Genomic DNA, 144179 nt, shown 5'->3' with positions numbered 1-144179 from the left:
CCTTGGTCCTATTGTCTCTCTAGCTATTTTGTTTCCTTTAATATACTTAAAGAATCCCTTTGGATTCACCTTAATCCTCTCGGCCAAAGCTACCTCATGCTCTCTTTCTGCCCTCCTAATTTCCTTCTTGAGTATACTCCAGTATCCCCTGTACACCTCCAGGGAATCCCTTGATTCCCGCTGTGCCTTCTTTTTCCTGGCCAAAACCTCAATGTGTTTTGTCATCCAGGGTTCCCCACTCCTGCCAGCCTTGCCCTTCACCCTAACAGGAACATATAGATCCTGAACTCCAGCTATTTCACTTTTAAAGGCCCCTCACTTGCCGAAGGTCCCTTTTCCCCCAAACAAATTGCTCCAATTTGGAACTTGCAGCTGTGGACCAATTTTGCCCCTTTCCATAACTATTTTAAAATTAATAGAACTATGGCCACTGGTCCCAAAGTGGTCCCCCACTGTCACTTCAGTTACTTGCCCTGCCCTATTTCCTGAGAGTAGATTAAGTTTTGCCCTTTCCTGAGTAGGACCCTCCACATACTGCCCGAGGGAACTTTCCTGAACACACTTAACAAATCCGATCCCATCTAAGTCTTTAACACTATGTTACGAAAATTAAAATCCCCTGCTATGACAACTCTATTACTCCTGCAAGTCTCCCCAATCTCCCTGCATATTTGTTCTTCTAATTCCTGTTGACTATTTGGGGGCCTATGGTACAACCTCAATAAGGTCACCATCCCTTTGTATTTGTTAGTTCCATCTACAAAGCCTCGCTGGATGATTCCTCGGTTATTTCATCGCTGACTACTGCCATGATGCTCCCCTTCAACAAAAATGCAACTCCCCCACCTCTCTTTCCTCCACCTCTGTCCTGCCTAAAGCACCTGTACCTTGGAACATTAAGCTGCCAGTCCTGTCCCTCTCTTAGCCATGTTTCAGTTATGGCTATAAATCCCAGTCCCACATACCTATCCATGCCTTGAGTTCATCAGTCTTACCTGCCAGCCCTCTTGTGTTGAAATAGATGCAATTTAATCCAACAGGTTTTCCCCGCTCCCTGCCATGCTCCTGTCTATCATGTCTATTCAGCTTGCTGTTGCTGAGTCATGCATCTCCTTTCAGCCCCTCATTTTGCTTCCCTGCTGCTGAGGATTCCAACCCCCTGCCAATCTAGTTTAAATGTGGAGATGCCGGCGTTGGACTGGGGTAAACACAGTAGGAAGTTTAACAACACCAGGTTAAAGTCCAACAGGTTTATTTGGTAGCAAAAGCCACACAAGCTTTCGGAGCTGCAAGCCCCTTCTTCAGGTGAGGAAGGGGCTTGCAGCTCCGAAAGCTTGTGTGGCTTTTGCTACCAAATAAACCTGTTGGACTTTAACCTGGTGTTGTTAAACTTCTTACTGAATCTAGTTTAAGCCCTCCCTTGTAGCACTAGCAAATCTGCCCCCCAGGATATTGGTCCCCCTCCAGTTCAGATGCAACCCGTCCCTCTTAAACAGTTCACCTCTGCCCCAGAAAAGATCTCAATGATCTAAGAATCTGAATCCCTGCCCCCCATACCAATTCTTTAGCCATTCATTTATCTGCCATATTCTCCAGTTCTTACCCTCATTAGCACATGGCACTGAAAGTAATTCAGAGGTTACCAACTTTGAGGTCCTGCTTCTTAACTTTATTCCTAGCTCTCTATAATCATTCCTCAAGACCTCATCTCTATTTCTTTTACATCATTTGGGCCAATATGCACAATAACTTCTGGCTGCTCACCATCCGCCTTGAGAATGTCTGAGCAGCTCCAAGATATGCTTGACCTTGGCACTTGGGAGGCAACACACCATCCTGAATTCCCATTTGTGGCCACAGAATCTCCTGTCTGTCCCCCTAACTATCGAGTCTCCTATCATTACTGTTCTGTTTACCTTTACCCTTTCCTGCTGTGCCTCAGAGCCAGTCATATTGCCACAGATCTGGCTACTGATGCTTTCACCTGAAAGGTCATCCCACCAACAGTATCCAAAAAGGTACACTTGTTTACAAGAGGAAAGGCCGCAGGGGACTCCTACACCTTCTGCCTACTCCCTTTGCCTTTCCTGGTGGTAACCCAGCTACTCACTGCCTGCACTCTCTGCCTGCACCTCACTAAAACTCTTATCTATAAAGTGCTCAGCATCCCGGATGATCCTGAGTGCATCCAGCTCCAGCTCTCTACCTTGGTCTCCTAGCTGGGTGCACTTCCCACAGGTGTGGTCATCAGGGACAACAGAATTCTCTCTGAGCCTCCCACATCCTGCAGGAGTATATCACTGCCCTCATTGCCATCCCAATGTTCTGTGACTAATTACCCTTGGAGAATCAGCATTGAGCCTCCAATCTCACATTATTACAGTCACTCTGCTTTCTGTATGCAGATGTAATGAAAGAAAGACAGCACATTCTCATGATGTCACAACTCACTTTTTAGCTAATTTAGTATTTTAGAGTTGAAGTCACTGGTATAATATAGGCAATATTATCAAATGGCAGATCAAATAAAGCAGGCTCGAGGGGCCAAATTGCTTACTCCTGCTCTTAATATGTATGTTTATATATTTGTATGACAGTCTGTATGGATAAGATGAACTGGGCTAGATGGCCTTTGTCACCTTGTGAACAGAGGGTGGAATCATGGCTGGAGTTCTGTTTATTTTGTTACGAATTGGAGTTTACTGTGAGTAGACTTTGAGGGGTGAAATTGTTCATAATGAATCAATCACGTACTTTCCACTGCACATGATTCTCAAGAGTCTTTTTCATCGACTTCAGTCTTGTCCTTTTGTCTACTTACCTATTATCCCACTCTATTTTGGTGCTTTTGAGTTTTTTGAGGTATTGAAATAGCATAATAAAGTTGTGTTGCATAGCAGATATTGAATATATATTGTTATGATGAAGCAGCAATCACCAGAGTCTTCAGACTTGATGAGGAAAACACAGATACAATTGTGAACCATCTGTCTTTGTCCTTCTGCCTCTTAAAAGTATCATCCACATGGAGACACTTGAGGGCTACAACACTTCTCACAGACACTTCAGTGAAGACCGATATTATTTAAACATTCTGAGCAGAATTTTCCCATCCCACCTGCCACGGGAATCGTAGCGGGTGGGGGCGAACCATACAAAGGTCCATTGACACCAGGCGGGAATTTCCAGCCTTGGGAAGAGTATGGCCGGAAAATCTCACTGTCTATTTTGTTGCTCAGGCATCATTTGATTTTTTCTGTCCTGTAAAATAGAATCCAATTATAGCCCCTGTATGAAATAATTTTATTGCACAATATCATGAACCTAGACAATGTAAGTCTTCTACTTCTTCTATAAAATGGAAAAGATTTTGTGCAGTTTATCTGGGTTTCAAGTATTGTATCTTTCCCCAGAATATGAATTTACAGTCACTATGTCCATATGGTGCAATGTGCAGAACATATTAATAAGGACTGAGACAATCACCAAATTCAATGTTATCATCTACACAGTGTTATAACTAACTAATGGGATATTTTTCTGTCAAATAAATAATTTTGCATAATGCTGTTAAAGTACAATTTGTACTTGCTGGTTTGTTTAATGGCCAAATTAGATCTCTATAGGGTGCACACAATTTAACATTGCATTACATTGTTGCTGCTCTTAATAATAATGACCCATGCTGTATATATATATCAGATGACATTTGTAACCAAATGTCAACACTGGGCACTAACATTTTTTAAGCACCTTTCTGTGATTTTCTTTGGTGAATTTATTCATGAATCTTGAAAGGGGAACAAATATCAGGCATAATTGAGGAAGAGGGTTAGTGGGGTGGAAATAAGGGGCCTGGAAAAAGGAGAACCATCACTGTAACTTCATTGCAGTGTTATTGTAAGCCTACTTGTAACACTAATAAATAAATTTTAACTCATGATTTCTCTCTCTGGCCCTGGTTCTAAAAGAGTATAATAACTCCAGTTGATTGTAAAGGAAGTGCTTTATAGCACAAATAAAAAAAATAAAAGCCAGAAGCCTGTGGTGAGCACAACAGATCCCAACCGGGACAATGGATTAATGGACCCTCTCAGGGGTCTGCTTTACACAGGGCTCAGTATACGAGCTCCACCTGGTTAATTAATTATCTAACCCCAGGAAGCTCATGTTCCATGAGTCCTTCAGGGAGGTTAATCAGTAATTCCCCATGCAATGGTGTGGAGTTGCTGGCGTTGGACTGGGGTAGGCACAGTAAGTAGTCTCACAACACCAGGTTAAAGTCCAACAGGTTTATTTGGTAGCACGAGCTTTCGGAGCACTGCTCCTTCATCAGGTGAGTGCAGGAGTGTTGCACTCACCTGATGAAGGAGCAGCGCTCTGAAAGCTTGTGCTACCAAGTAAACCTGTTGGACTTTAGCCTGGTGTTGTGAGATTAGTTACTGTGCCTCCCCCATGTAAGTTATGGGGGTTATCATACACTGGTTATGATTGTTCAAGCTCACTAGATTCTATTATAATTCCAACAGATTTGACATCAGCAAATTAGTAATATTGGGACTATTTAAGAAATAGGAGGGAGAGCAAACAGGGAACTAGAGGCCAGTTAGCCTGACATCAGTTGTTGGGAAGATAATCAAATCCATTATTAAGGGAGTTTACCATTGCAATTAGCATATCATAGTATGATTGACAGAGTCAACATGGTTTTATGAAAGGAAAATTGAGTTTCACAAATGTCCCAAGGTATTTAAGGATGTAACAAAGATGGAGCAGGTAGATGGAGTATAGTTGGATTTCCAAAGGAGTTCAATAAGGTGCCATACAGATGATTCGTATGCATGATTAACAGCTCATAGAGATGGAGCTAATATATTGGCATGGATAGAGGATTGCTAAATGGACAGAAGTGAAGATTAGGGACAAACGGAACATTTTAATTTGCAGGGTGTGACTAATTGAATGCCACTATGATTAATGAGGCCTCAGCTATTTATAGTCTATACTCATAACATAGATGAAGGGACCAAGTGTAAGGTACCTAGGTTTGCTGACAACACAAAGGTAGGTGGGAATATAAGATATAAGGAGGACACAAAGGGCCCTATTATACCATTTTGATTCTAAGTGCTGGGCAGACTTGAAACTGTGACTGTTTCAGATCTGACTTTTAGACCCATTCTGAGGCACCCTCATACACACTCTGCCTGCAAAAATATCAGTGATTCGGCCTGTGGGCGGGGTTTAACCCACCTGAAACCCTGCAGCTCTGATCGGCACCTCCAACTGCGTATGCGCAGAAATTAAATGATAGAATGCTGCTACCCTGTCACATCCCTCCCGGGCTGGATAATGCCTCTCCCTGGCCCCCACAGATATTGCCTCACCTCCCCAACATTATTGACCCCCTTATCCCCCCCACAACCCCACCACCCAGACCGATCGTGGGCCCCTCCCCCTTCCCCCCCCACCGATCTCTGGCAGAGTGGCAGCAGAACCATAGAACCATAGAAAATTACAGCTCAGAAACAGGCCTTTTGGCCCTTCTTGTCTGTGCCGAACCATTTTATGCCTAGTCCCACTGACCTGCACTTGGACCATATCCCTCCACACCCCTCTCATCCATGAACCCGTCCAAGTTTTTCTTAAATGTTAAAAGTGACCCCGCATTTACCACTTTATCCGGCAGCTCATTCCACACTCCCACCACTCTCTGCGTGAAGAAGCCCCCCCTAATATTCCCTTTAAACTTTTCTCCTTTCACCCTTAACCCATGCCCTCTGTTTTTTTTCTCCCCTAGCCTCAGCGGAAAAAGCCTGCTTGCATTCACTCTATCTATACCCATCAAAATCTTATTAATGAGACCCCCCTTCCCTCCCACTGATCTCAGGCAGAGTGGCAGAGGACCCTCCCCACTGATCTCAGACAGAGTGGCAGCGGACCGCCCCTTCCCCCCCCACTGATCACAGGCAGAGTGGTAGTGGACCCCCCTTCCCCTCCACTGATCACAGGCAGAGTGACAGCGGACCTACCTTCCCCCCTCCCACCGATCTCAAGCAGAGAGCCTTCGGACACACCTTCCCATCCCCCCTTCCAACTGATCTCAAGCAGAGAGCCGTCGGATGCTCAGCACTTACTTCCTCACTAACCCTCACTGATGGAGCACCCGAATCGGACTTATATGGAGCCTGTCTGTTTTGCGTCAATTCCAAATGGATGAACGCGGTGGTAAAGGGGGAAGTGCTGGTAAAGTTGGAAATGCAGCCCACTAAGTCAAATTAAATACATGCAAATGCATTTAAATGGCTGTCGTGACCGTTTCAGGTGCAGTCCCGATCGCGGCCATTTTCGGGCCTTGGTAAAGGCAGAACCGGCGCGGAGGCGGGCACAGATCGCGCTACTTGCTTAATGCCCGACCTTACCAAGCTTTCGTGCCCAAAAACAGGCACCAACGTGATGGTAAAATCGGGCCCAAAGTGACTGCAAAAGAGATATATAGACAGGTTAAATGAATGGGCAAAAAGGTGGCACATAGAATCATAGAATCATAGAAACCCTACAGTACAGAAAGAGGCCATTCGGCCCATCGAGTCTGCACTGACCACAATCCCACCCAGGCCCTACCCCCATATCCCTACAGATTTAGCCACTAATCCCGCTAACCTACGCATCTCAGGACACTAAGGGCAATTTTTAGCATGGCCAATCAACCTAACCCGCACATCTTTGGACTGTGGGAGGAAACCGGAGCACCCGGAGGAAACCCACATGAAGTATAATTTAGGAAGTGCAAGACCATTCATTTTGGTGGTAACCATTGAAAAGCAGAATTTTTTTTACAAGGATTGGAACTTTTAAATGTTGATTTTCAGGGAGAGTTGGATGTATTGGTCGACCACTTAGGAGTGAGATGAAATTAGTTCTTTATTTAGAGCATTTGAATCTTTTGACTATTCTACCCCAGGAGGATGAGTAAATTCAAGGCTGAAATTTATAGATTTTTGGTCTTTTGGTAATCAAAGGATATAGGGAGCTTCAGAGAAAGTGGCGTTGAAGCAGAAGATAAACCATCATCATATTGAATGGTGAAACAGGCAAGAGGGGCCACATGCTCCACTCCTGCTCCTATTCCCTATATTTATAGATTCTCAAATATGCAAGGCAGAAGGCCATTCAATCTATCATTTTTTGGTAGAGCTATATAAATGTTGACACTACCCAATGCTTTCCCTATAGCCCTGCAATTCTTTTCTTTCAAGGGTGGCATGGTGGCACAGTGGTTAGCACTGCTGCATCACAGTGCCAGGATTTAGTGATTTGCATTTAGTGATACACCACAGCAACTCATCAAGCCTTCTTTGCAGCACCTTCCAAACCCGTGACCTCTACCTTCTAGAATGACAAGGGCAGCAAATCAGCATCAAACCACCAGCACAATTCCAGCTCTCCAATTACTCTGAGCAGAACACCACTGTTCATGGGCATTACTTTGCCCCAACTGAGAGCTTCACTGAGCTATCATTGCCCGTAGGCCTCTCTGAAGCCCAATCTCAGTATCACGCAACTATGGCTCATAGCCTTTCTCTGAGGCCCCAGCTCCTTAGAGCTAACCACTGAACTTCAGCTATATCCTACTGGCCATTTTCTTCTATATCTGCTCCTGAATAACTGTTTTCTAACTGCTATTCACTGATCCACGAACTGATTTGTCTGACTTATTAAAATATCCCAACTGTCCCTAGGCAGGATTGAATATAACAACCGTTGGAACATTCTGTGCCTTGAATGTTACGATTTTCAGTTAAACAGCTCTCCACAGATGATAACATTCAAGAACATGGAGACAAAGAAAACAAAACAAATCATAACAGATAGAACATTGGTTAGCTAACAGGAAGCAGACAGTAGGGATAAATGGATCATTTTTGGGTTGGCAAACTGTTTCTAGTGGAGTGCCACAGGCTTTAGTGCTGATTCCTCAATTATTTCTTCTTTTCGTCTTTGACAGTCCCTCAGGGTCAAGGATGACTTGCTTCCACTCCGGGGAGGTGAATTCTGAGGTGACTGAATTGTCTAATCCTAGAGCCACAAACTCTGCCACTGGTTTGGCAGGTGATGTTTGATTGAGGTGGGAGGGTCAAAACGCTCTGGATTCTGAGCTCTCTTTCCAGTTTATGCTTGGCTCCCGCATGCACTGACACTCGAGGTGATTGATGCCTCCGCAGATGCTTCTCCTATTTGGGCGTTCTAAGGCAAGCAATTCCCACATATCAGTCAGGAATGTTTCATTTAGTTAGGGAGGTTTTCAGAGTGTCCTTGTAACGTTTCCTCTGCCCTCCTAATGATCACTTGACATTGCGGAGCTCGAAGCAGAGCACTTGTTTCGGGAGTCTTGTGTCGGGTATACAGACAATGTGGTCCCACACATCGCAGCTGTTTGGGCGTGACCAGTGCCTCGATACTGCGGGTATCAGCCTGGGAAAGGACGCTCACATTGGTATGCCTATACTGCCAATGGAGTTGCAGGATTTTGCACAGGCAATGTTGGTAATATCTCTCCAGGGATTTGAGGGGTCTGCTGTACCTTGTCCATGTATCTGACGCATACAGGAGAGCAGGAGCCACAGCTGCTCTGAGGACCATGAGCTTGGTGCTGGATTTGAGGCCTCGGGCTTTGAACACTCTGTTCCTCGGGTGTCCAAAGACTGCACTGGCATATTGGAGTCGATGCTGGATTTCATCGTCAATGTCTGCTCCTAAGTGCCACAGGCTTCAGTGCTGGTTCCTCAACTACTTACAATCTAAATCAATGACTTGCATGAAAGGTCTGAATACATGATAGCTAAATATGATGATGACACAAAGATAGCTAGGAAACTAAGTTGTCAAGAGGACATAAAGCGGGCGATCTTACGATAAGAATTCTAAGTCCAGGGCAAGCGTGGAAATGTGAGAGTTTCATAGAACATAGAACAGTACAGCACAGAACAGGCCCTTCGGCCCACGATGTTGTGCCGAGCTTTATCTGAAACCAAGATCAAGCTATCCCACTCCCTATCATCCTGGTGTGCTCCATGTGCCTATCCAATAACCGCTTAAATGTTCCTAAAGTGTCTGACTCCACTATCACTGCAGGCAGTCCATTCCACACCCCAACCACTCTCTGCGTAAAGAACCTACCTCTGATATCCTTCCTATATCTCCCACCACGAACCCAATAGTTATGCCCCCTTGTAATAGCTCCATCCACCCGAGGAAATAGTCTTTGAACGTTCACTCTATCTATCCCCTTCATTATTTTATAAACCTCTATTAAGTCTCCCCTCAGCCTCCTCCGTTCCAGAGAGAACAGCCCTAGCTCCCTCAACTTTTCCTCATAAGACCTACCCTCCAAACCAGGCAGCATCCTGGTAAATCTCCTCTGCACTCTTTCCAGCGCTTCCACATCCTTCTTATAGTGAGGTGACCAGAACTGCACACAATATTCCAAATGTGGTCTCACCAAGGTCCTGTACAGTTGCAGCATAACCCCACGGCTCTTAAACTCCAACCCCCTGTTAATAAAAGCTAACACACTATAGGCCTTCTTCACAGCTCTATCCACTTGAGTGGCAACCTTTAGAGATCTGTGGATACGGACCCCAAGATCTCTCTGTTCCTCCACAGTCTTCAGAACCCTACCTTTGACCCTGTAATCCACATTTAAATTAGTCCTACCAAAATGAATCACCTCACATTTATCAGGGTTAAACTCCATTTGCCATTTTTCAGCCCAGCTTTGCATCCTATCTATGTCTCTTTGCAGCCTACAACAGCCCTCCACCTCATCCACGACTCCACCAATCTTGGTGTCATCAGCAAATTTACTGATCCACCCTTCAGCCCCCTCCTCTAAGTCATTAATAAAAATCACAAAGAGCAGAGGACCAAGCACTGATCCCTGTGGCACTCCGCTAGCAACCTGCCTCCAATCCGAAAATTTTCCATCCACCACCACCCTCTGTCTTCGATCAGACAGCTAGTAACCTATCCAATCGGCCAACTTTCCCTCTATCCCACACCTCCTCACTTTCATCATAAGCCGACCATGGGGGACCTTATCAAACGCCTTACTAAAATCCATGTATATGACATCAACTGCCCTACCTTCATCAACACACTTAGTTACCTCCTCAAAAAATTCTATCAAATTTGTGAGGCACGGCTTGCCCTTCACGAATCCGTGCTGACTATCCCGGATTAATCCGCATCTTTCTAAATGGTCGTAAATCCCATCCCTAAGGACCTTTTCCATCAATTTACCAACCACCGAAGTAAGACTAACCGGCCTATAATTACCAGGGTCATTTCTATTCCCTTTCTTAAACAGAGGAACAACATTCGCCATTCTCCATTCCTCTGGCACTATCCCCGTGGACAGTGAGGACCCAAAGATCAAAGCCAAAGGCTCTGCAATCTCATCCCTTGCCTGCCAAAGGCAGGTAGCACAGTTGGGCGGCACGGTAGCACAGTGGTTAGCACTGCTGCTTCACAGCTCCAGGGACCTGGGTTCGATTCCCGGCTTGGGTCACTGTCTGTGTGGAGTTTGCACATTCTCCTCGTGTCTGCGTGGGTTTCCTCCGGGTGTTCCGGTTTCCTCCCACAGTCCAAAGATGTGCGGGTTAGGTTGATTGGCCAAGTTAAAATTGCCCCTTAGTGTCCTGGGATGCATAGATTAGAAGGATTAGTGGGTAAAATATGTAGGGATATGGGGGTAGAGCCTGGGTGGGATTGTGGTCGGTGCAGACTCGATGGGCCGAATGGCCTCTTTCTGTACTGTAGGGTTTCTATGATGATTTCTATGAAAGAATCCTAGGATATATTTCATCAGGCCCAGGGGACTTATCGACCTTCAGTTTATTCAAAACTGCCAGGACATCCTCCCTCCGAACATCTATTTCCTCCAGCCTATTAGCCTGTAACACCTTCTCTTCCTCAAAAACATGGCCCCTCTCCTTGGTGAACACTGAAGAAAAGTATTCATTCATCACCTCGCCTATCTCTACTGACTCCGTACACAAGTTCCCACTACTGTCTTTGACCGGCCCTAACCTCACCCTGGTCATTCTTTTATTCCTCACATAAGAGTAAAAGGCCTTGGGGTTTTCCTTGATCCGACCCGCCAAGGACTTCTCATGTCCCCTCCTAGCTCTCCTAAGCCCCCTTTTCAGCTCGTTCCTTGTTAACTTGTAACCCTCAATGGAGCCATCTGAACCTTGTTTCCTCATCCCTACATAAGCTTCCCTCTTCCTTTTCACAAGACATTCCACCTCTTTCGTGAACCATGGTTCCCTCACTCGGCCATTTCCTCCCTGCCTGACAGGGACATACTTATCAAGGACACCCAATATTTGTTCCTTGAAAAAGTTCCACTTTTCATTAGTTCCTTTCCCTGACAGTTTCTGTTCCCAACTTATGCCCCCTAATTCTTGCCTAATCGCATCATAATTACCTCTCCCCCAATTGTAAACCTTGCCCTGCCGTACGGCCCTATCCCTCTCCATTGCAATCACAAAAGGTCACTATCTCCAAAGTCCTCTCCCACAACCAAATCTAACACTTGGCCCGGTTCATTTCCCAGTACCAAATCCAATGTGGCCTCACCTCTTGTCGGCCTATCCACATATTGTGTCAGGAAACCCTCCTGCACACACTGCACAAAAACTGCCCCATCCGAACTATTTGACCTACAAAGGATCCAATCAATATTTGGAAAGTTAAAGTCCCCCATGACAACTACCCTGTGACCCTCACACCTATCCATAATCTGCTTAGCAATTTCTTCCTCCACATCTCTATTACTATTTGGGGGCCTATAGTAAACTCCTAACAACGTGACCGCTCCTTTCCTATTTCTAACCTCAGCCCATATTACCTCAGTGTGCAGATCCCCTCGAAGTGCCTTTCTGCAGCCGTTAAACTATCCTTGATTAACAATGCTACTCCTCCACCTCTTTTACCAGCTTCCCTACACTTACTGAAACATCTATACCCCGGAACGTCCAACAACCATTCCTGTCCTTGTTCTACCCACGTCTCCGTAATGGCCACAACATCGTAGTCCCAAGTACCAATCCACGCCCCAAGTTCATCTACCTTGTTCCGGATGCTCCTTGCATTGAAGTAGACACACTTCAACACACCTTCCTGTCTACCGATACCCACCTTTGACCCTGATACCTTCCCCAATACCTCACCACCCTCACTGACCTCTGGACTACAACTCCTTTTCCCACTCCCCTGACAGATTAGTTTCTGATCCATTTTGGAGGCAACTTCAAATCTGCTATTTTATCCACTTAGACAAAAAAAACCCTCAAAAACAGTTTCTCGCCTGTAGGGAGAGTGGACGGGGCTTAAATCCCCTGAACGCCGGTTGAGAGCAGCAGAAGGTGTAATTGCGCATGTGCAGATTTCCAGCAGTAGATGCCTGTCATTCAGCTTCTGCTGCTCTCAACCTGCCTCAACGTAGCATCCCTCCCACCTATTGTGGTGGCCTATGGCCTATCGCAACCCCCCACCTGTCTGGAAAAATCTACCCCCATACCAATATCCCATCCTGCTCAGACCAATCCCCCACCCTCCCCCCCAATTGCCGATTTGACACCCTGCTGATTGCCAACCCAAATCCACCCCCCCGATTGCTGGCCCCAAACATCACCCTCCGTCCCCCCACTAATCTCTAATGCAGAGTGGCAATGCGTCCCCCCCACCATCAATCCATAATACAGAGTGGCAGTGGGTCCCCCCACCACCAACTGGCCCCATCCCCCAGGTGGCCCTGGTGGGCAGTGCCACGCTGCCCAGTGAGCATTGCCAGGGTGTCAGACTGGCAGTGCCAGGTTGACACTGCCCAAGGTGTACCCCCCTTGTCCACGACCTCCCTGGGAGGCCTCAATGGCCTCTGGTTTTACTAGCAAGGCTATCATGACTGGTCCCCGTTGCTGGGGACCAGCTGCGATTCTCGCCGGAGAGAACCTCTCCCAACGAGGCCACAGAGGCAAATGAGCTTGGACGAAAACATTTTGGATGAAGCTGATGAAATGTTGAGCAGAGGATTCAAAGGCCAAATCTACGAAATATTCCAGAAACTCAACACTTCTATTCAGGTGGTTCTGTTATCCGCCACCATGCCTTCTGAGGTGCTGGAAGTGGCAAAGAGGTTCATGCGTGACCCAATTTGTATTCTGGTAAAGAAAGAAGACTTGACACTAGAGGGAATCAGACAGTTCTACTTTAATGTGGAGCGAGAGGAGTGGAAGCTGGACACCCTATGTGATCTGTATGAGACTGTCACCATCACTCAGGTTGTTGTATTCATCAACACGGAGGAAGGTGGATTGGCTGACAGAGAAAATGCTTGCGAGAGATTTCACAGTCTCTGCTCTGCATGGTGACATGGAGCAGAAGGAGCAGGATCTCATTATGAGAGAGTTCCGATCTGGGTCCTGCTGTGTTCTCATTCCTACTAACTTGTTGGCTCATGGAACCGATGTTCAGCAGGTGTACCTGGTTATCAACTATGATCTGCCTTCCAATCGGGAGAACTATAATCACAGAATTGGCCATGGAGGCCGCTTTGAACGCAAGGGTGTCGCCATTAACCTAATCACTGAAGAGGACAGACGGACACTGCGTGGCATTGAATTGTTCTACAACACTATTGTAGATGAAGTGCCAGTGAATGTGGCCAATTTGATATGATTTGAGCTGCTAAACATATTTAAATTGAATCAAATAAATTATTCAGCATCATGCCGGAAATGGGCACGAAGCTGACCTCGCCAGATATCCGGTGCTGGTAAGATCGCGAGAGGTGAGAAATCAGGTGCAAACCTAATTTCTTAGGTCTCGCGTGATCTTACCAGCTCAGCTCACCGATCAGCCGGAGAGTCTACATAGGGATTTAGATAGGTTAAGTGAGTGGGTAAAAATTTGGCAGATAGAGAATAAAGTGGGAAAATGTGAAGTTATCCACCTTGGCAAGGGGTAAGAACATTAAATGGAGAGAGACTGCAGAACTCTGGGTACAGAGGGATCTGAGTGTCCTGCCACATGAATTGAATCACAAAATGTTCCTATGCAGATTCAGCAAGTGATATTAGGAATACAGATGGAATGTTGATATTTATTGCAAGGGAAATCGAGTTTAAACATCGGGAAGTGTTACTAAAGCTATACAGGGCCTTATTTTATTATTCATTCATGGGACATGTGTTGCTGGCTGGCCAGCGTTTATTGCCCATCCCTAGTTTCCATTGAACTGAATGGCTTGCTAGGCCATTCCAGAAAGCAGTTGAGAGTCAACCACATTGCTGTGGAATCACAAGTAGGCCAGACTAGAAGGATGGCAGATTTCCTTCCTTAAAGGTCATTCGTGAACTAGATGGGTTTTTCCGACAATCGCCGATGATTACATTGTCATCATGGATGCTGAGAGGATGTTTCCCCTTTTTTGAGAGTCCAGACTAGGCAACATTAGGCTTTTTAAAATTATTCATTTGTGGGACATGGGCATCGCTGACTGGCCAGCATTTATTGCCCATCCCTATTTGCCCTTGGAGGGCAATTGGAAGTCAGCCACATTGCTGTGGCTCTGGGCCAGACCAGGTAAGGACAGCAGATTTCCTTCCCTAAAGGACATTAGTGAACTAGATGGTTTTTTCCAATAATCGACAATTACATGGTCGTCAGTCGATTCTTAATTCCAGATTTTTTTTATTGAATTCAAATTCCATCATCTGCTGTGGTGGGATTCAAACCCAGGTCCCCAGCTGAGTTTCTGGATTAACAGTCTAGCAATAATACCATTAGGCCATTGCATCCCCCAGGCTGAGAATACAATGGAGGCTGCCTCAGTCAATATTTTCAAGGTAAATTTTTGATCAACAAGGGAATCAAGGCTTAGGAAGGCAGACAGGGAAGTGAAGTTGAGGCCGTAATCAAATCAACCAGGACGATGTCAAATGGCAGAGCAGGCTCAAGGGGCTGAATAGCCTACTGCTGCTCCTAATTCTTTGGTCTGTAATATCATGGCCTGGTGTATAACTCACTCTACCAGAACCATCAAGTTAGGGGATCAACTTTGGTTCAGTGTGGAGTGTTGGAGAGCATGCCAACAGCGGCAGCAACAGAAGGCCTACCTAGGAATTTGGTTTCAACCTGGTTAAGCTATAATACAGGACTATATGTATGTCACACAGCAGAAGCAGTAAGAAGTTTAACAACACCAGGTTAAAGTCCAACAGGTTTATTTGGTTACAAAAGCCACACAAGCTTTCGGAGTTCCAAGCCCCTTCTTCAGGTGAGTGGGAATTCTGTTCACAAACAGGGCATATAAAGACACAGATTCAATTTACATGAATAATAGTTGGAATGCGAATACTTACAGCTAATCAAGTCTTAAAGATGCAAACAACGTGAGTGGAGAGAGCATCAAGACAGGCTAAAAAGATGTGTATTGTCTCCAGACAGAACAGCCAGTGAAACTCTGCAGGTCCAGGCAGGCTGTGGGGATTACAAATAGTGTGACATGAACCCAATATCCCGGTTGAGGCCGTCCTCATGTGTGCGGAACTTGGCTATCAGTTTCTGCTCAGCGACTCTGCGCCGTCGTGTGTCGTGAAGGCCGCCTTGGAGAACGCTTACCCGAATATCAGAGGCCGAATGCCCGTGACCGCTGAAGTGCTCCCCAACAGGAAAAGAACAGTCTTGCCTGGTGATTGTCGAGCGGTGTTCATTCATCCATTGTCGCAGCGTCTGCATGGTTTCCCCAATGTGCCATGCCTTGGGACATCCTTTCCTGCAGCGTATCAGGTAGACAACGTTGGCCGAGTTGCAAGAGTATGTACCGTGTACCTGGTGGATGGTGTTCTCACGTGAGATGATGGCATCTGTGTCGATGATCCGGCACGTCGTGCAGAGGTTGCTGTGGCAGGGTTGTGTGGTGTCGTGGTCACTGTTCTCCTGAAGGCTGGATAGTTTGCTGCGGACAATGGTCTGTTTGAGGTTGTGCGGTTGTTTGAAGGCAAGAAGTGGGGGTGTGGGGATGGCCTTGGTGAGATGTTCGTCTTCATCAATAACATGTTGAAGACTCCGGAGGAGATGCCGTAGCTTCTCCGCTCCGGTGAAGTACTGGACGACGAAGGGTACTCTGTCCACCGTGTCCCGTGTTTGTCTTCTGAGGAGGTTGGTGCGGTTTTTCGCTGTGGCGTGTCGGAACTGTTGATCGATGAGTCGAGCGCTATATCCTGTTCTTATGAGAGCATCTTTCAGCGTCTGGAGGTGTCTGTTGTGATCCTCCTCATCCGAGCAGATCCTGTGTATACGGAGAGCTTGTCCGTCGGGGATGGCTTCTTTAACGTGTTTAGGGTGGAAGCTGGAGAAGTGGAGCATCGTGAGGTTATCCGTGGGCTTGTGATACAGTGAGGTGCTGAGGTGGCCATCCTTAATGGCGTGTGTCCAAGAATGCAACCGATTCCGGAGAGTAGTCCATGGTGAGCATATCGACACAGCAGAAGCAGCATGCTATAAACAGAATCAATCAATCCCACAACCAATGGATCATATCCACACTTTGCAGTTATATCACATTCAGGTATGAATGGTATGGATAATTAAACAACTCACTGGAGGAGGAGTGGCTCCTAAAACGTTCCTATCCTCCATGATGGCAATGCCTAGAATGTCAATGCAAAAGATAAGGCTGAAGCATTTACAAGCATCTTCAGCCAAAGTGCCAAGTGAATAATCCATCTTGGCCTCCTCCTGAGTTCCCCAGCAATACAGATTCCAGTTTTTAGTCAATTCAATTCACTTCACATGATTTTAAGAAATGGCTGAAGACACTGGTAGAACAAAAGACCTTACAATATCCCAACTGTGGTATTGAAAACTTGTGTTCTGGACCAAGCAATGCCCTTAGTCAAGTTATTCTAGTACAGCTATAATGCTAGCATCTACCTAACAAAAATGGAAAATTGTCCAGGTATGTTCCATTAACAAAAAGCAAGATAAATCCAATCTGGCCAATTATCATTAGTACACACTCAATTATCAGCAAAGTGATGGAAAGTATCGTCAACGGCTATCAAGTGGCATGTTTCAGTAACAATCTACTCACTGTTGCTCAGTTTGAATTCCACTAGGGCCACCAGTTTTAGAGTTCCTTACAGCCTACGTTAAACAAAAGAGTTGAATCCAGAAGTGAGATGAGAGTGACTGCCCAACACATTAAGGTAGCAATTGACCAAATTATCAAGGAGCCCTGGCAAAACTAAAATTGGTGGGAATCAGGAGGAAACTCTTCACTGAACCACACCTGGAACAAAGGAAAGTGGTCGTCTGCAGAACATCGCTGCAGGAGTTCTTCAGGGTAGTGATCTAGGCTCAATCATCTTCAGTTGCTTCATCAATGACCATCAGAATCCTCCAGCAACATCCTAGAGGTTATCATTGATCATAAGCTTAACTGGAGCAGCAATTTAAATTCTGATGTTACAAGAGCAGGCCAGAGGCTGAGAATTCTTCCAAGAGTAACTCATCTCTTGACTCTCCAAAGCCTGCCCACCATCTACAAGGCACATATCAAAAGTGTACTGGAATTTTCTCTGCTTCCCTGAATGAGTGCAGCTCCAACAACACTCAAGAAAGTTAACACCATACAAGACAAAACGTGCCCCTTGATCGATATCCTATCCACCACATTCACCATCTTCACCACAGTTGCAGCAGTGTATACTATCGACAAGATACATTGCAGCAGCTCGCCAAGGCTTTGTTCACAACACTTTCCAAACCCGAAACCTCTATCACCTAGTAGAATAAAGCAGAAAAGCATGGGAACAGCACCACCTGCAAGTTTCATTCCAAGTCAAACATAGTCATGACATGGAAATACATCACTGTTCCTTCACTGTCACTGAGTGAAACACCTGGAACTCCCTCCATAACAGCACTGTGGGCTAACTACAGCACATGGACTGCAGCAGTTCAAGAGGCAGATCACTCACCACCAGCTGCTCAAGGACAAATAGGGATGGACATGTCTCGCCAGCAATGCTCACATCCCATGAACAAATAAAAAAATGCCATAAAGGTTTCAGAAGCTGATGAGGTGAGGCAAAGGCAAGGCTGATTGTTGTTACGAAGGTGAAAATTGGCAGTTTTAGAGTGCTAATATGTCATCAAATTCATCTTGGGGTCAAATATGATATTAAGATTGGTCTGGATCTTCCAAGGAATGGCAATCATCGCAATATAGAACCCCCCATTCCACTGCTTCATATATATTTTAAACTTTCAAGAATAAAAAATACCAATATAGACTCCCACAAAACGTCTTTATCCAATGAAACATTCAATCATACACAGTACAATGAACTATTAATTCTTGTGCATTCCCTTAGTTCCTTTCTGTGAGTACACCAGCTCATCTTAATGCTCCTATGCAGTGCTACGCCTGTGGCAGCAGAAAGGCTGATGCTAGGCTATTTATTTTCACAGGGTCAGACTACAGATGGTCATTGCAAGAAGCCATCAAGCATTTCTGGGCCTGGAAAACTCAGTTACAAATAGCCATGACATGAAAGACAACAGTCTGGATTGACTGTGAGCAATACTGTCGGAATGTTGCCTCCTCCTCCTCCTCTTCCAGACTCACCCTCAGATGGCAGGACATAATGGCTGCACTCTCAGAATGGCCAGGTTGTGAAGGACACAGCATACCATCACAAGCTGGCTTTTATGGCAAACAACCCCCAAACAGTCTAGGCAACTGAATCATTGTTTTGGAAGGCTGATTGCCTGCTCCACAATGTTACGAGTGGCTCTTTGAGTTTTATTAAACATCTATTCTGTTCACATGGCAAGGTGGTGGAAGGCCATGTGTGAAGAGGATAGCCCCTGTCTCCAAACAGCCAACTTCAGGGTCTTCTCAGAGGTGGGGGGATTGTGTGTAGGATTGACTATTCAGATTGAAGACATTGTGGCTGCTGCAGAATGGCAGACTTTCACTGGAAGGAACTTCTTGATGTGGTGGTGTAGGGGTTTTTTCAGAGGCCACGTATTGAGCTTAACTTTAGCTAATACAAAGACATGCGGCAACAGTATCCTGGTGAAAGATGTTCTTTATTGACCGACATACATTGGGAGAGAAAGGGTTGGGCAGACCAAACACTTTTCTGAAGTTACATCACAGTGCCAATACAATTATACATCTTCCAAAAGACATTTTACCTACCCCCTAGCTCATCCCAGTCAGAAATGAACCAATCATCATTAGTACAGGTCAATCATTATTAGTAAATGTCATATGCCTTGACCAATTACAGATATTCTCTGCCAGCATGGGAACAATAAATTCTAGTGGTTTCTGCCTGACTTTCCCATGGCCACCTGTTCTGAACTCTTATCTGTTTTAATACTCTGCTTATTCATTGAGCTGTCTGGAATCACTAGCTTGTCCTTGCTCAATGAATGTCTTTTTCACTGAGCTGTCTGGTACCCATGCTGATAAGAGCTATCTTTCTACGGGTGTAGTATTATAAGTGATGTGGTTCACTTTACTGGCCTATTTCTCATGATGTCTTAGAACCCTGTGCCATTAGCCAAGATGTATACCTGTTCAATAATGCACTTTCAAAAATGCATGTTTAAATTCTCTAACTGTGGTTATATGTGTTTCTATGCAGACAGTACCTCTGTAAAATATATACAAGGCAATCTGTGATTCTTATCCTAAGCTAATCCACTCTGTGGGCGGTACGGTGGCACAGTGGTTAGCACTGCTGCCTCACAGCACCAGAGACCCAGGTTCGATTTCCAGTATGGAGTTTGTGTGGAGTTTGCACGTTCTCCCTGTGTCTGTATGGGTTTCCTCCGGGTGCTCCGGTTTCCTCCCACAGTCTGAAAGATGTACTGGTTCGGTGCATTGATCCAAACAGGCACCGGAGTGTGGCAACTAGGGGAATTTCACAGTAACTTCATTGCAGTGTTAATATAAGCCTTACTTGGTGACTAATAAACATTTTTTTCTGTTCTAATAGTCTTCATTAGTGTTTTAAATCCCAGAATATTTTGAAGTTCTCAAACATGTAGCAAATAGCTGTACATTTATGGGGTGGCAGGGTCACATGCTTGCAGTTGATAGCACTCTGCACCAGCAAGAATCCCATTATCTTGGTGAAGCTACATGCTCTTTCATCCTGCTCCAGCCTCCTAAGGAAAAAGATGAAGTCCTGTAACCTTGCATGTCAGGTCCCCTTCACAACCCAGATGCTGCAATGAACTCCATATTGTGAGATGTTCACAATGCCCCCTCCTGATACGTTGAAGGTTCTAGAGGGGTAAAATGTGAGGGTAACAGTGACCTTCATATCCACTGTCTACAGCCTAACATTAGGTCCCAGATTGGAAAATCTGATCCTCCTCAGATATTGTTCCTGCCTCATATGAATGTAGGAATATTGTTCCCAAAAGACTGGTGGATGACATAGAATCCCTACAGTGCAGAAGCCATTCGACCCATCAGATCCGCACCGACTCTCTGTAGAGCATTCCACCCAGGCCATATCCCTGTAACCCCATTACTCCACTAATCCCTCTAACATACACATCTTAGGACACTAAGGAGCAATTTAGCCTGGCCAATTCACCTAACCTGCACATCTTTGGACTGTAGGAGGAAACCAGAGAGGAAACCCACGCAGACATGGGGAGAGTGGGTCTTCAATGGAAAGCATTTCTTTCTGGCACCTCCTTTCAGAACTTCCTCACTTTGTTGCCTCCATCCCATCTCCTGGTCATGTTGCCGACTATGAGGTACTGCAACAACTTCCACCATTCTTGAATGCAGTACTCGTCTCTCCTCCCAAACTAATTACCAGCTGCCACAAAACACTTCAGTCTGTTTCCACCCACTCTGTCTGAACACATGTAAGTGAAAACACCTCACTTGCAACTTTGAGTTTGCCTTTAAAAAATGTTAGTTCAAGGCCCACCTTGCTTCTCATGCATTTGTTTTTTATTGAATAATTATTGAATATGTAGATAGGACCTATATGGTTCAAACTTGAAACTGCACACTCCATCAGCTGGTTAGGCTTTGTAATGTCTGGATAGAGGCCTTTCATGGTGTTCCAGGGTAGATGGATGCCTTTAATTATTCTGCATTAATGTCAGTGAGCCATGCAGGAAATGGCCAGGAGCACAATCCACTTGCTAAGCTGTGCAAGATGCTCTGCCAATCAATTCTGCAAACCAAAAAATAGTTTATTAAGATAAAATACACAAATAAACAGCATGCAATAATCACTATGAATACAATGAATGTCCCTATGCTCCTTCACGATGGAAACTCAAAGATGGAAATCACTAAATTTGGGCATTAGGGGACAAATTTTCTCGTTCTGCCTGCTACGGGAATAGTAGCAGGTGAGGGGTGGACCGTGGAAAGGTCCTTTACCTTGAGCGGGATTTTCCAATTTCGGGGTGAGTGCACCCAGAAAATCCCACCTTACATTCGTTCTCTAGCTATTATTTCATAATGTTAGCATCACTGATTGCTCCTGAGAAGGTGGCAATAAGTGGCCTCTTGAACCACCGTAGTCCATCTGGTATACAGTTCTATTGCAAAGGCACAATTTTGACCCAGCAACAATGAAGGAATGGCAATTTGGTTCCAGGGCAGGATGGTGATGGATGGAGGGGAGCTTGCAGGTGGTGGTGTTCCCATGCGCTGCTGCCCCTGTCGTTCTAGAAGGTAGAGGTCACGGGTTTGGAAGGTGCTGCTGAAGAAGGCTTGATGAGTTACTGTGATGTATCCTTTATCCATTACACACTGCTGCCACTGTACATCAAAGGTAGAGAGAGTGGTGATTGGGATGTCAAACAAACCACTTTGTCCTGAATGGTGTCAATCTTAACTGTTGCAGTCACACTCATCAAGGTGAAGGGTATGTCTTCATATTCCTGACTCATGCTTTGTACATAAAAGGCAAAGTTGCCATGGTTCCAGGTGACCTAGGCCGCTCTCCTCTTGGAGGGAGAGAGCTGACTGGTGGTGATTTTACCCTGACGAGCACAACAGCTCAGGCGAGGAGCAAGGTTGAAAAGGCCTTGATGAATAACCTCAGCCAGTACAGGAACTGAACCGATGCTGTTGACACGATCCATATCATGAACCAGCCATCCAGCCAACTGAGCTAAATTGACCCCAACATAGTATACAGTCCAGGGATGAGTTATCCACCATAGAATTTCTAGCCTTGACCTGCTCTTGTCAACACAGTATTAATAAGCTCATCATGCTGAGGGTCAATATATTAATGTGGATAGAGGACTGGTTAACTAACACAAAACAGATAGTCTGGAAAAATGCCACAAGGCGAGAATCTCATTTAATGTACTTTAAATATATTTGAATGTTATTAACCGAGCTCCAACCTCCCCTGTATTTTCAAACCTCGCCAATGTGATGTCACGTTGGCACTGTTTCCAGCAGGTTCACCCAGATGTGAACTTGCTGTGGGAATCCCCCGGGGCGTAAAGGTAAGTATAGCCTCCGGGAGAAAGGGACATGGCCAGGCAGTGCCCTGGCACTGCCCCTTGGCATAAATTGGCATTGCCAGCCTGACACTGTGTCAACCTGTACCGGGGTAGTGCCAGGGGTAGACCCTAGTGGGAGCCGCAGGGAGGGCATATGTATGGAATGGGAATGAGAGTGGAGGATGCCAGCGACAACTGTTAATAAGGGGTGAGAGAGAGAGCAGGTGATGGCTGTTTATAATCCTAATAAAATAGTTTTTGGCGTAATTTGTTCACATTTTATTTTCCACTGATTTTGGAGAAGTCAAGAATTAATTAGATAACTCACACTGTTTCCCATGTAAAAAGGTTCATTGTTCACTCTGGCACATTTTGTCCTAGATAATGTGTGCATAAGGTTACACTTCAATTCAGACATCCACTTCAATGCATCTGGAAATGGACTTTGCATGAGGCTTGTGTAGAAATTATCAGAAGAAAATTGAATTATAACAAACTATTGTGTAGAATCACAAAAAAGCCATGACGTTTATGTGGCAGAGAGGCAGAAAATGCAGGAAATACTCAGCAGGTCTGGCAGCATCTATGAAGAGAGAAACCGTGTTAATGGCTGGAATTTTACGTACCCTCCCCACCTAGGAGGGAGCTGGCAGGTGAGGAGGCAGTGTAAAATCAGATGGCATTGTAGAGGAATGCCATGTCTGTCGTCTACCTGCCTCTGTTAAATTTTACCAGCAATAGTACTTCTTTGAATGCAGAATTTCTTGGTATTCTTTCACCAAAACTTTTAACAAAATCAAAACTTCTCACTTTAAAAAAAGCCTCATACAGCTATCCAAGTGTAAAAACAGGCCTGAGACTAAAATTACAAATATTTCAAGGGTCTAGCCTTGTCAAGAATATAACAGTCTAATTGTTTTCTCCTGCATTGAAAAGGCAGGTTTACATCTGGGTTCAATATTATCTGAGGAATAAACAATATTTCCTGCATATCTGTCTGTTATAATTTCAGCATCTATCATTAAAGCAAACAACTTCCTAACTCCCAATCTTGTTCCATGACAAAGTCCTTCTTTAGGATTCAAATTTCGTAGCATTAATATAACTGTTCCTTCCATTAATCTAAATTTGTGTGGTTGCATGCCAGTTGAAGTTAAACTGTATAGAACCTCTGGAAGTATAGACTGTTTTCATCTTCTTCTTGTACAGAATCAACACTAATGTATTCTTTTAATTCATCTGCCAGATTTTCATTCAAATCCCATGAACCTTCATTCTTAGCACAAAGAATAACTTTTGAATAATAGAAGAGTTTTACAGCATAGAAAGAGGTCTTTCGGCCCACTGAGGTTGTGCCAGACATCAAGCACCTATCTATTCTGATCCCATTTTCCAGCACTTGGTCTGTAACCTTGTATGCTATGGCATTTCAAGTACTCATCTAAATGCTTCTTAAATGTTGTGAGAGTTCCCGTTCCAACTACCCTCTCAGCCAGTGAGTTCCAGATTCCCACCATGTTCCAGATGAAAATATTTTCCTCAAATCCCCTCGATTCTCCTACCCATTACCTTAAATCCTTGCCCAATTTTAACAAATTAAGTGTTCCCACCATTTTGCTACACTTAACCAATTATATCATCTAACCCTTTCTGCTATCCCCATCTCATGCTATCCAGTCTTTCCCATGCTATCCTTATTTTCACATCCTCATTCCATTCCTTTCATTCCTCCATGCCATTCCCATCCCTCCATTAATCCTATTCCAGCCCTCACAGAAACAATCTCTCCAGCCAAGATAACTTTTGATGTTGTGTTCTCCTTACCTTCTGCTGTTTTTGTTCTGCACCAAACCGGCCCCTCCCAACTGTGCTATCGTACCACAAACTATTGGCAGCCACATGTTTGACATGTGCTCAACATCAGATGCCTCATACGCCCCACGTGTGCAGGAGGCGCTGCCCACCAAATAAACCTTTCAACAGACATTAACCTTAAACTGACCAATCAAAATAATCCAGATAGACAAAACCTGAATATTATTATAGATTTATGCTCCTAATCCTGTCCACTAGTTCATAGAATCATAGAAACCCTACAGTGCAGAAAGAGGCCATTTGGCCCATAGAGTCTGCACCGACCACAATCCCACCCAGGCCCTACCCCCATATCCCACCCGTTAATCCCTCTAACCTATGCATCTCAGGACTCTAAGGGGCAATTTTTAACATGGCCAATCAACTTAACCTGCACATCTTTGGACTGTGGGAGGAAACCGGAGCACCCGGAGGAAACCCACGCAGACATGAGGAGAAAGTGCAAACTCCACACAGACAGTGACCCAAGTTGGGAATCGAACCCAAGTCCCTGGAGCTGTGAAGCAGCAGTGCTAACCACTGTGCTACCGTGCTGCCCAGTTGTGTAAGTTTAGTGACTCAAGAACAGCTTCTTCCCTGCTGCTATCAGACTTTTGAATCAAATCAAATAAATCAAATCAAATCAGCTCCACAGAAGTAGGACAGTCACAGAAATTAATTGATATAATTTTAGATAGTTAAATTTTATATTTAACGCACATTAACGTTGATAAAATTCAGTTCATTTTTGATTTATCTTAACATGGCTGATCTTCAGATGACACAAAACATGGGAGCGTTGTGAACCATGAGAATGGTGATGAACCTAAAGGCAGGTTGGTTGAATGAGGAATATGTAGCAGATAGATTTAATGCAGAGAAATGGAAAGTAATTATTTTTGATAGGAAGGATGAGGAGAGACAAGATGAAACAAAGGGTACAATTCTAAACTGGGTGCAGTAGCAGAGGAGCCTGGGGTATATTTGCACACATCACTGAAGGTGGCAGGGCAGGTTGAGAGAATGATAAATAAAGCATTCAACATCCTGGCCTTTATGGAGAAAGCAGTAAATAAAGCTGCTTTATTGGGCTTTATAAATATGGGCACAGAATAGAAAAGCAAGCAAGTTCTGATAAACCTGTATAAAACCCTGGTTCAGCCTCAACTGGAGTATTGTGTCAAATTCTGAGGATCACACTTCAAGAAGGGTGTGAGGCATGAGAAGGGATGCAGAAAGATTCTTGCAATTAGTTCCAGAATGAGGAAATTCAGCCATGTGGATAGATTGGAGAAGCCAGGGCTGTTCTCCTTGAAGAAGAGAACATTAAGAGGAGAGTTGATAGAGATGTTCAAAATCATGAGGGGTCTGAACAGAGCAGGTAGGGAAAAGCTGCTACCAGAAGGGCTGAGAACCAGAAGGCACTGATTTAAGGTGATTGACAAAAGAAGCAATGGTGACACAGGGAAAAGCTTTTTTTATGCAGCCTGTGGTTCGGATCTTGAATGTTCTGCATTGGAACATGCAATAAGTGATTGGGCTGTGCGGACTGTGGAAACCACTGACAGTTCACACTGGATAAAAGCAAATTACTGGATGCTGGAATCTGAAACCAAAATAGAAAATGCTGGAAAATCTTAGCAGGTCTGGCAGCATCTGTAAGGAGAGAAAAGAGCTGACGTTTCAAGTCCAGATGACCCTTTATCAAAGCTAAAAGGCATAGAAAGTGAGAGATATTATACTGCAAGGTGAGGGAATGAAAGATGAGTCATAGCCACAGAAACCAAGGGAAGCCTTTCAGCAGTCTTTTCCCCTGGTTTCTGTGGCTATGACTCATCTTTCATTCCCTGGACTCGGAACGTCAGCTCTTTTCTTGCCTTACAGATGCTGCCAGATCTGCTGAGATTTTCCAGCATTTTCTCTTTTGGTAACAGTTCACCCTGCCTGGAACTGCGCTGGGAACATGAGAACCTTGCGGGCGTGCCGTTGGCAGACTGGGAGGGACTACGTTGAACGACTGCACAAACTTTGTGGTGAAAGCAGATTCAAACCTTCAAAAGAGAATTGATAATTATCTGAAGCAAAAGAAAATTGCAGGGCAAAGACAGGGGTGAAGGAATGGGCGAGAGCTTCCAGACAGCTGGTATGAATAAGATGAGCAAGTAATGTAAACATGTTCTTCTTCTTTGATGGAGTAATATCCCGGCATAAGCACTTACAAGACCTTAACCTGCCTCTGCTACAATTCACTTCGATCTGTATTGAGACTGCCTTTCCTACACTGAAATGTATGCTACTATTCATTTCCCAAAATACATTAGTCACATGGGCAGGAGTATAAATAAGAATAGTTGGTATAAACCCAGGGTCGTGATGCACCTTCTGCTGCGTGCATTCATTACCCAATAAGTTTAATAACTTTATGGACTCGTTTGACAGAGGGGGTTATGCGGAGGAAGAGGCAAATACACTTTGGAAATTTTTTTATCAAATGGAAATATTTCGAAAGCGCGCACACACGAAGGTTGCCTCAGGTACAAATGGGATTTTGCTTATGAGGTATAATCTTTGATTCGTGATTTGTTACAACTTTACAATCGGGTCCGTGTGGAAGTTGAGTATGTTGAGATGGTGTGGGGACTCAGGGAGGCGACAGCAGCGGGACAGTAGCCACATGCAGCAGCGCCTGGGAGAGGAGAGCAGCTCGCGGCACCTCCAGCGCTCTGAGGAAGAGCCCGCTGCGAGCACGCGCACCAGGTTTGAGGAAGATAAGCGAGCGCGAGAGCGGCGCCGTTCAAAGACTGATGCGAATTGGCTCGACTTTGGCGAGTCGGACTACTTGCTCCACCGGCGAGACAGGGAATATGGGACTCGAGAGTGTAACCGAGCGGGCGGCAGGAAGCGGGTTTCTTTACCAGAGACTTGTTCTCAGACTCCAGAAGTGAGAGGCATGGAAAACGAACCGGACGGTGATGGCACGGGGCTTCACGGCGTAATGGACACTGGGCGCAGGTTGGGGAAGGTGGCTGCCGAACCTGGCAGCGGCACCGGGGCTCTCGCGCAAGGTGACAGCGCAGGCGGCTCGCGCCAGTTCGCTGTGGAGCCCGAGCGCGCGACTGAGCCCCAACGGCCGCCCGTGGAAGCGGAGGGCGCGAGCGGGCAGTCGGCGGGTGGCGCGGCCAGCGGTTGGGCTGTGCGGCGCGTGGAAGGCAGTGACAGTTGGCAGCGCCTGCAACCGCGCTGGGAACAGGAGCACCGTGCGGGCGCGCCGCTGGCAGCCTGGGACTGCGCGGAACCGGTGCGCAAACGCCCGTGTTCCCAACAAGTAAATAAACAAGCGGACATGTCGCTCACGTACAACACGAACCCTCCACATGCCAGCACGGAGCACAGTCCTCCAGTTGTGCAAACCCAAATAGCAACACTATGCGGAGACTCTTTGGATCAACTGAGCATGTCTTTCATTAAAAGTTCAGGTAGTTTAGATGCAGGTAGTCAGGACGAATTACCGAACTGTTCTCAAGGAGTTTCTAATAACAGAGAGGATCAGTGTCCATTAAAATGCGAATCATGGGTGGTATCTGATACCTTGAAAAAACATCTTTGTACCAAAACTACAAGCAGCAAGAGAATGAACCTGTCACGGCTGGTATTAGATCATATAGCACCTTGCATGAATCATTATGGTTTATGTTTTGTGGACAACTTCTTGGGGCACAAAATTGGCGACAAAATTTTGCAAGAAGTTGTAACTCTCTATCATAGTGGCAGTTTTGAGGATGGAACATTGGCGGGGCAGAGTGCCAGTTCAGATAAAGAAGCAAATGCACCTACTGGCACTTCCAATAAAACTATTCGTGGAGACAAAATAATGTGGGTGGAAGGTACTGAGCCTGGCTGTACTGCTATAGGACTTCTTATGCAAAGAATGGATAAACTTATATTGCATGCTGACGGAAAACTTGGTCACTACAGAATCAGTGAAAGACACAAGGTCAGTGACAAAAATTTATGTAACCATTGAATGCGTGGTGAAATTCCAGCATATTCTTTTCCATGTTTCGATGGAATAAAATGATTGTTTTCTATAATCAAAACTTTTATATAACTATTTCTTTACAGTGGAAGTGTATTTTGCCATTTTGGTTGCATCATTAAATTGCTGTACTCTGTCTATTAAACAGACATTTGTCTATTGATTCAAATATAGATATGATTCAGTAATCTATATTAGTTTAATAAATAACATATATTTGTTAAATTAGAATGTTGCATGTTAAGTTAGGAAGTTACCAGGGTTCCGAAGAAGGGTCATATTGGATTCAGAAAGTTAACTGTTTCTCTCTCCGCAGATGCTGCCAGACCTACAGAGTTTTTCCAGACATTGTTTTTGTTTCAGATCCCCAACATCCGCAGTTTTTGCTTTTATATTATGTTGCCAGATATCACTCTGATTTTGCCTCCTAGAACACATGTAATGCTCAATATGAGGTGGTAACTAATTAGAACAGCAGCCACCATTGCTACAAAAGATCTGCAAAGCTTGGTTTACTGGGGGTTTACACACTACACTCTGACCTGCTAGTCAGACAATACAACACAGCTATGAATTAGAACTCTCACAATAACATTGCAAAACTAGAAATTTCAATCCTGCAAAACTATCACATGAATTCCCATTCACAGAAACATTTAATCCAAAAGGGAATAACTGAAGCCATGAAGAGAGTGAAGGGAAGAGATCAGAGAGGACTGGCATAAAATTTGCAAGGATGAAAAGTTCTCGTGTGGACTAAAGGGGATGCGGTGAGAAGTGTCAGAACGAACTGAGAGGAAACGGATAGAAACTGCTAGCTTGACCGGAGGAAAGAATTAGTAGGGGAAGAAGAATGCTGGTGTAAAATGGGTTAAGAGTGAAAACATTGACTGAGAGGAGAGGAGCTTACAACAATAGCTTGCATTTAGCTAGGGCCTTTGGTGTGGTAAAATGTCCCAAGGCATTTCATTGCTTATAAGCAAAATTTAACATTGAGTCACATAAGGAGATATTAGGATGGGTGATCAAACTTTTGGTCAAAGAAATAGGTTTTAAGGAGCATCATAATTAGAGAGAAAGGTAAGAAAGGAGAAGTTAAGGGATGAAATTCTAGAGTTTAGGGCTTTGAACGCAAGCTACCAATGGCAGAGTGAAGGAAATCAAGGCTGCACAAGAGGCCAGATTTGTAGGAATGCATTGTTCTTGGAGGGTTGTAGGGGTGTTGAAGGATATAAATATATGGAAGGGCATGGCCATGAAGAGACTCTGCCGAAGAGAAGAAATATCAATTTAAGGGCCCATAACTTCCTGGCTTCCCAGTGTCGGATTTAGGGACTACCTCTCGGTAGTTCCAGGTAAGGATTTACCCAGCAATTGTCCAGAAGTGCTAACTCCTCCTGGACAATTGTGTTGCACTGGAAACCATCCGACAAAGCAATTTAAATCGCCACTTTTGAATGGTTCTGCCAGACGTTAGTTACTCTGAAAGAGTTAGAAGAAATAAAAGCACTTCTAACTTCAGCATAACTATTTTAAACACCCAGACCGAGCCTTGCACAGGACACAACCCCAAACTCCCGATCCCTCAAGGGATCCTGCACCCCACCATCCTCTAAGTAAGCACCCCACCTCCCATGGTATTCCGCACCCCCATGACCTGACAGAAGTGTTGAATAGACTGTCGGTACTGAAAGTTGACAAGGCACTGGAACCGGATGAAATGCATCCAAGGATATTAAAGGAAGTGAGAATGGAAATTGCAAGGGTGCTGGCCAAAATTTTCCAGTCTTCTCTAGACTTGGTAGGAAGAATATGGAAATAAGAGGTAAAATTCTTAAAGGGGTGCAGGAGCAGAGGGACCTGCATATTCAGGTGGCACAATGGCACAGTGGTTAGCAATGCTGCCCCACAGCGCCAGGGATCTGGGTTCAATTCCGGTCCCAGGTCAATGTCTGTGTGGAGTTTGCACATTCTACCTGTGTGTGTTTCCTCCAGGTGCTCCGGTTCCCTTCCACATGCCAAAGATGTGCAGGTTAGGTTGACTGGCCACGCTAAATTGCCCCTTAGTTTCAGTGGGACTAGTAGGGTAAATTTGATTTGATTTGATTTATTATTGTCACATACAATCATAGATTCATTAAAAACCCCACAGTGCAGAAGGAGGCCATTCAGCCCATCTATTCTGCAGCGACAACATTCCCACCTGGGCCCTATCCCCGTACTCTACATCTTTACCCCTCTAATTTAACCTACGCAAACCAGGACTTAAGAGGCAATTTAGCATGGTCAATGCACCTAACCTACACGTCTTTGGACTATGGGAGGAAACCAGAGCACCCAGAGGAAAACCGCGCAGACACAGGGAGAACGTGCAAACTCCACACAGACAGTGACCCAAGCTGGGAATCAAACCCAGGTTCCTGGAGCTGTGAAGCAGCAGTGCTAACCACTGTGCCACCGTGCCGCCTCTTAGGCTTACATTAACACTTCAATGAAGTTACTGTGAAAATCTCGTAGTCGCCATACTCCAACACCTGTTTGAGTACACTGAGGGAGAATTTAGCATGGGCAGTGCACGTAATTAGCACATCTTTTGGACTGTGGGAGGAAACCAGAGCACCCGGAGAAAACTCACAAAGACACAGGGAGAACGTGCAGACTCCGCACAGACAGTGACCCAAGCCGGGAATGGAACCTGGGTCCCTGGCACTGTGAGGCAGCTGTGCTAACCACTCTACCACCGTTCCAGTTTGTATTGGTATACAGTGAAAAGTAATTGTTTCTTGCGCACTATACAGACAAAGCATATCATTCATAGAGTACATAGGGGAGAAGGATGAGGATCCATAGGAGAGGATGCAGAATATAGTGTTACAGTCATATCTAGGGTGTAGAGAAAGATCAACTTAATATAAGATAGGTCCATTCAAAAGCCTGTGGCAGCAGGGAAGAAGTTGTTTTTGAGTCAGTTGGTACGTGATCTCAGGCTTTTGTATCTTTTTCCCAATGGAAGAAGATGGAAGAGAGTGTGTCGGGATGCGTGGGGTCCTTGATTATGCTGACTGCTTTTCCGAGGCAGCGGGAAGTGTAGACAGAGTTAGTGGATGGGAGGCTCGCTACATTCACAACCCATTGTAGTTTCTTGCAGTCTTGGTTAGAGCAGGAGCCACACCAAGCTGTGATACACCTGGAAAGGGTGCATCTGTAAAAATTGGTGAGAGTCATAGCAGACATGCCGAATTTCTCCTGAGAAAGTAGAGGCATTGGTGGGCTTTCTTAACTATAGCATGGCGTCGAGGGACCAGGACAGGTTGTTGGTAATCCGGACACCTAGAAACGTGAAGCTCTCGATCATTTCCACTTCATCCCTGCTGTAGACAGGGGCATGTTCTCCACTACGCTTCCTGTATCACTGACTATCTCTTTCATTTTACTGACATTGAGGGAGAGATTATTGTCACCGCACCATTTCACCAGATTTTCTATCTCTTTCCTGTACTCCATCTCATCATTATTTGAGATCCAACCCACTGCAGTGGAGCTATCGCAAACTTGAAAATGGAGTTGGAGCGGAATTTGGCCACACAGTCATAAGTATATAAGGGGTATAGCCTTGCAGGTTACCAGTGTTGAGGGTAATCGTGGAGGAGGTGTTGTTGCCTAGCCTTATTGATTGTGATCTGTGGGCTGGGACATCTAGGATCCAGTCGCAGGGGGAAGAGCCGAGCCCGAGGCCACAGAGTTTGGAGATGAGTTTCAAAGGAGTAATGGTGTTGAAGGCTGAGCCATAGTCAATAAGTAGGAGTCTGACACAATTGTCTTTGCTATCCAGGCGTTCCAGGGTTGAGTGTAGGGTCAGGGAGATGGAATCTGCTGTGAATTTGTTGCGGCGATAGACAAACTGTACTGGATCCAGGTAATCTGGGAGGCCGGAGTTGAACTGTACCATGACTAGCCTTTTGAAGCACCTCATAATGATGGATGTCAGAGCCACCGGGCGATAGTCATTAAGGCACACTGCCTGGCTATTCTTTGGTATGGAGATGATAGTCATCAGGGGCGGCATGGTAGCACAGTGGTTAGCACTGCTGCTTCACAGCTCCAGGGACCTGGGTTCAATTCCTGGCTTGGGTCACTGTCTGTGTGGAGTTTGCACATTCTCCTCGTGTCTGCGTGGGTTTCCTCCGGGTGCTCCGGTTTCCTCCCACAGTCCAAAGATGTGCGGGTTAAGTTGATTGGCCATGCTAAAAAATTGCCCCTTAGTTTCCTGAGATGCGTAGGTTCGAAGGATTAGCAGGTAAATGTGTAGGGAAATGGGGGTGGGGCCTGGGTGGGATTGTGGTCGGTGCAGACTCGATGGGCCAGATGGCCTCTTTCTGCAGTGTAGGGTTTCTATGATTCTGTGATCTTCTTGAAGCAGGTAAAGACCTCAGATTGGTATAGGGAGAGGTCAAAGATGTCTGTGAATACCTCCGCCATCTGGTCTGCGCAGGATACGTTGGGTTATGGGGTAGGGCCGGGGTGGGATTGTTGTCATAGAAATCATAGAAACCCTACAGTACAGAAAGAGGCCATTCGGCCCATCGAGTCTGCACCGACCACAATCCCACCCAGGCCCTACCCCCATATCCCTACACATTTACCTGCTAATCCCTCGAACCTACGCATCTCAGGACACTAAGGGGCAAATTTAGCATAGCCAATCGACCTAACCCGCACATCTTTGGACTGTGGGAAGAAACCGGAGCACCCGGAGGAAACCCACGCAGACACGAAAAGAATGTGCAAACTCCACACAGACAGTGACCGAAGCCGGGAATCGAACCCAGGTCCCTGGAGCTGTGCAGCAGCAGTGTCGGTGAAGATTCAATGGGCCGAATGGCCTCCTTCTGCACTGTATGGATTCCAAGATTCTATTCTATGATTCCATATTCAGGTAAGTTTTTAAAGGTATTAAGGTGAGTGAATTAATAAGTGAATGAGTGATTGGGTGGGTTGGAGGGGTAGTTGGGTCAGGTTGGTGGAGTAGTCAGTCAGGTGGGGGATAGTTGGGTTGTGTCTGGAGTAGTCAGGTGGGAAGAACAGTCAAATCAAGTGGGGAGATAGTTGAGTCAGGTCAGGGACTGTAGTTGGATGAAGGGGGGGAGGTGGTCAGTTTTGTTGCTCAGTTCAGTTATGCTGGCTAATCACTTGGGTTAGACCAGGCATTAACCAGTGTAACATTTCCGGGTAAGTATGCACGTCTTGCATATCTCTCCCAAGTTCAGCACCTGTGTGCTCCAGGAGTTTTGTGGGGTCCTGATGCCCATATCCTTATTTATGTATCACGTCTGATGATATGGATACTGGAAGCTTTGGACCATTAAGGATATTATTAAACTAGAAAGAGTGCAAGGATATTATTAAACTAGAAAGAGTGCAGAAAGGATTTACTAGGATGCTACCGGGACTTGATGGATTGAGTTATAAGGAGAGGCTGGATAGACTGGGACTTTTTTCTCTGGAGCGTAGGAGGCTGAGGGGTGATCTTATCGAGGTCTATAAAATAATGAGGGGCATAGATCAGCTAGATAGTCAATATCTTTTCCCAAAGGTAGGGGAGTCCAAAACTAGAGGGCATAGGTTTAAGGTGAGAGGGGAGAGATACAAAAGTGTCCAGAGGGGCAATTCTTTTACACAGAGGGTGGTGAGTGTCTGGAACAAGCTGCCAGAGGTAGTAGTAGAGGCAGGTACAATTTTGAATTTTAAAAAGCATTTAGATAGTTACATGGGTAAGATGGGTGTAGAGGGATATGGGCCAAATGCGGGCAATTGGGATTTGCTTAGGGGTTTTAAAAGAAAGGGCGGCATGGACAAGTTGGGCCGAAGGGCCTGTTTCCATGCTGTAAACTTCTATGACTCTATGTACTTTTTCTATTTAAACCAATGCTTCAGATTGCGGTTAATTATTTGTACCAGAAGTCTAAAATAGTTTGAATGATTCAGGATTACATTTTCCAGGATGAAAAAACGTTAAGCACCAGAAAATTGGACACAAGATTCGAATTTTTGCTTTAAAATAAAAGTTGACCTGCTCAAAGACTACTTTGAGAAAAAGGACAAATGGCTGTTTGTAAAATAATGGGATCTTGCCTGTGGAGAAGGTATATAAATAGGTCAATTGTTCGGGAGTCTTTTCTTTTAGTGTGAACAATTCTATATAATTACATCTTTTAAAAAAAATAAAATAAGCACTCACTTTCACGTGGGTACTATCCCTCATTTAAAGCCTGCATGCATTTTTTGTTAGTGTGGCACTATAATACAGCCACACAAGATTATTATTTTGTAGTGCATTTACATCTCAAGTTTAAGGTCAGTGTTGCTTCCCTAAAATGCCTTTTCAGCATTTTTTATTAATTCACAGGATGTTGGCATCGCTGGCAAAGCAGCATTTATTACTGATTTCTAATTGCTCTTGAGAAGATAGCAATGAGACACATTTTGAACTGCTGCAGTCCATGTGATTAAAGTATTTTCCACTGATGGAACAGCAATATAAGTCAGGATAGTATGTGTCTTGACGGGGAACTTAAAGATTATGGTGTTCTCATGCTATTGTCCCCCTTGGTCATTGGTTTAGGTGTTTTCAAAGAAATCTTCGTGATTTCATAGAATTATAGAATCCCTACCGTGCAGGAGGCCATTCGCCCCATTGAGACTGCACTGAAGACAATCCCACACAGGCCCTATCCCCTTAACCCCATGTTTTTACCCTACTAGTCCCCCTGACAGTTAGGAACAATTTACTATGGCCAATCAACCTATTCTGCACATCTTTGGACTGTGGGAGGAAACCGGAGCACCTGGAGGAAACCCACACAATCACGGGGAGAACATGCAAACTCCACACACAGTCCCCTGAGGATGGAATTGAATCCGGGTCCCTGGCGCTGTGAGGCAGCAGTGCTAACCACTGTGCCACCATGCCACCCTTTCTTCAAGATATGTTGCAGTGCACTGATTGGGCAGGAGGTGGGTAATGTGGGGATGAATGTTTAAGGTGGTGATTGGGGTGTCAGTGAACTACTTTCTCCTTCTTTAAAACCCTCCTTAAAACCAGATAAGTGGCCAAGAATCATAGAATCCCTACAGTGCAGAAGGAGGCCATTCAGCCAATCGAGTCTGCACCGACCACAATCCCACCCAGGCCCTATTCCTGTAACCGCACATATTTATCCTATTAATCCCCTGACACTAGGATCAATTTAGCATGGCCAATCAACCTAACCCGCACATGGACTTTGGGAGGAAACCGGAGCACCTGGAGGAAACCCACGCAGACAGGAGGAGAATTTTTAGTCAGTCTCTCTTTGGCTAGGTATCATTTCTTTTTCTGATTACACTTATGTGGAGTACTTTGGAATGTTTTCTTACATTAAAGGTGTTACATGAATATAATTGCTGCTACCCCTGTACTAGTTTGGTTCCAATATGATGAGAAGACATAAAAAGACTCCAAAGTGAAAGAGAGAGACTTCATTCACCAAATAATTTCACCATGTTTTGTTCTGGAGTCCTCACTCTGGATTCAGGTTGCATTTGCACTGCAGTTGGAGAGTTGACGTGACGCTATAGTTGTAACGTGAATGCACATTTAAGTTTGGTTTAAGTCCACTCATTTAATCAAAACCCCTCGATTCTGAAATACATTTCTTGATTTTAGTACGTAGAAGATATTTGGTGATATCTGCACGTTCCTTCAATTTCTGTCATAGACACAAAAGCAGCGACTTTATTTGAGTTCGTTCGTTTCATGATTCAGCCCTATTAATAATTTTCAAATAAATATCACGTGTAAGGATTTTCCAGCCATAAGACGACAATGAATTGTAACCGTTTTCTTTCCTCTCTTAATATTTCTGCTTACCAGCCCAGATGAAAGGGCTGTGGGCTGACAGGCTGGCACCCTGCAACCTGTCTACATGCTGTGCTGGAATTCCTCAATGGCGGCGGGGCAGCGCCGGCCGGCCCACCCTGTCTTCCTAGCTCCTCCTACTCACACATTCGGCACGTCGCCGGCCTGTTGCTGTGTAATCAGTACATGGTTTAAACTTAACAGCGTTTCTGCTGGAAGGCCAGGTTTAGGTGATATTGGCGTGCAGAGGATTGAGGTCCGAATGTTGCTACGATCTTAAGTTATCTGTGACACAGAAAACATTATTAATTCTCTGAGTCAAAGGCGGAAACAACGATTTTACTCAGTGAGGTGAAGAAATCCTGCAAGCTCATTAGTCAAACGTTTCTAAAAACTTAAAAACAATCCTGGATCCTCTAATAGGATTCGATTTACGTTTTGTTGAGATGATTTCAGATCTCGAGAAACAAGTGAGGGAGTGCATTGTTCCTCGTTTAAATGAACACGGTTTTTATTACATTGACAACTTTTTGGGAAGTGTAGTCGGAGATTGTATTTATGAAGAAGTTCGTAATTTGTATTCTGTCGGAGCGTTACGAGATGGACAGTTGGCTGGTAAGAGAACTGGTTACTCCAAAAGACACCTGCGGGGCGATCAGATCGCTTGGATCAGAGGAGCTGATGACGGATGTTATGCAATAGACTTCCTTCTTTCATTACTAGATAAGCTTATTACTCTTTGTGGAGGCAAACTTGAAAATTACAACATAAAAGACAGATCTCAGGTAAGTTATCTGGTTACGTTTTTCAGATTGACGTAGCAAATTAAATGATGGTATAGGTTCAAATTGGTTTGTTAAATTATGACAAATATTCGAAGTACTTTGAGTACGTTTTGAGAAACTGTCACCAGCTGCAGTGTTTAGTTTATTATCCATAGTTTAAAACTGTTATGTGAAATGCAATACTATAACCGTCCTCTACGTTCGCAGAGTTCTTTATGACCAGATTACTTTTTGTATAAGTAAAAACTGAGGTTTCATAGGCGGGGCGAGAGAGAGAGAGAGAGCAAACAAGGAAATGATCCTTTTGTATTGCATTTATATTGCAACATTGTGTGGTTGGTGCACACGCCTCCAGAAGCACAGGGTCACTCTTTCCAGCTGCAAAAAGTAATGGCCATTACCAAACATTTAATCGCTGTTATATTTAAAAATTGGTGTTTTTTCCGGCTTGTTGGTGTTCAGACAGCAGTGCACGTTCAGACGATTTGACTTCTTATACAATTTCTATGGAGACAAAATGTAATACAAATTGATTCGAAGTGTTAGAAGTCAGAATTTAAGTGAAATGTTAGAAACATTTTCAAAATTGAAAGGAGATGTGAGAAATATTGCTATTGGAGTATATTAAATGGTCTGGAGAAAGTAAACCCAGAAAATCTTTCAAACTAATTTGACAGTTTAAAGGAACAGGATTTCGGACTAGTAAAAGACAAAAGCATAGAATAACAGGTGAAAATCTGTAGCAACAATATTTTGTCATCTATTATTTTTTAATATGTCACAAGGCATTTCACAGGATCATTACAAAACAAAATTCAACACCAAACCACATAAGGAAATATTAGGACAGATGACAAAGAAGATTTGGGTTAAAGGAGGAAATAGAAACAGTAGGGCAGACAGGTTTATGGAGGGAAATTTTCATGTTTGTATGATTCAGCTCCAGACGGTATAAACATGATGTGGCTGGAATCCATTCGGAAGCTGCCTGGAGATAATGGGATGAATTTTGAGGTCCTGCCAGATGGCAGTGGAGGCAGACAGAATGAAAATATCTGCACAGGCTGGCCTGCCAGTTAACTATTGTTATTCCTGCCACTGGTAACTTTGTAAGAAGTCTCACAACACCAGGTTAAAGTCCAACAGGTTTATTTGGTAGCAAATACCATAAGCTTTCGGAGCACTGCTCCTTCGTAAGATGGAGTGGATATCTGTTCTCAAACAGTGCAAACAGACACAGAAATCAAATTACAGAATACTGATTAGAATGCAAATCTCTACAGCCAGCCAGGTCTTAAATGTACAGACAATGTGGGTGGAGGGAGCATTCAACACAGGTTAAAGAGATGTGTATTGTCTCCAGACAGAACAGCTAGTGAAATTCTGCAAGTCCAGGAGGCAAGCTGTGGGGGTTACTGATAATGTGACATAAATCCAACATCCCGGTTTAGGCCGTCCTCATCTGTGCGGAACTTGGCTATCAGTTTCTGCTCAGCGACTCTGCGCTGTCGTGTGTCGTGAAGGCCTTCGACAGCGCAGAGTCGCTGAGCAGAAACTGATAGCCAAGTTCCGCACAGATGAGGACGGCCTAAACCGGGATGTTGGATTTATGTCACATTATCAGTAACCCCCACAGCTTGCCTCCTGGACTTGCAGAATTTCACTAGCTGTTCTGTCTGGAGACAATACACATCTCTTTAACCTGTGTTGAATGCTCCCTCCACCCACATTGTCTGTACATTTAAGACCTGGCTGGCTGTAGAGATTTGCATTCTAATCAGTATTCTGTAATTTGATTTCTGTCTGTTTGCACTGTTTGAGAACAGATATCCACTCCCATCTGACGAAGGAGCTGTGCTCCGAAAGCTTATGGTATTTGCTACCAAATAGACCTGTTGGACTTTAACCTGGTGTTGAGACTTCTTACTGTGCTTACCCCAGTCCAACGCCGGCATCTCCACATCATGACTGGTAACTTTCGCAGGATGGGGAGAGGGCGGCCTCAAGAATCTGCCCAATCTGTTGCTAATTGCACTTCAAGTTGTTAAAGGGCTCATTGTCGACATGATGAGATTTTGGTGGGGCTGTATGCTAGGTCAGACAGATTTGACATATGCACAAAGGAGTCAGTCACCTCTAGAAAATCAGGTGGGTCCATAAAAAGAAGGGACCAGAGGGGATTTGGTCATTGGCACAGTGATGCCATTGGATTTGCTCAGCTTGCATTGAAAGTGCTTGGCAGTGCAGGGAGGATGTTTGTGGGGGGTGGGGGCACCAGTTTCCTGCCTCCAACCCAATTAAGTCCTTGGCTTTCCCTGCTGTCCAATTGAGGCCATTAAGTTGGCAATTAATACCAATGGCATGTGGGTAATTTGCCATGTGGGAACCTTGAGAAGTAAACACTTTGGCCTTGCTTGTGTACTTTTGGGGTTTCCTTGTTCAAAAGCAATGGCTGGTCAAAGGACCTGATATCAGGAAAGTTGGATTAATTGAGACACCTCTTCCTTTGTTGCAGGATTCTCCCCCCTCCCACCCTGTCACCTCCTGCCATCACACACTTGTGCTTGGGTCCATACACAATCCTAGGCTTGGGGTAAGTGTAGTACTGGCAGATGCCACCACCTCTCTGGTGCTGCCATTCAATGAAATGTTGCCAGCCTCTGGGTTGCAGCTCAAGGCAGACAGGACTTCTGCCCCTGGAGTCCTTAATTTCAGAGCCGTCCTGCCTCTGCCCTGCTAAGTACCTCCCCCATTGGAGGTGATGAGGAGCATGTACCAGCTCTCCAGACAAGACCCCTATCATCTCCATTATATACTGCCCTAGGGTACTTAACATGTAGCTAAACTTTATTTTGCATAATTTGCTGAAGCTACTTGGCATACTGCAACACATCCATTTCTTCATGTACCTGTCACGCTCTGCGCCAACTTCTGGCACACTCACAGCACTACCCAAAGTCCTACACTATGGATTATTAGCCCTCCTTGTCCTTCTCAAATTTTCTGCTAAGTTCAATATAATTGACCATTCCATCCTCCTTCTCCAATACCTTTTCTGTATTATTCAGTGTCACAGTATAACCCTTGCATTGTTCAATTTACAATTTTATCTGGATGTAGTCAGCACATGTCCGTAAAAGTATTATTTTCTGCTCAATGTCAGTAAAACGAAGGAGTTAGCATTCGACTTCAGGAAATGTACTGGAGTACATGCCCCTGTCTACATCAATGGTGCTGAAGTGGAGATGATTGAGAGCTTCAAGTTTCTAGGTGTTCAGATCACTAACAATCTGCTCTGGACCTCCCATGTCGGCGCTATAGTTAAGAAAGCTCATCAATGCCTCTACTTTCTCAGAAGGCCAAGGAAATTTGGCATGTCCACTACGACTGTTACCAATTTTTACAGATGTACCATAGAAAGCATCCTATCCGGATGTATCACAGCTTGGTATGGCTCCACCTGTGACCAAGACCACAAGAAACTACAAAGGGTTGTGAACAGAGCCCAGTCCATGACGCAAACCAGCCTCCAATCCATTGACTCTGTCTCCTCTTCCCTCTGCCTCGGGAAAGCAGCCAACATAATCAAGGATCCCATGCACCCCAGATATGCTCCCTTCCACCTGCTTTCGTCAGGGAAAAAGATAAAATCTGAAAACCTGTACCAACAGTTTTTCCCCTGCTGTCATCAGACTTTTGGTCATGTATATTAATCTGATCTTTTTCTTCACCCTACCTGTAACTGTAACACTATATTCTGCACCCTATGTACTTTATGAACGGTATGTTTTGCCTGTATAGCACGCACAAAACAATACTTTTCACTGTATCCCAGTACATGTGACAATAATAAATCAAATCAAAAATCCACCCCAGCCCCTTTCAAAAGACAAAGAAAATTACAGCACAGGAACAGGCCCTTCGGCTCTCCAAGCCTGCACTGACCATAATTAATTCCATCTTTCCTGGAGATGCCTTCAAACATACTGTAGTTGATTGCAGTTTTGACTACTGTAACATTTTGCTTGTTGTTTTCTTGCTCTCCATAAACTGTACCTTGTCCAAAACACTGGCTGGGATTTTCCAGCCCCATCCCATTGTGTGTTTCCAATGGCTTGACTTTGGCCTCTTACAGGATTGTCCAGTCCCACTGAAGTCAGTGGCTATTTGTGTTAATTGCCTACTGCGTCACCAGAGAACTTGCCACAGGGGGGGATGTTGCCTTTGCCAGGACCAGAAGATCCTGCTGGAAAATCCCACCTACTGTTGCTTGTGCCCAATTCCACTCCAAGGCCCATTTATCCATTTCATTGACTTATGCTGGTTTACCATTCCAGATGCATGAATTCTTCCCTGGTCTTGGTCCAACCTATCTTTGAAATCTCTACAATCCCTTGATCCAAATGCTCCATTTCTCTGGCTCAAAACTTGCATTAATTTCCCTTTCCTTCGTCCCACCATTGGTGGCAGACTACCATATACTTGGTTATACTCTTTGGATCTCCTTCCCTGCACCCCCCCCATCACATCTCTTCAAGATCCAAATCTTCCCTCAAGATTGTTGACATCTATTCTAATTTCTTCCTTTCTGGCTTTTATATTTGTTTCATTCTATTAGTTAATCTTTAATGTGACATAAAATTAATTATTTTTTATGTTATGTTAAAGATGCTACATGAATGCAAGTGTTATTGTAAAGATTCTCCTTAACTGTTATACTTTTAGCATAATTTAAATCCCACTGGCTAAGGGCAGGCTTTAGGCAAACCAAATGGAAGTGTGCTGTTTGCACCCAATTTTACACCACCAGCTATTGGCATAACTTCAGGGACATATTTGGAAGAGTCTAGAATACATAATGGTAGTAACAGCAGAACATTGCATGTAAATTAATTCAAAGGAATGGAAACTATTAAAGGGGAGTGTCATTACAATATTTTTAAGAAAAGTGAACACTTTATGCATAATGAATCTGCAGGCAAGCTTTAGAGTAGCCTAATATTCAACCCCTATTTAGTGCCTGCTGAAGTTGAGATGGGATTTTTGAGGGTGCGATAGTCCCCTGTGCTGCTCTGTAATACTTTCCCTACAGATCAGTATTGCAGCTTGCCTCCAAAGAAGTGGTAACTTTCAGTTAGCACACTGGATCTTCCAACCACAAAAACATTAAGAAATGTGAGCAGACATAGGCCTGTAGTCCTTTTAGCCAGATCTTCCATTCAATTAGTTAAAGTTTATTTATTAGTCACAAGTCAGGCTTACATTAACACTGCAATGAAGGTACTGTGAAATTCCCCTAGTCGCTCCGGCGCCTGTTCGAGTCAATGCACCTAACCAGTCTTTCAGGCTGTGGGAAGAAACGGGGTACCCGGAGAAAACCCATGCAGACACAGGGAGAACATGTAAACTCTGCACAGACAGTGCCCCAAGCCGGGAATTGAACCCAGGTCCCTGGCGTTGTGAGGCAGCAGTGCTAACCATTGTGCTGCCATAGGTTTTAGCTAATCTCTGACCTCAATTTCATTTTCCTACATCAGTCCCTTAGTCCAAAAATATCAATCTCAGCCTTGAATGTACACAATGACTTGAGCATTCATTATCCCCTCAAGTAGAGAATTCCAAAAATATTTTTTTTCCTCACCTCGGACCAAAATGGCTGTATTTTATGTTAAGATGATGCCCCTTAGTTCTAGATTGTCCTGTCAGGGGAACCTGCTGCTTAGCTTCTACCCTATAAAGCCCTCTGAGAATCTTATATTTCTAATTCTCAACTCCAGAGATCATGGGGCTGTTCTACTCAATTTCCTTTTAGGACACTACTCTAATCTCATGGATCAATGTATCTGGACCTTTGTTGCACCCCATCCCCCCTGCCGAGACAAATATGGGTTTCCTTGGGTACTGAGATCAAAACCGTATGCACTACTTCACGTGTGGTTCTGCCATAACACAATATAATTGCAATAAGACATCCTTAGTCTTGTATTCCAATCCCCTTGCAAAAAAAACATACCATTTGCTTTCCTAATTATTACTTGCTGTACCTGCATGTATTTAACGTATAAGGCCACCCATATCTTTGTGAAGATATTTAATAGTTTCTCACCATTCAAACATATTCAGTTTTCTTCCAAGTGAATAGCTCCCTATTGTCCCACATTATACCCCAGCTACCCCTTGCCCACTCGCTTAACCTACCTATATTCCTGTGTAAGACAGCTCAACACCCTTTCTAAATGGCAACTAGGGATGGGCAATGAATGCTGGCCTAGCCAGCAATGCTTATATCCCATTTTTAAAAAAAAATTAAAAAGCCATGTCTCCCATGTTTTTCCCATCTTTCATTTAAGCTCCTTCAAAGTCAATCCCAGTTAGAAACATAGAAAAACTACAGCACAAACAGGCCCTTCAGCCCACAAAGTTGTGCCGAACATGTCCCGACCTTAGCAATTAACTAGGCTTATCTATCACCCTCTATCTTACTAAGTTCCATGTACTTATCTAAAAGACCCTATCGAATCCGCCTCCTCCACCGTTGCTGGCAGCCCATTCCATGCACCCACCATCCTCTGATGAAAAACTTACCCCTCTGTACCTACTCCCCAGCACCTTAAAACTGTGTCCTCTTGTGGCAACAGGTGATCAAGAAGGCAAATGGGATGTTGGCCTATATCGCAAGGGGGATAGAATATAAAAGCAGAGATGTCTTGCTGCATCTGTACAGGGCATTGGTGAGGCCGCAGCTGGAATACTGTGTGCAGTATTGGTCCCCTTATTTGCGGAAGGATATGTTGGCCTTGGAGGGAGTGCAGAGAAGGTTCACCAGTTTGATACCAGAGATGAGGGGTGTTGATTATGAGGAGAAACTGAGCAGATTGGGTTTGTATTCGTTGGAATTTAGAAGGCTGAGGGGGGATCTTATAGAGACCTATGAGATAATGAAGGGGCTGGATAGGGTAGAGATGGAGAGATTCTTTCCACTTAGAAAGGGAACTAGAAGGCACAGCCTCAAAATAAAGGGGGGTCAGTTTAGGACAGAGTTGAGGAGGAACTTCTTCTCTCAGAGGGTGGTGAATCTCTGGAATTCTCTGCCCACTGAAGTGGTGGAGGCTACCTCGTTGAATATGTTTAAATCACGGATAGATGGATTCCTGATTGGTAAGGGAATTAGGGGTGATGGGGATCAGGCGGGTATGTGGAACTGACCCACTTCAGATTAGCCATGATCTTATTGAATGGCGGGGCAGGCTCGAGGGGCTAGATGGCCTACTCCTGCTCCTATTTCTTATGTTCAACCATTTCAGCCCTAGGAAAAAGCCTCTGACTGTTAAATGCAACTGCTAAGCCATCGTAAAACGAATAATCTAAATTAGACTGTTAACATACTTTTTAGTACATTGTTCTCATCTGAACACTTGCAGCTGGGTTAAATTTGGATATATGAATAACAGATACATATTTGGAACTGATGACTGCTTATATCAGAAGGCAAATCGCCTTATAGAATGTGTGCAACAAAACACCATTTGTCATTCTCCAAAACTAGCAACCTTTTTTTCAAAAAAAGCACACAACAGTCCTCAAACATCCTGTTCTGAGCTGCAATTTAAATACCCAGTTTAGACATACTCAATTCACAGTAATGCTGCATTATATTTACAAAGATGTTGATGTAGTTCAGCATTTTAGTGGAACTGTAGGGTAGATTCAGTGATCAGGAACTTATGGCATAGTACAGCACTCAGAGGGAGCATTAGCTGAGAACCTGCAGGGCCAAAGTGCCTGATTTTTTGTTTTAAATTAATCAACCTTTAGAAGTTGTTGATCCTTTAAATGCCAGCTTTTTAAAATTTGTAATAGCTTTCTGAAAACTAAATCTAAAACACGTGGTCTTATCATAGTATGTAAACTGTGGTTTAGGAAGGTGAAAAGGCTGATTGCTTTTCCTGATTTCACTGTCCTCGGCTATAAAATTACTGTTAACTAGTCCCAGAATGGGCACTGTTTTATTTACTTGCAGCACTGCGCTATCAAGTTCCGCTTTGACTGAGGTGTTTGCTGGTACAATAACTTACTTCACTGGAGTTTGACTATCAGTATGTCCACGTTCTGCACGTAGCACTGTCGTTAAATCAACAAGATGTTGGCTCAGAGCCAAAACTCACCGGAAACAGCTTTCCTGCTCCCAAACATTTCTGTTTGTGATAATGTTGCAAATTATATGATACAAATTGGATCTACTAATAATTATATTCCAACATTATTTCATAAATGCATGGATTTAATACTTTTACATAACTTCATTCTTCATTTACTAGTTATATTTTTATAGGATTTGAAGACTATTCATAGGCTGAACAGGCTCCCTCCATCTAGTGCTGATTACATCTCATTCTTGAGTTGGTGATGGTCGAGTGGGGTTTGTAGTGGGAAGTTGCTGTGTTTGTTTATAGATTTCACTCTTGATTCATCTAAGTTTGTAAATTACATGATTTGTGAGAGGACATAGTGGTAAATTGGAAGATGAAAAAGCCACATCTGCAATCATAATTTTATTTTTCCTTGTCCTTATCTTGCAAATTTCTTTTCTTTTGTTTTCATGTCCTATTTTAAAGGTATTAACCCTTTTCTGAGATGCAGGTTCATGTATATGCTCCATTACCCCCATCAGTAAGAATTTGCCATATATATTGGCAGGCTATTTAATTATGAAAGCCGAATAATAGATCCCAATTTTATCCTTATACATTATGCATTTTTCATAAATCTCTGATAGCTATCGGATGTGGGATCCTTAGCTGATTGGCCACTCACTAACTCAGAGTGCAGAAGATTTGCCACCACCCTAATTCACAGAATGGCTTCCTTCTCGCTGTAACCATTCGGCCTGTCATGTCTGTCCAGATGCTCTGAAGGATCAGTTCACCTAGTGCCACTCCACACCTCTTCTCCATGTCCCTGCACATTCTTCCCTTTAGATAATAAACTAGTTCTCTCTTGAATGCCTCGATTGAACCTGCCTCCAAGCGCTCTCAGGTAGTGTATTCCAGATTCTAACTACCTGCTGTTTGAAAAGTTTTTTCGCGTATCTCCATTGCTTCTTTTGCCAATAAACTTAAATCAGTGTCTCTTGTTCTCAATCCTTCCACGAATAGGAACAGTTTTCCCCATCTACTCTGTCCAGACACCTCAATTTTGAATACCTCTTTCAAATTTCCTCTCGATGTTCTCTTCTCCAAGGAAAATAGTTTTCAACCTATCCAAATAATTCATCCCCAGAAGCATTCTTGTGAATCTTTTCTGTACTATCTTCAATGTCTTCAGATCCTTCCTAAAGTGTGGTGCCAGACAGGATGCGATACTCCAGTTGAGGTCCAACTAGTGTCCTATACAGGTTTAACATATCTTTTTTTTTGTACTCCATCATCCTTTTAATATAGCCTAGGATGCATTATTAACCATATCTCAATCTGTTCTGCCACTTTCAATGATTCAGGTGAAACTAGAACGAGGGGGCATGGCCTCAAAATAAGGGGGAGCAGATTTCGGACTGAATTGAGGAGGAACTTCTTCACCCAAAAGGGTTGTGAATCTGTGGAATTCCCTGCCTAGTGAAGCAGTTGAGGCTACCTCATTGAATGTTTTTAAGGCAAGGATAGATAAATTTTTTGAACAGTAAAGGAATTGATGGTTATGGTGAGCAGGCAGATAAGTGGAGCTGAGCCCAGGAAAAGATCAGCCATGATCTTATTGAATGGCAGAGCAGGCTCGAGGGGCCAGATAGCCTTCTCCTGCTCCTAGCTCTTATGTCCTTATGATGTACATGTATACCCAGGTTCCCTTACTCCTGCACTCCCTTTAGAATTGTACATTTACTTTATGGCGTCTCTCTACATTCATCCTACCAAAACAAATCCCTTTACCCTTCTCTGCATTAAATTTCATTTGTCTGCCCAATCTGTCATGTCCTGTTTTTAAGTTCTACGCTATCCTTCCAAGCCAGGTGTGTGGAACTGCAGCTCCTGAGGGACCGCGTCACGGAACTGGAGCTGCAGATTGATGACCTTAGTCTAGTCAGGGAGAATGAGAGAATAATTGACATGAGTTATAGGGAACTAGTTACACCGGGGCATCGGGAGGAAGACACGTGGGTCACAGTTTAGGAGGAGTAAAGGTCAGAAGGGTAACGTACCAGAGAGTATGCCAGTGGCTGTCTCTCATAATAGGAAGGGCTCGGCGACAGGTGTGAGAGGGGAGGGGAGTGAGCAATTAGTGGAGGGGTCACCTGTGGTTGTCCCCCTCTAAAACAAGTATATTGTTTTGGATAGTGTGGAGGAGGATGACTCTCCAGGGGTAAGCCACAGTGACCAGGTCACTGGCACAGAGTCAGGCTCTGTGGCCCAGAAAGGAAAGAGAGGGGTTAATAGAGCAATAGTAGTATTAGGTGTACAAGTGTAGAGGCTGGGGACGAGCTTGGGGCTGGGACAAGGCTGGCAAAGAAGAAGAGCACTCTGGGGGAGGATGACCTCACTGGGCCTGGAGGTCTGGAGTGCTTATACTTCAATGCAAGGAGCGTAGCAGGTAAGACAGACGAACGTAGAGCCTTAATGCTCACGAGGAATTTGGATGTGGTTGCGGTGACAGAGACTTGGTTGAAAGAGGGACAGGACTGGCAGCTGAATATTCCGGGGTACAAGTGTTTTAGGCGAGACAGAGGAGGGGCCAAAAGAGGTGGGGGAGTAGTAGTATTAGTTGGAGAGCATATTACAGCGGTGCAGAGGGAGGACAATTTCAGAGAGGTCGTGTAACGAGTCACTCTGGGTGGAGCTTAGAAACAGGAAGGGCGCAGTCACTATGTTGGGGGTATACTACAGGCCCCCCAACAGCCCAAGGGAAGTGGAAGAATGGATATGTCAGGAGATACTGGATAGGTGCAGGAAAAATAGGGTTGTTGTAGTGGGAGACTTCAATTTCCCTGGTATAGACTGGAAATCGCTGAGAGTTGGGACTCTGAATGGGGAGGAATTTGTAAAATGCGTACAGGAGGGTTCTTTGGAACAATATGTAGATAGCCCAACCAGAGAGGGGGCTGTACTGGGGAATGAGCCCGGTCAGGTCTTCAAAGTTTTGGTAGGGGAACATGTGGCAAATAGTGACCACAATTCTGTTAGCTTTAGGATAGTGATGGAAAAGGATGAGTGGTGTCCCAAGGGTAAGGTGTTGGATTGGGGGAAGGCTAACTTTAGTGGGATTAGGCAGAAATTGGCAGCTCTTGATTGGGAGAATCCACATCTGGCATGTGCCTGTAAAAAAGGATAGGAAGGGTAGGATTCGAGAACCGTGGATAACCAGGGAAATTGAGGGACTGGTCAAAAAGAAAAGGTCCAGGCAGCTAAAAACAGAGGGAGCTCTGGAGGAGTACAAAGAAAGTAGGAAAGTACTCAAACGGGGAATTAGAAGAGCAAAAAGGGGTCACGAAATGTCCTTGGCAGACAGGATTAAGGAGAATCCCAAGGCATTTTATTCATCCGTTAGGAACAAAAAGGTTGTCAGGGAAAAAAATCGGACCTCTCAGGGACAAAAGTGGAGAATTATGCTTTAGAGCCCAAAGAAGTAGGGGAGATCCTAAATGAATACTTTGCGTCGGTATTCACAAAGGAGAGGGATGTGTTGACTGGGAGTGTCTCGGAGGGGAGTGTTTAACCGTTGGAGAAAATCTCCATTACAAGGGAGGAAGTGTTAGGTTTGTTAGAGAATATAAAGACTGACAAATCCCCAGGGCCTGATGGAATCTATCCAAGGCTGCTCAGGGAGACGAGAGATGAAATCGCTGGGCCTCTGACGCAAATCTTTGTCTCGTCACTGGACACAGGTGAGGTCCCAGAGGATTGGAGGATGGCTAATGTGGTCCCGTTATTTAAGAAGTGTAAGAACGATAACCCGGGTAATTATAGGCCGGTGAGCTTGACGTCCGTGGTGGGGAAGTTGTTGGAGAAGATTCTTAGAGATAGGCTGTATGCGCATTTAGAAAGGAATAAACTCATTAACGATAGTCAGCATGGTTTTGTGAGAGGGAGGTCATGCCTCACTAACCTGGTGGAGTTTTTTAAAGAAGTGACGAGAATGGTTGATGAGGGAAGGGCCGTAGATGTCGTCTATATGGACTTTAGTAAAGCGTTTGACAAAGTCCCTCATGGTAGGCTGGTGCAAAAAGTTGGATCTCATGGGATAAAGGGGGAGGTGGCTAGATGGGTGGAGAACTGGCTTGGTCACAGAATGTGACGATGCCGGCATTGGACTGGGGTAAACACAGTAGAGATTCGCATTCTAATTCGTATTCTGTAACATGATTTCTGTGTCTGTGCACTGTTTGAGAGCACATTTCCACTCCATCTGACGAAGGAGCAGTGCTCCGAAAGCTTATGGTATTTGCTACCAAATAAACCTGTTGGACTTTAACCTGGTGTTGTGAGACTTCTTACTTCGTCACAGAAGACAGAGGGTGATAGTGGAAGGGTCTTTTTCCGGCTGGAGGCCTGTGACTGGTGGTGTTCCGCAGGGCTCTGTATTGGGACCTCTGCTGTTTGTGATTTATATAAATGGTCTGGAAGAAGGTGTAACTGGGGTGATCAGTAAGTTTGCGGACGACACAAAATTGGCAGGACTTGCAGATAGTGAGGAGCATTGTCAGAGGCTACAGAAGGATATAGATAGGCTGGAAATTTGGGCAAAGAAATGGCAGATGGAGTTCAATCCTGATAAATGCGAAGTGATGCATTTTGGTAGAAATAATGTAGGGAGGAGCTATACGATAAATGGCAGAACCATAAAGGGTGTAGATACGCAGAGGGACATGGGTGTGCAAGTCCACAGATCCTTGAAGGTGACATCACAGGTGGAGAAGGTGGTGAAGAAGGCATATGGCATGCTTGCCTTTTATAGGACGGGGCATAGAGTATAAAAGTTGGGGTCTGATGTTACAGATGTATAGAACGTTGGTTCGGCCGCATTTGGAATACTGCGTCCAGTTCTGGTTGCCACACTACCAGAAGGACGTGGAGGCTTTGGAGAGGGTACAGAGGAGGTTTACCAGGATGTAGCCTGGTTTGGAGGGGCTTAGTTATGAGGAGAGATTGGGTAAACTGGGGTTGTTGTCACTGGAAAGACGGAGGATGAGGGGAGACTTAATAGAGGTGTATAAAATTATGAAAGGCATAGTTAGGGTGAACGGTGGGAAGCTTTTCCCCAGGTCAGTGGTGACGTTCGCGAGGGGTCATAGGTTCAAGGTGAAGGGGGGGAGGTTTAACACAGATATCAGAAGGACATATTTTACACAGGGTGGTGGAGGCCTGGAATGCGCTGCCAGGCAAGGTGGTGGAGGCGGACACACTGGGAACGTTTAAGACTTATCTAGATAGCCACATGAACGGAGTGGGAGTGGAGGGATACAAAAGAATGGTCTAGTTTGGACCAGGGAGCGGCACGGGCTTGGAGGGCCGAAGGGCCTGTTCCTGTGCTGTTTTGTTCTTTGTATCCATCCCAAAGTTTGAAATTGTGTCCTGTGATGGTCTAGTTCCTTAATATATATATCTCCGTAGGAGTAAGGGTCCTAACATCGACCCCTGGGGAACTCGACTATACAAACTTTGCTCCAATGTGAAAATCAGCCAGTGCCCACTACTTTCTGTTTCCTGTCATTGGGCTAATTTCATATCCACTTTGATACTGTCCTTTTTATTCTTTAAGCTCCAACTTTGCTCACAAGTCTGTTCTGCAGTACTTAATCAAATACCTTCTGGAAGACAATGTACACCACATCAGCATTGCCCTCATCAACCCTCTCCTATCACCTCATCAAAAAACTCCAAGTTAGCTAAACAAAGGTTGCCCTTAAAAGTACATGTTGCCTTTCCTTAATTGACCTGCATTTGACCCAGTGACTATCAGTTGTGACTGAAATTGTCATTCTTACAACCTTCCCCACCACTGGGTTAAATTGACTGGGTTGTGATTTTTGAGCTTATCTTGCATGATGTTTGCAGTTCTGCGATCTTCAAGCACCGTCCCTGAACATAGGGAAGATTAGAAAATTATGGCCAGTGCGTCCGCAATTTCCGCACTCACTTCCCCAGTATACTTGGATGCATCTCATCTGGTCCTGGTGTCACCAGCTTTAAACACAGATGGCCTATTGAATAACTCCTACTTATCAAGTTGAGACCAGCTGACTCAGAGCAAGTCTGGAATCTTCCTATTCTTTTATTTTAAAACTTATAGAATTTTGCTTTTTCCATTTTACATCCCTATTCATAACTGAATATGTTCATGTTGATAGTGGGGAGGATAGCTGTAGGCTGGAGGAGGATATCAATGGACTGGCCAGGTGGGCAGAGCAGTGGCAAATGGAACTCAACCTGGAAAAGTGTGAGGCAAAGCACTTGGGCTAACAAAATACACTATGAATGATAGATCCCTGGAAAGTACTGAAGATCAGGGAAACCTTGGCATGCATATCCACGGATCCCTGAAGGCTGCAAGGCAGGTTGAAAAGATAGTTAAGAAGGCAGATGGGATACTAATCTTTATTAACTGAAGTATAGAATACAAGAGCAGTAAGGTCATGCTGGAAATATAGGCCACAACTGGAGTACTGTGAGCAGTTCTGGTTGCCATATTATAGGAAGAATGTGACTACAGTGGTGATTTACCTGGATGCTGCCTGGGCTGGGAGATCTGAGCTGTAAGGGGAGAATGGATAGGCTGGGCTGTTTACTTGGAGTAGCGAAGGTTGAGAGAGGATTTGATGGGTGTATAAGATTATGAAGGGCATAGGTGGATAGGACGGCACCCTTTCCATTAGTGGAGGGGTCAATAACCAGGGGACATAAATTTAAGATGAGAAATCGAAAGCAAAGAAGGGAGTTGAGGAGAAACTTTTCATCCAGAGGTTAGTAGAAGTCTAGAACTCACTGCCTGAAAGTGAGTCAGAAACTCTCATAACATTTTAAAAATATTTAGATTTTCAGTTCGGCTGCCATAACCTCCTGGGTAATGAGCCAAACACTGGAAAATGGGATTAGTGTAGTCAGATCTTTGACTGGTTATGGACTGAATGGCTTTCTTTTATGCTGTAAACATCGATGTATCCATTGATCATCACAAAGAAACTGTGCAAAATCGGTTACACTAGTTATCTGGCAGTCCAGTGAAGAAATAACAAATAGATGTAATGATCTGGATTGAATGTCAGTGAGCATTTAAGTCAGTGCAAAACATAGCAACGTCTGCATAAATAACCATTATGATGAAATCACTTGTGTAACTCAGCATTCCTATGTTGCCTGTTTCCAGATTATTAGTAAATTGAAATTGTTGCAATCAGTTTTTTTTTGTTTTAATAGGTCTTAAACTTACAAGAACAGGAGGCTGTGGTCATTGGGGAAAATAGTTCAAGGGAGTAGTTGGAGGAAATTGGCATATTGATGAGCAAAGGCTGGTAGCAGTCATGTCCAAGCAAACTTTTGGAAGGGGGTTTCAAATAATATGCTCTGGATACCCATGGAGAGATCTTTATCAATATTTTGGGCAGTGCACTTATATGGAATAATCACACACGTGCCATTTACCATGTTGCATTTTGTACTATCTAAGCACACATGTTTTGTGCACTGCTGGATCACATTAAAATTTAATCCCATATTATATATCTAATCAACATAAAATAAATGGTATCAATGATCTGGCAGATTTAATTAGTTTCGATTTATTTATATTGTGCTGCAGGATCAGTCACTTTAAATTAACTTTTAGTTAGCAAATTATGAATCAAGAAATTTTCCCAGTAAAATAATGCACCACTTCAAGCTGCTATCTGAATAGACTTACTGCGCCATGAAATCAACCTGAGACCTCTTGCTTTGGTGTGCTATGAGTAGAGGTGAACTAGCTCCCCTCTCTTAGAACATAGAAAAGCTATAGCACAAACGGGCCCTTCGGCCCACAAGTTGCACCGAACATGTCCCTACCTACTAGGCTTGCCTATAACCCTCTATCTTACTAACTTCCATGAATTTATCCAAAAGTCTCTTAAAAGACCCTATCGAATCCACCTCCACCACCACTACCGGCAGTCGATTCCACGCACCCACTTTTTTCTTAGCTCCCTGAACCTTTTGTAGGCTTTTCTTTTCTTCTTGACTAAATTCGTTACAGCTTTCGTGCACCATGGTTCCTGTGACCTACCATAACTCCGTCTCATTGGAACGTTGCTGTGTAGAGCTCCAGACAAATTTTCCTTGAAAATTTGCCACATTTCTTCTGTACATTTCCCTGCGAAAACCTCCTTCCAATTTATGCCTCTAATTTCCTGCCTAATAATTGCCCTTACTCCAAATAAACACTTTCCTAGCTTGACTGATCCTATCTCTGTCCAATGCTAATGTAAAGGAGATAGAGTTATGATCACTATCCCCAAAATGCTCTCCCACTGAGAGATCTGACACCTGCCCAGGTTCATTCCCTAATACCAAATCAAGTACAGCCTCTCATCTTGTAGGCTTATCCACATACTGTGTCAGGAAGCCCTCCTGAACACACCTAACAAACTCCTCCCCATCTAAACCCCTTACCCTAGGGATATTCCAATCAATATTTGGGAAATTAAAATCTCCCATCACGACCACTCTGTTATTATCACATCGCTCCAGGATCTGCTTCCCAATCTGCTCCTCCACATCCCTGCTACTATTGGGCGGCCTATAGAAAACACCCAGTAAAGTTATTGACCCCTTCCTCTTGCAAACCTCCACCCACAGAGATTCCATAGACAATCCCTCTGTGGCATCCATCTTTTCTACAGGCGTGACACTATCCCTGATCAACAGTGCCACTCCCCCACCTCTTTTACCATCTTCCGTGTCCCTCCTGAAACATCTGAAACCCGGCACTTGAAGTATCCAGTCCTGTCCCTGAGATAACCAAGTCTCTGTAATGGCCACCACATCACACTTCCAAGTAGTGATCCACGCTCTAAGCTCATCCATTTTGTTCACTACACTCCTTGTGTAAAAATACACACATCTCAACTCTTTGGTCTGAGCGCTCCCCTTCTCCGTCACCTGCCTATCCTCCCTCTCACACTGTCTACGAGCCCCTTTTATTTTTAAGCTGACTTCCTCTCTCCCAGTCACCTCATTTTGAGTCCCACCCCCCAACCATTCTAGTTTAAACACTCCCCAGTAGCCTTAGCAAACCTTCCCGCCAGGATATTGGTTCCCCTGGGATTTAAGTGAAACCCGTCCTTTTTCTACAGGTCGCACCTGCCCCCAAAGAGGTACCAATGATCCAGGAACCTGAATCCCTGACCCCTGCTCCAATCCCTCAGCCACGCATTGATCCCCCACCTTATTCCGTTCCTTCCCTCACTGTCCCGTGGCACAAGCAGCAATCCCGAGATTACTACCTTTGCGTTCCTTCTTAACTCCCTACCTAACTTCCTATATTCTCCTTTCATAACCCCTTCCCCTTTCCTGCCTATGTCAGTGGTACCAGTATGCACCACGACCTCTGGCTCCTCTCCCTCCCACTTCAGGATTTCTTGGATATGGTCAGAAACATCTCTGATCCCGGCACCAGGGAGGCAAACCACCATCCGCGTTTCTCGACTTCCTCCACAAAAACGCCTGTCTGACCCCCTCACTGGAGAGTCCCCTATCACCACTGCTTTCCTCCTCCTTTCCTTACCCTTCTGTGCTACAAGGCTGGACTCCGCGCCGGAGGCACGACCACTGCTGCTTCCACCAGGTGGGCTGTCCACCCCAACAGTACTCAAACAAGAGTACTTATTTTTAAGGGGCAATTTGGGTTAACTGATTTCTTGGATGCAGTCAGATGCAGATGTTGTTGTAATTATTACAAAATCTATGGTTTACTGATAGGTTTCTGGTAGAGTTAACATCTCAAACTGGGCCTCACTCTTATTTCAAATAAGAGAGCAGCCTTCAACCTGTTTCCTCTCTCTGTTGAAGACTTTCTTGACACCACTTGTGTCATTTGCAATTTTTCTCTAGTGACAGGCAGCCTTGCCTTTAAATACTTCAGCCATTCTGTATTTTAAGCGGTTTTTGATATCCATTATTTGCATTGTTAGTGTCCTAAAAGTTTTGATGGATGCCTGGGTTATAGGAAATGTCCCTCTCTTCACATTCCCCTGAGGGTTTTTATGTTTGTTTCTGATCTTCGCTTTGGAAAGTGGCCTTGCATTGTTTAGCAGTTTGCTTTGACTTACTTCAAATTGCAAAATTTCCAGTCAGTTGAAAGATCATATTTTTAAAAGTAAAGGGGCATGGCCTTGTGACAGGTGGTAAAATGGATCTCTCTCCAATGGTCTTAGTTTCTTTAAAATTCTAATGTGAGATTTGGAAGGAATTTATTAATATTTTATCTTAAATGTCTTTGTTTTGATTCATGCTTTGGATATTATGAGTAGAGCTATTGTTGATTGCCCTTGTTCCAAATGGGTTGTGTTTCATAACCTGGATGCATGTTAAGGCCCTGGCAATAGTCAAAGTGGGGTCTGTTTAACTCTTAATAATTCTTGTGGATCACCAGGTTCCTGATTTGTACCCTGTGTAAACCATGCCATTAGCTTTCCCCTACCAGCAAAAATGTTTTCAGCTGGAAATGGGACAAGACTTCGGAATCCAAGTGCCACCCATCATTTTTCATGTCCTCGGAGACATCACAACTCTTGTGAAAATCTGACCCTTAAAATCAATTGAAGATACAAGCATATTAAGGAAATTCTGGCACCGTGGGCCCATATTCACACGCTACCACTTCACAGCACAATACGTGGAAGCATGAAACTAGTTTACACATCATAAATTTGCCTACTCCAGTGGAAGTCAATAATAAGTCAATAGAAATTAAATAACGATCGCAGCTAAAAGCTGAACCAGATCAGACCCTAACTGGACTAAAAGTCAAGTATTTTACACAATTCCACTTGATCTCCATTAATCCTTAATTTGGCCTGACTGGATAAGGACATTGGAACCAGTTGGATTTTTGCAACAATTCACCAGTTTTTAAAAAATTTCTAGATTATTCTTTTAAACTGAATACAAAATTATAAGCTGCCATAATGTGATTTGAATTTGCAATCATTGGATTAATAGTCCAGGCCTCTAGATCACCAGCCTATTAACATTGCCACTGCACTCCCATCATACCCATTTGACTTGTAATCAGAATGTAATGTTACCTTGCATAGGTGGTAATATGCATAAGATTAAAATTGCACTGATTTATTTAAAAAACATTTTTTTGCAAACAGTTATAAACATTTTCTGAATAGCGCATTTTTAAAATGGTTCAAACAGTTTTTTGTTTATTAAGATATATTTTAAAATGTTTAAATATATGGATCATATTTATATGGGATGCTAGGCATAGATCAGGTAGCATTGAAACTCTGCATTCTGTGGTATTTGGCAATCTGGTATTGTCAGAACATATTAAACAGGTACTGTTATTCATAGAGAGCTTCTCTTGTGGCCTAGTGGTTTTTGTCTTTTAAATACAGTAGACGTCAGCATATAAGTTGATCTTTGAAGCCCTGAACCCTCCAAAAAGGGGAGTGAAGTATGCACCAAGTAAAAAAAGAAAGTGAACCACCGGCGTGGGTGTTCACCATCTTTGTCATTCATCACATGGTGTCCACTCTATGTTGGCATGTATTAAACTCCCATGTATCTTCATGACATAGCTCATATCACCTGTTTGATCCTTTAGACCCAGTTATAAGGCACCAGTAAGTAAAGTATCCACTGGTTGAGTGAAAAATTGAGGCAGAGTGATATTGTGAGTATAGCATGTCAGTTGGAACCAGGTACCTGAGAAGAAAGCGGCAGGGGCAGGACAATGTGGTAAAGGGCAGAGGACGAGTGAAAAATGAGGTCAAGTTAATCACCCAAGCATGTGTAAAAACATGATTTTTGGGGCCAAAAAAGACACGTGTTATACACCAGATCAATTTGGACACTGCGATCTACGGTATATGTCACTTCAAAGCAAAACCAGTAATCTGTACATTATGATAGTGAATTGGTCCCTGAGCTCTGTTTTGCAAAGTCAAACTGAACTATAAATTATTGGAATGAAATCAATAGTTTTGCAACTGCTGTGGCTTTCACTTCATGACTGTGAGCACGTACTGCACTGTACACTTAAGGCATGAAGTATTTGCAGATCCACGCAGAGCATAACACTGACCTCATTCCAGCTTACTTGCCAACAGAAACTGTTCTTAGTCAATAACAAGATAAAACTTGAACATTTGAGTTATGAGGAAAATACTGTACTGATTCTGTGCAGAATTTTGATTACATGCAGGGTGTGAGATCAATACTTGTAATATTAACTTGAGGCAAGATGTTGTTTGAACCCTATGGTACACTAAGCAGACCATCTTGTAGCACCATTAAATAAATCTGCCATGCAGCAAGGCATTTTTCATGTATCTTCCAAAACCTTGGGTTAAATAAATAAAACTCCCAATTTTGGTAATTATATATTTCTGTAGTTTTCTACTTGCTGTTTTCTGAGATCTAAAAATGTTATAATTTTGAATGTTTATTGTATACGATTTATGCTAAATCCATCTCTGTTGGGGTTTGTATTCTCAGCTGAGATGAGAAGATTAGGGCAAATTAGTGATGGCATTTTCCCTCTTCTTGCCAAGTTATTAAAAGCATTAATAAAACCTAAATTGACTGGATTCAATGTCTGTAACTTAATTTGTTTAGAGATTAAAGCTACACTTTTAATTTATGATTACATTTCCTGATTCTATTCTAACACTGCTCAGTTATAAAGTTTCACTGTCTGAGACACATGACTGATAAAACTGCTTTCTGTTACTGTACTTTAGTAAAAGTAGAAACTTCTCCATCCTTGTGCAGTCCAACTTATTTTCTATCCCGGGCTACACACTGCCAAAAGAGCAGCTGTGTGATTAATTCCAATCCTATGCTTGATACTCGAAGGTGCATTCAAATAGGTTGGGTAGAATGTATAACATGATCTTTCACAAATTGCGCTTATAAACTCTGTTCCACATTCCTAGTAAAAGACACACTTTACCTTTTTATTACATAAAATATGTTAGGACTTATCACTAGAATTCTATATGCCTGCCTCCCACACCAGGACCATGAGAGGCAAGGGCAGCGTAAAATCGAGTGGATTACAGGGGATCTCCCCCCCCCCCCCCCCCCCCCCCACCCCCCCAGCCAAAACACACACCGGGGCAGGTCCGATTGGCCCCAGTTAGCCTCAACCCCATTTTCCTACACTCTGCCTTTCGTGGCTGATCTAGGGACTTTTGCAGTTCCAGCAGCACTTCTCCCTCTAAATGGCTGGCAGTGCCTGGAGACAGGGAAGTGTTGTGTAATTTCAAGAAGCTATTAGATATAGCTCCTGAGGCTAAAGGGATCAAGAGACATGGGGGAAGGTTGGATTGGGATATTGAATTTGATGATCAGCCATGATAATGAATGGCAGATCAGGCTTTAAGGGCCAAATGGCCTATTCATGCTTCTATTTTCTATGTATGTTTTTATATAAGTGGAAGCCATGACTGTAGGCTATTATCTGGCTGCTCAATGTAAAAATGAGTTGTGACTTTCAAAGCTTGAAGCCAGACCTGCCTCTGTCTCGAAAGCCACTGCCTCCACCTAAAATCCCATCCTACATTTCTAATGCTAACTGTATTTGTGTCAGTACATTGCATGTTGATTCCAGATTGTCTTTAAATCATCCTTGCATACATTCAACATGGGGACCTGATTTTCCCCTTCTGTTCTCTGTTTGATCTTAAGGTCAGGGTTTAGATGGGGTTTGCCTAAGAAAGCTGCTTAAAAACAGTCCTGTTTATTAACAAATCTATTTACATCTCAGTAATTCTACACGAGGTTGTCTGCTGTCCACCAGATCTGTTACTTAATCATGTGACATTACATCAGTATCGGGTGGTTCTGATGATAACCCTTTACATCTCTTCTGTCCCCCACAGAAGACTTTATCCCAACTTCACTTCACAGGGGTTTGCCTATGAAGTGCTTCATCAATCTCCCTGATCTGGTCCTAATTTCATTTGAGGTTGAGGATGAACTGCAATTTCTTGTTGTTTGATAGGAGTGTCTTCCACTCGGGTAGTTATAGAGTTTCTATTCGTTTCTGGTTCCTTGTCTCCATCTGGATCTGGATGATAAGTCCAAGGTTCCATTGGTTTCCTTCCCAATGATACCAAGGTGTTTTAATTGCTCCATATATTTCCTTGGTCTGTTTCAATTCTTTACGATCTCTGTTGTGGAGCTCTTTCTTTTACTGGCCTTCTTACTATTGGTCTCATATCTGCACTCTCTTCCTGGGCTATAGCATTTTAAGCTTTGTGCTGTGTATCTGAAGTTATGAGTTTGTGCCTTTGCTGCTCATTATACTTTCTGCTGAGAACCCATTCTGTAGTTTTTTTATTAATTCGTGGGACATGGGCGTTGCTGGCTGGCCAGCATTTATTGCCCATCCCTAGTTAGTTGCCCTTGGAGAGCTGTTGAGAATCAACCACCTTGCTGTGGCTTTGGAGTCACATGTCAGACCACGTAAGGATGGCAGATTTCTTTCCCTAAAGGACATTGGTGAATCAGGTGGGTTTTTTCGACAATGATTACATGGTAATCAGTAGATTCTTAATTCCAGATTTAAAAAAAAAGTGAATTCAAATTCCACCATCTGCCAGGTCCCCAGAACAATAGCTGAGTTTCTGGATTAATAGTCTAATGGTAATACTATTTAATACTAATTGTTCCACCGGAGCAAAGTAAAGAGGGAGCAATTTGTGTCAGTCGTGGCTGAGGGTAAGAATGATTTTTTTTTTTACCTTTTTAGTGAAGTTCTTTACAGGGATGGTGCAGGAGGGAGGGATTCAGATACCTGGGCAATTGAGGCTTATTCTGGGGTAGGTGGGACCTCTACAAATGGGATGGTCTACACGTGAACCAGAGGGGTACCAATATCCTGGGGGGGAAATTTGCTAATGCTCTTCGGGAGGGTTTAAACAAATTCAGCAGGAAAAAACAGGAAACCGGAAGTAGGCTGAGGGGAGGCCTGGGAAGGGTTTTTTTTTTCCCCAATAAATTTGAACGGGGAGGTAACCCGAGACTCTACACGTGTAGAGTCCCCCACCCTCCCCCCTCCTCTAACCTAAAAAAAAAAGACTCGAGTGAGAGCAGGTAAGCTTTTTTTTTCTCTCTCTTTCGTTTCTTAGTAAGGGAAGTAGCAGGGATGTCAGTGCAGGCAGTGCAATGTTCCTCCTGTGGGATGTTTGAGGTGAGGGACACCATTAGTGTCCTGGCTGAGTACACCTGTAGGAAATGCACCCAATTCCAGCTCCTTGAAGACCGTGTTAGGGATCTGGAACTGGATGAACTCAGGATCATTCGGGGGGCAGAGGCAGCTATAGATAGAAGCTACAGGCAGGTAGCTACTCCTAGAAATTATGATACGTGGGTGACGGCTAAAAGGGGTAAGAAGCAGTCAGAGCAGGGATTCCCCTGGATCCCCTGTTCCTCTGTATAACAAGTATTCCATTTTGGATACTGTTGGGGGGGGGGATGACTTAACAGCGGTAAGCCATGGGGTACAAGTCTCTGGCACAGAGTCTGTCCTTGTTGCTCAGAAGGGAAGGGGGGAGAGGAGTAGAGCATTAGTTATTGGGGACTCCATAGTTAGGGGGACAGATAGGAGATTCTGTGGGAGCGAGAGGGACTCGCGGCTGGTGTGTTGCCTCCCAGGTGCCAGAGTCCGTGATGTCTCGGATTGTGTTTTCGGGATCCTTAAGGGGGAGGGGGACCAGCCCCAAGTTGTGGTTCACATAGGCACCCAAGACATAGGTAGGAAAAGTGATGGGGATGGAAGGCAGAAATTCAGGGAGTTAGGGTGGAAGCTTAGGGCTAGAACTAACAGAGTTGTTATCTCTGGTTTGTTATCCGTGCCACGTGATAGTGAGGAGAGGAATAGGGAGAGAGAGCAATTGAACACGTGGCTACAGGGATGGTGCAGGAGGGAGGGATTCAGATTCCTGGACAATTGGGGCTTATTCTGGGGTAGGTGGGACCTCTGCAAATGGGATGGTCTACACGTGAACCAGAGGGGTACCAATATCCTGGGGGGGAAATTTGCTAATGCTCTTCGGGAGGGTTTAAACTAATTCAGCAGGGGGATGGGAACCTGAATTGTAGATCCAGTGTACAGGAGGTTGAGAGTAGTGAGGTCATGGATAAGGTTTCAGCATTGCAGGAGTGTACTGGCAGGCAGGAAGGTGGTTTGAAGTGTGTATACTTCAATGCCAGGAGCATCCAGAATAAGGTGGGTGAACTTGCAGCATAGGTTGGTACCTGGGACTTCGATGTTGTGGCCATCTCGGAGACATGGATAGAGCAGGGTCCGGGGTTTAGATGTTTCAGTAAGAGCAGGGAAGGTGGTGAAAGAGGTGGCGGTGTGGCATTGTTAGTCAAGGACAGTATTACGGTGGCAGAAAGGACGTTTGATGAGGACTCGTCTACTGAGGTAGTATGGGCTGAGGTTAGGAACAAGAAAGGAGAGGTCACCCTGTTGGGAGTTTTCTATCGGCCTCCCAAAAGTTCCAGAGATGTAGAGGAAAGGATTGCAAAGATGATTCTGGATAGGAGCGAAAGTAACAGGGTAGTTGTTATGGGGGACTTTAACTTTGCAAATATTGACTGGAAAAGTTATAGTTCGAGTACTTTAGATGGGTCAGTTTTTGTCCAATGTGTGCAGGAGGATTTCCTGACACAGTATGTAGATAGGCCAACAAGAGGCGAGGCCACATTGGATTTGGTACTGGGTAATGAACCAGACCAGGTGTTAGATTTGGAGGAAGGGGAGCACTTTGGTGATAGTGACCACAATTCGGTTACGTTTACTTTAGGGATGGAAAGGAATAGGTATATACAGAAGGGCAAGAGTTATAGCTGGGGGAAAGGAAATTATGATGTGATTAGGCGAGATTTAGGATGCATAGGTTGGGGAAGGAAACTGCAGGGGATGGGCACAATTGAAATGTGGAGCGTGTTCAAGGAACAGCTACTGGGTGTCTTTGATAAGCATGTACCTGTCAGGCAGGGAGGAAGTGGTCGAGTGAGGGAACCGTGGTTTACTAAGGAAGTTGAATCTCTTGTGAAGAGGAAGAAGGAGACTTATGTAAAGATGAGACGTGAAGGCTCAGTTAGGGCACTTGAGAGTTACAAGTTAGCCAGGAAAGACCCAAAGAGAGAACTAAGAAGAGCCAGGAGGGGACATGAGAAGTCTTTGGCAGGTAGGATCAAGGAAAACCCTAAAGCTTTCTATAGGTATGTCAGGAATAAAAGAATGACGAGGGTAAGATTAGGGCCAGTCAAGGACAGTAGTGGGAAGTTGTGCGTGGAGCCTGAAGAGATAGGAGAGGCGCTAAATGAATATTTTTCGTCAGTATTCAAGCAGGAAAAAAACAATGTTGTCGAGGAGAATACTGAAATACAGGCTATTGGACTAGACGGGATTAAGCTTAATAAGAGGAGGTGTTAGCAATTTTGGAAAGTGTGAAAATAGATAAGTCCCCTGGGCCGGATGGGATTTATCCCAGGATTCTGTGGGAGGCTAGGGAGGATATTGCAGACCCTTTGGCTTTGATCTTTATGTCGTCATTGTCTACAGGAATAGTGCCAGAAGACTGGAGGATAGCAAATGTTGTACCCTTGTTCAAGAAGGGGAGTAGAGACAACCCTGGTAATTATAGACCAGTGAGCCTTACTTCTGTTGTGGCCCAAGTTTTGGAAAGGATTATAAGAGATAGGATTTATAATCACCTAGAAAGGAATAATTTGATTAGGGATAGTCAACACGGTTTTGTGAAGGGTAGGTCGTGCCTCACAAACCTTATTGAGTTCTTTGAGAAGGTGACCAAAGAGGTGGATGAGGGTAAAGCAGTTGATGTGGTGTATATGGATTTCAGTAAAGCGTTTGATAAGGTTCCCCACGGTAAGCTATTGCAGAAGATACGGAGGCATGGGATTGAGGGTGATTTAGCGGTTTGGATCAGGAATTGGCTAGCTGTAAGAAAACAGGGTGGTGGTTGATGGGAAATGTTCATCCTGGAGTTCAGTTACTAGTGGTGTACCACAAGGATCTGTTTTGGGGCCACTGCTGTTTGTCATTTTTATAAATGACCTGGATGAGGGCGTAGAAGGATGGGTTAGTAAATTTGCGGATGACACTAAAGTCAGTGGAGTTGTGGACAGTGCGGAAGGTTGTTGCAGGTTACAGAGGGACATAGATAAGCTGCAGTGCTGGGCTGAGAGGTGGCAAATGGAGTTCAATGTGGAAAAGTGTGAGGTGATTCACTTTTGGAAGGAGTAACAGGATTACAGAGTACTGGGCTAATGGTAAGATGCTTGGTAGTGTGGATGAACAGAGAGATCTCAGTGTCCATGTGCATAGATCCCTGAAAGTTGGCACCCAGGTTGATCGGGTTGTTAAGAAGGCGTACGGAGTGTTAGCTTTTATTGGTAGAGGGATTGAGTTTCGGAGCCATGAGGTCATGTTGCAGCTGTACAAAACTCTGGTGCGACCGCAGTTGGAGTATTGCGAACAGTTCTGGTCGCCGCCTTATAGGAAGGATGTGGAAGCATTGGATAGGGTGCAGAGGAGATTTACTAGGATGTTGCCTGGTATGGTGGGAAGGTCTTATGAGGAAAGGCTGAGGGACTTGAGGTTGTTTTCGTTAGAGAGAAGAAGGTCAAGAGGTGACTTAATAGAGGCATACGAGATGATCAGAGGATTAGATAGGGTGGATAGTGAGAGCCTTTTTCCTCGGATGGTGATAGCTAGCACGAGGGGACATAGCTTTAAATTGAGGGGTGATAGATATAGGACAGATGTCAGAGGTAGGTTCTTCGGCGTGGAATGCCCTGACTGCAGCAGTAGTGGACTCACCAACATTAAGGGCATTTAAATGGTCATTGGATAAACATATGGATGATATTGGAATAGTGTAGGTTAAATGGGCTTTAGATTGGTTTCACTGGTCAGCGCAACATCGAGGGCCGAAGGGCCTGTACTGCGCTGTAATGTTCAGTATTCTAATACCAATCGGCCATCACCGTCCCAATTTTAAGGACTAAGTTAATAGGTTTGTTCTTCATTAATCCTTAATTTTTCAAACTCTCTCCTCTTTCCGCTTCTATTTCCGACTGAGGATATCCAGGTGAATTAGTCACGTGAAACCATATTCCTGCACAAGGTTGTGGAACACTCAGGGCCTGACTTTACCATTTTCATTCTAAGTGCTGAATCTGGGCACAATTCAGATCTGACTTGGAAATCTGCTTTCAGGCGCCCCCACATGCACTTAGCCTGAAAAAAATTGCGAGTCTGAATCGCGCTGTGAGTGGGGCTTATCGCATCCGAAACGATCGGAGCTCTGAACTGTGCAAGCACAGTTAGAAAAAAATTTGAAAAAGTGCACCTGTGTCAGATCGCTCCTGGGCCGCAAAAAGTGGATAAAGTGGCCCGGGAACGAAAAGCGGGAGTGATGATCCCCACAGACATCACTGTCCCCCTTATCCACCCACCTCCACCGCTACTCAGACCGATCACAGCCCCCTTCCCCCCCCCCCACCCCACCTCCACCGATCGCCCGCAGAGTGGCAGCCAACTCCCCACCAGAGATCCATCTGGCCCCCCCCCTCCATCCCCACCAGAGATGCATCTTACTCGCCACCCCCTCCTCCCCCCCCCCCCCCCCCCCACCAGAGAATGATCTGGCCTCATTCCCCCACCAGAGAATTATCTGATCTGGCCTCACTCCCCGCCCCTCACCAGAGAATGATCGGGCCCGCCTTCCGCCCCTTCCCCCCCCCCCCCCCCCCCCGCCAACCAGACAACGATCTGGCCTCCCCCAAGAGGTACATCTGACCCACCTCCTCCCTCCCCCCACCCCCTCACCAGAGAATGATCTGGCCTCACTTTCCCCCCCACTCCCTCACCAGAGAATGATCTGGCCCGCCTCACCCCCCAACCATTGATCTGAGTCAGAGAGCCGTTGGAAGCTCTGAACTCGCCTCTTTAGCAGCTGGAGCGCCCAAAACAGATTTTTATTTAGCATGCCCATTTCGTTGAGATTCCGGATTGGCGAACGCGGTGGTAAAGGGGGAAATGCTGATAAAGTTGGACGGGCAGTTCATTAATTCAATTTAAATGCATTTAAGTCGCTGTTGCGCCCGTTTCGGGCACGAATCGGATCGCAGCCATTCCCAGGCCTCGGTGAAGTGGCCATCTGTGCGGACGCGGGCATAGATCGCATTAATGGCCTCATGCCTGACTTTACCACGTTTTCCCGCCTGAAAACTGGCACGACGCAATGGTAAAATCGGGCCCTAAGGATCATTATCTCATACTACTATGTTCGTGATGCCATGTACCATGAAGATTCTCTTCAGTGATGTAATGACTGCCTCCGCTGTGATGCTCTGCAATCTACTCGCTTCAAACTAACTGGAGTAGTAATCCATGATGGTGATGAAAACTTTGCCTTTTAAACTCAAATAAGTCAATTTCCGGGTACTCCCGTGGCCTCAAAGGAAGGGAGGAGCATGCCAGTGGATCACTCAGCTGTTGGCTATTCATTATGCACACAAGGCAATTCAAGATTAACTCTTCAGTGGAATGACTACCAGGCTGGCTGCTGGGCTCTTATTCAGGATTTCGCTATCCCCAAGTGACTTTGATAGATTTTGTGGAGAATTTTGAATTGAAGTGTTTTAGGAATGACTAGTCAGTAATTTACAAAGTAAGAGTCATAGAATTCCTACAGTGCAGAAGGAGGCCATTAGGTCCGTCAAGTCTGCACCGACTCTGACAAAGCATCCAGGCCCCATTTCCCCCCCCTCCCTCATATTTACTCCACTAATCCACCTACCCTACCCATCTTGGGACTTTACAGGGAAATTTACCATGGCAAATCCACCTAATCTGCATATCTTTGGACTGTGTGAGGAATCCCATGCAGACGCAGAGAGAACATGCAAACTCCATACAGGCAGTCACCCAAGGCCAAAATAGAACCTGGGTGCCTAGTGCTACGAGGCAGCAGTGCTAACCACAAAGAAATTATCAATGATTGTGAGGTGTCTTTTCTGTTGGAAGTGATGACGAAGTACTAGATTGTTAGGAATATAATTTAGTCATCTGTCTGTCCATGCTCTTATTTGGATGCATTCATCATCCTTCTGTTGTACTTGCTTAATCTCTTTCCATGGCTTGTAAACATTTAATTATGAGTGAAATATAAGCTTCCAATTCCTCAATAAATTCAAAGTTTGTCAAGAATTTGCCCACTTGATTGACTTTCCCAAGGAATCTTTGTGTGATGTTTTTAGGGAACTATCATATTTGTTTCCTGTGGGTCGGCAGTAGTTCCCAAAGCTTGCATAACATGGCCTAAGAATTTTATCATAGACTTTGCAAATTCATATTTGCCACTTGATGACAAACCTGCTTCCTGTAGAACTTTGACTGCTCCCACTTGATGGTCATGTATGAGAATGTTGTCCATATGGCATATTATTCCCTCCCATGCGTTCCAGGGTCTGAGACGTTGTTCTTTGGAATATCTCGAGTGCAGAAGCAATTCTGAATGATAATCAGTTAAAACAATGACCAAATGGGATGATAAAAGTAGTTAGCAATCTGGGTTATTTGTCCAGAGGCAACTGGCAAGAGCTGCTATTAGCATCTAATTTTGAAGAAGGTGCTTTTTCTGAATATAGCAAGACTTTCATAATGATGCCAACGTTTGGGTTTTGTGCTCTACTGACTTGTAATTGAATCAAGTCCACACAGATTCTAATTGAACCATTAGGTGTTATACCGTCACCATTCCAGAAACCACTGTCAGTAGAGTTACTGGAGTGATAACCTTGTTGTTACATGTGTTCCACTGGACTTTGTTGAAGGATGGGTGGGGGACCTTCCATACTGTGAAGAGACATATGTGCTTAGCATCCACCCTTAGAATTACATGATATTCGATCTTCAGCTTTCCTAAGCCTGAAAATAGGGATGGAAATTCCTTTGAATACATTGCTGAACTACTTGTCAGCAATTTCATCAATCTCATGAATCAACCTCAACTGCAAGCATGCTTTTCTGACCAATTATGAACTTGGTGATATATATATAATACAGGAGTACTGAAACATCTGCACCAGTATCGAGCTTGAATTCTGTGGGGTGACCATCCACTTCTAATTCAGTGCTGCAGTAATTTTTGTTTCGTTAACTTCTCCTGGGAGAAGCTATTTGTTTTGCCCGTGCCTCTTCCACTTCTTGAATTTCATTAGGCTTTCTCTTTCTTTCTGTGAGCTCCTTGTATTTTAGATTAGCAGACAATTTTAAAATGTCCTAACTTTCCACAGTTGTGGCAGTCTGCTTCCCCCCTCCTTGGCATTTTTCCATTTGTGCAGTTTTCCTGCCACGCTTGAGAGCATATCAAGATGATGTTTGGTGTTCGTTTCACAGGCTTTTGCTTCACTGTGCTTTTTTTTTGTTCAACATATTGAATGGCTTCACTTTTTTCCCAAGGGACATCAGTCTTTTTCCCTTGACCGACAGCCTTGTTTAGTTTCCTAACTCTGTCTGTCATGCTATTTGTACTGCCTTTGAGGGTTAAATCTTTTCTCGTTTGCAAGAGGTTTTCTGCGAAGACAGCCAACTACTGTATAACCGCATATTAATTCTTCTGTCAGGAGTTTGTAGTCTCCATTCTCTACTAGCCAGTACAGGTCGTTTATTAATGATTCCATGCATTCACCCAGTTTTTGTTCCAATAAAATTTTGCTTGTTCAATGACATGTGCATCAAATGTCCGAAGGACTTCATCATATGAACTTGAAGCCTGATTGACTCCCTGCCTTGCTATTATGTCATCCGCAATAGTCCCTACTGAATACAATACTGACCTGATCTTTTGTTTCTTCTTTTGAAAACCTGAAGCTGTTCTATATCTGGAGAATTTCTTCCCATAATTGTCCCAACGTCGAGCCTTTTGTGTGGTTTCAGTACTTTGGTAAAGTTCCGGGTGTGACATGTGGACTCTGCCTTTGTCCTTGAAGTTCTTTTAAATGTTTTGGCTTGTGGATTGTGCTCTGTATGCCCTGCTGTCTGGACTTTTGAACACAGTAAGAAGTTTAACAACACCAGGTTAAAGTCCAACAGGTTTATTTGGTAGCAAAAGCCACACAAGCTTTCGAGGCTCTGAGCCCCTTCTTCAGGTGAGTGGGAATTCTGTTCACAAACAGAACTTATAAGACACAGACTCAATTTACATGAATAATGGTTGGAATGCGAATACTTACAACTAATCCAGTCTTTAAGAAACAAAACAATGGGAGTGGAGAGAGCATCAAGACAGGCTAAAAAGATGTGTATTGTCTCCAGACATTGTCTCCACTCCCATTGTTTTGTTTCTTAAAGACTGGATTAGTTGTAAGTATTCGCATTCCAACCATTATTCATGTAAATTGAGTCTGTGTCTTATAAGTTCTGTTTGTGAACAGAATTCCCACTCACCTGAAGAAGGGGCTCAGAGCCTCGAAAGCTTGTGTGGCTTTTGCTACCAAATAAACCTGTTGGACTTTAACCTGGTGTTGTTAAACTTCTTACTGTGTTTACCCCAGTCCAACGCCGGCATCTCCACATCAGGACTTTTGAAAGCAGGAGGTGCATAGAATGGGAAACCCTGGTTGACAACAGCAGGACCAGAAGCTCCTGCGATAAGAAATTGTCCCTAAAACAGTCTAAACTCCTCTTTCAGGCTACTTTGCCAACCTGATTTGCCCAATCTATAAGTAGGTTCAAATCACCCATGATTATAACAATTACTCCCTCACAAGCCCCATTATTTCTTCCTATATGCTGCACCCGAAGTATGATTAATATCAATGAGTAAAGCGTTAAACATTTGAAACTTTGTCAAAGTCTCTTGTGTCAGTTTCAGGACCATTTCAAAAACTTGCAAATTTCTCCATTGTTCTGCACATTGTGGAAACCTGGAGAGTGGGTATGTAGGTTGCATGGACGGAGCATGCAGGTAATCGGAGGGGATAGGAGGAGAGCAGAGAGGATATGAAAGGCCATGGTGGGGGCGTAAGGATTTTATGAGGCATGGGGAAGTGAGGGGTATAACAATCATATACAGGACTGCTACGAAGTCCCAGGGAACCAAGGCAGGCCTTCTAACCAGTTCGCTTTGCCACCCTAACACCTCCTTTGCTACCTCTGACATGCTTCTGGGGACAGTGTTTCTGAGTGCAGCTTGACCCTGACACCCAGAGCAAAATATTGTGGGAGCTGCATGACTTTCAGAAGTCATGAATGCAACTTGGGAAATGGCCCATTTTGTAGTTCCCAACTGTTAAAGGGAAAATTGGACCCAGAACAGAATTCTTTATCTAAAACTTCTGAGAAGCATTTGCTACCCACCCAAGACTTCAATCGCAAAGCAACCAAGCCTTTTAAATATGAAAAAGTTCTTATTCATGCAATAAAGCAATGTTTTTATATCCATTGAACCAATATTGGTTACCACAATTAGGTATTATCTGCCTGAGCTCTGGGGCCTAAAGCAGATGTTCACTGAGACTCCATTTCTTAGTAATTGGTCCTCTCAAGTCCCTTTTAATCCATTAAGTAATCCTAATTTTCAGTGCACAGAGACAAGTGAAACTCTACATTTCAGTAAACAAACTATTACATTTCAAATTGCCTATTTCCAAAATTGCAAATTTTGGTTTAATATTAGCTTCTAAATAGAATCGCCGAATAAAATCATAGAATAATCAAAATGCCAGTGAAGACTATTCAGCCCATCCTGTCCACTACATTCTTTATTATTATGGATTACTCTAGGCATCTATTTCAGCAAACTGTTCACATGTAGACTACCTGATGGCTACTTTATTGCTTGGCTGTAGAGGAAATAATTGAAAAGCACAATCCATATGTTGGCTGACATTCAGAGGGCCATTTGAAAACTGGTTACTGTGATAATGTGAATGAAAATAACAATGTTGGATAATTGCATTGCATCAGTATTTACAACACAGGAAGTGGATAGTACGCTGGCTGTCCCTTGGAAAGGAATACTCTGTCAGGGGCAGAGTCTCAGCAAATTTAGCACAAGTAAAATAACAGTAGTAAAAAAAATATTAAGAGTGACATCTTGAAGCCCAGATGGTTTCCATCCCAGGATCTTAAAAGAAGGAGGTGGTTACATTCCAGATGCATTGGATTTAATCTTCCATTGTTATCTTGATTTGGGAAACAGTTCAGGTAGATGGAAAATTATGCATGCCATGCCACTGTTGTAAGAAAGGTGATAGCTGAAAACCCAACCAATTATTCAAATTGTATAACAATTATCAGAGCTGCACTTTAACTTAAACAGGATAATTTCTGGCTGGAATAAAGTCTCAGGAATCTGTTTTCTGACTCCAAACTCGCCTCAAATCCATCCATTTCCAGCTTCTACTGAAGCTAGGAGGATGACAAACTTAATCCAGGAAGACAAGTTTCATCTTTAAATAAGACAATGGGGCTGCAAAGCTCATTGTCATTTTGTTTTTAAAATGTAACTCCTGTTGGTCAGGTTTATTGAGTGTCTGGGAAACTGGCAGCTCCCTCAAGATGAGAACTTGGTGAACTCAGGAGGTAAGTGCCTTATTGAGACCAATAACTTTTTTTTAAAGAAGAAATCCAATATCCCAGATATTTACTGTAAGAATGAGACCACAGGATTCCTCGGGTTAAACATTTTTTGCTATATAGGAGTCAAACGATACTATGTTGGATAATCCCCTATAAGAACATAAGAACTAGGAGTAGGCCATTTGGCCCCTCGAGCCAGCTCTGCCATTCAATAAGATCATGGCTGATCTTTTCGTGGACTCGGCTCCACTTCCCATCCACTCCCCATAACGCGTAATTCCTTTACTGTTCAAAAATCTATCTATCTTTGCCTTAAAAACATTCAACAAGGTAGCCTCAACTGCTTCACTGGGCAGGGAATTCCACAGATTCACAACCCTTTGGGTGAAGAAGTTCCTCCTCAACTCGGTCCTAAATCTGCTTCCCCTTATTTTGAGGCTATGTCCCTAATTCTGGTTTTACCTGCCAGTGGAAACAACCTTGGCCTGCTTTAGTGACTGGAAGCCAGTGTCCAGTGGCGTACCATAAGGATCTGTGTTGGGCCCCCTTTTGTTTGTCATTTACATAAATGACATAGATGGCTATGTGAGAGGTAGCATTAGTAAGTTTGTGGATGACAAAGATTGGTTGGGTGGTTAACTGTGAGGCGGAGTGACTTGGGCTACAAGAAGATGTGGACAGAATGAGCAGATAAATGGCAGATGGAATTTAACCCTGAAAAGTGTGAAGTGATACACCTTAGAAGGAGTAATTTGACAACGTATTCAATGAATGGTAGGACACTAGGAAGTTCTGTGGAACAAAGAGACCTTAGCATATTTGTCCATAGATCTCTGAAGGTGGAAAGGCATGTTAGTAGGGTGGTGAAAAAGGCATATGGGACACTTGCCTTTATCAATCGAGGCATAGATTACAAAAACAGGGAAGTCATGTTGCAATTGTATAGAACTTTGGTGAGGCCACAGCTAGAGTACTGTGTACAGTTCTGGTCGCCACATTATAGGAAGGATGTGATTGCACTGGGGTGAAGAGGAGATTCATCAGCATACTGCCTGGGATGGAACATTTTAAGTTATGAAGAGAGATTAGGTAGGTTTGGGTTGTTTTCGTTGGAGCAGAGAAGACTGAGGGGCGACCTGATAGAGGTGTACAAGATTATGAGGGACATGGACAGAGTGGATAAGGAGCAACTGCCCCCCTTAATTGAAGGGTCAGTCACAAGGGGGCATAGGTTCAAGGTGAGGGGCAGGAGGTTTAGGGGGGATGCTAGGAAAAACATTTTTAATCAACGCAAGTTAAACATGAATTAACATGACATAGTTGATTATTAACTATAAATTATACATTAAATGGTAGACGCAACTCGGAACACATCTTACGAATTGGCACTGCAATCCACCCAGCATATGTGCCATCAATCTCAGTCACAAAGTCCTTCAGAACTCTTGTATTCCTGACAGAATTTCAGCTCCTGTTCTTCTAGGATTTAGTATGATCCTCAATCTGTAGAAGCACACCACCAACCCAAGTTTCAGAGGCACGGTCTTTACCAAAACTAGCACATATCTGCAGAACCACCTCAACTCTGCTTAAGACAGTCTGGCTAATGTAGATCCACCAATGCTATGTTCATGTAGCAGAAACAGCTATTTAGTTGCTTGAATAGAGGAGGTTGATCTGGTTAAGAGTTATCCAAACCATGGTTCCAAAATAAATCAACCACATTTTGAGAAAAACTAAGTATGACATCCCAGGAAAGCAGGTAGTTGATTGGTTGGTGAGCATTTTTCTCATTTACCTTTCAAAATTCTGGTCATTTTAGTAATTGTGAGGTTTTATTAGTAGTGAGATTTAGTAGAGTAAGTCGCCCTAGTCCCAGATAGTAGTAAAACTTAATATATTTCCTGATAGATGTTTCCTATTTATTTTAACTTAGTAATTTCAATAGGGATAAGTAGAATATTTTTTTGAAATAAGAATTTAAGCACAGGCAGGCCTAGAGTCATTAATTAAAATGTAGTCAGTAAAATAATTAATTTAAACACTATAAGTCACAGTGCAAGTTGTGTGTGGTGGCCAATAAACGTCGGAGCTCATGGACACCTGTGTTTTTAATTCGCTTGGCCAGCACTTATTGCTCATCCCTAATTGCCCTTGAAAAGGTGGTGGTGAGCTGCCACCTTGAACCACTACAGTCCATATAGTGTAGATAGACCCACGGTGCTGTTAGGGAAGAAGTGCCAAGATTTTGACCCAGCAACAATAAAGGAAGGGGAATGTATTTCCAGGTCAGAATGGTGAGTGGCTCGGAGGGGTCTTTCCATGTGTCTGCTGCGCTTGTCCTCTAGATGACAGCAGTGGTCGGATTTGGAAAGTGCTACAAAGGAGCCATAGTTCCTGCAGTACATCTTGTAGATGGTACACACTCCTGCAATTGTGTGTTGGTGGTACAGAGTGTGAAAGTTTATGGATGGGGTGCTAATCAAATAGACTGCTGTGCAATCCAAGGCACGTCCTAGTGTCTATGACAACTGGATTTCCCCCTACCACTGCAAGTTCCTCTCCAGCCCAGAGCAGATGTCCCAATCCCTGATAGGCAACACAGCCTGCTGGGGTCATGCTATTAGCTGCAAAGTACCATGTAGATACTGATGACATAGGTAGGATTAGGAAATGGGTTCTGCTTCTACTTGGAGAGCATGAGCAGCTAGAAACTAAGTTTAAAAACTTTGAGCCACAAATAAATTGGAGTATGGTAAAGTTTTATATGCATGGCTGAAAGATTGGTGTGGGTAAAATGGGTTTTTATTCATGGGGCACTGGCACCAATACTGGGGAAACTGGTAGCTGTACTGTTGGGATAGCCTTCACCTGAGTGTTCTGGTGATTTGTATAACTAGGGCAGTAGATGAAGGGTCATCCTGACTCGAAACATTGGCTCTATTCTCTCTCCACAGATGCTGTAAAACCTGCTGAGATTTTCCAGCATTTCTGTTTTTATTTCAGATTCCAGCATCTGTAGTATTTTACCTTTATCTTAGGGTTTTAAAATAAATTGTGGGGTTGAGGGAAGATGTGATAAATTAAAGAGAGGACAAGGCAAGAGTGGCAAGAAGGGACAGAGCGTACAAATTTTGCTCTCCGGTAAGGCTAGAGGTTGCAAAAATAAGACAAATTTGATAGCACTCTTATCAGAATGCCCTCTAGTCCTAGACTCTCCCACAACATGAAGCAAATTCTTAGTACCTACCCTGTCAATAATCCAATATGTCTCAATAAGGTTGCCTTTCATTCTTCTAAACTCCAATGAGTACAGACCCAACCTACTCGACCTCTCCTCAGAAAATCCCTCCATACCCAGGATCAACCTAATGAACCTTCTCCAGACTGCCTCCAATAGCAATACATCTTTCTTTAGATGAGGGGGCCAAAACTGTTCACAACATTCCAGGTGTGGTCTAATTAGTGCGTTGTATTGTTTTAGCAAGACTTCCCTTTTTTTACTCCATTCACTTTGAAATAAAGGCCAACATTCCATTTGGCTTCCCTATTACCTGCTGAACTTGCATGCTAGCTTTTTGTGATTTATACATGAGGACTCCCAAATTTCTCTGCATTTGTTTTTGCAGTCTTTCTCCATTTAAATAATATTCAGCTCCTTTATTCTTTCTCCCAAAGTGCATAACTTCACATTCATAGAATCCCTAGAAGGAGACCATTCAGTCTATCAAACCTGTACCAACAAGAATCCCACCTAGGCCCGATCTCCATACCTCCACGTATTTACCCTGCACATTTTCCTACGTTATATTCCTTACAAAAGTTTATAAAATTTCCAGGAAAAGTAGTCAGCCTCAGGATGGGAATGTTTTAGAATTCAGCAAAGGAGGATTAAGAAATTAATAAAGAGGAAATGGAGTATGGAAGTAAACTTGCGTGAAACATAAAAAATGGACTCTAAAAGCTTCTAACGTTATGTAAGAAGGAAAAGATTAACAAAGACAACTGAGCGCCTTATGAAAATTTAAAATATGGAATACAGAAATGGCAGAGAAACTAAACAAATACATTGTTTCTGTCTTCACAGAGGAAGATACAAAAAACCTCCTAGGAATACTAGAAAACTGGAAGAAATGAGTATTAGTTAAAAATAAAGTAGTACGAGAGAAATTAATGAATTGAAAGTTGACAACTCTCCTGGATGTGATGTTCTACATTCCAGTGTTAAAAGAGGTGATGGTTGTAGAGTTGGTGGATGAATTTGCAATTATCTTCCCAAATTCTGTAGATTCTGGAATGGTTCCTATAGATTGGAAGGTAGCAAATGTAATCCCACTATTTAAGAAAGGAGATGGGGAGAAACCCGGAACTACAGAACTTGTTGGCCTGACTTCAGTAATAGGGAAAGTGCTAGAATCCATTATAAAGAATGTGATAACTGGGCACACAGAAAATGATGGTAGGATTGGCAATAAAAGCTAACATCATGACAGTAGAATTAATGAAAGGGAAATCGTGTTTGACAAACCTGTTGGGAGGTTTTTGAGGATGTAACTAGCAGAATAGAAAATGGGGAACCAGTGAATGCGGTGTATCTGGATTTTCTGAAGGCTTTCGATCAGGTCCCAAACAAGAGATTAGTAAATAAAATTAGAGCACCTGGGATTGGGAGTAATATACTGGCATGGATTGATACTTGGTTAACGGACAGTAAACAAAGAGTAAGATAATAAATGGCTCATTCTCAGGTTGGCTGACTGTGATAAGTGCTTGGCCCTTTGTATTCATAATTTAGAACAATGATTTGAATGTGGGGATCAAATGTAATATTTCCAAGTTTGACCACACAAAACTAGATGGACACAAGTTGTGGGGTGGATGAAAAGAGATTTCAAGGGGATTTAGATAGGCTAAGGGAGTGGGCAAGAACATGGCAAATGAAATATAATGTGGAAAAATGTAAAGTTATCTACTTTGGTAGGGCAAACAGAAATGCCATGTATTTCTTAAATGTTGAGAGGTTGGGAAGTGTTGATGTCCAAAAGGACCTGGGTGTACTTGTTCATAAGTCACTAAAAGCTAATGTGAGGTGCAGCAAACGATTAAGAAGGCAAATGCTATGTTGGCTTTTATTGCAGGAGGATTTCAGGATGGGGTAAAAAAGCTCTGCTTCAATTGTTTAGAGCCTTGGAATATTGTGTATAGTTTGATCTACTTACCTAAGGAAGGGTTTCTCTTGCCATTGAGGGAGTATAACAAAGGTTCACCAGACTGATTCGTGGAAGAGATTGAGTCTGTGTTCTCCAGAGTTTAGAAGAATGAGAAGTGGGGAACCTGTGGATGTGGTGTATCTGGATTTCCAGAAGGCATTTGACAAGGTGCCGCACCTAAGGCTGCTGCATAAAATAAAAGTGCATGGTGTTATGGGTAATGTTTTAGCATGGATAGAGGATCAATTAACTAACAGAAGGCAAAGAGTGAGGATAAATGTGGTTTATGCAAAGAAGTGTTCACTCTTGAATTTTCAGCTGGATGCCAGTGAAAACATAAGCAAACAATTTATGAAGAATCTTTAGTAAAGAGTGAAACAAGAACAGAAAATGCTGCATTCTCAGATTCCAGCATTTTGCCTATTTTATAAAGATTTATCAATCATGATCTGACAGCACCTACCAAAACCATCAGAAAGAAAGAAAAGAAGAGTAGATTCCTGGGAACACCACCACCTGGAAGTTCCCCTCCAAGTCACTCATATCCTAACTTGGAATATATCATCGTTCCTTCACTGTCGTTAGGTCAGCATCCTGGAATTCCCTGCCAAACAGCACTGTGGGTGTATCCACATGTAATAACTCCACGGAGGCGAAAGTCACCAAGTTACTTTATTTATGCCATACATCTGTACACAGCCAACTCTCCAGCTGCTGAATGCAGGCTGGGAGTCTGACACACCTGCTTTAAATAGGGAGCATGAGGCTCCCTAATTTAACCACCAATTAAAACTCATCAGGTAGCTCTTTTTGAGTACCAACCAAATAAACAAAATCAAATTAACTCAGACAACTCAAGAAGGGCAGCTCCCTAAAAGGAGGGGGAACCACCTGAACCAAAAAACAAAGCAGAAAGGAAACTTAAAACATCAAATTAAAATGTGATTATCAGGGTCGATAATGCACCCCAGCCCCTGCAGTGCCCAGCGGGTGCGGAAGGCGTCAACTGCGCCCGCGGACATCGCATGCTCCCTCTCCAGGGACACCTGGCCACGAATATAGCCACGGTAGAAGGGCAGACAGGGTGGACGACCCCCTCGATCGCCCGCTGCCTGGACCTATTGATGGCTTTAAAAACTCATCAGGTATCTCTTTTAGGTACCAACCAAATAAACGAACTCGAATTAACTTAGGGACAAATTAAAAGGGGCAGCTCCCCAAAAGGAAGGGGGAACAGCCCGAACCAAAAACAAAGTCAAAAGGAAACTTAAAACATCAAACCAAAAGGTGATTATCAGGGTCGATAATACACCCCAGCTCCTGTGGTGCCCAGCAGTCGCGGAAGGCGTCAACTGCGCCCGTGGACACCGCATGCTACCTCTCCAGGGACACCTGGCCGCGAATGTAGCTGCGGTAGAGGGGCAGACAGTCAGGATGGACGACCCCCTCGATCGCCCGCTGCCTGCTTTAAAAACTCATCAAGTAGTTCCTACTCTAGAAAGCCAACCTCATTAGCCTGGCTGAAGTCATCACACTACACCTCAGGTCCTGCAGCAGTTCAAGAAGGCAGTTCACCACCACTTTCTGAAGGGCAATAAATACTGGCCTAGCCAGTGATGCTCACGTCCCATGAAAAAATGATCTTATTAAATGCAGAACAAGTTCTAAGCGTTTGGCCATAACCATCACGTCCAATTCTTGGCATCATAATTTTTGAATGATGTGAAGGCTTTAGAGGGAGTGCAAGAACAATTTGAGAGTTATTACAGGGATGAGGGACTTTAGTTTTGTGGATTGATTGGATAAGCTGTGTTGGTCCTAATGGAGAGATTCGATAATGAGTCAAAATCATGAACAACATTTTTAAGGAATGAATGGTTAGGAATGCATTGTCTCAGATTGTGGTGGAAGCAGATTTGATTGTGGCTTTCAACAGGGAATTGAATAAGCACCTGAAGAGAGAAAAAATTCAGGGGAGTAGGATTGGTTGATGTTGCTCTTGCAGGGAGCTGGCATGGACTCAATGGATTGAATGGCCTCTATGTGCTATAACCATTCTAACCATGCATTGTTGCTAGCTAATGTATGACTAATAAATGAAGAAAAATTGCTTGCAAATGAACTTTTTCCCTTCCCTTTTCAGGCAATGGTAGCTTGCTACCCAGGGAATGGAACAGGGTATGTCCGACATGTTGACAATCCAACTGGTGATGGTCGTTGTGTGACATGTATTTATTATCTGAATAAAAACTGGGATGCAAAGGTATGAAATATTCCTTTCCTCCTCGGGAAATTGTTTAAAACTGCTTTCTTACAATTTGTTTAATGGATTTCATTTGTATTATTTCAGACAATTTTAAAAGTAACAGACTTAGTGATTTTTGTTCAGAAAATAAATAACTCTACACTGATTTATTTTGTATCATATAAATAACTGCAACTGTACTTTCAAAACAATTTTTGAACATGTTCAATGCATGTATTTTTAATTCCCATCATTCAGTAAACGATTTGTTTGATGATAACCGTTTGCATGCATCAACTCTGGATCAAGCGATTCATGAGATCTGGGTTAAAACTCATTTGTCCCAACACATGGTGCCGAAATTCTGATTTCCATTGTGCTGCTGTAGAAGAAAGTGCAGCAGAAATCAGGAGAGAGGTTAAGTTAGAGATTGTCATCAGTGCTTTACACTTGTATGTTGCATACTGATCATCATGCCTAGTGTTGCCAAATGTTTAAAACCGATCACATGGTCCTTGTGATGATTATTGGTATTTGGCAATAGAAAGAAGGACAAAATGTAATGAGATAATCTAACTTTAGTATTTCATTTTGTTCAATTGGCAAACAGTTTTTTCATGAAATGCCCCATTTAGGGAGCCTTTCAACTGCTGGCCATCCATTTCTCAGTTGCTAAACAATCGACATGGACAAAAATTTGACATGCAGTATAATGCAGGAAAATGTGAACTTGTCCACTTTGGCCGAAAGAATTGAAGAGCAGTATACTATTCAAATTGTGAGATGGTGCAGAGAGATCTGGGTATCCTGGTACATTTATCACAAGAAGTTAGTATGCAAGTACAGCAAGTGATTAGGAAGGCTATGGAATGCTGGCATTTATTTGAAGGAAAAAGGAATATAGAAGTAGGAAAGTTTTACTGCAACTGTACAAGGTCTGGCTGAGACCATGGGGCAAATTTTCCCATTCCATCCGCCACGGGAATCAGAGCGGGCAAGGAACCATGGAAAGGTCCGTTGACCTCAGGCGAGATTTCCAGTTTCGGGGCAAGCGAGGCCGGAAAACCCCGCCCCATTTCTCGAATACTATGTACAGTTTCGGTCTCCTTATTTGAAAAAGTATATAATTGCATTGGAAGCAATTCAGAAAAGGTTCACTCAATTCATTTCTGGGATAAAGGGCATATCTTATGAAGAAAGGTTGAACAGATTTGACCTTTACGCACTGGAGTTTAGAAAAATGATGGGTGATTTTATTGAAACATAAGATCTTGAGGGGGATTTAATAGGATGGATACCAGAAGGATGTTTCTTTTGGTGAGGGGGAAATAGAACTAGGAACACGCTTTAAGAATAGGAAGTCTCCTTTTTACAATGGAAATGAGATTTTTTTTTTCCTTTCAGAGGATTGTTAGTATGTGAAATTCTTTTTCCCAGAAAGCAGTGGAGGCAGGGTCATTGAATTTCTTCAAGGCTGAGCTAGGTAAATCTCTGATTGACATGAGTCAAAGGTTATTGCGGGGGGTGGGGGAGGGACAAGAAAATGAAGTTGACGCCACAATTGGATCAATCACGATCTGGCAGCACCTTCCAAAACCACGACTACTATCATCATCAGAAAGAAAAGAGCAGTAGATTCCTGGGAACACCACCACCTGGAGGTTTCCCTCCAAGTCACTCCTATCCTAACTTGGAAATATATCAGCATTCCTTCACTGTTGCTGGGTCAACATCCTGGAATTCCCTCCCAAACAGTACTGTGGGTGTACCTACACTTCAGGGACTGCAGCAGTTCAAGAAGGCAGTTCACCACCACTCTCTCGAGGACAATTTGGGCAATAGAAGATTGGGCAATAGATACTGGCCTAGCCAGTGATGCCCACATCCCATGAATAAAATGATCTTAGAACTTGTTCTGCATTTAATAAGGGCCTAGTGGATTACTCCTGTTCCTATGTTCGAGATTCCATTTGGTGCTGAAGCCTACCAGGAAAATGTTAAAGTTCTGAATATGCAAGTGGTTTGGGTTGCTGAATGCCGTGTTGGCCAAGCAGGATGGGCACACCTCCAATATTGCACCACTCCTGAAAGTCTCCCCATTACGTTTGGATGTCCAGAAAAGATCAAGCTATTTTGAAAACATGATAACTTGCATATTGGCAATGTTTATACTATCATGCTCTGTCTGAGTTGGAGATCTACCAGCGCTTGCTATGGCTGGTTACTCTTGCTAGAAGAAGCCTTTCAGTGTCTTTATTTCGGGCTTTGATGCATGTCTTATTGTGCAATATGGAATATATTATGTTTATTTAAAAGCACTTTATAGGCTAGTTTTATTACATTTTTTAGTTTTGCATCCATTGTTTCTCTTTATTGTATCAAAATATATAATACTATTTGGGCTGAACGGTGGCATAGTGGTTAGCACCACAGTGTCAGGGACCTGGGTTCAGTCTGGCCTTGGGTGACTAGTCTGTGTGATGTTTGCATGTTTGAATATTTCTTAGCTTATCTATTGAAACTTGTGCATTTTTTTAGGTAGATGGTGGTATTCTTCGAATATTTCCAGAAGGAAAGTCCTATGTAGTTGACATTGAGCCAATGTTTGATAGATTGTTGTTATTCTGGTCTGATCGAAGAAATCCACATGAAGTACAGCCAGCATATTCTGTCAGGTATGTCCCTATTGGAATCCCTTTAGAGATATTTGTAACCAGTCATACCATGGTACCATCTTGCAAAATGTTTAGTGTAGTTTGTCCAGTTGGTTGGCTATAAAATGTCAAATTATTTAGCAGTTCCAAAGCAGAACTGTAATATATTTTAAAAATCATAGATGCCTGATGGTCAGTTTTATCTGACGATAACTATACTTCTTGATCAATGAAGTAAAGGAAAAAGTATTTTCACCAACAAATCTTCATTAGTCAGATTTTAAAGTCTGCCTGCACATTCGTGCTAATAGATTGATGACCAAGAGATTCATGCTTATTCCCAATCTTGGTTAAATGTATGTTCTCCATTTCTGGTTAGTAATGTCAGTGGGATGCTATTATAGATTTGTGAAAGCCAAAATTCCTGTAGAGAGATTCTGCAAAAATCAAAACTCAAGCTAAAGACAACTCTGATTTTATCATTGGGATTTGAGCCTTGAAAGAACTTTGTTACACAAATATTACTGTACAACTGGGCACTTGTAACCCTTGACATCTACCACCAAATAAGAGGAACGATCCCAGATACCATTGATAAATTATGAGATTTGAAAGAAAATATGGGAATGAAAATAATATTGCTCACATTCTGATATTCAATTGCTAATGTCTGGACTTGGTCTAAATCAACTCGGTGGTCCCATTGGTCATTTCAACCAGAAGAGGGGTCATCCGTGAAGAACCATTCTGCTTTAAGTTCAAGCTAATGTTCAGAAATCCGAGATTTAGTTGCAGATGTTCAGCAATTGGGATGGGGGGGGATAAAAAGTTGGCATTTATTTTGCACCTTGTCGCATCCCAAAGTACTTGACAAACAACAACTTTATTTAAAAGTACAGTCCCTATTGTTACATAAGCAAACACACCAATAATTTCCACAAAGCTATGATCCGCATGGTTGAAGGAGGAATTTGTCCAATGCACTTCACCTGTTGAATCAGGCGAGAAAAGTTGTATGAAATTCACCTGCGTCACATGTCTCTCTCACCTGATTTAACACCACTCTGCGATTTCAAAGTGCTGGCGAGGATCACACAGCCAGCTGGAGGGGTGGGCCTAAACTCGTCGGCAACACCAGGATTTAAAATTTTATCAAAGATAAATTTAAGGGCAACTGCCTCGACCCATGGACTTCAGGACCCCCACCCCAGGCTAAACAAGAGGAACACTCCCTAATCCCCACAAACAGGAGGGTAACTGCACCTGGGGCAGTGCCAGGGTGCAGTTCCCAGCCATGTCCCTCAACTCCTGTCACCTGTGGGCACCTCCACCCTTTGTGTGTGAATCTGATCACGTCACCGGCTGGGGTCAGGGAAGATCTCAAACTGAGATCTCACTCGCGAGATTTAGCAGCCATTAGAGGATTTGCACCCACATCTAATGCACTAGATTTCAGCCCAAGTTCCTTCTTGAATAGAACAGTGGAATCTTGGGTGTCAATATGAAACCAATAAAAGGCAACTACGGCATAACCTAATGGATCGAGTCTTGTGTTGCACCAGGGTCTCAGCTGACTCCCTCTGGCTTAATTTCTGAAGGCAAGCTTGTCCTACTCTGAAAGATTCCTCCCTAATTTGCGGAGAAAGACCCGCATCAGTGCTTTGGGCCAGTCAAATAGCTGGCAACTCTCTGGACCCAGCAGCACCACCAGAAACTGGGATTGCATCCAGAATCCAACGGAGACCTTTGCTGAAGTCAGATAGGGAGATAAGTGGGAAGGTGATTTTGGCCATCCAGGTCAACAGGGCCTAGCCAGTAGGAGTAGTGGACAATTGCTCACTTGCTCCGGAATGAATAGCTGTCATCTCAGCACCCATATGAAAATGGACCTTTGGAGTTCAAAATAGTTTCCTAGATAATACCTAAGGTTTTGCAGAGAAATATTTGAATTTGGATCTGACATATTATTTTTCTGTTCTAGGTATGCCATTACTGTATGGTATTTTGATGCCGAGGAAAGGGCTGAAGCCAAAACTAGGTACCGTAATCGAGCAGGTATAATATGAACATTAATTATTTTTTAAAAGATATTTTATAATTTGCATTAATACATTTTTGCATTACTGATTACCTTTTATTTTATTCTCCAGCTTCTGGACAAGCCACAAGCTTTTCATCATGACAGTAATAGTGAAACTTGACCAATGAATAGTGGTAATTCACATGATCTTTTCGTCAGCTCCAAAGAGAAGTGTCCCTCCAGGATAATCCCATTTAATGCCATGCTTTGAATTATAGCTGTATGTTGACTTCTACTTTTATCCATATTAGAGATGGTACTGGCTGCTGTTAAGCCTATCCTTCAGTGAAAACTATTTTAGCACTATTAATCTGTAAATCAATATTGCACAAAATAGAATTCTGTGTCAATATGGTTATACTTAATGAATATAGCAAGAGTGACATGATGTGTTAAATATTATGACCATTTCAAATAATTAGGTCTAATATTGCACTTTATACAGATTATTTCCAGATTGCAATGGCGCTGATTAATACATTTCAATCGCTTTCTTTTTTCTTCTATTTAAAAGCAGTTGAATAATTTTTTGTGGCATTTTTTCTGTCTTTCACCAATGAGGGTGCTTGATCATCACCTACTGATTGTAATTAAGAATATTTGTTCCACATTTATGTACCATGTAAATGAAGCTGCTAACCTTACAGCTGTATCCGACTTTTCTCTATTTATATGGAAGCTAAATATATAATTGTGCAAAAGTACACATTTCTTCTGATACTATGAATAATCTTCATCGCACTTCATTGTGATTAATCTTTTATTTTTATCCTCCAATGGATTGGTATTTACTCTTGTTTATGAACACATTGTGCATTACAATATCAAACTTGTGTTAACTTTATCTGAAGAAAGAATACAACATTATATGTGAAATTATTCCTATTGCTGCCTTTAATAGGGAAGTATAGCTTCATGGGAATGCCTAAAATAACTTGAATATGTGAGCAACAAAATGACTGAGTTTACAGCTGGATGCCACCTTGTATGCTGGTCAACAAATTGGCAATCTAGTAGTGGCAATAAACAAGTTGTACTGGAAGGTATCTTTTAAAACTATAAGACTTGTATCTCCAGATAATAAAATGGTTCCTGCAATCAGGACAAAGATATGGTTTTACACTAACAGGGTTGCATGGATTTTTTTTTCTCTCCTCACTGCAACATTATTAAATGACTGTTGATTCTATACACTTCTGGTTTCTTGTAACTATTTATTACGTTAACCTTCAGGCTCATTTTCAGCTCCCTATGTTTCATATAATGGAAAAATCTGGATCTTCCTATATAATAAAGGTAAAGTTGCCATAGTTCCAGGTGACCATAAGCTGCTCCCTTTTGAGGAGGAGAGCTGACTGGTGGTGATATAACCTAAGGATCACCACACCACAGGCAAGGGGTATGGTTGAGAAGGTGGGCCTTCAGGAATAACCTCAGCCAGTACAGGAGTTGAACCCCAGCTGTTCGCATCATTCTGCGTCACTAACCAGCTGTCCAGCCAAATGAGCTAAACCAACTGCCCCCTCATATAATATTGTTTATAAAAACTGCTTATTAATGTACCCGAGACCTTTTTAACAGTTGACCAAGGATTTCTCAAAATTCGTTACTGTCTGATGTCATGTGGCTGGGAGCTACTTAAATCTGCACACATGCAAACACATGTTAAATGAGATTAGCCTGACATAGAATTTACAGCACAGTGACAGGTTATTTGGCTCAACTCGTCCATGTTGGTGTTCATATTTGAATGCACTGAAAAAAATGTTTGTTCTACAAAATGGTTACATTTATGGACTTTTTAAAAGTATTTTACTAACCAAGACTGAGAAATATTGAGGAACATAGGAGGCTGATCATTGAACCAGGAGTTTTTTTTGTGGGTATATTTTTCTACTCCATACATGACACTGGGAAACATTGCATTAGAAAAGTTCTCATCATTTAAAACATGAGATAAACATTACTTTTTGAATCAAATACTAATGGTCACAGGGTACATGAAATACAAATGATAGTATTGGGTATTTATCCTTTAGAAATGTTGTTCTTATCACATAGTAATGCTTAAGAGTTATTCATCTCCATAGTTTTGAAGAAAGAATGCCGGCATGAGCTGCCCTCACTTAATAATTTCTGAAACAATCTTCATAATTGAACACCATGAAAATGTTTGTGAAACATGGAAATGAAAACTGAAAATAGTTGCAGTAGATCAGCAGCTCTTCCAGTAAGGTTTTACAAATACAATAAAATATTTGATTTACAAAGGGATTGATCTGCATGGTGTATTGGTGATAAACCTTGTTGTTGTGTTTCAATGTGGGTTCAGAAGCGACAGCCTGAGCCAATTAGCAGCACAAGAGCTGTTAAATCAGGCCAGGGCTTCCCAGCACTGAAAAGTTGGGCTCGCTCCTGATCTTTTAGGCAGGATCACCACCAGCCCACAAAAATTCTGGCCATGTTTACTTTTAGTTAACAGAAAAATTTAATAGTTCTCTGATCCCAGGTTCTACACTGTTGTCGTGTAGCTTTGTCCAAAGGATGGCTGCTGCCAGCACTTGTGCAAATTCAGAGAACATATTGTGCAGCACATGATTTATTACATGCATGAAAGAAACAAGTAAGGAAGTATTATGTCCTATTGTGGACCCTGCATGTTCAGAAGGACATGAGCTTGGGATAGAATACAGAAGTATAGTTCAAAGGACGAAAGAATACAATTGGGTGGATAGACTGGGAAAATTACACTTGTTCCCTTGAGAGCAGAGAAGACTAATAGTAGATTTAATAAAGGTCCAGTGGCTAAAGGATGATAATTAATGACCACAGATTTAAGCTGATTGTCAAAAGAGCATGATAATGTTTTTTCAGACTAGTCAAAGGTTCTAGAAACATGCCATAGAAAAATACACAAGTGAAGAAGGTACTCAGTAGAGTGCAATACCTGTTAACGTTATTGTAATTATACAGCTCTTGCTTGAGGCTTTTCCCTACCTATTCAATGTTCTGTAACTGCAGAGCTGAAAAAAAATATATTTTCATTAAGACCTTCCATCTTACTGAGGAGGTTTCGGGCCAATCCACATTCAAAAATCTACTCTGAAAACTCGACTTGCATTTTGACAGCTATAACAAAATTATCATAGCAACTGTGTCGATCCGCAACTGCTGAAATAATCCAAAACGTTCTAAAACCACCATCAACAACAATCTAAATATAACAACCTGCTTTTTTAAAAAATTGCCCAATCTCTCAGATCCTTTAAAAAAAGTCCTACGATTTGATCATTGATGTCCATGCATTAGCCTTTTGATATATTGTTAAGTCCCAGGCCAGAATCCAAGGTGTTTTGTGAAGTTAATTGGCAGAACCCTGAAGAGTATTGATAGGCAAAGGGATCTAGGTGTACAGGTACACAGGTGGAGAAGGTAGTCACGAAGGCATACGGCATGCTTGCCTTCATCGGCCGGGGCATTGAGTTTAAAAATTGGCAAGTTATGTTGCAGCTTTATAGAACCTTAGTTAGGCCGCACTTGGAATATAGTGTTCAATTCTGGTTGCCACACTACCAGAAAGATGTGGAGGCTTTGGAGAGGGTACAGAAAAGATTTAACAGGATGTTGCCTGGTACGGAGGGCATTAGCTATGAAGAGAGGTTGGAGAAACTTGGTTTGTTCACACTGGAACAACGGAGGTTGAGGGGCGACCTGATAGAAGTCTACAAGATTATGAGAGGCATGGACAGAGTGGATAGTCAGAAGCTTTTTCCCAGGGTGGAAGAGTCAATTACTACGGGACACAGGTTTAAGGTGCAAGGGGCAAGGTTTAAAGGAGATGTACAAGGCAGATGTTTTACACAGGGTGGTGGGTGCCTGGAACTCACTGACAAATACACAAATAGGATGGAAATAGAGGGATATTGTCCCTGGAAGGGTAGGGGGTTTTAGTTCAGTCGGGCAGCATGGTCGGTGCAGGCTTGGAGGGCCTGTGCTGTAATTTTCTTTGTTCTTTGTTCTGGTCTAGACCCTGAGTTTTACATTTGAATTTGGCACAGGTGAGCTTAAGGTGTTTCACTCTAGGTATGATTCAAATGATCCACTAGGAAGCTTTTATCAAACAAAATTTATTTAAGAACACAATTAGAATATAGCAAAAAGAATTAGCATAACTTTTACCAATTACAAGATTTAATCATGACACAGTATAACCCTTAACAGCTAGTTATCTCTGTTACTCCAATATAAAGCACCATCTCACAGACATACACCCTCCTTCAGACTCAGCACAAAAACAAGTATGCTCATGTGATGCTGGATTTCCAGCTTTTTGTAACACTTCTGGGCAGCGAACCCAGCAACTGTCTTCAGAGGAGGATGTATCCTCCAAATAGCACAAACTCAGAAATAAACCTAGTCTCTGGCAGCTTCCAAACAGCAACACCTAAACAGCAAAAACTCCAGAGAGAGGGAAAAGCACAGCTGTTTCTCTTAACCTCAAACAGCTTCTAAAAGCAAAACTAAAACTAGAATACTCTGTGAAAAATTGCTCTCCCTCAGTCACATGACATAACCTGTTAAACAGTGGAACATTAAAGCCACAGAACACTGCATTCGTTCAGATAATTCACTTTTAGTCCAGCATGCATTTAGGAGCGTACGTATGATGGAGAGCGTCATAGACAGAAGTTTCAGGGAGGTGACTGCTCCCAAGGTTGAGGAAGATAGATGGGTGACAGTCACAAACAGTAGGCAGTCAGTGCAGGAGCTGCCTGAGGCTGTACCCCTCCCTCAAAGAACAATACAGCACAGGAACAGGCCCTTCGGCCCTCCAAGCCCGCGCCGCTCCCTGGTCCAGGATTGAATCCTGAATCCAGGATCCCCGCCCAATTTTCCAGCCTATCTACATCCTAATATCCTATCCACCGAGCTGTCCCTCACAGCTACGATGCTTTGTTCATCACAACCTATTAACTCACCCCCACCCCCCCATTCCAGACCATGTGATCTCCAGGGAGAGGCGAAAACCCAGAGTGAAAACCCCAGGGCCAATATGGGAAAAAAAATCATCTGGGAAATTCCTCTCCGACCCCCTGTGGCGATCGAAACGAGTCCAGGAGATCACACTGGCCCTGATCAGAAAATGCTTCCCAACCCTATTCATTTCCACTTCTGCTTTACGAACACCATCTGAATTCCCTGCCCCCGAGACAGGTTCCCAACTATCCGCAGTCTCGCTCTGTACTGGCACCAGCAAGATGATCATAGAATGAAGCCTTGAAACGAGAAACAAAGAACAATTAGCCCACGCCGCTCCCTGGTCCAAACTAGACCACTCTTTTGTATCCCTCCATTCCCACTCCGTTCATATAGCTGTCTAGATAAGTCTTAAACGTTCCCAGTGTGTCCGCCTCCACCACCTTGCCCGGCAACACATTCCAGGCCCCCACGACCCTCTGTGTAAAATATGTCCTTCTGATATCTGTGTTAAACCTCCCCCCCTTCACCTTGAACCTATGACCCCTCGTGAACGTCACCACCGACCCGGGGAAAAGCTTCCCACCGTTCACCCTATGCCTTTCATAATTTTATACACCTCTATTAAGTCTCCCCTCATCCTCCGTCTTTCCAAGGAGAACAACCCCAGTTTCCCCAATCTCTCCTCATAACCAAGCCCCTCCATACCAGGCAACATCCTGGTAAACCTCCTCTGTACTCTCTCCAAAGCCTCCACGTCCTTCTGGTAGTGTGGCGACCAGAACTGGACGCAGTATTCCAAATGCGGCCGAACCAACGTTCTATACATCTGCAACATCAGACCCCAACTTTTATACTCTATGCCCCGTCCTATAAAGGCAAGCATGCCATATGCCTTCTTCACCACCTTCTCCACCTGTGACGTCACCTTCAAATATCTGTGGACTTGCACACCCAGGTCCCTCTGCGTCTCTACACCCTTTATGGTTCTTCCATTTATCGTGTAGCTCCTCCCTACATTATTCCCACCAAAATGCATCACTTCGCATTTATCAGGATTGAACTCCATCTGCCATTTCTTTGCCCAAATTTCCAGCCTATCTATATCCTTCTGTAGCCTCTGACAATGTTCCTCACTATCTGCAAGTCCTGCCAGTTTTGTGTCGTCCGCAAACTTACTGATCACCCCAGTTACTCCTTCTTCCAGATCATTTATATAAATCACAAACAGCAGAGGTCCCAATACAGAGCCCTGCGGAACACCACTAGTCACAGGCCTCCAGCCGGAAAAAGACCCTTCCACTACCACCCTCTGTCTTCTATGACCAAGCCAGTTCTCCACCCATCTAGCCACCTCCCCCTTTATCCCATGAGATCCAACCTTTTTCACTAGCCTACCATGAGGGACTTTGTCAAACGCTTTACTAAAGTCCATATAGACAACATCCACGGCCCTTCCTTCGTCAACCATTCTGGTCACTTCTTCAAAAAACACCACCAGGTTAGTGAGGCATGACCTCCCTCTCACAAAACCATGCTGACTATCGTGAATGAGTTTATTCCTTTCTAAATGCGCATACATCCTATCTCTAAGAATCTTCTCCAACAACTTCCCCACCACGGACGTCAAGCTCACCGGCCTATAATTACCCGGGTTATCCTTCCTACCCTTCTTAAATAACGGGACCACATTAGCTATCCTCCAATCCTCTGGGACCTCACCTGCGTCCAGTGACGAGACAAAGATTTGCGTCAGAGGCCCAACGATTTCACCTCTCGTCTCCCTGAGCAGCCTTGGATAGATTCCATCAGGCCCTGGGGATTTGTCAGTCTTTATATTCTCTAACAAACCTAACACTTCCTCCTTTGTAATGGAGATTTTCTCCAACGGTTCAACACTCCCCTCCGAGACACTCCCAGTCAACACATCCCTCTCCTTTGTGAATACCGACGCAAAGTATTCATTTAGGATCTCCCCTACTTCTTTGGGCTCCAAGCATAAGTCCCCACTTTTGTCCCTGAGAGGTCCGATTTTTTCCCTAACAACCCTTTTGTTCCTAACGTATGAATAAAATGCCTTGGGATTCTCCTTAATCCTGTCTGCCAAGAACATTTCGTGACCCCTTTTTGCTCTTCTAATTCCCCGTTTGAGTACTTTCCTACTTTCTTTGTACTCCTCCAGAGCTCCCTCCGTTTTTAGCTGCTTGGACCTAACATACGCCTCTCTTTTCTTTTTGACCAGTCCCTCAATTTCCCTGGTTATCCACGGTTCTCTAATCCTACCCTTCCTATCCTTTTTTACAGGCACATGCTTGTCCTGTAGCCCTAACAACTGTTCCTTAAAAGACCGCCACATACCAGATGTGGATTTACCCTCAAACAGCCTCTCCCAATCAAGAGCTGCCAATTTCTGCCTGATCCCACCAAAGTTAGCCTTCCCCCAATCCAACACCTTACCCTTGGGACACCACTCATCCTTTTCCATCACTATCCTAAAGCTAACAGAATTGTGGTCACTATTTGCCACATGTTCCCCTACCAAAACTTTGAAGACCTGACCGGGCTCATTCCCCAGTACCAGGTCCAGTATAGCCCCCTCTCTAGTCGGGCTGTCTACATATTGTTCCAACGAACCCTCCTGTACACATTTTACAAATTCCTCCCCATCCAGAGTCCCTGCCCTCAGCGATTTCCGTTCTATACCAGGGAAATTGAAGTCTCCCACTACAACAACCCTATTTTTCCTGCACCTACCCAGTATCTCCTGACATATCCATTCTTCCACTTCCCTTGGGCTGTTGGGGGGCCTGTAGTACACCCCCAACATAGTGACTGCGCCCTTCCTGTTTCTAAGCTCCACCCAGAGTGACTCGTTACACGACCCCTCTGAATTGTCCTCCCTCTGCACCGCTGTAATATGCTCTCCAACTAATACCGCTACTCCCCGACCTCTTTTGGCCCCTCCTCTGTCTCGCCTAAAACACTTGTACCCCGGAATATTCAGCTGCTAGTCCTGTCCCTCTTTCAACCAAGTCTCTGTCACCGCAACCACATCCAAATTCCTCGTGCGCATTAAGGCCCCAAGTTCGTCTGTCTTACCTGCTACGCTCCTTGCATTGAAGAATAAGCACTCCAGATCTCCAGGCCCAGTGAGGTCGTCCTCCCCCAGAGTGCTCTTCTTCTTTGCCAGCCTTGTCCCAGCCCCAAGCTCGTCCCCAGCCTCCACACTTGTAGACCTAATATTTTGATCCCCACCCCCCTGCCATACTAGTTTAAACCCCCCCGAACTGCACTAGCAAAGCTCCCAGCCAGGATATTTGTGCCCTTCCAACTTAGTTGTGACCCCTCCCTCTTGTACAGGTGCCATCCTCTCCTGAAAACTTCCCATTGATCTATGAAAATGAAGCCCTCCCTCCTGGACCAGTCCTTTAGCCAAGCATTCAATTGTACCAACTCCCTATTCTTAGCCTCACTGGCACGAGGCATTGGGAGCAGCCCAGAGATGGCCACCCTAGTGACCCTACTTTTTAACCTATTTCCCAACTCCTTGAATTGCTCTCTTAGGATCCCCCTACTCTTCCTATCTACGTCATTTCCACCAATGTGTATAATGACACCCGTTTCTTTATCTTCTCCTTTTAATATGCCTCCTATCCGCTCGGAGACATCCGTGACCCCAGCACCAGGTAGGCAGACTACCATCCTGGAGTCCCGTTCGCACCCACAGAATCGCCTCCCTCCCTCCTCAAACAGATGCATCGTTTTAGATACTATTGGGGTGGACTGCATATTAGAGGATGATGACAGCAGTGGCCAGGATAGTGACACCACTGCTGGCTCTGCTGTATAGCAGGGAGGGTCAAAGTGCAGGCATGCAGTGGTAATCGGGGATTCAGTAGGAAGGGGCACAGTCAGGTGCTTCTGTGACTGCAATCAAGACGCCAGGATGATCTGTTGCCTCCCTGGTGCCAGGGTCAAGGCTGTCTCTCAGCGGGCACAGGGCATTCTGAAGCAGGAGGACGAACAGACAGTAGTTGTGGTCCATGTTGGAACTAACGACATAAGTAGGAAGGAAAGTGCAGTCCTGCAAAATGAGTTCAGGGAATTAGGAAGGCAGCTGAAATGCAGGACCTCCAGGGCTGTATTCTTCGGAATACTCCCTCTGCCATGTGGTAGTGAGGCAAGAAATAGGAAGATAGTGCGGCTTAATAAGTGGCTTGAGAGTTGGTGCAGGAGGGAGAACTTCAGATTTTTAGACCACTGGGATCTCTGACATGGCAAATGGGATCTGTACAAAAAAGACAGGTTGCATCTTAACTGGAAGGGCATGAACATCCGAGCAAGGAGATTTGATTGTGTGGTTCGGATGGATTTAAACTAATAAGGCAGGCGGGTGGGATCCACAGCAGCAGGTCAGAGAGTACAGCGACCGGAGAACTCAGTGAATGGGTCCAGTAAGGCTAAGAGAAATGAAACAGTGAGACAGTGTACAAAACATGACAGGACAGATGGTCTTAGGTGTGTTTGTTTTAACACAAGGAGTATGACAGGTAAGGTGGATGAACTTAAAGCTTGGATTACGACATGGAATTATGATGTGGCAATTAGGGAGACTTTGATGAAAGAAGGGCAGGACTGGCAGCTTAACATTCCAGGATTTAGATGCTTCAGGTGAGATAGGGTGACAAAAGAGGTGGGGGGTGTTGCTTTACTGATTAAGGAGAATGTCACAGCTATACAGAGGGAGGACAACTTATGATCATGCAGTGAGGCCATATGGGTAGAACTCAGGAACAGGAGTGGTGTAATCACACTGTTGGGGTTGTATTACAGCTCTCCCAACAGCCAGCGTGAAATGGAGGAATAATATGTCAGCTGATTATGGGAAGATGTAAAAACAACAGGGTTGTTGTGATTTTAACTTCCCCAACACACTGGGATTCCTTTTGTGCCAGGGACTTGGACAGGGCAGAGTTTATTCAGTATGTCCAAGAGTGCCTCTTGAGGCAATATGTAGATAGTCCAACTTTGGAAGCAGCTATCTTAGACCTGGTTCTGGGAAACGAGCCTGGACAGATGATTGATGTCTCAGTGGGGGACCATTCTGGGAACAGTGATTACAGTTTTATAAGTTTCAAGATACTTGTAGAAAAGGATAGAAGTAGTCCCAGAGTGAAGTACTAAACTGGGAGAAGGCTAAAACTACGACAGCATCAGGCAGGAGCTCGGGAATATAGACTGGGGGCGGCTGTTTGAGGGTACATCCATGTCCAATATGTGGGAGCCTTTTAAAAGTCAGTTGTTAATAATTCAGGACAAGTATGGCCCTGTAAAAAATTAAGGATAAAGTTGGAAAGATTTGGGAACCCTGGATGACAAGAGAGATTGTGAGCAAAGTGAAAAAGCAGGAGACATACATAAAATTCAGGAAATTGAAAATGGATAAGGCTCTTGAGGAATACAAAGATAGCACGAAAAAGCTTAAACAGGGACTTGGGAGGGCAAAAGAGGCCATGTAATGTCCTTGGCAGGCAGGATTAAGGAGAATCCCAAGGCTTTTTATGCGTATATAAGGAGGAAGAGGGTAGCTAAGGAAGGGATAAGTCCACCCAAGGACAGTGGAGGTATTTGTGTGTGGAGCCAGATGAGGTGGGTGAGGTCCTTAACGAGTACTTTGTCATCAGTATTCACAAAGGAGAAGGAGGTGGTGGATGGTGAGTGTAGAAAGGAGGATGTTGACATTCTAGGACATGTTGAGATAAAAAGGGAGGAGGTATTGGAGGTTTTGAAAAACATTAAGGTGGACAAGTCCCCAGGGCCAGACAGGGTCCATCCCAGAATACTGAGAGAGGCGAGGGAAGAAATTGCTGAGGCCTTGGCCAAAATCTTTGTATCCTCTTTCGCCACGGGCAAGGTACCAGAGGGTTGGAGAGTAGCTAACACTGTTCCTCTGTTTAAGAAGGGCAGAAGAGACAATCTGGGAAATTACAGGCCTGTGAGCCTTACATCAGTGGTGGGGAAATTATTGGAGAAGATTCTTAGGGACAGGATATACTCACATCTGGAAGAGAATAGGCTTACAAGCAATAGACAGCATGGTTTTGTGAAGGGGAGGTCATGTCTCACAAACCTCATTGAGTTATTTGAGGAAGTGACAAAAAAAGATTGACCAGGGCAGGGCAGTGGATTTTGTATACATGGACTTTAGTAAAATCTTCGATAAGGTTCCTCATGACAGGCTGATACAGAAGGTAAAGTCATATGGGATCCGAGATGAGCTGGTAAGATAGATACAAAACTGGCTTGAACATAGATCATAGCTCATAGATCAAAACTGGCTTGAACATAGAACGCAGATCCGACCAAAGAACACCCGTCAACTCAACACTCGGTTCAAGACCTTTGATCCGGACCTTCAGAACACCCTCCATGCTCTCATCCCACGTACTCCCCGCGTTGGAGATCTCTACTGCCTCCCGAAGATACACAAGGCAAACACACCCGGCCATCCCATCGTATCGGGCAATGGGACCCTGTGCGGGAACCTCTCCGGCTATGTCGAGGGCATCCTGAAACGCATTGTACAAAGAACCCCCAGCTTTTGTCGCGACACTGCGGACTTCCTACAGAAACTCAGCACACATGGAGCAGTTAAACCAGGAACACTCCTCGTCACAATGGATGTCTCGCACTCTACACCAGCATCCCCCATAATGATGGCATTTCTGCAACAGCCTCAGTACTCAACGCCGACAACTGCCAGTTTCCAGATGCAATTTTACAACTCATCCGCTTCATCCTGGACCACAATGTCTTCACCTTCAACAACCAGTTGTTCATCCAGACACACGGAACAGCCATGGGGACCAAATTCGCACTTCAATATGCCAACATCTTTATGCACAGGTTCGAACAAGACTTCTTCACCGCACAGGACCTTCAACCGATGCTATACACTAGATACATCGATTACATTTTCTTCCTTTGGACTCATGGCGAACAATCACTGAAACAACTATATGATGACATCAACAAGTTCCATCCCACCATCAGACTCACCATGGACTACTCTCCGGAATCGGTTGCATTCTTGGACATACGCATCTCCATTAAGGACGGTCACCTCAGCACCTCACTGTACCGCAAGCCCACGGATAACCTCACGATGCTCCACTTCTCCAGCTTCCACCCTAAACACATTAAAGAAGCCATCCCCTACGGACAAGCCCTCCGTATACACAGGATCTGCTCGGATGAGGAGGATCGCAACAGACACCTCCAGACGCTGAAAGATGCCCTCATAAGAACAGGATATGGCGCTCGACTCATCGATCGACAGTTCCAATGCACCACAGCGAAAAACCGCACCGACCTCCACAGAAGACAAACACGGGACACGGTGGACAGAGTACCCTTCGTCGTCCAGTACTTCCCCGGAGCGGAGAAGCTACGACATCTCCTCCGGAGCCTTCAACATGTCATTGATGAAGACAAACATCTCGCCAAGGCCATCCCCACACCCCCACTTCTTGCCTTCAAACAACCGCACAATCTCAAACAGACCATTGTCCGCAGCAAACTACCCGGTCTTCAGGAGAACAGTGACCACGACACCACACAACCCTGCCACAGCAACCTCTGCAAGACGTGCCGGATCATCGACACGGATGCCATCATCTCATGTGAGAACACCGGGTACACGGTACATACTTTTGCAACTCGGCCAACATTGTCTACCTGATACGTTGCAAGAAAGGATGTCCCAAGGCATGGTACATTGGGGAAACTATGCCGACGCTATGACAACGGATGAATGAACACCGCTCGACAATCACCAGGCAAGAGTGTTGTCTTCCTGTTGGGGAGCACTTCAGCAGTCACGGGCATTCGGCCTCTGATATTTAGGTAAGCATTCTCCAAGGCGGCCTTCACGACACACGACAGCGCAGAGTTGCTGAGCAGAGGCTGATAGCCAAGTTCCGCACACATGAGGACGGCCTCAACCGGGATCTTGGGTTCATGTCACACTATCTGTAACCCCCACAACTTGCCTGGACTTGCAAAGTCTCACTGTCCTGTCTGGAGACAATACACATCTCTTTAACCTGTGCTAATGCTCTCTCCACTCACATTGTCTGTACCTTTAAGACTTGATTAGCTGTAAAGACTCACATTCCAATCATTATTCATTCTTCTGTAAATTGAGTTTGTGTCTTTATATGCCCTGTTTGCTGTTTATGAGCAGATCTCCCACTCTCCTGACGAAGGAGCAGCGCTCCGAAAGCTAGTGGCGTTTGCTACCAAATAAACCTGTTGGACTTTAACCTGGTGTTGTTAGACTCCTTACTGTGTTGAACATAGAAAGGAGAGAGTTGCAGTGGAAGGTTACTTTTCTAACTGGAGGACTGTGACAATTGATATTCCACAAGTATCAGTGCTGGGGCCTGTGTTGTTTGTAATATATATAAATGATGTGGAGGAAACTGTAGGTGGTCCGAATAGTAAATTTGCAGATGATATAAAAATTGGGGGAGTAGCAGATAGTGAGGAGGATTGTCAGAGGACACAGCAGGATATAGTCTGGGCCAAAAGGTGGCAAGTGAAATTTAACCCAGATAAATATGAGGTAATGCGATTTGGAATGTCTATTGCAGAAGGAAAGTATACAGTAAATGGTAGAGCCCTTAGAAATATGAGCATATAGAGGAATCTAGACATGCAGATCCACAGTTCCCTGAAATTGGCAACTCAGGTGGACAAGGTGGTCAAGAAGGCATATGGCATGCTGGCATTCATTGGTCAGGCATTGAGTATTGGAATTGGAAAATCATGTTGCAGCTGTATAAGACTTAGGTTGCATTTGGAGTATTGTGTAAAATTTTGGTCACCACGCTACTGGAAGGATGTCGATGCATTGGAAAGAGTGCAGAAGAGATTTACCAGGATGTTGCCTGGTTTGGTGGACATGGACTATGAAGAAAGGTTGAACAAACTTGGATTGTTTTCATTGGAGCGTCAGAGGATGAGGGGGGACCTGATAGAGGTTTACAAGATTATGACAGGCTTGGATAGAGTGGATAGTCAGTCTTTTTCCGAGGGTGAAAGGGTCATTTACTCGGGGGCATAGGTTGAAAGTGAGAGGGGGAATGTTTATAAGAGATGTAAGGGGCACGTTTTTCACACGGGGGTGGTGAATGCCTGGAACACGTTGCCAGACGAGGTGGTGGAAGCAGATTCTATAACAACATTCAAGAGGCATCTGGATAGATACATGAAAAGGCAGGGAATAGAGGGATTCCACCGCGTAGAGGCAAGAAAATATTAGATTAGAAAGGCATCTGTGTTCGCACAGATTTGGTGGGTTAAAAGACCGGTTCATGTGCTGTACTGTTCTTTGTTTTTATTAAAATGAACATGATATCAATTACACTGCTTCGGTAACAATAAAGGACACTGGCTACAGACAACACTAACATACTAGAGAGAAAAATGATTAAAATACATTTCTTAAAGGCACAGTATCGTCACAACATAATGTTTATAGACAAATAGACTAACAAGCAGGAGTGAAAACATGAGGGGTGGGGGGTGGGGGGGCGATCATTCGAGCTTGTCACGTCATTATTAGATTGCACTGATCCTGGAGAATAGTATGCAAGCCTAAGAATCCACTTCACGTGCAGCAAGAAGCAGTTTGCAATTCTCCCTGCCCCTTTTTAATCGCGATAACTGTTGGCACTCATTGTTGCCCAGAAAGGGTGCGAGGCTGATTAACATGAGATCAACTACATTCACCTGGATAACAAAGCCACTTGTGTCAGACTCCTATTTATTGACTGCAGCTCAACCTTCAACACCATTATTCCCATAAAACTCATCTCCAAATTCTATGACCTGGGGCTTAGCTCCTCCCTCTGCGACTGGATCCCAGACTTCCTAACCCACAGACTGAAATCAGTAAGGATAGGCAACAACTCCTCCACAATTATCCTCAACACCAATGCACTGCAAGGCTGTGTCCTCAGCTCCTTACTATACACCTTATACACCTATGGCTGCTTCGCCAAATTCCTCTCTAACTCGATTTTCCAATTTGCTGATGACACCACCGTAATGGGTTGGATCTCAAACAATGATGAGTCAGAGTACAGGAAAGAGATTGAGGAACTAGTGAACTGGTACAACAATAATCTCTCCCTTAATGTCAACAAAACGAAGGAGATAGTCATCGATTTCAGGAAGCGTATTGGAAGACATGCCCCTGTCTACATCAACTGGGATGAAGTGGAAATGGTTAAGTGCTTCAAATTTCTATGTGTCCAGATCATCAACAACCTGTCCTGATCCCTCCATGTCGACACTATAGTTAAGAAAGCTCAACAACGCCTCTACTTTCTCAGGAGGCTAAAGTAATTTGGCATGTCCGCTACGACTCTCACCAACTTTTACAGATGCACCATAGAAAGCATTTTTTTTTGTTGTATCACAGCTCGGTATGGCTCCTGCTCTGTCCAAGACTGCAAGAAACTACAAAAGGTCGTGAACGAAGCCCAGTCCAACACGCAAACCAGCCTCTCATCCACTGACTCTGTTTACACTTCCCGCTGTCTCGGAAAAGCAGTCAGCATAATCAAGGACCACACACACCCCAGACATTCTCTCTTCCACCTTCTTCCGTTGGGAAAAAGATACAAAAGTCTGAGGTCACGTACAATCAATTCAAGAACAGCTTCTTCCATGCTGCCATCAGAGTTTTGATTGGACTGACCTTGTATTAAGTTGATCTCTCTCTACATCCTAGCTATGACTGTAACACGATATTCTGCACCCTCTCCTTTCCTTCTCTATGAACGGTATGCTTTGTATAGCATACAAGAAACAATACTTACCACTGTATACTAATACATGTGACAATAATAAATCAAATCAAATTAAATCAATCATTAATATCATGAGCGAAATCGGCATGCAACCCACCCCCTCCCAGAATACACCCATCTCTCAGCATACAGTCACACGGGTGCGAATCAGTACTGCACCTATAAAGTGTAGTTCCGGCGCAGCATTGCGAGGAGGTGAGTGGCGCTGTGCAAGATGATGGTTCAGCCGCTGCCATGGTACAGGGTGGGGGGTGCATAGGCCCATGGGCTTGGTGGCGCCAAATTAGGCCAGGGACCGCCACTGGGTTGGGCTTGTGTGGTGAGCATTCTCCCTCCCTGTTGAAAGACCCCCGAGAGTCCAAAGATCGAGGTCAAATTCCATTAATTTCACAGTCTCCACCCTGCCATCTCTCGGCTAGCAAGGCTCCGTGTTTTAGCACGAACATCCCAACACGCCCCACCACCACCCCCGCAACCCCCCCCCCCCTCCCCCCCCCCCCCACCATCCGAATGGATAGTGGAATGGAGCCAGCTCAGCTGGCAATGATCGTCGTTGCTGTCGTAGCAACTGACAGACATCGTCACCCACAGCAAGGCCCATCCAGGGAGGAGGCCACATCAGACTAACAGGAAGCCGCTGCTGGTCTGGACCCAGCCACGTATTAGCCTAAGGGAGAGCCTGAGGGGGAGGGCAGAAGACAGCAGAGGAGGAGATCCCACCTTTACAGAACACGCATGCCCTTCCAGGAGCTGCCAGACGTCATGTGCCGCTGAAGACTTCACTTGAGTGCGGAGACAGTGTGACACTTGTGCCACATCCATGCAGATCAGGCACCGCATGGGGGAGGAGGACATCCCCTCCCAGTTAAGGTGATGGCTGCTCTTAAACTTTTCACTACCAGTCCAGGGCTCGAGTGAGGACCTTAATGGCATCCCCCAGTCATCAAGCCACAGGTACATCCAGGAGGTGATGGATGTCCTATATGCCTGGGCAGGGCATAAATACCCTGAGAGTGAGGCAGAGACCAGCTACAATGAGGCCTATGCTGCCACCCAGTCCGTCATCGATTGGTGCTTTGGGCTCCTGAAGATGGTGGTTCCGCTGCCTGGACCGCTCTGGGAGTGCACAATAGTACAGCCCCCCCGAGGGTCTCCTGCATCGTAGTGGTCTGCTGTGCACCCCACAACCTGGTGCAGCAGTGCAGCAACACCCTGGAGGAGGAGGAGGACTGGCGGATGCCCCTGCGGAGGAGGTGGTCCAGGGGGTGTGGAGGACGAGGAACTGGAGGATGCTGGATTGGCAGTGGCTAGGATCCAGCAGGGCAGGAGGACTGGGGAGGCCATCTTTGTTGCAAGCTTCAGCCATTAGGAGGGGTGGTGCCGGGCAGCTCCAACCATCACGCACCCTCCCCCCCCCGCCACGCCCCCCCCACCTCCCTCCCTGCCCCCTCCAAAGAGACCTTCAACCCCTCCTCCTGAACCATTGTCCTAACTCACCGACAGGGCGGTCCCCATTCTGTTTCCCGACCCCGAACGTCACATCACCTGAAGGCTATTGGACTCCTCCAAACAGCCTTGCAGTTGCTGAAATGTCTATGAAACCTCCTTCTGCAGTGTCCTCTTCTGCATCTCCAGCAGCTCTGTGAGAACTGGGCCCAGGGGCCTTACATCTGGCTCAGCTGTTTTCTTGGATCCAGCAGACCTCCACCTGTCCGATCCCTCGGATGTTCCCTCCTCCACCTGATGTGCAAAAAGCAGCTGTGTGGTGCTCACCAGAAAGTGACCTGAAGCCTGTCTGTTACTTGCACCCACCGAGGTGTGTGTCTGCACTGGTGGATGGTGCAGCTGATGCCTCTGATGCCTGGTCAGTGGTTTTCTTGGAGCATTCTTCTGAGGTGCTGGTGGGGGTCACGTGGGGTATCTGGGGGGAAACAAAGGGGGAGCGCCGACTCCTGGGGGCCCAGCCTCATCCGCTGATGCTCCTGCAGTAGAAAACACATGGGCAAGTGCTAGGGAGGGACGCGTGTCTGGGCAACTTGGCAATAACATGAGAAAGGTCTAAATGGATCAAAGTTTTTTGTATCTTTACTTGTATAGCGCCTGCTAACATCACCATTACATACAGCCTCTGAGGTGGCTCCCCTGTGAGCTCCATTGCACTTTTTTCTCAGGGGGTCAGGAGTCACTCTTCAGGGGTTCCGCCACCAGTCTTCTCCCGTTCCCTTTGGTTGTGCTGGATGGCCATGGGGTGCCAGGGAATGGGTCAAGGTGGACATTCCAGGTGTGATAGATGGGACTGATGCAAGGCCGAGACGGGTGGACACACACCTTTGCAGTTGTTCATCTTCTTCCAGCACTGGGCCCCAGTTCTGTGTGTCAGGCCACGGGCACAGTCTGCCATGGGCATCGCTTTCCAGGCCGCATTCGAATCCCTGCTCCTGGGTTTCTTCCTTCTGGAGGTACAGGGTGGCCCTCTGGAGGTACAGGATGGCCCACCATTCCCCCACAGCATCCAGCAGCCAACTCAGCTTTCCCTCCGTAAACTGTGGGGCTGGTCTCCTCAGTGCCATCTTCCTGGCATGACTGGTTGTGAGTGAAGTGGAAGCGTTTAAAAGCAGCTTCCCCTGCTTAACGGCTCACAGCTGCCAGCACTTTGGATGAGTCATGTGCTTGGAGCCTCCATGCCGGCGTGATTCACGTGGAGGCTCTTTCAGTGCACCAACTGTCAATGGATTGTGGTGCGGAGCGTGCCGAAAAGACCGGCGAGCATTACTCCATTATTGTCACTGTTATGACACTTAGTAATTTTTGTGGAGAATTCCGCCAATAATCTCCCCTCATCTTTAGCGGCAGAGATAGTGATGACTTTCAAGAGGGAATTGGATAAGTACGTGAAGTAAATTGTACATTTATAGCAAAAGAACAGGGTGGTGGAACTAACTGAATTGAAGGGCTATCCCATACTCAATGGGCTGATTGGCTTCCTGCGCTGTGCTATCTTATTCTCAGACATTACATAGCAGTCTTTCTCATAAGTAAAATCTGCAATTTGTAGTCCTGATTAATTCATGTATCCTTTGATGTGAATGCTCTATGATGTAGTGCCAGAGACTTGCTTTACCCAATTAGATTGCAGAGCTAGTAATATCTTCTCTTTAACCAATCAACATGAGAACTAGAGACAATCAACTGTTTCTGTCAGCAGAATGTCCCAAAATAGGTGTTGAGCTTCAATGAGATTTTAAGCTTGCACACCCACATATAGGAGATTCCCTAATAACCATTTTTTAAAAAAAAGATGTGCATGATTTTCATGTATTTATGATGAGGGCTATTATAAATTTGAAGGATGCTGTGATCGATTTCAATGAGCCACCTGTTAACAGCTGCAGAGAAATGAATGAAAAATTGAAGTCGAAACAGGAACAGATTGCAGCACTGAGTTATGGAACTTGGCACAGACATTGTTTCCAGAATTCAATATAAAGAGAAAATTAAAATGCTCCTTCAAGCATGGAATGGAAGCAACCACAGTATGTTTTAATTATATACAATGGTGAGCATTGACACAAAAATATAATTTTCAATTTACATTGAGTTAATGAGCTAAAAACATTCTAGCTCCATGAATCATATAGTATTTTGTAGTTTATGCAATCACTGAAACTGTTTTTAAGAAATCTGTTCAACGCATTTATCAAAAGTAGAGTTACTGTGACACATGTCCTGTTTATTTAATAATCTTTGATACTTCCAAACAAATAGGCCCAAACAAAACATACCATTTTTTTCCACACAATGTGGTGATGCATTGCACTGTCTCTCCACACCATTAATCAACAGAGTAAATCAACAAAACAAACATTCTGTTAAACTGATTATCTATGTCATAGAAGTAGAATATATTGAAGGATGTCAGCTGAGGAAGTTTCAAAGGTTTCACAGAAGGCAATACAGCCAGTAAGGATTAAGGAGACCACTGAAAAGTCAATAGAATTTAACAGAACCAGGTTAGAACCAGAAAGCTGGAGTGACCAAAATAGGGCCAGAGGAAAGTCAAGGAACAGTAGCAGCAGAGCTGAAAGAAACACAGTAGAAATTGGGTTGGTAGTGACCTCCTTCCTAAATAGGGACCAGAGGAGTTCCCAAACAGATGATCAGAAAGTTAGGAAGATGCTTCACCTAGTCAAAGTGCCACAAGTAGTGCAGCAGAAGCTGGGCACCCACCTGTGAGCAGTGTTGAGAGAACATGGGGCAGGTTAGGGAAAAGCCCGTTCCCAAAGTAAAAGGAAAAGTAACACATCTTGAAAGGAATGCCACTTGTGGAACCACAGGGGAATATAAGTGAAAGCAACATGGAATTATCCATTGGTGAATGAAATGGTCATATCCAAATTTCAAATCTCACCAAACACAGCAATGCAGCTTTAGAACCCAGTAAATTTAAGGAGCAGAAGGGTTAGCCCAGACACCCCACAGGGGTATAAAAGCAATTTATCATCCACTTTAGAAATAAGAGTTGTCAATGCACCAGAAATGGTATTGTTAAATATATGGTTTGTGGAGACTGCAGTCAAGTATTTCACAGACAGCACAGCTATGCAGTAACAGGAATTTGTAAAGTATAAGCTTTCAATATCAGCAACCTGTGAAATGTGATTTCTTCCAGGATCCCGGATTGTAACTAAATCCAAAGACCAAAAGGAATTGTGTGACTATTGGCGTTAACATGCCGAGAGCACTGCCACCAGATGTGAACACCAGACACCTTAGATTTTACCTAACAGGGATTTAGAAGCAACAGGCCAGATGGTTTTGAAAAGCAGCTGTGTTTCTGCTCCTGTTACGGACAGGCGGGTTCAGCAACGGGAACGGAAACTGTCACAAGAAGTCACGTTTTGTGTTGGCGTGAAAGCTTGCCATGTTTCCCAATATTGGGAACATCATTATAACACATTACCGCGCCTGTACGCCAGAATCGTATGCCAGAATGTACGCCAGAATGGGCGGCACGGTAGCACAGTGGTTAGCACTGCTGCTCCACAGCTCCAGGGACCTGGGTTCGATTCCCGGCTTGGGTCACTGTCTGTGTGGAGTTTGCACATTCTCCTCGTGTCTGCGTGGGTTTCCTCCGGGTGCTCCGGTTTCCTCCCACAGTCCAAAGATGTGCAGGTTAGGTTGATTGGCCATGCTAAAATTGCCCCTTAGTGTCCTGGGATGTGTAGATTAGAGGGATTAGCAGGTAAAATATGTAGGGATATGGGGGTAGGGCCTGGGTAGGATTGTGGTCGGTGCAGACTCGATGGGCCGAATGGGCTCTTTCTGTACTGTAGGGTTTTTATGAATCATTCCCCTCACCACTCTGTCAAATAATCCATCCATGGCGGTATGATGGCAGAACAGCATGAATCACAACTGATTTTAAAGTGTGCAGCTGGTGAATACCCCTCCGAGGGGAGATCAGAGCTGAGAACAGTGATCACAGAGCAGCTCCACATAGTTAGGGAACTGATTCAGAGGTGACAGCTCTGGCTGAGGGTGTCCAGCCTTTGACTCAGGGGTGACCAGGCTCTGTCTGGGATTGACCAGGGGGTGCCAGCTCTGACTGGTGGTAACCAGCCTTTAATTCGGGGGTGTCAGCCCTGACTGGGGTGACCTGCGTTTGGCTTGAGGGAGACCAGGGTAACACTGGAAGGGTACCGGGGCCTAGTCAGGGGAGAGCGGGTGTTTGACTCAGGTAGATCAAGAGGTTGACTCAGGGGAGACCAGGAGGAAGACTTTCAAGCATGAAAACCACTGTTCATGAGGTTGCTTTCTGCTACTTTCTGCTACTGGGCCATGGGCTACATGGAAGGGCTTCACAGAGGGAGGGGGAGTCTGGGGCACTGGGGTTGGCTCCTTGGGAATAAGGGCTACCCACTGAGGACGTGGCTGATGACACCTGCACAGAGACTACGGACTGCAGCTGAGACAATGAAGCTCATGCTGCAACTCACATTTTGGTGGAGCAGACTATAGGGATGCAGAAGATAAGGTTGCAGTGCCGGGACTGGTCTGGTGGAGCCCTGCAATACCATCTGCAGAGTGTCGCATACATTGTGGTCACTTGCTGCACCCTGCACAACCTGGCACTGCAACAGGAGAGGAACTGCCTGAGAATATGGAAGAATATATGAATGTTTCCTCTGATGGTGATGATGTCGAAGGGGATGAGGCTGAAGAGGTCATCGAATGAGTCAATATCAGCCATGAGGCAATGACGATGTCAAGACGAGGCAGACGAGCTCGGGGTGCATTCACTGCTGCTAGATTCATGGAGGGTGATGAGAGCATCCAGTGAGGACATTCTATTATTTCACAGTGTTTGTGTGAGCATTGCTCTGCTGTCTGACTGATGGCAGGGCACACACTCTGTGATATTGGGAATGCAGCGGTTGCCCATATTCCCTACATTGCAGGAGGATGATGACGATTTACAGTGAGCAGTGCATAGATCCTCACAGAGCTTCTGTGTCTCTCTGACTCTGGCCTGGCTGATGGCAGCTCATTTGATCTCAGTGACTAGGGTCATGCCCTGTTCTTAGGCTGGAAAGTAATTTTCCTGGCTTAGTGGGATTTGCGCCAGACATGATGCGGCCAGAAAATTATCCCAATGTCTGCAAAGACCCCACAACAACAATGACCACAGGAGAATATGAGAATATATAGGATCACATATCACAGAATCACACAGTGCAGAAGAGGCCCTTCGGCTCATCAAGCCTGCACCAACATGTGCGAAACACCTGACCTGCCTAATTCCATTTAGCAGCACTTGGTACAGAGCCTTGAATGTTATGACTTGCCAAGTGCTCATCCAGGTACATTTTAAAGGATGTGAGGCAACACGCCCCTACAACCCTCCCAGGCAGCGCATTTCAGACCATCACCACTCGAAGGGTTAAAAGTTTTTTTCTCACATCTCCTCCTGCCCTCCAAGCCTCCTCCTGACTTCTGAAGGAATAGACAAACCATTGCTGGGAGGATGGGTCCTGCATTCACCCTTGGGCCTTAAGAGATCATGACTCACCAGGGTCAGATCTTAGCTGTGGCCATTGTTGTCCTGGAAATGTGCTCTCCATCAACTTAAAGTCCAACAAGGAAGAACAACGATGTGAGTTGAGGTTGAATGCTTCCCATGCCATGTTAGGATGCAGACCAGCGTAAAGCTCTCATCCTAAAGTTGATGTCTCGATTTGGGAGATGATCACTTAGGAAACCCAAGTGCGCAGAGAGTCACATGTTTGATTTGATTTGAATTGACTTGATTTATTGTTGTCACATGTATTAACATACAGTGAAAAGTATTGTTTCTTGCGTGCTATACAGACAAAGCATGCCGTTCATAGAGAAGGAAACGAGAGAGTGCAGAATGTAGTGTTACAATCATAGCTAGGGTGTAGAGAAAGATCAACTTAATGCAAGGTAGGTCCATTCAAAAGTCTTACAGCAGCAGGGAAGAAGCTGTTCTTCAGTCGGTTGGTACGTGACCTCACACTTTTGCACCTTTTTCCTGAAGGAAGATGGTGGAAGAGAGAATGTCTGGGGTGTATAGGGGTCCTTAATTATGCTGGCTGCTTTGCTGAGGCAGCAGAAAGTGTAGACAGAGTCAATGGATGGGAGGCTGGTTTGCGTGATGGTTTGGGCTACATTCATGACCTTTTGTAGTTCCTTGTGGTCTTGGACAGAGCGGGAGCCATACCAAGCTGTGATACATCCAGAAAGAATGCCTTCTATGATGCATCTGTAAAAGTTGGTAAGAGTCGTAGCTGACATGCCAAATTTCCTTAGTTTTCTGAGAAAGTAGAGATGTTGGTGGGCTTTCTTAACTATAATGTCAGCATGGGGGACCAGGACAGGTTATTGGTGATCTGGATACCTAAAAAATTGAAGCTCTCGACCCTTTCTACTTCATCCCCATTGATGTAGTCAGGGCCATGTTCTCCTTTACGCTTCCTGAAGTCGATGACAATCTCCTTTGTTTTGTTGACATTGAGGGAGAGATTATTGTTGCCGCACCAGTTCACCAGATTCTCTATTTCATTCCTGTACTCTGTCTCATCATTGTTTGAGATCCGACCCACTACGGTGGTGTCGTCAGCAAACTTGAAAATCGAATTGGAAGGGAATTTAGCCGCACAGTCATTGGTGTATAAGGAGTATAGTAGAGGGCTGAGAACACCCATGTGGGGCACCGGTGTTGAGGATGACCGTGGAGGAGGTGTTGTTGCCTATCCTTACTGATTGTGGTCTGTGAGTTAGGAAGTTCAGGATCCAGTCACAGAGGGAGTTGTCGAGGCCCAGGCCATACTGGGTGAAGCTCTGTATCGCCACAGTAACCCTCCCAGCATCTCACCAGCGAGCTCTGAGCAGCCTCCTCAAACTTGGTGAGGGTGAGTATCTCTGCCATCCTTCCCCGGTCTGAGCTCACTCTCACTTGTTGTACTCAAGTTTAGCCTGTATGGAGACAAAAGAGATGTGGTCAGAGCGAATGGAACAGAGGTTGGGTGAAATGCATGCCCCCTGTGTGTGATGAGCCCTCCACAGAAGGGACAACAAATGGACTGTGAACAACAAGTTGGATGGGATGATGCTGTTGTGAAAGAGTTGTTGAGAGAGTAAGTGTTGATGTATCCCCCATGACTGAACGTGTGAGATCTATGAAGAGAGGAGTCGTTTGAGTACATGATGCTACACTGAGAGTTTGATCATGGAAGGAGCTGAGAGAGGACTTACCCTGGCAGAGTGGATAAGATCATTCATCTGCTCCCTGCATGTGTGGCACTTCGTGGATGGGTGCCAGCCACACTGACCTCTGGGCAATGGCCTCCCAGACTGGAGAAGTGAGGTGAAGTGTGCTACTTTGAACTGTCCCTGATTACAGGATGTGCCGGTGTGTCTGGACTCTGTGACGAAGGGTCTCACGGACCCTGACACTGAAAGCTGCAGCTGCCTTCTTCTTGAGACTGCTAGTCTTTTCCCTTTGGGTTGCTGACACCCTGCATGGTTTGGTGAAGTCAGGTGGGCTGGAGAGAATGATATGTGTATGCTGGACTAACGTTTAAATCTGGCACCAGGACCTTCGGATCTGCCAGAGGGTGGGTGGAGGAATCAGCTGCTGACCCACCAGCAAACAGAGGTGAACTCACCCATGCAAAATAACCAGGTTTCCCAGCACAGAATCTGATTCTGGATCTGCTACTCTGGTCAGCAAGACAGGTGCCACCGGAATTGCCTACCGCCACACTCAGTCTCAAAATGGGAGAACTCCACCCAAAGCTAGGGAATACACAATAATTGGGAGGATATTGGGAGGGGTCAAGTGAGAGACCTGGGAGTGCATGTCCACATATCCCTGAAGGTGGCTGGAGGAGTGGATAAAGTAGTAAAGAAATCATATGGAATGCTCTCCCTGATTGGATGAGGGGTGGGATTCTCCGGCCACGCTTACCTCCAAACCAGAGAATCCTGCCCGAGGTCAATGGAGTTTTCATGGTCCCCGCCCCTCCCCCCCACATCCCCCCCCCCCACCGCTCCCAACCCCCCCCCCCACATCCCCCCACCCCCCCCCCCCCACCCCCCCCCCCCCCCCCCACCCCCCCCCCCCCCACCCCGCCTCACCGCCCGCTACAATTCCCGTGGCGAGTGGGAGAATTCCGGCAGAGGTATTGAATACAAAAACAGGGATGTAATGATGGAACTTGTAAAACAGTCGTTAGGCCATAACTGGAATTTGTCAGTATTGTTCTGGTCACCACATTACAGAAGGAGATAATGTAGTTTCCCCACTACTGAGGTCAGGCTAACTAAGCTGTAACTCTCCCTTTTTTCTCTCCCTCCCTTTTTAAGCAGTGGGATTACATTTACCACCCTCCAATCTATAGGAACTGCTCTAGAGTCATTGTACAAGATTGTGAGGGGCCTTGATAGAGTAGAGAGGGATATTTGGTTCCCCTAGCAGAGAGGTCCATTACCAGGGGGCACAGATTTAAGGTGAATGGTAGAAGAATTAGAGGAGACATGAGGAAAACCTCCAGAACCTGGTTTATATTTGGACTTCCTGGTTTGGTGGTGGAAGCAGAAATCCTCAATTCATTTAAAAGGTACCTGGATCTGCATGTAAAGTGCTCTGGACCAGATGCTGGTAGGTGGGATTAGAATGAGCAGCTAGTTTTTTTATTTTTTATTTTTTGGCTGCACAGACTCAATGGGCTAAAAGACCCCTTTCTGTAACATTGCTAAGGTTCTATGAGATATTTAACAGGGGGTTCGTTATCTTATCAGCTACAATGGGAACACACTTTAAATTCAATCATTTGAACAATGGAACACTGGTTGAAAGAGGGGATTCTCAGACATGAACTGATTTAGTTACAAAGTTACTTACTAACAACCATGTTGAAATCACTGGGTGATGGTCATGAGACTGGCCCATCCATTGTGCATTTAAGCTTCTGCTTTCTCTTCAGTTTGAGGACAAGCAGCTGAGACACTGATGCGAGAAGATCCATAGAATCATAGAATCACTACAGGACAGAAGGAGGCCATTTAGCCCATCAAGCCTGCACCGACAGCAATCCCACCTAGGCTCCATCCCCATTACCACATGTATTTGGCGGCACGGTAGCACCGTGGTTAGCACTGCTGCTTCACAGCTCCAGGGACCTGGGTTCGATTCCCGGCTTGGGTCACTGTCTGTGTGGAGTTTGCACATTCTCTTCGTGTCTGCGTGGGTTTCCTCCGGGTGCTCCGGTTTCCTCCCACAGTCCAAAGATGTGCGGGTTAGGTTGATTGGCCATGGTAAAATTGCCCCTTAGTGTCCTGGGATGAGTAGATTAGAGGGATTAGCGGGTAAAATATGTAGGGACAAGGGGGTAGGGCCTGGGTGGGATTGTGGTCGGTGCAGACTCGATGGGCCAAATGGCCTCTTTCTGTACTGTAGGGTTTCTATGATTTATTTCTATGATTTACTCTGCTAATCCCCTGAGACTAAGGATCAATTTAGTATGGCCAATCAACCTAATAAGAAGTTTAACAACACCAGGTTAAAGTCCAACAGGTTTATTTGGTAGCAAAAGCCACACACCCAGTCCAACGCTGGCATCTCCACATCAATCAACCTAACCCATACATCTTTGGACGGTGGGCGGAAACCGGAGCACCCGGAGGAAACCCACGCAGATAGAGGGAAAATGTGCGAACTCCACACAGACGGTGACCCGAGGCCGGAATTGAACCCGGGTCCTTGGTGCTGTGAGGTCTCAGTGCTAACCACTGTGCCACCATGCCGCCCAAAAGTTGACTCTGGTGGGAGTAGGGTCTTTCCTTCCTCATTTTCCAATCCACCTTGCAAGCTTCGAACCATGATTGTGATCACCCAGGGATACCAGAAATCACTTCTGTCTCCATGGGAACAGCCAAATGAGCTGTCTATATCTTGAAATCATGACATTGCAAGCATTGTAACCACTGAGGGAAAGTTGCAAGATCACCAAATTCAACCTGAAGTCAACATATGTGTGTCATATTATTTTAATAAAGATAACCTTGAAGTGGGGAAAAATGTACAGATGAGTACACTTTAAAAATGACTCCCTGGCCCATAAAGAGTCAACTGGGAGAGAGACCATAAACAGGCACTGACTCTTAGCCCAGACAACTACTTGGAATTAAAACATGCAGGAATTAGATACTGCAGGAAGCCAGTGGAAATAGGGACAGTCCCGGGACAAAAGGATCTGTTAAAGAGATTAGCCACAAATGGGAATGGGAATACATAAATGCAGGAAAACCAATTATTATATGAATGAGCCGAAACTAAACCATTGATAGTCACTGACGTAGGAAATGTATCCATTCATAGAACAATGCGATGTTAACATGTTTATGTCTGTATCTGTCTGTATTTGTCTATAACGATGTGTTTAACGATCGATCACCTACTTGATTACAACTATGTGATAATGGCTAGATGTCCGGTCCATCTATTGTGTAAAGGGTATAAAGATGGACTGCTCCTATTGTCTCATTGAGAGAAGGTAGCTGTCTAGAAGCACTGCGGAGTGCCAGTGCCTTTTCTCCACGAAGCTTCGTTAAAATAAAACTGTATTGTTGAAACCTCCAGTCTGACTCCGAAGTGGCATTTTTCCCACAACAATTGGCATAGTCGGCAGGATCCTATTACTGGTGAGATCGATTGGCCACGATCGGAGCCGGGGTAGAGATCACTGAATCTGTGAGAGTCAGACAAGGTCAAGAATACAGTTTGCAAGGGATTAAACTTAAGGGGTATTTATAGTAATAAGTATTGTTGTATATGATATAGTGATAAGTACTAACTGCTGATAGTGATAAGTAACTGTTGCTTGTGCTGACCGACAAAAGGACAAGGTAGTGCCTGTCTCAAAAACCCAGCCTTACACCGGCTGTTGAGAGGAGAAATCTCCCACGCGATGGTGAGGAATTGAAGTGTGGAAAGAGACACCAAGGGCACTTAGGATTGTGAAGCACAAGTGGCAGAGGTCGGTTAACATGAAACTCTGTAGTGGCGAACAAACGCAGAGTTGCCATCTGATTGCATGAAAGTTTGAAAAGTTGGGAACCGTACTGTCAATGTTGTGAAAAGCGGGGCGGAAAAGGAGCTTGATCAACTCTGACCTAAACCAGACTCCGGTGGAGAAGCACATTGCCGAGGTGGTAATAGTGGAAGCCGTGAGTATAACTTGAAACCCTGTAACGGTAGTGAAACACGGTGCTAGAGTAGTAATAGTGACCGGAGGTAGTGAAGTCCCTACGGTAGAGAGCACATTTTACCAGGGAGTAATCGTGGCCGGGGTTAGTGAAGTTTGCGAAATGGCAGATAATGAAGTTAAAAGTGTTCTCTCATTGAAGTTTACATGACAGACAGGAAAGAGTTAATAAAGAGAATGCAAAAGGATGGCTGGGATACTTCTCAGACCTTAGAGCAGCAGAGAAAATGGATAGATAAAGAAAAGAGAAACAAGACAAAGAAGATAGGAGTATTGTTAATACATCAGTTAGCTGGTCTAATTGAGCAAGTAGTCGCCTCTACTAAGAAGTGGAGTGAAGATAAAGGAGATAAAGGAGAATTAGAATCCTGAGTGAGGGAACTGGAGAAGCAAAACCAGGATTGAGAAGAAAAGCAATGGAGAAGGGAAACTGTTGCTCTACCTCCTTCTGAGCCCACACAATAGGGCCCAACCGCTCCTCCAGAGGATGGGAAGCGCAAGAACACAACTTAGCACCTGTAACCCGAGGGGGAACAGATGCGCAGCCAAAGGCAAATTATAAACCATTCACCCCAGGTGAGAGACAGCAGATAATGGCTTCCCTGGGTAAATTACAACCTAGGAGTGCAAACACTAAATTCTAGGAAGAATTAGACACAATCTAGGTAGGACACCCAATTACACCTGAGAGACATACACCAGCTGGTCAAGGCAGCCTGTCCAGCAGATAAGTGGAGGCAGGTAGCAGGTGGACCCGCCGCTCCTCCAGCACAGGATTATAATGGGGGACGGTGGACACATGCAGTCACCCTAACATCAGAGATAGATGTCCAACAGGCACCCTTCACCCAGTTTAAAGCAGAGATTCAGAGGGTATTTTTGTAGTAGTATTTTTCTTAAGTTTAAAGTGAAAACTGGAAGTGGGCTGCTAAGGAGTCTGGGAAGGGTTTTTATTTTAACTTTAAAAGTCAATTACCTGGGAGGTTCCCCCTCATTGTTCCACTGGAGCAAGCAGAGAGGGAGTGATTGGAGGCAGGAGTGCTGGTGAGAGATTGATTGAATTATTTATCTATTTAATTAGTCAGTTAGTGTGCGTTTTTTTTTGGCCTTTACTTTTGTAGTAGTATTTTTCTTAAGTTTAAAGTGAAAATTGGAAGTGGGCTGCTAAGGAGTCTGGGAAGGGTTTTTTAAGCGTGCGAAATATAAAAGGTAGGCTACAGTATACAGCGGGCAGCATTGGGAGCGGGCTGTGGAGTGTGTGGGAAGCAGAGTGTGAGCTATAAGGGCTTTGGCTCACAGGGCTTAGGCTGAAAGGGCGAGGCAAGCTAAGTTATTTTTATCCAAACCTATATAGGATAAGGGTAACTCTTCCGGTGTGGGATGTGGGAGTTCCTGGAAACACCTAGCCTCCCGGAGGACCACATTTGCGCCAGGTGCGTGGAACTGCAGCTCCTGAGGGACCGCATCACGGAACTGGAGCTGCAGATTGATGACCTTGGTCTAGTCAGGGAGAATGAGAGAATAATTGACATAAGTTATAGGGAACTAGTTACACCGGGGCATCGGGAGGAAGACACGTGGGTCACAGTTAGGAGGAGTAAAGGTCAGAAGGGTAATGTACCAGAGAGTACTCCAGTGGCTGTCTCTCTTAATAGGAAGGGCTCGGCGACAGGTGTGAGAGGGGAGGGGAGTGAGCAAATGGTGGAGGGGTCACCTGTGGTTGTCCCACTCCAAAACAAGTATGTTGTTTTGGATAGTGTGGAGGAGGATGACTCTCCAGGGGTAAGCCACAGTGACCAGGTCACTGGCACAGAATCAGGCTCTGTGGCCCGGAAAGGAAAGAGAGGGATTAGAAGAGCAATAGTGGTGGGGGACGTGTCGGTTAGAGGCACGGACAGGCGATTCTGTGGGTGCGAACGGGACTCCAGGATGGTAGTCTGCCTACCTGGTGCTGGGGTAATGGATGTCTCCGAGCGGAAACGAGGCATCTTAAAAGGGGAAGATAAAGAAACGGATGTCATTGTACACATTGGTGTAAATGACGTAGATAGGAAGAGCAGGGGGATCCTACGAGAGCAATTCAGGGAGTTGGGAAATAGACTAAAAAGTAGGGCCTCCAGGGTGGCCATCTCTGGGCTGCTCCCAATGCCTCGTGCCAGTGAGGCTAAGAATAGGGAGTTGGTACAATTGAATGCTTGGCTAAAGGACTGGTCCAGGAGGGAGGGCTTCATTTTCCTAGATCAATGGGAAGTTTTCAGGAGAGGATGGCACCTGTACAAGAAGGATGGGTCACAACTAAGTTGGAAGGGCACGAATATCCTGGCTGGGAGTTTTGCTTGTGCAGTTCGGGGGGGTTTAAACTAGTATGGCAGGGGGGTGGGGATCAAAATATTAGGTCTACAAGTGTAGAGGCTGGGGACGAGCTTGGGGCTGGGACAAGGCTGGCAAAGAAGAAGAGCACTCTGGGGGAGGATGACCTCACTGGGCCTGGAGGTCTGAAGTGCTTATACTTCAATGCAAGGAGCGTAGCAGGTAAGACAGACAAACTTAGGGCCTTAATGCTCACGAGGAATTTGGATGTGGTTGCGGTGACAGAGACTTGGTTGAAATGGGACAGGACTGGCAGCTGAATATTCCGGGGTACAAGTGTTTTAGGCGAGACAGAGGAGGGGCAAAAGAGGTGGGGGAGTAGCAGTATTAGTTGGAGAGCATATTACAGCGGTGCAGAGGGAGGACAATTTCAGAGGGGTCGTGTAACGAGTCACTCTGGGTGGAGCTTCGAAACAGGAAGGGCGCAGTCACTATGTTGGGGGTATACTACAGGCCCCCCAACAGCCCAAGGGAAGTGGAAGAACGGATATGTCAGGAGATACTGGATAGTTGCAGGAAAAATAGGGTTGTTGTAGTGGGAGACTTCAATTTCCCTGGTATAGACTGGAAATCACTGAGAGCTGGGACTCTGAATGGGGAGGAATTTGTAAAATGCATACAGGAAGGTTCTTTGGAACAATATGTAGGTAGCCCGACTACAGAGGGGGCTATACTGGACCTAGTACTGGGGAATGAGCCCGGTCAGGTCTTCAAAGTTTCGGTAGGGGAACATGTGGCAAATAGTGACCACAATTCTGTTAGCTTTAGGATAGTGATGGAAAAGGATGAGTGGTGTCCCAAGGGTAAGGTGTTGGATTGGGGGAAGGCTAACTTTAGTGGGATTAGGCAGAAATTGGCAGTTCTTGATTGGGAGAGGCTGTTTGAGGGTAAGTCCACATCTGGCATGTGGGAGTCTTTTAAGGAACAGTTGGTAGGGCTACAGGACAGGCATGTGCCTGTAAAAAAGAAGGATAGGAAGGGTAGGATTCGAGAACCGTGGATAACCAGGGAAATTGAGGGACTGGTCAAAAAGAAAAGAGAGGCGTATGTTAGGTCCAGGCAGTTAAAAATGGAGGGAGCTCTGGAGGACTACAAAGAAAGTAGGAAAGAACTCAAACGGGGAATTAGAAGGGCAAAAAGGGGTCACGAAATGTCCTTGGCAGACAGGATTAAGGAGAATCCCAAGGCATTTTATTCATACGTTGGGAACAAAGGGTTGTCAGGGAAAAAATCGGACCTCTCAGGGACAAAAGTGGGGAATTATGCTTAGAGCCCAAAGAAGTAGGGGAGATCCTAAATGAATACTTTGCGTCGGTATTCACAAAGGAGAGGGATGTGTTGACTGGGAGTGTCTCGGAGGGGAGTGTTGAACCGTTGGAGAAAATCTCCATTACAAGGGAGGAAGTGTTAGGTTTGTTAGAGAATATAAAGACTGACAAATCCCCAGGGCCTGATGGAATCTATCCAAGGCTGCTCAGGGAGACGAGAGATGAAATCGTTGGGCCTCTGACGCAAATCTTTGTCTCGTCACTGGACACAGGGGAGGTCCCAGAGGATTGGAGGATAGCTAATGTGGTCCCGTTATTTAAGAAGGGTAGGAAGGATAACCTGGGTAATTATAGGCCGGTGAGCTTGACGTCCATGGTGGGGAAGTTGTTGGAGAAGATTCTTAGAGATAGGATGTATGCGCATTTAGAAAGGAATAAACTCATTCACGATAGTCAGCATGGTTTTGTGAGAGGGAGGTCATGCCTCACTAACCTGGTGGAGTTTTTTGAAGAAGTGACTAGAATGGTTGACGAGGGAAGGGCCGTGGATGTCGTCTATATGGACTTTAGTAAAGCGTTTGACAAAGTCCCTCATGGTAGGCTGGTGCAAAAGGTTGGATCTCATGGGATAAAGGGGGAGGTGGCTAGATGGGTGGAGAACTGGCTTGGTCACAGAAGACAGAGCGTGATAGTGGAAGGGTCTTTTTCCGGCTGGAGGCCTGTGACTAGTGGTGTTCCGCAGGGCTCTGTATTGGGACCTCTGCTGTTTGTGATTTATATAAACAATCTGGAAGAAGGTGTAACTGGGGTGATCAGTAAGTTTGCGGACGACACAAAATTGACAGGACTTGCAGATAGTGAGGAGCATTGTCAGAGGCTACAGAAGGATATAGATAGGCTGGAAATTTGGGCAAAGAAATGGCAGATGGAGTTCAATCCTGATAAATGCGAAGTGATGCATTTTGGTAGAAATAATGTAGGGAGGAGCTATACGATAAATGGCAGAACCATTAAAGGATGTAGATACGCAGAGGGACCTGGGTGTGCAAGTCCACAGATCCTTGAAGGTGACATCACAGGTGGTGAAGAAGGCATATGGCATGCTTGCCTTTATAGGACGGGGCATAGAGTATAAAAGTTGGGGTCTGATGTTGCAGATGTATAGAACGTTGGTTCGGCCGCATTTGGAATACTGCGTCCAGTTCTGGTTGCCACACTACCAGAAGGAAGTGGAGGGTTTGGAGAGAGTACAGAGGAGGTTTACCAGGATGTTGCCTGGTATGGAGGGGCTTAGTTATGAGGAGAGATGGGGTAAACTGGGGTTGTTCTCCCTGGAAAGACGGAGGATGAGGGGAGACTTAATAGAGGTGTATAAAATTATGAAAGGCATAGATAGGGTGAACGGTGGGAAGCTTTTCCCCAGGTCGGTGGTGACGTTCACGAGGGGTCATAGGTTCAAGGTGAAGGGGGGGAAGTTTAACACAGATATCAGAAGGACATATTTTACACAGAGGGTGGTGGGAGCCTGGAATGCGCTGCCGGGCAAGGTGGTGGAGGCGGACACACTGGGAACGTTTAAGACTTATCTAGACAGCCATATGAACGGAGTGGGAATGGAGGGATACAAAAGAGTGGTCTAGTTTGGACCAGGGAGCGGCACGGGCTTGGAGGGCCAAAGGGCCTGTTCCTGTGCTGTATAGTTCTTTGTTCTTTGTGTTAGGGAATGCTCCCACTAACTGGAGCAGAATTACCACAACAAAACAGTTAAAAGGGGAAGGAGCTTCTGAATATGGGGAATGGTTGTTCCAGGTATATCAAGAGTGCTCAGGACAAGGGAACCCAGGTCGAGGGGATTGAGCGTTCATCCAGGCTTCTAAGGATGAACTCTCTAGTGCTCACCAGGTCATCCTAAAAATGGGAGTGATTATGTCCCAAGATTATGATGAATTGGTAGAATGGGCTAGTGGCATACCTGGAGGTGGATAAGAGAGATCTTAGTTTTTGTATTTCAGTGTGTTTGTGTGATCTAGTAGCTTGTCGAATGTAGGTGGTTGTTGTTGTATTAGATTGAGAGCAGGAGCTGAAGCCTGTTTGTTCCTGTGGAGTGTTTGTTGCAGGCAGTGGGTGCAGTGCGTTGCACCTTGGTTTAGCCTCAGGGGGGCTGGGGGAGTGTTAAAACCGTTAAAGATTAAAGTGATAAGATTTCTTGAATTTACTTCTGTTTTGAGTTTAATTACAGTTTGGAAGAAAGAAGAATAAAAGCGACTGTCTTAATCAATGTTCTGTATTCTCTTTAAATGTTTTACTTACATCCCAGTTTGAATGAAAAAGGATGTGCTGTGGAATGACTGTTGGAAGCTTCCATGTGTGTCTGTGTGTGTTTAAACAAAGTGGTTGTGTGGATGTTTTGTTTGCTTTAATGTTTTAATGTTTTTACCCTAATTGTGATTTTACAACAGTGGGTTTGATAAAGAGTGTAAATAAAAATTGGAAAGTAAATTGAAATTTAAGAAAGGATTTAAACCTTGGAAGGAACCATGTGCTCTTTCCTTTGTCTTGAAGTAGAAATTGTAAGAGTTAGTTGAGAAGTTAAGAGAAGAAAATAAGTAATTTTGTGGAAAGATAGAAAAGCAGGAACAAAAGAATGAGGTAAATGTATTGTCTATGAGTCAGTTTAAAGTATATCAAGTCAGTGAAATGCAGTGTTAAGGTCCGCAGGATATCGCGATTTACGAACGTCTGATAGTTTAGTATTCTGTAACCGGTTAAAATTATATACTGCCGTCGGAATTTCATGTGCCATCTATTGTTCAAGGTTTGCCAAATATAAAAACACTGCAAAGCTTAAAATCTAGCCAGTTAAGAATCAAACCAAAACGTTTCTAATCAAATAACTAGTATGTATTGTACCTACTTTGATTTTGATTCGGTGCCTGTTATTTTCCTAGCGTGCGGGGGTTTTGATCTGGAGCTCAGTTTAAAAATGGAAATGGCTTGAATTATAAGGGTTTGGATATCACGGTTACGATGTGTAAAGTGGTATGATACAACTGCCACTTGATTATTTTTATTATACATTATAGCACTGCCATATAGACCCAAGAATAAAATCAAATCCTGAAAAGCCTTAACCAACTTTGTATGATATATTTATATACTATATATTGTGTATTGATAAAAACATAATTATTTTGTGAAGTACTGTGGTGCGGCGCTTGCACGCAAACAAATGATCAAATTAGATATAGTGTACATCATATAAAGATCGGAGCTGTATGGCATGTGATTTTAATGGGGAAAGCGATGTCTTTTGATAAGATTACATACAAATGAATGGATGTCCAGCTGCAGCCAAAAAAGGCCAGTACAAAGTGTTATTTAATTCACACTAAGCTTTCTATGGAAGGGGGATATGTAGTTAAATGTGTAATGCACGAGCTAAAGCCATACAAACATCAGGAAAAATGTGGACAGAGGTATTGCCCACTATACTAATGAGATTAAGAGCTACCATAAACCGGACAACCGGATTAACCCCTTATGAGCTAATGACAGGACGGGCGATGCAATTACCCGAAAGCATCATAACAGGTGGGACCGATGTAGGTCCACTAAAAGATAAGATCAGGAGATAGGTTTTGGAGCTGGGCACCCAACTAAAAGGGATGTGCAAATTGGTAAAAGACAATCAAGAAATGAAAGACGCAGAGAGAGAGCTTGAAATTCTCCCTAACGTCCCAACAGCGGGAAGTCGCGTCCTAGTAAAAACACTACCTGACAAACCAGGGTTTGCACCAAAATGGAATGGGCCATATGAAGTTATAATTAGTGGAGACACCTGTGCCTGTATAGACATAAGAGGGAAAGATACATGGAAACATTGGACACAGCAAAAATTATACAAGGGAACAATAAGTAACTAAATTGATGAACTAACAGAACTGCTTTCCTCAACACAGGCAAAGACTGCAAGCAAGAACGACTGGCGCGCGCGGGTTGATAGATAATATAACTTGTAAAGATGATATGAATTATAGTGTTAGGTTTGATATTTGATCGTTGCGAATATGTATGTAATCGCGTATGTAACTGTACTACTTTGCGTTGTCGCGACTGTAAATTTAACTGGATTGGAGGATAACTTGTTTTACAAAGTTCACATACATTTACACGGGAATCGAACTGTATGTTACCCGTTAGCACAATCGGTAGAAGCCCTATTTGTAGCCACCCCTGGGTGGACCCCTCATGACTTATATACTGTAGGTACATCAGATACACCCTGTAAGGGAAATTGGCAAATATAAAAGAGGTATACAGGGGAGATGTGTGGGACTTGTAAACCCCACAGATCCTGTGTACAGGGGGTTCCAACAGGTGGGAAGAAAAGCTTGTTCAGATACTGCAAGCTATCCGCTTTGTTTTACGGGGCAGGGATGGGGATGTGCCTATGCCTTGGTCCCTAAGAATGATTCCTGCGTACAGACGCAGTGTGTCCGTCAACATTGTCGGGTTAACAAGGGACAGTTTACTTGCACTTGTGATGAACAGAAATGTCTAAATATAACCGCGGGAAGACAGCTCATTTGTGGACAATGCAATGGAACTCATGTAAGCTCAGCCAAATGGACATACCCATTGTGGTGAACCATAGATGGTTACCACTATGGGTACTTGTACATATGTTACTCTTGTTACTGTTGGGGTTAGGGTTGGGGTGTTCCACCTGTTAGCATTGTTCTGTGGTACACTCCGTTTGACTCCGCCTTCTTATAGGAGTATAAAGGTCACTGCTACTTCCTAGTGGCCCTTAGTCTGGGATAACATTGTTAAGCAGTATGCTCTATTCTTGTTGCGAATAAAAGCCTTTATTCCAGGGTACGTCCTAGCCTCCCGAGTGGATTAATCGCGCATCAATTTTATTTGCAACAAAATACCGAAATTTTGTTCGGAGAGAAAAAAAAAATGGAGCAGATGCTGAAACCCGATCGGCTAACCTTGGATCCGCGTGCCGCGAGAGCGTCGAACACTTTCGACCATTGGTTGAAGTGTTTCCAGGATTACATCGACGCCTCGACAGTAGTCCAGACCGATGCCGACAGATTGCGGGTCCTCCACGCAAGGGTGAGCGACACTGTGTATGCAACAATCCGTGATTCCCAAGATTACAAAGAGGCCATCGAATTACTCAAGAAGCTGTTCCATAAACCGCCGAACGAAATTCATGCTCGTCACCTATTAGCCACTCGACGGCGGCAGCCCGGCGAAACGACGGGACAGTACCTGCGCAAACTTCAACAGCTAGCCAGAGCCTGCAATTGCAAGGAGGTGTCGGCTACTCAATACACCAACGATCTGATCCGAGATGCGTTCGTGGCGGGAATCGGCTCATCCTATATTCGCCTGCGGTTGCGAGAGCAGGGTAACTTGGACCTGGCTAAGACGGTAGAATTGCAATGGAAACGGCCTCCAGAAGTCTTGAAACCTACCCCACCGACCACGTGGGAACATTGTGGCAAGGACAGCCACCGCCTCAACTGTACCCGGCGGCTCCTCGGAACTGCGCGATAATGCTCTCAACTTCAGACCTGACGGCTGCGGCAGCTCCAGGAGGCCCACGGTGCTATTTCTGCGGATTGGCAAAGCACCCTCGTCAGAGATGTCCAGCCAGGACGGTGTTTTGCTCCGCCTGTGGGAAGAAAGGGCACTATGCAAAAGTGTGCCGAGCAAAGACCCCTTCCAAGCCCAGCAGTGCTGCGTGTGACTCCCCAGGATCCATCTCCTCGTCTCCGGCCTCGTCGATATCTTCAACCACGTGCGATTCACGGCCGCCGCCATTTCTGATGACGACGACGCAAGCCATGTGTGACTTGCGGGTGCCGCCGCTTTCAACACCATCGACCACGTGCGATTCGTGGGCGCAGCCATTTTGGTCGACACCGGCCGCAGAAGACCAGCAGGGGTCCTCGTCGTCGATGATCTCAGCTGCCTGCAGTTACACTAGGGATCCAACAGTGGCATCAATCATCCTGGACCAGGCCAAGCCTCACAGACTCGACAAGTCCATGATGGACATAGAGGTAAACGGGCGCCTGACGCATTGCCTGTTTGACAGCGGGAGCACGGAGAGTTTCATCCATCCGGATACAGTGAAACGGTGCGCTCTCCGTGTACAAACTGTCAGGCAGACAATCTCCATGGCGTCGAGGTCCCGATCTGTTATCATTCTTGGGAGCTGTGTGGTAACCTTAACGGTGCGGGGCACAGTTTACGAGAACTTCAGGCTCCTCGTGTTACCGCACCTTGGCGCTCTGGTACTCCTGGGGCTAGACTTTATGGTCCACCTGAAGAGTGTGACCCTGCATTACGATGGGCCACTCCCTCCACTTTCAGTGGGAGAACAGCAGCCTCCAAATTGTCGAGCGCGCTCCACATGTAGTCTCTCGACACTCAAAATTACCCCGCCTTCCCTATTTGAAAATCTCTTGCCAGGCTGCAAGCCCATCGCGACTAAGAGCAGGCGTTACAGCGCTGAGGAACGGATTTTTAGTCGATCTGAGGTTCAGCGGCTCCTCAGGGAAGGGGTCATTCAACCTAGCACTAGCCCATGGAGAGCACAAGTCGTGGTGGTCAAGACTGGAGACAAGCCCCGGATGGTCATAGACTATAGTCAGACCATTAATAGGTACACGCAGCTGGACGCGTACCCTCTCCTGCGCATATCTGACATGGTCAACCAGGTTGCGCAGTACCGGGTGTTCTCCACCATCGACTTGAAGTCAGCCTACCACCAGCTCCCCATTCACCCAGAGGACCGAAAATACACGGCCTTTGAGGCAGATGGCCATCTCTACCACTTTTTAAGAGTCCCTTTCGGCGTCACTAATGGGGTCTCGGTCTTCCAGCGTGAGATGGATCGAATGGTGGACCAAAACGGGCTACGGGCTACCTTCCCGTACCTGGTCAACATCACTATCTGCAGCCATGACCAGCAGGACCACGACGCCAACCTCCTAAAGTTTTTACGCACTGCGTCTCTCCTGAACCTGACCTATAACAGGGAGAAGTGCGTATTTAACAAGCACCGCCTAGCAATCCTCGGATACGTGGTGGAAAACGGGGTCATCGGCCCCGATCCAGACCGTATGCGTCCCCTCCTTGAACTTCCCCTACCCACGAGCATCAAAGCACTGAGAAGATGCTTAGGCTTCTTCTCATACTATGCACAGTGGGTTCCCAATTACGTGGACAAAGCCCGTCCGCTCATAAAGTCTACCGCTTTTCCCCTGACAGCAGAGGCTCGCCTAGCCTTTGAAGGGATAAAAGCCGACATCGCGAAAGCCACGATGCACGCTGTCGATGAGTCCATCCCCTTTCAGGTGGAGAGTGATGCATCTGATTTCGCCCTGGCCGCCACACTTAACCAGGCGGGCAGGCCCGTCGCCTTTTTCTCTCGCACCCTCCAAGGCCCTGAAATTCGGCACTCCTCTGTGGAAAAAGAGGCTCAGGCCATTGTGGAGGCCGTATGGCATTGGCGCCATTATTTGGCTGGCAAACGATTTACCCTGCTCACGGACCAGCGGTCCGTGGCCTTCATGTTCAATAACACGTTAAAGGGAAAAATTAAGAATGATAAAATCTTGAGGTGGAGAATCGAACTCTCCACCTACAACTATGATATCATGTACCGTCCGGGGAAGCTCAATGAGCCCTCAGATGCCCTGTCGCGTGGAACATGTGCCAGTGTGCAGGAGGACCGGCTACAGGCCCTCCACAATGATCTCTGCCATCCGGGGATCACTCGGCTCTTCCATTTTGTAAAGGCCTGGAATCTGCCCTACTCCATAGAAGATGTCAGGTCGATAACTCGAAGCTGCCAGGTATGTGCAGAGTGCAAGCCGCACTTCTACCGGCCTGACAGGGCACACCTCATTAAGGCCACTCGCCCTTTTGAACGACTGAGTGTCGACTTCAAGGGCCCCCTTCCTTCGACAGATCGGAATGTGTATTTCCTCAACGTGGTTGACGAGTACTCCCGATTCCCTTTTGCCATCCCCTGTTCTGACATGTCCTCTGCCACGGTCATCAAAGCCCTGCGGAGTCTTTTTACCCTGTTCGGCTACCCCAGTTATATCCACAGTGATAGGGGTTCGTCATTTATGAGCGATGACTTGAGGCAATACCTGCTCTCTAAAGGAATTGCCTCAAGTAGGACTACGAGTTACAACCCCAGGGGTAACGGGCAGGTCGAGAGAGAAAACGCTACAGTCTGGAAGGCTGTCTTACTGGCGTTAAGGCCTAGGGGTCTTCCAGTCTCTCGTTGGCAAGAGGTACTTTCTGATGCGCTCCATTCAATCCGGTCCCTCCTGTGTACGGCAACCAACGCGACCCCACATGAGCGGATGTTTACCTTCCCCAGGAAGTCTTCCTCTGGGACCTCACTGCCGTCTTGGTTGACGTACTCAGGACCTGTCCTCCTGCGGCGGCATGTTAGGGCCCGCAAGTCCGACCCTTTGGTTGAACAGGTCCATCTCCTCCACGCCAACCCTCAATATGCCTATGTGGCATATCCTGACGGGTGAGAGGACACGGTCTCTATCAGAGATCTGGCGCCTGCAGGGGACCTGGAAACCCCCGTCACTCCCGCACCCCTGGTTAGGATTCCTTTGCCCATTCTCTCCCCTCCTGGCACGGCGGGGGCAGCATCGGGACCTCCACTTAATCCTCTTACTCCCGTGTACAGCTTGCCTGAGTCCAGGAGATTGTCGCCACCTCGAGGTCCACAGGTGCGGGAGAAACTGGAGGAGTCAGTGGACACCACCTCGGAGAGAGGGACACCACGGACACCAGAACCGGCACTGGAGCCAGTGCTGCGGAGGTCACAGAGATGGTGCGGACCTCCGATACGACTGAACTTGTGAACATATGGACAGTTCGTATTGTCTTTTTACCCCACCGGCCTTTGTTTTTAAAGGAGGGGTGAATGTGGTGAACCATAGATGGTTATCACTATGGGTACTTGTACATATGTTACTCTTGTTACTGTTGGGGTTAGGGTTGGGGTGTTCCACCTGTTAGCATTGTTCTGTGGTACACTCCGTTTGACTCCGCCTTCTTATAGGAGTATAAAGGTCACTGCTACTTCCTAGTGGCCCTTAGTCTGGGATAGTATTGTTAAGCAGTATGCTCTATTCTTGTTGCGAATAAAAGCCTTTATTCCCGGGTACGTCCTAGCCTCCCAAGTGGATTAATCGCGCATCACCCATTTGATACTCACCAGTTGGTGGGATCAAACAGGGAGTCAAGTAAACCGAACAATTGGCAATATGAACAAACTCATAATAGAGACACTAAATGTTACTGGGCTAAGAAGGGATATGTGTTCCTCTTCAATGGTACTTACATGACAGAAACACCAAACCTCCCAAACCGTTTTGCAGTAGGAACAATAGGACCACTGACTGTTCCATGCCCCCAGAAGGGGCATATTCGGAGAATAGTAACTTGGGCTATCAGCTAAAGATTCTGCGCTGACTGGGAAGCCCCGGGCACAATGGGATCCTCACTGGGATATGGGTTCCTTGGAGCCTTATCTCTGGGGAGGGGGGTGGGGGTGCAGCAGGAGTGATTAGTGCAAAGAATAGGAATCATATTGTTTGTGGACTAACAGTCCTGGGAAACAGCACTTCAAAAGCACTGGAGGCTGTCAACCAAGAAATGGCTGAACTGAGATAGAACATAGAACATAGAAAGCCACAGCACAAACAGAACAGATTATATGCACAACAGACACGATACGCAGTGGACTATCAATTCGCACAACAAGGGGGAGTGTGTACAATTATAGGCAATAAATGCATAACCCATGTCACAGACGAGTCCTATAACATTACACAGGTCATCAATAGCATCAGAGAACAACTTGATAGCTTCAGACAGGGACCCAAGAAAGGAAGCAACTGGTTGGAATGGCTAGTGGGGGGGGTCCTGGGAATCTTACTTATTACATGGATTGGTCATACTCATTTCAATTGTAATTGTCTGTTGTCTGACTGTTGGATGCCTTAAAGTCTGTTTTAAAATAATGTTGACTAGAATTGTGCCAGGAGCCAGTGTATACATCGAAGAAGAAACCCCGATGAAGATCCCCGAAGACATCAGAAGAAACGAAGAAGGAAAGAAGAAGAACGAAGAATTATACTTGTAAAATTGTTGGTCTAGGGATTATTAAAGTCATAATCCGACCAAAAGTGGGGACTGAAGTGGGGAAAAATGTACAGATGAGTACACTTTAAAATTGACTGTCTGGCACATAAAGGGTTAACTGGGAGAGAGACCATAAACAGGCACTGACTCTTAGCCCAGACAACTACTTGGAATTAAAACATGCAGGAATTAGATACTGCAGGAAGCCAATGGAAATAGGGACAGTCCCGGGACAAAAGGATCTGTTAAAGAGATTAGCCACAAATGGGAATGGGAATACATAAATGCAGGAAAACCAATTATTATATGAATGAGCCGAAACTAAACCATTGATAGTCACTGACGTAGGAAATGCATCCATTCATAGAACAATGCGATGTTAACATGTTTATGTTTGTATCTGTCTGCATTTGTTTATAACGATGTGTTAACGATCGATCACCTACTTGATTGCAACGATGTGATAATGGCTAGATGTCCGGTCCATCTATTGTGTAAAGGGTATAAAGATGGACCGCTCCTATTGTCTCATTGAGAGAAGGTAGCTGTCTAGAAGCACTGCGGAGTGCCAGTGCCTTTTCTCCACGAAGCTTCGTTAAAATAAAACGGTATTGTTGAAACTTCCAGTCTGACTCCGAAGTGGCATTTTTCCCACAACAACCTCTTTCTTTGTTAAAACTCAACAAAACCTGCCTGATTGTGTCTTTTATTGTGACAGTATGTAAACGGTTAAACACTCACCAATTTAGTAAGCATAAATCCTTTACACAAAAACCTTTTACACTCAAACAAGGAGTAGGAAAATAGGAGAACCATTTCACTCTTCATGATTGTTACAATACCATGACCTGCTAACCAACAATAAAAAGTTTAAAGTGGGGACATTGATGGTTTACTGAAGGATGTTGTCTTTTAACAATGATTATAGGTAATGGAAAGAAAAATCAATGGAAAACGTTAAAAACTCAAAGCAATAGTCAACTGCAAGTGGAATTGTTATATGCTGCTAAACTTTAAATGTGTTTTGACACCAAACTATGCAAAAACAACAGAACATGACCTTGGCTATTACCCATGCAACCTTTTTTCAGGCTGATATACAGCTTTGAATATAGTTGCTATTTCATATTTGGCTTTCTATCCAGAGTATTACTTGCATTTCAACCCATTAATGCAACTTTTACTTCACAGAAATAACAGTTTCTACAGCTGGCCAAAACTACTCAATACTTTGTTGCTGCATTGCCTGTGGTAAAAAAGAGTTGGACTTTGCACCCAGGGCCATGGAGAGAAATCATTAGCCCTGGTGTTTCTTCTGTTTTTAGGCCCTTCATTCTCCTCTTGACGCCCCTTTTTGTGAATCTTGCTAAGTGCAAATTCCCCACACAAGAACATTTCCAAAAGTACTTCTTTTGTGCACTTTTGTGAAGTTGTGGAAAGCACTCTATAAATGCATAGTTGTTTGTATTTAAAATATTGACATAACACACGTGGGCTCAAAAATAAGGCGTGTCTAATAAGCAATTATAAATACAGCATCAACTTCAAATCCAGGTACATCATCAAGGAACTCAACTGAACAACTGTTACTTCTAAGAATTAGCTACACTTGGGATATGGCATAGAAAAGAATGCCTGTGTCTCTGAACTTTAATTCGTAATTGTTCGTATTATCTATACCATTTCTTTACATTGAGAGTCTTGTATTATTACCAAGAATTAACTTTACCAATTGGAAGAGTGTTGGTTATTTAGTTTCCCTCCACGTGTAATTACACACTTAAATTGCAGCTTATTTTTGATTTGCAGCATGTTTTAAAATGTTCACGGTCAGCCCCTCTCACCTGCCTAACAGGGAAGGACATTTCCAGCAGATTAAGCTGGCCGAGAGAGGAAGAACACAACATTATTATTTTGTAAGGTTGTGAAAAGCACTCTATAAATGCATTGTTGTTTCTATTTAAAATATTGACACAACACACTTGGATATTAAACCAGTGATTAGTAGAGCACCTGATTTGCACTATGGTGAACTTTGCAGGATTTTATGCCACCCAGATTGCTTTCCCCTAACTCTAGTAATACATTCTGGATTTTGTGGTACGATGCCTCCAACATTCAATGCACAGTACAACCTCTAGACTATTGTAGGAATTGTTTCATCACTGAGATCCACATGTACATCTTTGCATACAATACAATAGTCACAAAGAAATACCTGCTGGAGTCACATCCTTAATGTGTGACGATGCCTAAGCCACTCAATTGCTTGGTAACCCAGCTCACCCACAGTGTTTAAAAACAAGCCATCTGCTGCCTCAGCACGATCACAGTCTCCTGCAGCTTTTTAAAGCTCATTGTTGTGATTTTCTGAATGCTGAGGCAATACTTTATCTTGTTTACCTTGCACTTCAGGTCAGAAGAAAGTACCTTCTGTATCCTCTTCCTCTACAACAAACCATCATTAACATCCAACAAACAAAACTCTTCTTCTCACTCAAAGTAAGCAGGAAAGGAAGGATTGGGGAATCTGGTGTTTCCCACTCGGCTAACGATCTCTGTGCTTCTGGCAATGTCCAAGGCAACCAACCTAGCGTGTGGACCATTGCGATTGAAAGCTGTGATTACTGTTATTTTGGCAGGGGGCCCAGATCCCCCTAAGACACAGACCTCGGCATTTTGCAGCTTGTGCAACACCCACTCCCAGGCCTTGTTTGCACTCACTTTGCAATTTTGCACAAGGCATCCTGATTCCAGTAACAGCCAGAAGGAGCTGGAGTGAGATTAGTTGGAGAAAAGTATTTCACCTTGCAACTGGTTCACTTATGCATGCTAGAAGCTACATATATTCACACACATATATCATCTGTAAACAGAAAATATGTGTCCATGCAGCACACTTTTTTCAATGAAACAAAGGCTTGGGGGGCAGTAATTCCCTGGTGCATTCCCCGTGGCAATGTCTCTACTAATCAGAGCCCACTTGCCAAACAATCAATACCATCTCTTATGTTGTATAAATAGTTATTCCCTTTGAGATTTGGTATTCTTGTGAGTTTGCCCTGATGAGTGTAAGTAAAAAGCTTTGATAGCATGTCTCTTTTATCAGCAGTACTTTTTGACGTGGAGTTACTGTAATGGTTTAAATGAGGCCCATGGGATTGGCCTCTTAGAGTATGAGCTCCCTGAGTGAAGTCATAATTGCCTGCCCAATCAAGGAACCTCATCTGTATTTAAATATGGGAGTGCCAGATCCACTGGCACTCCTGATTCTGACTTTGTACCCGAAATACTCTAGAGGTGGAATAGAGTTTGTAAATAAAGGGAATCTGGTGAAGGAACACCAGCCTCTGAGGAGTTATTTCAGTGGTGACGAGGAAAAAGAACCACCCGAAGGAACTTGCTTGCTAACAGCCGGCATTGTTTGGGGTAAGCCATTTTCAGGCGTCATGCCTCTGTTTGGGAAACTGGACTGTCTTGACCCTGCTGTGGAGGGTTCGGCCCAATATGTGGAATGCATACGTTACTTTTTTAGGGCTAATGACATTGTGGCTGATGAAAAACAATGGGTCATTCTTCTAACTTCTTGTGGACTGTTGGGATTTGCCATTATTCATAGTTTAACTTTCCCAGAGGCACCAGATGCCAAAACTTTCCAGGAATTGGTGGACCTAGACCATAAGCCACCTCTGATCTTGAGAAAGTACCAATTTTACATGGCAATCTGGGAGATGGGCGAATCTGTTACAGGTTTCCTAACAAGGTTGCGACAACTGGTGAAAGCATGTGAATTTGGGATGACATTTAATGAGATGCTAAGAGACTGATGTGCAGGACAAATAATGTAACTATCCAAAGTGCCTGTTGGCTGAAGCCCAACTGGACTTCAAACAGGCGCCACAGCTGGCATTATCGCTGGAAATGCTGCAAGTGGGGCATATGAGTTGCAAGGTATCCCGATGAAAGTCGATACCCACATCAATCTGACTTAGTTCGGGTACCACCACTTGAGCCCTCTATAAAGTCTTTATATGCCCTGTTTGAGAACAGAATTCCCACTCACCTGAAGAAGGAGCTTAAGGCTCCGAAAGCTTGTGGCTTTTGCTACCAAATAAACCTGTTGGACTTTAACCTGGTGTTGTTAAACTTCTTACTGTGTTTACCCCAGTCCAATGCCGGCATCTCCACATCATGGTAATTGTCGAGCGGTGTTCATTCATCTGTTGTCGTAGCATCTGCATGGTCTCCCCAATGTACCATGCCTCGAGACATCCTTTCCTGCAGTGTATCAGGTAGGCAACGGTGACCAAGTCGCAAGAATATGTACTGTGTACCTGGTGGATGGTGTTCTCACATGAGATGATGGCATCCGTGTCGATGATCCAGCACGTCTTGCAGAGGTTGCTGTGGCAGGGTTGTGTAGTGTCGTGGTCACTGTTCTCCTGAAGGCTGGGTAGTTTGCTGCGGACAATGGTCTTTTTGAGGTTGTGCGGTTGTTCGAAGGCAAGAAGTGGGGGTGTGTGGATGGCCTTGGCGAGATGTTCATCTTCATCGATGACATGTTGAAGGCTCCGGAGAAGATGTCGTAGCTTCTCCGCTCCAGGGAAGTACTGGACGACGAAGGGTACTCTGTCCGCCGTGTCCCGTATTTGTCTTCTGAGGAGGTCGGTACGGTTTTTTGCTGTGGCATGTCGGAACTGTCGATCTCCACAACTTGGAGGTGGCAGGCGCATACATAATGTTAAACAGCTGCCAAACATTTGAGTACATGTGTCTATTTTTAATGAACCCAATCTGGTCAGGCAAAGTCAAGTTTTGATCTGACAATTAACGGTTCCTTCAGAATCCTGCATGGCAAGGCATTGTAATTGTTGCTGGTATATGCAGTCAGAACAGCAAAGCTAAAATGTCGCAAGTGACCCATAAGGCTCGCGAATAACCTTACTGAGGTTCGTCGGTCATAGGGGGTGAGGGGTGTAATGACTTCAATAAAGCCCATGTGGTTGGCCTCTTGGACTTTGAACTCCCTGATTGAGATCATAATTGCCTATCCAATCAGGGAGCCTCACCTGTGTATAAATATGGGAGCGTCAGGTCTCCTGGACACTGGATTCTGACTGTGTACCTGAAGCATTCTTAGGAGTGGAATAGAGTTTCTAAACAAAGGGAATCTGGTGAAGGGACACAAACCTTGGAGGAGTTATTTCAGTTACTGTTGTAATTTAGGAATATGGCAGCCAATCTGCACACAGTAAGTTCCCACAAACAACAATGTGACTATAACCAGATCATCTATTTTTGTGATTGAGAAATAATTGTTGACCAGAAACCAGGGCTAACTCACTTTCTCTATTTCAAAATAATGCTATGGAATCTTTTACACCCACCTGAGAGAGCGGAAAGGGCCTTTTCTTTAATATCTCATCCAGAAGACACTGGAAGCCACTGTCAGTGCAGCACTCACTCAGAACTGCAGTGGAGTGTCAACCTTGATTGTTGTGCTCAAGTCCTGGAATGAGACTTGAAGCCCAGAATCTTGTAACTCAAGAGGCAATACTCTTGGCCAACTGAGCCATGGTTGAAATAGCAAATTCACAGGGTGACATTATGATTCACTGCTCCTGTGGGAATTGACCATGGCAGATAAATTCTCGTGCTCTTCTTGTCTATCGCTCCCCACAGAGAAAGTAACAAACTGTTGATGCTCACAAATAGTGCATTAGTGACTTGCCAGGTTCATTGTGCACACAGCTGTCGTTTTTGATGCTATCGGAAGCAATTTAAAATGGTCCAGAGTTATAAAAATACATGCCGTATGGGCCCTGACATTGTGCCCCAATTCCTACTGCAACAGGTTCAGATATGATGTTCAATTTCCAAATAACCGCATGATCCTTCCTGCACCCTCCTCGGGCAACCACTGTACATCTTAGCTGTCTTCCTTACTGTGACCCCTCCTGATCTGGGAGGCTCAGTGGTAAGTCTCACACCATTTCCATGTTCAGCATTTCAGGACAAGCAAATGCTGTGAATAACTCTTGCTCTCCACAAATCCACACTGTAAAAATATCTTGCAAAGAAATATTTACCAAAAGAAGAAGCATCCAAGATGCCTAAAAATAATTAAGTAGAAACATACCTTCAAGTACTTGAGGATCCAATTAAAACTGCTTGCGAAGGCTTCCTCCCAGCATAATTTGCTGCACAGGTTTAGGAAACAAACTTTGAGGCAAGTAAGGACACTAATTTCGTAAAATGTTCCTGATTCGGGGATGAGAAATTTCCACCATTTGATAGAATTCTTGACTTTTGGATCCTAGAATTCCACCATTTAATGCTTTCTTGCCTTCCACCTGGGCCCTACCCTGAGGATCTCCCTCGGGGATGTTCTGAGGCTGAGATAATGGCCTCCAACAACTACAACCTTTTGTGTTAAGTTTGATTGAACCAGTGGAGAGTTTTCTCTCTGATTCCCATTGATTGCAGTTTTGCTTGGGCTCCTTCGTGCCACACACAGTCCAATGCTGCCTTGCTGTCAAGGGCATTCACTCTCACCCCATCTCTTGTGTTCAGTTCTTTTGGCCATAAAACCATAGAAAATTACAGCTCATAAACAGGCCTTTTGGCCCTTCTTGTCTGTGCCGAACCATTTTTTGCCCAGTCCCACTGACCTGTACTTGGACCATATCCCTCCACACCCCTCTCATCCATGAACCCGTCCAAGTTTTTCTTAAATGTTAAAAGTGTTACCAGCATTTACCACTTTATCCAGCAGCTCATTCCACACTCCCACCACTCTCTGTGTGAAGAAGCCCCCCCTAATATTCCCTTTAAACTTTTCTCCTTTCACCCTTAACCCATGCCCTCTGGTTTTTTTCTCCCCTAGCCTCAGTGGAAAAAGCCTGCTTGCATTCACTCTATCTATACCCATCAAAATCTTATACACCTCTATCAAATCTCCCCTCATTCTTCTACGCTCCAACCTATTCAATCTCGCTCTGTTACTCAGCTTCTCAAGTCCCGGCAACATCCTTGTGAACCTTCTCTGCACTCTTTCAACCTTATTTACATCCTTCCTGTAACTAGGTGACCAAAACTGTACACAATACTCTAAATTCGGCCTCACCAATGCCTTATATAACCTTACCATAACACTCCAACTTTTATACTCGATACTCCGATTTATAAAGGCCAATGTACCAAAGGCACTCTTTATGACCCTATCCACCTGTGACGTCACTTTTAGGGAATTCTGTACCTGTATTCCCAGATCCCGCTGTTCAACTGCACTCTTCAGAGTCCTACCATTTACTCTGTATGTTCTACTTTGGTTTGTCCTTCCAAAGTGCACTATCTCACACTTGTCTGCATTAAATTCCATTTGCCATTTTTCAGCCCATTTTTCTAGTTGGTCCAAATCCCTCTGCAAGCTTTGAAAACCTTCCTCACTGTCCACTACACCTCCAATCTTTGTATCATCAGCAAATTTGCTGTTCGAATTTACCACATTATCATCCAGATCATTGCTATAGATGACAAACAACAATGGACCCAACACCGATCCCTGCGGCACACCACTAGTCACAGACCTCCACTCAGAGAAGCAATTCTCCACAACCACTCTCTGGCTTCTTCCATTGAGCCAGTGTCTAATCCAATTTACTACCTCCCCATCTATACCCAGTGACTGAACCTTCCTAACTAACCTCCCATGAGGAACCTTGTCAAAGGCCTTGCTGAAATCCAGGTAGACAACATCCACCGCCTTCCCTTCATCCACTTTCCTGGTAACCTCCTCGAAAAACTCTAATAGATTGGTCAAACATGACCTACCACGCACAAAGCCATGTTGACTCTCCCTAATAAGTCCCTGTCTATCTGGCAGATGGAGTATAACGTTGACAAATGCGAGGTTATTCACTTTGGAGGAAATAATAGCAAATTGGATTATTATCTAAATGGAAAAAAATTACAACATGCTACTGTGCAAAGGGACCTGGGAGTCCTTGTGCATAATTCGCAAAAACCCAGTCTACAGGTGCAACAGGTGATCAAGAAGGCAAATGGGATGTTGGCCTATATCGCAAGGGGGATAGAATATAAAAGCAGAGATGTCTTGCTGCATCTGTACAGGGCATTGGTGAGGCCGCAGCTGGAATACTGTGTGCAGTATTGGTCCCCTTATTTGCGGAAGGATATTTTGGCCTTGGAGGGAGTGCAGAGAAGGTTCACCAGGTTGATACCAGAGATGAGGGGTGTTGATTATGAGGAGAGACTGAGCAGATTGGGTTTGTACTCGTTGGAATTTAGAAGGCTGAGGGGGGATCTTATAGAGAACTATAAGATAATGAAGGGGCTGGATAGGGTAGAGGTGGAGAGATTCTTTCCACTTAGAAAGGAAGCTAGAACTAGAGGGCACAGCCTCAAAATAAAGGGGAGTCAGTTTAGGACAGAGTTGAGGAGGAACTTCTTCTCACAGACGGTGGTGAATCTCTGGAATTCTCTGCCCATTGAAGTGGTGGAGGCTACCTCGTTGAATATGTTTAAATCACGGATAGATGGATTCCTGATTGGTAAGGGAATTAGGGGTTATAGGGATCAGACGGGTAAGTGGAACTGATCCACTTCAGATCAGCCATGATCTTATTGAATGGCGGGGCAGGCTCAAGGGGCTAGATGGCCTACTCCTGCTCCTATTTCTTATGTTCTTATGTTCTATCCAAATATTTGTAGATCCTATCCCTCATCACACCTTCCAATAACTTGCCCACCACTGACGTCAAACCTACTGGCCTATAATTTCCCGGATTTCTTTTGGAACCTTTTTTAAACAACGGAACAACATGAGCCACCCTCCAATCATCCGGCACCTCCCCCGTGAATACTGACATTTTAAATATGTCTGTCAGGGCCCCTGCAAGTTCAACACTAGCTTCCCTCAAGGTCCGTGGGAATACCCTGTCCGGTCCTGGGGATTTATCCACTCTGATTTGCCTCAAGACAGCAAGCACCTCCTCCCCTTTAATCTGTAAAAGTTCCATTACCTCCCTACCTGTTTGCCCTATTTCCGTAGACTCCATGCCCGTTTCCTCAGTAAATACGGATGCAAAAAAACCATTTAGTATCTCCCCCATCTCTTTTGGTTCCATACACAGTCTACTCTGGTCTTCAAGAGGACCAAAATGCCCCAAGAAAAGCAGCCCATCACAATTCAGACGTTACCCTTTTCCACTTCTCTCATCAATTTGCTTTCCAACGCATCAGCGACACGATAAAAGGATTTGCAAATTCAACGCTTAACTTTGTACGTTTTCAATCACGTTGAATACTTTCTGAATTTATAAAGCAGTCCTTGTCTTAAATCAAAATGCAATTTAATGTTACAGTGTCTCCACCAAGTGGTTGATAAAAGAATTGGCATATAGATTGATTTTGAGAGCGATTAAAAGACTTCCAGATGTAGAAGTATGTGGAGATATTGAGCTTATTGTAGAAGATTGTTATTTCACAAGACAAAATAAATGATCATTTAAACAGTTTTGATCATGATGTGCAATTCTATTAGTTATGATTTGTCATGTAAAACAGTTAGAAATTATTTCAATTTTAAAATGATTGTATTGAATATTGAATATAAAACACAAATCTTGCTTGTTTTAAGAGTGTCATTTTCAGGATGTGTTCTATTTCTGATCTTTTGCACAGAAGAAACCTCAGCATTTATGACCATAAGCTGACTGCATTGGATCTTTAACATTTCGAGTGATAGGCATTGTACGTATTTACATAAACTAATGTTAAAATATTTGTCTTCATTTTATAAATAAAATCAGAAAATAACACGTACAGTAAAACAAACTGAGACGCAGAGAGCAAATGGGGAAAAAAAGGCTGGGAAGAAGGACAGTAGGAAACAAAAGGAAAACTGAAAGGCAGAGAGAAATTAAGACAGGGAGAGAAAAGTAAAAGACAGATCAAAACTAATCGAAAACAGAGTCAAGCAAGTGAAAGAATTTGAGAAGCTAGCCGCAGGGTTGTTCCATCCTGTAGTTACTGGTTTTGTAATTACTCCTTTAAAAGTAAGCGCACACATTGTATTATGTGCAGGCATGCAGGGGCACTGTTGGACTTAAGAGGAAACCTGGGCAACAATGAGCAGTATTTTAACTGTAGCATGCTGTTCCTAACAGCAGAACCAGAAGCCTGTGTCGCTTATGCTCCCTTGCTTTCTGCTGGTTCCCATGCCATTCTAATTCAAATCTAAGAACCTGGGGCATGAATGGGAGATATATGTGATCACGCAGCAGGGGAATCTTTTCATTGGTGAAACTTGCCATCAGTCCACAAAGCAGGCTGTCTATGAAGATGTGTATATCATGTCTCCAACACAACCAAGAAAGCTCTGCATCGTCATGGCCACAACTTTGCAACCGAGTAGATCCTTTTCTTGCTGCCTTCCCTGACCAAATTCAAACTTCCTCAAACTTCTCTGCACCATAATTCTGCATTTACTATTCTCTCTTGTCCTGAAGGTCCCATACCCACCCCCCTCGCCTCCCCCTCTACAGATCACCCCCATGCAAGAACCAGGCTACAGCCATAGCAGGAACCAGAACACTGTACTGGGATGATGAGACCAATGCCCCATCACTGATCTCATCAGCAACCTCAGCCAGCACTAACATCCACATCGTCCTTGGAGAGGCAGCATCTCTAATCGGGAACACATTGCACACAAGTCCCGGTAGCTAAGGGGGTCTTTGTCAACTGAGTCCCCTGACACTGGGTGGACTGAGGACCAGATCTCCGCTGAGCCCCAGGCTGAGGACAGGCCTCTGGCTGAGGTCACAAAAAGCCTGTCAGACATGCTGAAACATTTAGGAGAAAATACGGCAGAGATTCCAGGGATTGTGCACAGTTTTGCACATGTGATGCAGCCATGAGCTTTGCCATGTCCCAAGCATGTGAGGGCATGGCTTCCTCCATCAAGGAAGCAACAACTTCCATGGAGAGCCGGTTCAAGCATTCAATCCATAATTGCTCTGACCTGCATTCATCACTCTAGCCATGGGCTCAGTGTAGTGGTGGCCAGGTGAGAGGGACATGAGGCACCTCAATCTCCCTTTAAGTGACCTTTCTCCTCAGGGAGACAGGAAGGTGCCATTGCACAACAGGATGGAGCAAGAACATGTGATAGCTGCCCCGAGGCTTCCTCCACAGACACACCCAGAGTTTGTGGTGGCTCCTCATCCCCATCAGCTTGAGCAGTCATGGTCAAAGGGGATGCCCTCAAGGCCCCATGCCACCATCCAAGACAAAGGGCAAATGAGCGACTTGCTTCTTTTTTATGGCCAGTGCAGATGCAATGGGCTGAATGGTCTGTCTCTGCACTGTAGCCTTTCTGTGGTGTTATGGTTCTATGGTTCTAACAATACTGAACAGCCTGCCTCTAGCTCAGCTGCTGATATCAGGTTTGCACATCGACGGAGCGGTAAGAAAACATAAAACATTACGAGCACAAACGGTGTTTAATAAATATACATAGCAGCTGTAAATAATGTACAATGTGTTGCTTTTGATATATTCATTTCTACATTATTATCTTTAGGGGCTTATCATAGAATCATAGAATCACTACAGTGCAGAAGGAGGCCATTGCTAGGTCAAAGAGCTAAATCTAATGATTTCTATTCACTGATGATTACAGAGGACGTAGGGACATTGCATCTATTGTGAAAGATGATGTTTTGCATTCATGAGTGCTCTTTATTGAATATTCATATGATTTTCCAGTTTGCTACTTGCCAGCCTGTGGGACATGGCTTAACAAGAAGGCTTAGCTGGTCCTCCCTCTATGCATTGTAAAAGAGATTGTCCGTGATGATTCTCAACAGTGATAAGTTAAATGGGGTAGGTGCACTCAAAGCAATGTAAAGATGAAGACCAATCACATTTACTGGTTGTGGTATGCTGATATACAAATGTCCAAGTTCTGCCCAAATGTTCTCTGTATCAGCATTGAGGAGTGAGTGTGTGAAATAAAACTCCATTCCATGACATTCCAGGTGACAGAGGACACAGGTTTCAAGGTTGCTCTGTAAGGGGAGATAGCCAGGGGAAGTCTTCATCCCAGGAAGGCAATGGAATTATGGAACAGTGGTAATTCATAGAATAGAATCATAGAATCCCTACAGTACAGAAGGAGGCCATTCGACCCATCGAGTCTGCACCGACCACACTCCCACCCAGGCCCTATCCGCATAACCCCACATATTTATCCTGCTAGTCCCGTTGACACCAAGGGGCATTTTAGCATGGCCAATCCACTTAACCCACACATCTTTGGACTGTGGGAGGAAACCGGAGCACCTGCAGGAAACCCACACAGACATGGGGAGAATGTGCAAACTCCACACAGACAGTGACCCAAGCCGGGAATCGAACCCCTCCCTTGCGCTGTGAGGCAGCAATGCTATAACCACTGTGCCGCCATAATGTATGGGACTCACTCATAGGCAAACTATGTGTATATAATGTTGTCCCTTGTATAATGTGCACATATTTGCATGGTCCTGGCACCCAGTAGAAGATGATTCACGTTCATGGCATCCACATTAGGTTCATACAATTCATCCTTGCCTGAGCAGGAGTTATGCTCCTTCTGTTTGTCAGGCTGCAACAGGTAGCTGGGAGCTCGAATGGCCACATGAGTGCAGTCCTTGGTCCCTTTCACTTGAGGGACTCAAGCAATGGTCCTGAAAGCTGATTACCTTCCCACCTGGCTGTCATCATTAATAGAAAAATGTATGAACTCATTGAGAGAATGAAAGAGGCACAATGAATCACTTGTCACCTCATTGATGCATCTGTATGTGACAGTCTGTCATATGCTTAGTTGTCATCCATTGAAACCCTGGAATCCACTTTTGGTGAAAACATTCTGTGGAACAGTGATGGTAAGGGCCATTGGCATGGGGTTCCCACCAAATCCATGTGGCTGCAAGTGCTGCAAATATTTTCAGTCACCATTTCTCAGGGTATCTCAGTTGTCTTTGACATTGCCTCCCCGACATCAGAAGGTAGGTTCCTGAGAGCACATTGATCCGCTAATGTCTGTCTCATACAATGCCTTCCCTGGATAGTTGCATCCTTAGCAGCCTCCCCTTCTGGTGTTGTTTGCTGCTGGCATTGCAGCTTCACCCAAAGGGTTGTGAATCTGTGGAATTCCCTGCCCTGTGAAGCAATTGAGGCTACTTCGCTGAATGTTTTTAAGGCAAAGATAGATAGATTTGAACAGTAAAGGAATTAAGGGTTATGTTGAGTGGGCGGGTCAGCAGAGCTGAGTCCACAAAAAGATCAGCCAAGATCTTATTGAATGGCGGAGCAGGCTCGAGGGGCCAGATGGCCTACTCCTGCTCCTAGTTCTTATGTTCTTATGTTCTGTTGTTGAGAAGCAAGAGTCCTTCTTTGGCCCATTCTCTCTTCCTACTCCCGAAGTTGAAGGACTGCTGATGTATCGTTATTTCAGCAATTGAACTATGTGGAGAAGGCAAGATGAGAACTTATGGATCCATAGATTTCAGCCAGAGCATGGATAAGCAGGAATTTTTAATTGCTTTAAATGGGATGTGAGTGTCAGTGACAAAGCCAACATTTGTTGCCCATCCCTAATTGCCTTAAACTGAGTGGCTTGCTGTGGGTCACGTGTGGGCCAGACCAGGCAAGGACGGCAGATTTCCTTCCCTAAAATACATTATTTATTCATAGTATCACAAGTAGGCTTACATTAACACTGCAATGAAGTTACTGTGAAAATCCCCTTGTTGCCACACTCCAGCGCCTGTTCGGGTACACTGAGGGAAAATTTAGCATGGCCAATGCACCTAACTAGCACACCATTCAGACTGTAGGAGGAAACCAGAGCACCCGGAGGAAACCCATGCAGGCACGGGGAAAATGTGCAGACTCCACACAGACAGTCACCCAAACCGTGAATAGAATGCGGGTCCCTGGCACTGTGAGGCAGCAGTGCTAACCACTGTGCCACCCCTACAGCTGAGTTTTTATGACAGTGATAGTTTCATTGTCATAATTACATTTTCAATTTCAGAGTTATAAATTGAATTTAAATTTCACCAGCTGCTATGGTGGAATTTGAAACCACCTCCTGGGAGCATTAGCCTGGGCCTCTGATTTACTATAATAAAAGCAAAATAGCTCAAATTCTGGGGATCTGATATAAAAACAAAGTGCTAGAAAAATTCAGCTAGTCTGACTTCATCTATGGAGAGAGAAAGAGTTAATGTTTCGAGTCCAATAAAACTCTTCTTTGGAACGGAAGAGAGCTAGGAATGATATATGCTGTTGAAAAAGGGGAGAAGGAGGTGAAGCAAAATAGAAGGTCAGGAATAGGTTAGATGTGGGGGAAGTTACATATCATTAACACAAGACAAAGAGACTGGTAATGGTGGTATTAAAAACACAAAACATTGGTCCAGAGTAGGTGTTATCGGCAGAATAAAATTCAGCACTGGAGAATAAAGGTCAACAAAAAGATGATAACAAAATACATACTGGTATTTGGAGGAAAAAAATTCCAAATGGAGGACAGAGTTCATGGGCTGAAGTTGCTGAATGCAATGTTGAGTCCAGAAGCTGTAAAGTGCCTAATTGGAAGATGAAGTGCTCAAGAACATAAGAAATAGGAGCAGGAGTCGGCCATTCGGTCTATTGAGCCTGCTCCGCCATTCAAACAGATCATGTCTGATCATCTGCCTCTTACACCATTTTTCCACTATCCCTGTATGGTTGATCTCATTACTATCGAGAAATCTATTGATTTCTGTCTTGAATATGCTCATTGATTGAGCTGCCGCAGCTCTCTGGGGCAGAGAATTCCAAAGATTCACCACCCTCTGAGTGAAGGAATTTCTCCTCATCTCAGACACTTAAATGGCTTACCCCTTATTCTGCGACTCTGCCCTCTGGTTCTAGGTTCCTCATGATGTGGAGATGCCGGCGTTGGACTGGGGTAAACACAGTAAGAAGTTTAACAACACCAGGTTAAAGTCCAACAGGTTTATTTGGTAGCAAAAGCCACACAAGCTTTCGGAGCTCCAAGCCCCTTCTTCAGGTGAGTGGGAATTCTGTTCACAAACAGAATATGCCCTGTTTGTGAACAGAATTCCCACTCACCTGAAGAAGGGGCTTGGAGCTCCGAAAGCTTGTGTGGCTTTTGCTACCAAATAAACCTGTTGGACTTTAACCTGGTGTTGTTAAACTTCTTTCTAGGTTCCTCAGCCAGGAGAAATATCCAGTCAACATCACCCTGTTAGAATTTTGTAAGTTACAATGAGATCACCTCTAATTCTTCAAAATTCTAGAAAATACTGACTCAGTTGCCTCAATCTCTCCTCAAAAGACAATCCTGCCATCCCAGGGATTAGTCTGCTGAAACTTCATTGAATTCCCTCTATGAAAAATACATTCTTCCTTCGATATGGATGTAAAAATGTACACAGTCTCACCATGGCTCTGACAATTGTAGCAAGACATCTTTACTCCTGAACTCAAATCCCTTTATTATGAAGGCCAACATACCATTTGCCTTTATAATTACTTGCTGTACCTGTATTCTAGCATTTAGTGGCTTATGAACAAGGACACCAAGTCCCTTTGGACATCAACATTTCCCATTTAAGAAATACAATGCAATTCTTTTTTTTTACCAACATAGATAACTTCACACTTTTTCATTTATATTTCATCTGCCATGTTCTTGCCCATTCACTTAGCCTGTCCGAATCCCCTTGAAGCTTCTTTGCATCTTCCTCACAACTCACAGTTAGAAGAGAGGAGGTAAAGGGGCAGGTGTTACACTTCCTGTGATTCCATTGGAAGGTGCTGTGAGAAGGGGATGAAGTTTTGGGGGTTACAAAGGAGTAGATCAAGGTGTCACGGAAGGGACAGTCCCTGCGGAATGCTGAAGGGGAGACGAAGATGTGTTTGGTAGTAGCATCATGCTGGAATTGGCAGAAATGGTGGAGGGTGATCCATTGGATGTGGAGGCTGGTGGGGTGGGAAGTGAGAGTGAGGGTGAGGGGGGTCCTATCATGATTTTGGGAAGGTGGGGAAGGGGTGAGGGCAAAAGTGCAGGAAATCAGTCAAATACAGTTGAGGGCCAGGTCAACGTGGGAGGGCGAACCCTCTTCTGCGGAAAAAATAGAACATATCAGGAGTGCCATTCTAGAAGGTAGTATCATCAGAACAGATCTGATGGAGACGGGGAAACTGGGAGAATAGATTGGAGTCATTACAGGAAACAGGGTGTAAGGAGCTGTAGTCAAGGTAGCTGTGGGAGTCTGGGTGCTTGTAATCAATGTTGGTGGACATTCTAAACCCAGGAATGGAGGCGGAGAAGTTAAGGAAGGAAGGGAAGTGTCAGAGATGGACAAGGTAAAGCTGAGAGGGGTGGAAATCAGAAACAAAACTGATAAATGTTTCCAGTTCCAGACGATACGGCACCAATACAATCTTTGATGTACCAGAAAAAGAGTTGGAAACATGTTCCACCTGCCTCACAAAAAGATAGCAATAACTGAGGCCCATACGACTACCCAGAGGCACACCTTTTACTTGGAGGAAGTGAGACAAGTTAAAGGAGAAATTGTTCAATGAGAGAACAAGTTCAGCCAGGCTGAGGAGGATGGTGGTGGATGGGGATTGTTCAGGCCTCTGTTCAGGATAGAAGCTGAGAGCCTGCAGACTGTCCTGGTGGGGGATGGAGGTGTAGAGGGATTGGGCATCCATAGTGAAGAGGAGGTAGTTAGAATCGGCGAACTGGAAATTGTTGAAATTACACAGGGCGTCAGAAAAATCACAAATGTAGGTGGGAAGAGTCTATACAAGGTGAAAGAACATAGTGTCAAGCTAGGAATAAATAAGTTCAGTGGGGCAGGTACAGGTTAAAACAATGGCTCTAGCAGGACAGTCCTATTTGTGGATTTTGGGAAGGAGGTAGAAGTAGGCTGTATGAGGTTGGGAGATTATGATATTGGAGACTGGGGAGGAAAGACATTAGAGATGATGGGGGTCAGTGACAGTACGAGAGAAAGCAAGGGGATTTCCCAGGTAAAACTGCCAGGTCCTTTCAATCAGAGCACTTTAAAGAGGGCTTTTAACACCTGAAGCTTATGACATGAACCAAGGCCAACCCCTACTGTGGAATGGAGTGCTGCAGTGATTTTGAAGGCTTACAATTGTCCATGGGGCATGGATAGCAAAGTGACCAAGGCACTGCAAAGGTTTTAAAGGACAGAGACAATAATGAATATCTTTATCAGAATGGTGTGTGAAATCACCATCCTCAGAGTGAACATCACTTTTCCCAGGCAATAAGGACAAGTGCAACCACTAGAACCGCCATCCCGGGGGAGAGCCCCAAGGTCAACCCACCCCCCCTCCCCCTCCCCCCAGCCCAAGCCCACACAGCCCCCAGGTCCCTTGGAGGACCCACCATCTACAGCCAGGCAGCAACAGAGGGGCACAGAACATATCTCCCTGCCCTCCTCGGAGTACAAGGCACCAGGTCCAGGTTTGTCAGAAACATCACCAAAGCCCGCTGGAGAGGCGGGAGCATCACGAGAGGGAAGTGAATCAGGCTTCCAGCCTGCTAATCACATGCAGATGAGGGTTTTTGCATAAGCATCGGGTTCCTGCCTGCTTTTTGGCAGGGCAGGCTGGGAAAATTACGACATGTTTGCCACCAGCGGGAATCCTGTTTTCTGCCCGATGCCCAGTTCAATGACAGTGGCGATTCTCACCAGAGGCTAGCAAGCCTGGTGAATCCTGGCTAGCGCCTTTACATATCTCATCATTAACAGGTATTCTTTACTGGTATAAGGGTAGAAACTCTGGGAAAATAGGAAAAAGATTACCAAGAAAAAGGTTAACCTAAGAAATAAATCTTTAATTGATAAATAATTTGCTGCAACATTTTGTTGCTAACATGGAATTATAAACACCCATTCTCTGATCTTGTTTGCCCTGACCTCACTGCCAGCGATAATGGTGAATTTGGCGCTCAGCCAAACCGCCATGCGCTGCAACGGCACCAGAGAATCCCAGACGTGAGTAAGGTCAGACATGTGCGCGTGGCACGGTGGCACAGTGGTTAGCACTGCTGCCTCACAGTTCCAGGGACCCGGGTTTGATTCCCGGCTTGGGTTACTGTTTGTGTGGAGTTTGCATATTCTCCCCGTGTCTGCGTGGGTTGCCTCCGGGTGCTCCAGTTTTCTCCCATAGTCCACAGATGTGCCGGTTTGGGTGATTGGCCATGCTAAATTGCCCCTTATTGTCCCGGGATGGGTTGGTTAGAGGGATTAGCGGGGTAAATATGTGGGGTTATGGGAATAGGGCCTGGGTGGAATTGTTGTCGGTGCAGACTCAATGGGCCTCCTCTGCACCATAGTGATTCTATGATTCCAGTGCCAGAGTTTCCTTGGGTTTTTGATCCAACATTATA

At 44.6% G+C, this 144179-nt stretch overlaps 2 protein-coding genes and 1 pseudogene across 2 annotated transcripts; all 3 read left to right on the top strand.

Annotated features, from left to right (window-relative positions):
- The first annotated feature begins 13068 nt into the window (after positions 1-13068).
- On the top strand, positions 13069-13743 carry LOC144506817 (eukaryotic initiation factor 4A-II pseudogene; annotated as a pseudogene).
- Positions 13744-26996: 13253 nt separating this feature from the next.
- On the top strand, positions 26997-29788 carry LOC144507067 (uncharacterized). Its single transcript, XM_078233739.1, has 2 exons — positions 26997-28432; positions 28791-29788. Exons 1-2 carry the CDS (start codon positions 27059-27061, stop codon positions 28890-28892), a joined length of 1476 nt encoding a protein of 491 aa, XP_078089865.1. The 5' UTR covers positions 26997-27058; the 3' UTR covers positions 28893-29788.
- Positions 29789-36391: 6603 nt separating this feature from the next.
- LOC144507068 (prolyl hydroxylase EGLN3-like) lies at positions 36392-85437 on the top strand. Its single transcript, XM_078233740.1, has 5 exons — positions 36392-37156; positions 78332-78451; positions 80972-81108; positions 83069-83142; positions 83238-85437. Exons 1-5 carry the CDS (start codon positions 36818-36820, stop codon positions 83267-83269), a joined length of 702 nt encoding a protein of 233 aa, XP_078089866.1. The 5' UTR covers positions 36392-36817; the 3' UTR covers positions 83270-85437.
- The last annotated feature ends 58742 nt before the right edge of the window (positions 85438-144179 follow it).

Source organism: Mustelus asterias, chromosome 18 (assembly GCF_964213995.1).
Source record: "Mustelus asterias chromosome 18, sMusAst1.hap1.1, whole genome shotgun sequence".
Taxonomy (NCBI): domain Eukaryota; kingdom Metazoa; phylum Chordata; class Chondrichthyes; order Carcharhiniformes; family Triakidae; genus Mustelus; species Mustelus asterias.
This window is presented reverse-complemented; position numbering and strand designations above follow the sequence as displayed.

Coding starts and splice junctions, on each gene's coding strand:
- LOC144507067 (XM_078233739.1), top strand. CDS start 27,059: ATGTTGAGATGGTGTGGGGACTCAGGGAGGCGACAGCAGCGGGACAGT. Junction 28,433..28,790: donor GAATCAGTGAAAGACACAAG/GTCAGTGACAAA, acceptor CTCTCTCCGCAG/ATGCTGCCAGACCTACAGAG.
- LOC144507068 (XM_078233740.1), top strand. CDS start 36,818: ATGATTTCAGATCTCGAGAAACAAGTGAGGGAGTGCATTGTTCCTCGT. Junction 37,157..78,331: donor ACATAAAAGACAGATCTCAG/GTAAGTTATCTG, acceptor TTCCCTTTTCAG/GCAATGGTAGCTTGCTACCC. Junction 78,452..80,971: donor ATAAAAACTGGGATGCAAAG/GTATGAAATATT, acceptor GCATTTTTTTAG/GTAGATGGTGGTATTCTTCG.